Source organism: Achroia grisella, unplaced genomic scaffold (genome assembly GCF_030625045.1).
Source record: "Achroia grisella isolate CSIRO2021 unplaced genomic scaffold, CSIRO_AGI_Agris_v1 utg642, whole genome shotgun sequence".
In the NCBI taxonomy this organism is placed as follows: domain Eukaryota; kingdom Metazoa; phylum Arthropoda; class Insecta; order Lepidoptera; family Pyralidae; genus Achroia; species Achroia grisella.
The window spans coordinates 4,543,804-4,677,072 of NW_026712979.1; the positions used below are offsets into that span (position 1 = coordinate 4,543,804).

Below are 133,269 nucleotides of genomic sequence, written 5' to 3' on the forward strand. Positions count from 1 at the left end.
AAAGGTATAAAAATGTAAGTATTCTATTACAACAATTTTTTATTTTTATAAATTATATTTTTTATTGATTAAAAATTACTACAAAAGCCACTCTTCTTACAGAAGTTTTTCTCGGTCCAATCTTCGATAACTTCGATTACCAAGTTGCCGTATGTCTCCACAATGTTGTTGCACTGTAATTTTAATAGACATTAAGACGGTAGATATATATTTTTCAATAACTGATGTGGTAAATAAGCATATTGTCCCACCTAATGGCAAGTAGTAACTGTCGCCCATGTATATGACCTTAGTACTCGTGAACTATACTTTCGTAGCCTGTAATTTCACTGCAATGTCTCACCGTTCAACCGAAACACAACACAACCCAGTAAGACAGATCCCCGCAGATAACTTTATACAAAGTCAACCTATGTATAAGTATTTAATAGTTGCAAAGTAAAAAAATATTTATTTACATTCACTTCCTACCTCTTATGTTTTTTTTTATTATATATTTACTATTCATACCGCCCCGTTCATCTAGCTACTTCTATATACAAGAATTAGCAAAAAAGTGAACTGGTACCTACATTTTTTATGTTATTTAAAAAAAATGACTAGTAGTAATAAATATAAATTTATTTATTTGCAAACATGCAAGCAAACATGGTACAGTTTCGGATCTTACTGACTAATAAAAGTATATGACATGCAGCACCCCGTAGAGGTATGCAAATATTGAAATGAAATCATAGTCAAATTAATATAAAATTGTCACTACATTATGAATACCCACAAATACATTTAAATATTTATATTAATTAATTAATGTCAGTACTTATAGTTATTAATAAAAAAATATATAATGTCATCCACTTTGCATGTAAAATAACTTTGAGTAAAAACACTTACTGATACAGCTATTTCATTAATTTCTCTTTGAACCATTTTAAACAGATTTGTAACTGTATTAGGTGTATCTATTATTATATATATATTTATGCAACAGGTATAACTATTACTGTGATACGTGTTCTCATTTTTGGTAACACAAGTTTTCCAGGATCTATAATACTTACTATTCTAATAGTAGACACTTACTTTATCAAAATAAGCTACAGGCAGCCGTTTGCAAGTGTTTCTTAAAAAGTTTAATATCGCGTGTTTCTGATTCTCGGTATCGATTATTTTCTTTGCTGCCCTCATTAGCAGCTTGCATATTAAACAATTCACACTGGCCGCTGTAGAGAAAAATAGTTTTTTTATATAGGTAACATTATATTTAGCCTCTTTCTATGAAGCTCAGTTTCAACCAAACGATTAATTTAAAAGAAATAAAGGACAAGCAACTAATAATTTTCTCCCTATTTCTTCTGAATTGCTAAGCGTTCATTATAATTTTTGTTCATCTTGCTCGGCGGCCATATATTTAAAATCCTTCAAGAACTAAATTATCAGATTCAAAAATCATTTATTCATGTAGAACATTTTAGCCGCTTATGAACGTAAAATTTTTTACATTATAATTTTATTTTTCTTCCCTACCGTCCAGTTCGGTATATAGATCCAATTGAGAAGAACTGGCAAGAAACTCAATTGAATTACTTTTTTTTTTAAAAAGCCAGTTCATTTAGAATGCATATTTATATACATAGGTGTCTATGTCTAACATTAAATGAAAATCCAGTGCATGAACAACTATTGCCTTGCACACTCGTCATTCAAGTAACATTTTAGTGAATAATAGGCTTTGCTCAGTAAATATGATTTAATAGATGTTTTGAATTTATTTAAGGGATTTATTTAATAATTCCAATATATCCTTTATCAAACGCTAAAACAGTATTTCAAGATTATACTATTACAATCTTCAGGCGTTTAAACTGGATTGAACATTATAGGTACCTTCAAATCTCTCGAAATTTTCAATAACTGCAGTTGACACATTACAATGGTTTAAACTGTGACACACTTGTGTTGAATCCATCTTGTTGACCAACATATCAGTGAGATGATCAGCAAACTTGAACATTAACTTGTCACATTCATGCTGAAGATATTTCGGTGCATCCATACAGGTGCTCTGAACCAATTCATTAATTTTCTCCTGTAACGACAGATAATGTCAGTTCAAAAACATAAAATTACAACACCATTATTTAGTGCCAGTGAAGTTCGAATCTTTACTATTATTGTAAATGCCAAAGAAAAAAAGAAAAAGTACAAAACCTACGCACCGGCAGTGATAAACAATGTATCATGCCGGATAATACACGTCAAAAATAAGACGTTGATTCTTATACAAGAGGAAAGGGAAGAAAGTGCTTTTTCCAAAGTAGGGAGGCTCCTGGAGGAGCTAACAAAACTAGTAAGCGAGGGCCGATCCATCCCCAGGATCATCAGTGTAGATGCAATGGTGATCGCGTATGAAAAGGCCGAGACCAAACACAGGATCGGATGCATTGACTCGTCGGGACATCACCAATTAGTGGTGTATGAAGACAAAGGGGAAAACCTCCACTTTATGAGGAGCAGTGCGCCTGGTTCGTGCAAGGAGAAATCTCGGACGGACGGGCAAAGCGACCCGGCCGATGGGGCGGGGTGTGCGAGTGGATCGGAGATCCTGCAGCAGAAAGCAGTGAACAGAGAACAGCAACATCGGGAAGCGAAGAGGGAGCAGGAAATCGACGGAGCTATAACATCAGAGAGACGAATGGAGGCTCTAACTAGAACATTGGGCGCGGCAGCTATGTCGGTGTCAAAGAGGGCCGGAGGGGCTATCCGTAAACATATAGGGATAACACGCCAAGAGGAAGCCATAGAATGGGCACTGAGACCTGCCGCGAAGAAACCCAAGCGGCAGTACAAGGATCCAACCAAGGCAGATCTGGGACTGGTGGACCCGCCTCGTCTCCGTCCAGTGAGGAACCCGAAGGATCATATTATCAACGCCTTCCTGGAGTATCGAGCGATAGTCGTGGCAACACATACCCTGCACAAAAATACCTGTGCTAAATTAATAAAAAAATACAAGAAGGGTGGTGATGATGCGATTGTCGACGAACTGGACAGGGAGGACGCCGCCTTGTATGACAACAACACACAGACCACAATGTTAGGTGCATATACTGGTAAATACATGGCGGCATACTGCGAGTCCGTGGGGTTCGTCACGCTGGACGCGGAGGAGACTAGGAAAACCGGGAAGCCGAGTTTCCGCGCACCCCCACAAGATAATATCCTGTTGGTTGCGGCATTCACAAGGATTATGTTGGACGACAGGATCCTGAGCCAAGCTGATGCGAGGTGCAGGGACTTGACCGGGGACATATCCTTTGAAGCGTGGAACATCCCAAATATCGAGTGGATAAACGGAGTTCCGGGATGCGGGAAGACTACGTAGATCATCAACAACTACGACCACAAAAAGGACATGATTGTCACAACCACCGTGGAAGCGGCCAAGGATCTAAGGAACAAGCTGGAAGCCAAGACAACGAAAAACACAGGAGAAAGGGTGAGAACAATGGCCTCTTTGTTGGTTAACGGCAAAAGGGACAATACAAATGTGTCCCGCATCCTAGTGGATGAAGCCCTTATGAACCACTTTGGGGCCATAGTGCTAGCAGCAGAAATGGCCAAAGCAAAAGATGTCCTGCTTATTGGCGACGTAAATCAACTCCCCTTTATAGATAGGCATAACCTATTTGAAATTACCTACGAGCGACCTAACAAATCAGCAGGTATTACTAGGGAGTTTCTATGTACTCACAGAAACCCCTTGGATGTAGCGTATGCCCTGAGAGAAGTATACAACGGGATATACTCGACCAACCTCCGGATTAGGTCGCTGAGGCTTATGGAATACGACAGCAAAGTCATACCATCGGACCAAAGCAGGACTCTATACCTGGTTCATACCCAAGCGGAGAAAGCAAAGCTAATATCCGAGGGATATGGAATGGACGAGGAGTCTAAAGTGCTGAATTCATGAGGCCCAGGGACTGACATCGGAGAGGGTTATTATCATCAATACTAGAAGTAAACCCTTGGAAGTGCATGGCAGCTACTCTCATGCCGTGGTAGCCATCACCAGACACACAGGCGACTGCGTATATTATACGAGAAATCGAGAAGACGCAGTTGCTCGTTTTATACAAGAGGCCGAAGGCGCGACTCACTCGGACATTCGTGAGTACTCACTGCAGATGGCGATTAAAAATAGAGACAGGGCGATCGTTGATGCGCTGATTGCGCTAAAATAATCAGCACATAGAAAACCAGAACAGCTGATGCATCGTCGGGGCGCTTTGGACTGGAAAGGCCGGAACATGCTCGCTAAAAGTATAAAAAATAAAAGAAAAAAAAGGAAGGAAAAAAAAAAGAAAGAAAAAAGGGGAAAGGGAAGTGTAAAAGGGAAAAAAAAAATTGCCGAATTACGACAAAAAGTGAACTGTGAAATTAAACAATCAATAATTAAACAAAACCTGGACTATAACAAATAGTGAACTTTGAAAATAGTGTTAGAATAAGATTTCATATAATTGTATATGCAGTGTAAGAATTCATAATGTGTATTGTTACATTATGAATTCTTACATTGCACAATGTAATGAAAACTGTGAAATTAGTAGTAGTGTAAGATTTATATAATTGTATATGCATATTGATAAATCTAATCCTCCAAATAAAGATGGGTGACACTGCATGTTGTCAACTCACCCGGCCGGCCAGCGGTGGTTCTGGGCCAGACGGATAAGGTCTGCCTCGGTGTCACTGTTAGGCAAATTGTAACATCTCGGCTGGAGTTGTACAAAAATGGAAATTAAATAAATATTATAATATTAAAGTAAATTAAAAAAGGCACGGACGAATATGTCTGTGGAAAAATGTATTTAAATATAAAAAAAAAAAAATGCCAAAGTAACACTGTTTGTGTGTCGCGTTTTCACGCCAAAACTACTAAACTGATTTAAATGAAATTTGGTACACAGATAGTCTGACCCTGAGAAAGGACACAGGTTACTTTGAATGCGAAAAAGGGTTGAAAAGGGAGACGTAAAGTTGTATGGAAGTATCGTAATTTTTAAAGCTTGAAACTTATTTCTTAAGCTGTTGATAAAATATAAAATAATACCTATGATAAAGTTTGTCAAAATATTACCCTTAAAGGGGTAAAAAAAATAGGGGATGGAAGATTGCATGGAAATTCGTCATTCGTCGTCTATTCCACGGGGATGAAGTAGATGAAGCAAATAATGCATATAACAAATGTTCATTAGATAAAACTACACAGTATGCTTTTCAATAAATTTGAAGACATATGCACTGTCAAAATTTTACTATAGTTGTATGATCATGTACGTACCACTTCAATGTTTTGCATAGTTCTTTCAATCGTCGTCATCACCTTCTTGCACATTCCACAGGCTTCTTTGGATTGTCGTACTTGTGTCGATATATAGAATATTTTGTACAACTCTGTTACATAGAAAACAAACATTACAATAATAAAGCAAGACATGCACAGCGCCAACTAGTAGGTAACTGACGAAGCAACAGTCCTAAACAACTTAAATACCTTTTGTATATATAAAGAAATAAAAGATATACATTTACTTTTCAGTTTTAGCTGGCATAATAATAAATAACTCTGGACAATTAACACAGCCACATCGAGTCCCACTAAGTAAACAGAGTGTTGTGTTATGATCACTAGTTACTACTGATAATAAATACTAACATATTTTTTTTAAATACATACATAATATACATAGAATAGAATAGAATAGAATAGAAAATCATTTATTCAAATAAACTTACATTGAAGCACTTTTGAATAGTCATTACATTTTTTTTAATCTACCGCTCGTTCGGAAAGCTGTCTCATCACAAGAAGAACGAGCAAGAAACTTGCGTGTTGCTCTTTTAAATAATTTTATTATTACTTTACATTTTTAAGTTTAAGTGTGTGAATACAAACCACCAATTAGCACTAATTCAATTAAATACTCAAAAAGAAAAAATATTGAATACATAACCAACTGGTTAAACAATTAATAAGAGGAAATCAGTCATAGTGATTAGAGCAGACCAGTCCCTACAAGCAGCACCCGTTCACGAGTATTGCGGATGAGCCAGCCATCACTGCGCTCGACCATATTTTAGGGAGTCCAATGACCCGGCCCACCACGCCGCCACAAGTATGGACATTTTAGTGAGCATGACTACTCAAAACACTAGACCACGTCAAAGCTACTCACAATTGCCATCTGATAGTTATAGTATTCACATTTTACATAAGAATGCATGCGGCAATTAATACAAAAACCGCTACGCTTTCATATTTCTAAAATCAATCAATTAAATCAAGAAAGCAATGAATAGAAAACACCCAGACCGATACAAATGATACTCATGAATACAAATGTTTACACCGTGCTAGGAATCGAACCCGCGACCATATACATACAGATATAACCATGATACAGTTTCTTTTATTATTAAATATTGCAACAAAAGTTAAAGCAAAATTTAAAAGTACATAAAATAACTGTTTATCATGCGATCTATCATACTAATATTATACCTAATTACGAAAATTTGTCTGACTGCTTTGTCCTATTTAACTTCTGACGACCAAACAGCTAAACAGATCTTAATTATATTTTATGTGAAAATAGACAACAACATACTGGATCACGAGAACGGACAACATTTATCTCACGAAAAGCACGGGAATTACTTTTATTACTCTTTAGATATTTATTTTTTTCTTTAAGAAAAATTTGCTGAACTTGCCGGCCTATATTAACTAGGATATACTTACGTTCAATAAAGTGTATGGGCAACACTTGGCACAGATTCAACTTGTGGCACACTTCTTTTGGGTCCAGTTTATTAACGAGCATATCGATCACGTGGTCAGCATACTTGTCCACGAACTTGTGGCACTCATGTCGTACCAATTTTGGTACATTTTTGCATATATTGTGGACTAGATTCTTAATTTCCTCCTGAATTTATGTAAAACATACATAAAGTATGTAGTAAATAATTATAACAAGTGGAAAGATTTATGTAAAATATTAAACAGAAGGTGGGAACATACCTCATTTTTTCCTTTTATTTCTTTTTTGACCTCATCCATTACAATCTTGCACACTTTACATAAACCTTTTGAATATTCTACTTGTGAAGAAACATCGAATATTACGTTTATGCTAACTATAAAAATAATAATAAAACATTAAACATATTAATAACTATTTCTTAAATATTCATAAAATCGTAGCCAGTTAGACTTTAAATTCATATGCGTGAATACCTGTTTTAGCTATTTCAGAGATCAAAGAGTCTGCTTTATAAGACGTCTTTCGTGAGGTGAGGATAAGTAAAATTGTAGGTTACGGAGGCATTACATCTTAGTTTTCCGAAATTGCAACGTATCCCCCATATGTTGCTATTTTGGAAAATTTAGATGTATGTATGAAAGTGGTAAACAACGGTTACCACTTAGATTTGTCAGTTTGTTTTTTTTTTTATTCCAGTTAGTTACCTAATAAGATTAATTTAAAAATCTTACTTTCAGTACTCGGTACAGACATAACTTGGCAAAGATTCAACTTGTGGCACACTTTTTTTGGGTCCACTTTATCCACGAGCATGTCAATCACGTGGTCAGCATGCTTGTCTATGAACTTGTGGCACTCGTGTCGAACCAATTTTGGTACTTTCTTGCATATATTATGGACTAAGTTCTTGATTTCTTCCTGCATTTATAAAACAGACATCATGTAGTTTTAGTTACATAGACTTAGTTTTTTTTTTAATCTTATAATCAATCTATAATAAATAATAAAAAAATTACCTTATTCTTCTTGCCCTTGATTTCTTTCTTGACCACATCCATTATGACCTTGCATACTTCACATTTGGCTTTAGACTCTTCTTCTTTTATCACATTTAGATCTATTATAGGACAATACAATAAAACAATTTAATTATTTACATTACTTCTCTCGGCCAGAGGTATTACAAGTGGGTATTAATGTTTTGATTTATGATAGGTATATAGGTATATGGATGTACGTACGAAATAGTTTATTAACTAAATTTGCAGTGAGACGATAACACAATCAGTGATGGTCCACAATTTGATGATGCCATCTGTCATCAAATTGTGCACCAACTGAACTGTTCATACAGTTCGTATTATGGGGATATTCCATATTTTCTTTATAGAATAAAACATACAGATACTAATTTGCATAATATACATGTTTGCTAAGTAGACAATATATGTACATACGTACTATAAGAAAATTAGGATTTAACATGACATTACCTTCGTCAATATCGGGTACGATGACGTTTGTCTTCAGTGTCTGACACAAGTGTCCGGGTTCTCTCTCCTGGTCGACAATATCAATCACCTGCTCAGCATACAGATCCACAAAAGTGTCGCAATCAGTACGGATCGATTGATGTAAGCATCCGCATATTCCATGGACAATGAACTCAATTTTCTCACGCTGTTTGTTTAATAAAAACCACGCTTGTTATTAGATATTGCCGGCGCAGACAACAAGCTCTGTTCATGAAGGACAGAATTAACTACAATATCAGCTGCAGACTTGCAACTAACTAGTGAAATGAATACGTTGGTTATAAGAAAAATTATTTTTTAGAATGAAAAATAGGCCGGTCGTCTGCGCTAATAGTTAAAACTACATTGTACATCTTGCCATTTGAAAGACAGAGTTTGAATTTGAATAAATGTATCAAATGACACAGAATATATTAGTAGATAATCATCCTATAATTACTACAGAATGATGTGGATGACATTTTATCACTTTTTATTATTAAATAATTGTATATATATATATAGTGGGATTTTTGTTATTTGTTAACTTAATAGTTATAATGGATATTTTCCCACATTTTTATACAGTTAACTAGATTCCTAATTAGCTTTAATAATGTGCATGGCAGTCATCTATCTGTACGATGCAATGATGTGCGTGTATACAGTACAAAAAGTATTGGAACAGCTAACAACGTATTTTTATACATACCACAGCAATCAATGCTATGTTATGTATAAAAATACGGGCTCTAATAATGCTTAACTGCTAATGAAATGATTAAATTAATTGTAAACAAATTAATAATCAATTGTTGTATTTATTAAACTCATGATAGATATTTATGTGGACCGTAATTCCTGAATTTCGACCAATAGAATAGAATAGAAAATCATTTATTCAAATAAACGTAATTTAAGCACTATTCAACAATTTTTTTAAAATAAAACCATGGCTGTAATATTATTTACACATTACAAGAATGTGATCAATATGTAAAAAGATTTAATGTAGTGCGCCTAATACTTTTTAATTTTGATATGTGCAAATTACATAATCTCTGGTCAGGGATATGGTCTGAAATAGATGAAAATGTATAATTTATTTGAAACATAAATGAAACACTGTTTAATTTTCCCAACTTTATTTATAGAAACATTTTACAAATCAAGTTATCACAGGCTAGCGTGTGTTAACTATGGATTTACATGCAAAAGAAAGATCTACATTTCAGTTAATTAGCATTATTGTATATTTACTATACGTACAGACGTTTGGATACGTACACAAAATCTTCGATCCTGATATCAAGGTTTTGGTGACTATTTATTATAAACAACATAAGTACTCTTAACAACATTTTTCAATAATTGTTTCTACTTTATAAAAATACGCGACTTATTAGTAAGCCTCTTTTTAGAATAAGTTTTACATAATATTTCTTTTATAGCACAAAAACTCGTTACAGTAGATATAAAGCCTGAGCTACTATCTACTTTAGTGCTTAATTAACAAGTTATTATTTTGATATAAAACAGTCAATATGCGTACATAATTATTTATGAAATCAAACTTACATACTAAAGAGATTTGGTAAATAGTTAAAAATATAATTAAAATGAATATTATAATATCTAGTATGGTGCTGACAGTACCCCAAGGATGTAATTCTGGAATTAAAAATATATAGATATATTACATAGTCATATTTGTAAAATTTGTATATTTATCTTATATACTAAAAATACAACGATTATTTCCTAGCACTACAAATGTTAGTAGGTTGTTGTTGATTGTACTAAAATGTAAGAAATTGAAATTTCCTAAAGTAACACATGCAATAAGAATCCATGTTAATGCACGTGACCTACTAGCTCTAAACCAAAGGTCTGAAGGTAGACTAGACAGAGTACATTGGTTGATCACGCTAGAAACCACCCTGGTAAATCCCTGATGAATTTTCCTCGATGAGCTAACTGACCTGACTTCATGCTCATCTTATTTTCCTTCACTGGTGCCTTGCGTATACTGTTAGCTGAGACGGATGCACCATTCCACATCCTTCACTGGTACCTTGGTGGCGGATGCACCATTCCATCATCATTCATACAAAAACCCTATGTTTCTTGAATTTTGATTGTTATATGTTGAATACTCACAGTTAATGTTTATCTCCCTTTTCCTTGTACATCTGCACGTAGGCGATATTGGTCTGGCTACAAATGCCGATCTTCTGACAGACACCCTTAGTGCCGAACTCTTCAATGAGGTGAATCACACTGTCACCGTATATCTCCATCATAGTGTGACACTGCGCAATTTACGGCAAAAGTTAAGCACAATCATTAATGACGAATTATATTTGCGTGCAATAAAATGGCATAGTATATAATTTTTATGAATTCTAAAGCAAATTCACAGTTGAGATATATCACTGTGAATCCTTATAAGACAGTATCTCTACCTACTTCATAAGATATAAGGTGTGAAGATATCTAGAAAGTATGGACAAAAAAGAAAAGTATGATCTGATCTAACGATAAAAAAATTATTTAAATCTTTGAGAGGTCCATTTACTTTTACCAATGTATAATGGCAAATTAAGATTTACTAACATCGGTCACCAAATTATTTTTCTATACTACTTCAATAACATGTAGTAACATGTTATCGTCATTTAATTAAAATTGTGGATTAAATTTCAAGCAGACTAGCCCATTTTATTACTCGCAACTATATTTATTGAAATAGTATTGCCAGGAAGCTTCAAGACAGAACTTGACTTAGCTCTTATAGGCAAATGATAGTGGTACATATATAGTATAATTATAGCTTTACTTAAATATGTTTTTAAATATCAACAAACAAAAGCATAAAACCTTCTGGATTTAAAGTTTAATTGGTATTTTATGGTATCTTTAATATCCGTCGAGCGATGCTATGCTATAAAGTTATAGAGAGCAAATCATAGCAAAAAAGCGTTAATTGCTTTTAATATATACATGCAAAGAATATTATATAATAATTTAATATTATTAATTAGAAAAAGATATAGTAATATTCTATATCTTTTTTTAATTATTAGGTGAGATTGGTGTTTTTTAAATTGTGGAAAATGATACTTATTTATTTTAAAACGAAATATCAAAAAAGGTGTTGTTTCTAGTATATGAAAGCTTTACTTAATATAGGATAAATGATATTACATCAAAGTTCCAATCTTATTCAACAATGATCTCTGTAAGTCAACAATCAAAATTCATATATTTTTTTATAGTCTTTAGAATAAATAACAATAAAGTATTTTCTGATAAAAACAGAAATCAAAACGTAATTAATAATGTAATTTAAAAATAATACGAAAGCGTTACGACATTGTAGCTATCATTTCATACAATATTTTTTTATATAAAATAAGCTTATAAGTTTATACATATAGTAATAAGATAAATAAATATTTCAATACGAAAGAAGCAAAAGAAATAAAAAAACATACCTTACTAATTTGAATGTAAAACGATACGAAAAGGTTTGATGGCGTAAGTAAAACGTAAGTGTTGCATAGTGCTGAATACATTATTTCAGTAAGAAAGAGCCGCTAAATAATATCAGGCTTAATACTAATAGACTTAAATCCTTTTAACTTTAAGTGGATTTTTGAGTTATTGTAGGTTAGTATTAAGCGTGCGATATTTCCAAATACACACCAAATATGAAAACAATGTCACAATGTTTGATCAACTTACTCTAGCGTAATATTTTGCAGGCAGTAGGTTGCAAGACTTCTCAACGACATGTAGAATATCGTGATCAACTTTGTCGTTACTGAGCACTTTGTTGACTGCCATCACAACTACTTCACAGACAGCGCAGTCTAGGATTTCCTCTGTAGGAGAAAGTAACATGTTAGATTTATTGACAACATTATCGAGGTAAAAGGCTTTTTATTGACGACGTTACGTTAGGTAAGAGGCTATGTACAAAGTCTAAGTATTTATCAGCTATTTCAGCGGCATCCTTTGTAAAATATGACTCGTTTGATGGGTGAAATTAGACAGTGACATTACAAGGTGAAGAGGCATCTTGGTTCTAGGGAATGGTAATATATGATTAGTTATATATGTTAAGAGGCTAGATATAATATATAGAGACAGTGTAAAGCTAAGTCCGTGATGCTGTTCATGTATACATGTACATTAAAAATAAGTATAAACAAAATAAAGGCATAATAGAATACAACATATAGTCATTATTATTATAAAATATAATAATAATAATAATAGCCCTTTTTCCGAAAGTTGGGGTACATTTGCTGTTTACAGAATGTCCCGCAACTCGGTGTGCCTTTTGGCATAGGCCTCCTCCAGCTGAGAGAGCTTATAAAATATAGCTAAGTATATTTATTACATATCTTATAATAATTTCTTTAGCATTAATTAATAAAGACTGGATTTATTCAATTCAGTGTCAGTTATTTATGAAGCTGAACAGATTTGGATCAAATTATATTTTTTTAAATTTTTAATAACTGCGCTATCACATGTTTGATTTAATAGAAAATAGTATATTTAGATTGTTATTTTTATATACAAATATAATATAATACAATACAAATTGACTAGGTGTTCAATTTCAATTTCACTAGATTTGGGCTACTCGTTATAACTTTTCCATTACATTGTATATATGTAAATGATAAATTTATCTAATTTGGAAGTAAAAATACTAAATAAGTTTTAAATTATGATATTAAAACAAGCAAATCAAAGAAATAGAGCTCATTTATGTGTAAACTACTATTAAATAGATTTGAGGTCTCTAGAATTTGATTGAAACTTCGTAAATGTTGGACGATAGTATAATCGCTTCCATCGCTTACCATCAGGTGGGCCGTCAGCTTGCTTGCCCTTTTAGTACATAAAAAAATAGCATTATATTACAAAGCATTTTAATACCCTTAACAGCGTTGATACCGGTGGGACTGCAGAGTTTCAGTTCCTGGCAGACGAGTGTGGGGTCCAATTTCTGTTCCAGTAAGCTGATGACCAGATCTGCATACTTCTCCACAAAGTTATCGCATTCGCTGCGCACCGATTTTGGAAGACGATTGCAAATGCCGAGAACAATATTTTTGATTTCATCCTAGAAATACATAATAAATTAAAGTATCTATTGAATATGTATTATGTAGTAATTTCTTGTGAGTGGTAATGGAACGGTGCTAACGGCGAGCCACTTTGCCACGATGATCTAACTGACCAGACCTCATGTCTGGTCAGTTAGATCATCGTGACAATAAATTTATCACGGTGGTTTCCAGGGGGAACCACGTGTACATTGCTAACAATCCCCTTACCCAGTGATAAAAAAAATTACAAGCTTAAATGGCGGGACACTCATCTAGATGAAAAAAACATTTTCTACAATTTTAAATAACATTGATTTACTTAGTTTTTTTAAATACGTACCTCGTTGTGTTTATCCTTGATTTCATCTTCAATCTCTTTCAAGACAAATTCACATATGACACAAAGCCCCTTCTGTGATGTTCCGGACACTTTCGGCTGGCCATTCACAGTGTTATCTGGGATTTCGTTGGTTTCTGTTCATTAAAATAATGTATGTTAAATTATGACTATCATATAATAATTTATATACGACTTTTTATAACAAAGAGTATTCATAACCATTGAAGGCGGGCATATGCACCAGGCGACAGAAGAGAACAAAAGATTCTCTGTTAACAAACTCAAATAGCAAAAAAAATGGATAAGATATTTTGTTGTAACATCACATATGCCAACTCAGAACCATGTGTTAATACAATGGTGTATATATATTAATTAATTTTAACTTACCGATATCACTGTTCTCCAACATATGTTTTGGCAGTAACGACTTCTTTCTGAAGTTATTCCGGTCGGCCATTTTGTGAGGCTTCTCGTGGTAATAGTCGACGGATTGCTTGGTAATCTGTAGCGGATCACTGACCTGGTCGGTGCACAGTTTTAGGAATACGCATACTTCCTGTGGGCTCATGTTGGCGACCAACATTTCGACCAACTGATCTGCGTATGTGTCAACAAAGTCGGTGCATTGTGTTTGGAATTTCTTAGAGAGATGTGTGCAAAGGTTGTCTAGTGCATGACGGATATTGGCCTGGAAACAATTTATATAAAATAGTATACAAAAAAATCTTTTGTTTAACATTTTATCGAAGAAGAATTGGAAGATTCAGTCAAGAAGATTGAGCAAGAAACTTGGCTGTTATTGTTCTGAACGAACAGTTTCTTGCTAAGTCATAATTGACATATAATGATTTCGAATCAATACGAACTACAAAATAATGTAGATTGGAAATAATATGTATATATGACGAAGAATGAGTCGTAATTTCCACACGAATTTTTGTTGTAAACTTATTTTTTAATAAACTTTAGAGAAATTTGTTTATGTGTCATGAATTTATACAATACCTCAGTGTGGTTACTCTTGAGCATAGTTTCAAGTTGTTCCACAGCGAACAGACAGAGTGGGCAGTTGGATTTATCAGAATTAATAGAGACGTGGCGAACTTTCTGGGTTTGTGGACATAGACCCATGGCCGGGCACACCTGCAACACAAGTTACAATAACAATAATAGTAAAAAATATGTTAAGTTTATAGGTAGAAGATGTATGATAAGTGCATAAAGTTTTTATCGTTTGTTGTTTAAACATATATAGGAGTTACAATAAAAGGAAATTAAATATAAGACCATATCTAGAATCAATATTTGAAAAGCCGGAATGGCTCATACATATTTTCTTAATTATGCAGCTTTCCACACTTTCGTCGTGCATTAATTAACAATATGTTTAGACAAGTATTTTTATAGAAGTACTTGCGACATTGTCACATACACAACACGTCACATTATTGGGGTAGACAGTAAAAGTTTTGTATACATACAAAATGCATATTAGAGATAAACCAATACCTATAAAAAAAATAAACGAACTAATCCAAAATATGTGTACACAACTGTCAGTACTAATATGGTACTTACACTAGCGGGATCAATCTCTTGAACGAGCAGAGCAATAACTGCAGGTCCGTATTGTGTCACGAATTGTTTGCATTCTCCTTCTACTGTATTTGGCAGGCGGTCGCACGCTTTTTCTACAGCATCTCTGATAGCATCCTGGAACAATATTTACGAATTGTTATATGCTAGAGATGCAATTAAAATCATCTGTTAACTTCAATACCATTTTAAAGATTTTCTGTTGTTTACTATTGCACACATAAAACAAACAATATATGATTATGAATTAAGGAAAGGAGCAGATATCTCGACGCTGGGAGAATAATTCTGGTTATTGTTTACCTATGCTCAGGGGGCTTGCAATTATTTTAATATCCCGTTATAATGTATATTATAATAATCACCTCAGTTCTAGTATCGCTAAGTTCCACTTGGATGTAATGCAGGAAGTACTGGCAGAATGAGCAGGCCGCTTTGCCTTGTGGCTGTTGTATGAACATGCGTTCTATAGGCAGCGGGGCGATGTCGGACTCCTGGCCCATGATACGAACGTGGACTTGTTTATCTACCGGCACTCGACCAATCTAGAAAGAAATAAATAAATATATATTTATTTTGCGCATACAAAAGAAAATCATAGTAAACATATTATTATAAACATAGTTTCATAATTAATTATTTAACAAATATGTACAGCTGCGACCGATTGGTTACCACTCAGCTTTATGTCTAGGCTGTAATGCCCAAAATCTAAACTAATTATTTTATTTAACAAGAATTAGTTCATGATTAGAGGTCACAGTACATATTCTGTCGTCAACTAACGTTGCCATACCTAAGGACTAAGCAGTGTCCTGTATTTTTCTGCTACAACTCACCGTCTCTCATGGAACACAGCTACAAAACAAGCTGTTTAGCGTTAGACAAAGGTACCTTACCAATACCTAAATTGCTTGTACCAAGTTCATCTTGGTGGTAAAATGACCAATTAAATAATAAAAACAGAATTGTTTAACAACAATTCTGTTTTTATTTTAAAAGAGCTCCAGATGACTAGGAATTTCGAGTAATAGGCTAAATTTAATAATACATTAAAATATGAGCAGATGACTACAACTTTCAGCGATTTCTTTAGAGACATTTGTTTTGTTAGATACTATAGAAAGAAGGTAAGTTATGAATTACCTATACGTACTACCACATAATTTGATGGCGCCAGAATAGAATAGTAGTTATAATAGTCTTATATTTAACCACAAATTTATTCTATTAATGTATTATCGTTCTCAAAAATAATTAATCATATATTAAATACTTACAGCAGTAAACATAATTATGCAATAGCAAAATAATACAACTTGATAATCACATGCATCAGCATGTATTATATTTAAAGACATTGTATTTTCCTTCTATGTTCACTACCAAAGTTATTATTTAAATATATAATTGCAAGATTCAGTTTTAATTATTATTTATTTATTTATTATCTACTATTATTATTTGCATATTCTTTATAAAATATTTAAACTCGGTTCAATTTATAATTTAAATTCAATATCAATTATAAACCAATCCTGTACGAAATGGAATTAACATTAAACAGATCAAATATTAAAAAAAAACTTCATTTTTTTTTCATTTCAATCACTTCTCATCGTGACGCGGTCTACTGATCTACTGTTACTTTTAGATTTACAGATTTATTTTTAAGGTGATTGATGACTATTCACTTAATTATTTTTATTTAATGGTATATGTATCAATTTATAGCAATAAAGAATACGCATATCTAGAGCCAAAACGTTTTATCTTCATTTATCATTTTCGTAATTACTTAATTTCTATCTCTAATCAGTTCTAGAACTATGAGCAGATGTTAATCAGTTTCCAGATTTAAACAAAAAACTTTAAAAAATTCTATAATTATATACAATAAATATAATTACCTTTTCATTGACTCTGTAACTGTTGGCTTCGTCACCTCCAATTAATTTGTCAGCTTTGATGGCGATCTCTTGAGGCAACAACGGTGATATGGGCTCATCGATGCGCTTTCCACAAATGCCCATAAGGGTGCAAACTTTATCGGGCTGTAATTCCGACACTAAGTACTTGTACAGAACGGGGTAGTATTCATCAGCTAAATGAAGACATTCATCCTTAAATTTACCAGTCTGCTTGCAGAGGCCTGAAAAACCAATAGCATTGAAGTTAAAGAGAAAAAATATTCAACTGTAATAATCCGTTGAGATTGACTTGTCGGATTCTTTACGGAATATATTATTTTATTGGTTGTTTTTAACGTTTAATAATTGACTACATTAAATAAAAACAGTAAAAATCATAATTTTATTATTTTATCCCGAAGAAACGTTGTTACGCGACTTTTCTTTAAGTACAAAAGATTATTATTAAGACTAACCAGTTATAACCCTGTAGAATTCAGTTTCGGTTGTGTTTGCAACAATCACATCTCGGAGATGGGTGATAACTTGTTCGCAAAATTCGCAGGGAACATCACTGAAAAAAAAAACAATAATATACGTCGCCTATCTACTAAATAATACTATCACTTAATTATTACTAACATCCATCCTATTGTATATAATTATTATAAGAATATGTAAAAAAATAGGGGTAATTTATATTTATATCCAGAGAGATAATGGCCAAGCCAGGCTCGCCCCCAGTCATTTTAGATTTAAATAATACCAACGAAATGTATGCATGACTTGTATTGCGTTCAACGCGATGTTGACAATTAACAATTGTACTTGATAATTTGACTGTCTACCTCTTATAAATCAAGAGATGCGAAGGTATATTGTTATTATTATAATTGACTTACTTTGTAGCCTTCACTTCACCAACAACCAGTTCCGGGAACACGAAATCGTCATGAGTGTGAAATTTGTATGTGCATTGTCCGCTCATGTGGCACACACTCTGAGGAGTTAGATCTGCTTTCACGGCTTTTATGATGTCCTCGTAGTACTTGAAGACTAGCATCGAGCACGAATCTGATAGAGAATCCATTCTGCGACATGCCTGTATGAATAATTGTATAGGTATTTTCAATGACTTGATCAAGTTTTAACTATTTCCAATTTTAAGTACCTCAAGTATCTAGGATCTTCTCACAACGCCAACTGGTCCCAAATTAGCAGACCTTGCACTATATAGACACTAAGCAACTGACATAGTCAATTTGACACGACATACATAGAAAACACCAGGACCAATACCAACTTACTTACTATTATAGTCTATAAACATTTAAATTTTATTTTAATTGGAGTGTGATTATTTATTTATTCTTATCTATGGACAATAAGATCGAATGTAATTAACTCACCTGCAATAGACCAACAAGGAAATCTTCATAGGTGGTGTCGTCGAAACGCTTTCTTAACACGCTTGCTGTAGTTTGGCAGTTGTAGCAGTCCACGCGTTGATCCTTTTGTGTATTCTGTAAATATCAATAACAATTAGAAAATATATCAATACAAATAATTTTATACTATGTACTGTAGTGCTAAAGATACGAAATTTAATTTTACGTTTGTAATCACGCTCAAGGGCTTTTTAAACTCGATACAAAGACGTATAGATTCGCGCTTTTAGCCTACCTGACAGCGCATTACTGCTTCATCTGTATATTAGAGACTGCATTTGAAAAATACATATGATGTTTGTGATTGGAATAGCTAACAAGCTGGGGGCCTATGTGATGGTAAGTGGTAACCATCTCATATATACATCAACAGACAAATAATAAGACGCCCATGCCACTGATATTTAAACAATCTGTATCATCAGATGCCATCTGATATCCGAGATTATCTGTAGATATCATAGGTTTTAATGAGCAAATCGTTTTATATAAAATACTACCTAAGTGTCTGCACCATTTGTGACAACCTTTAGACCGAATCTATTGTTTGCTTCTAAAAATAATAATGTCATTAAAGTGGCGTGACACTAGAGGGGTCAGCGCGTATATATGTGGTTATCGCGTTTTACTGTTAATGAGGTAAAATGCTGTTAAAGTAAAAACTAAATTATGTGTAACAGTGATCGGGAAAGTCAACAATCATAGAGAACATAGCGAAAATTGCTACATATCGCAAAATTTTAAAATTACATTTTTGGGGAATAAACTTAAACAAGGCTATGCGTATACTATACTTATTTGTTGTATTAGGATAAAAGTCATATATTAGTAAAAATTTCTAATCGAAACCCACATTTTCTAGTTTTAGAAAATGTTAGAAACCTACTGCTTTGTAGTACATATATAAAATTTGCTTTTTATTGAACAAAACATAATAGTCTCAAGTAGGTACATAATACATGACACTAACAACCACAATGTACAGAAATAATGAAGTTGATACCAATATTAACTTATCATAATTATTAATGTAGCATTCGTGTTATCAGTAATCAGCGTTCTAATATTATACAAACAGACACAAAAAATATTTTTTTTTTTGTGTCTGTCTATTGATAACGAAGACAAGTCGTATATATAGTACTTAACTTTATGCCTAATTTAATGTAAATTATAAATAAAATAATATCTTATAATCCACTACATTCGATTAACGATATTACAGTCACAACAATGGTTATTTATTTTTATTGTTTTATGTGTGAGTATGAAATCAGATTTAGTCCGACAGCAAATACAGGAGGATATTACAACGATGGTATTCAAACGAAGCGTGTGGATGTCGACCTGATTAATACTATAAAACTATGCGGCTTTTAGTAATCAAAATTAGTCTAAACTTTAGTTGAAAATTATATAAGTAGTAATTCGGATAAATTTGAAAAACTCATTGCATTGTTATTCATACTTGTATATTAACACGGAAAAATACGCGAGTAAATGCTTGTGCATTATTTATTGCCGTTAGTGATACGCGGTAAATAAAACAGGGTTTTAATCAATCTCAGCGACTTAATTTAAAACAGCGGTTTTGATTTTGTATTATAATTATTTTATAATTATACTATCACTCGCCCCGGCTTTATGTGTTTTTATATTATATTTTATTGAACCTTTCTATTATATACTAGCCGTTCCCGCGACTTCGTCCGCGTAGAAATTGACTTTATTTTTCTAAAATAAAAGTAGCCTAAGTTACTCCTTATTACATCAGCTACCTGCCAAAAAAGTCCCGACAAAATCGGTCCAGCCATTTCAGAGATTAGCCGGAACAAACAGACCGACAGACAGACAGACAAAAATTATAAAAAATATTATTTTGGTATATGTACCGTTTCATATGCATGTAGTAAAAAACGGTTATTTCAATATTACAAACAGACACTCCAATTTTATTTATATGTATAGATAAGTGCCTGACACAGAAGGAGTTTCAATCATATATACAGGAATCTTAGCCAATGCATAAGGGTTATTATAGCCTTGTACAACTCGAACAGCGAAGCGATTATTAAAATAATAACATTATGCGTCCTATTTCATGAGCATTAAACTTGATTTATTGTGCATAATCACTACTTAATGGCTGACCGGATTCTGATAAAACAACTCAGTGTTTAATGTTAGTTGTCAAAGAGGAAGTAAATATAGGGGATTTTAATTAGGTAAAACCATTGATAAAACAGTACAATAAAAATAAAAAGAATCGTCATTTAGACTCTTTCATCAGTATATTACTTATACATATAAATAAAATTGGAGTGTCTGTTTGTAATATTGAAACAACCGTTTTTTACTACATGCATATAAATATAAATACAGTACATACACCAAAAAAACACTTTTTACAATTTTTGTCGGTCTGTCTATTTGTTCCGGCTAATCTTTGAAATGGCTGGACCAATTATAACGGGTCTTTTTTTGCCAGGTAGCTGATTTAATAAGGAGTAACTTTGGCTACTTTTATTTAAAAAAAAAAAGTATAATTCCACGCGGACGAAATCGCGGGAACAGCTAGTGTTAATTATAATTGGCTACATTAACTACAATTACAAGTCTATAATAACTAGAGATATACGAATCAACGATACACACTCAATGATATGTACAGTATGTAAATAATAAAGAATAAATCACAATTACATTGCAACAACAACTAGAAACTGTTGTTTGATTTGTCGGTAACAAATCGTATTACACTGATTTATGGTGATAAGGCTCTCATATACATACAATTAAAACTATAATTGGTAATTAATCTTAGCTTATTGTTTGTAAGCGATAAATACCAATAGTGATAAATTATAATATAACAGTACTCATTTCATTACTTGAAAAAATAAAAACAAGTAAAATTGAATTTTACTTTTTTACAGAAATAGAATACCGGGACATATTAATAGTATTAAACTATTAATATGTCCCTACAACAAAATATGTCATCAGACATGTGCAGTTGTACAGAAGAGTAAATAAAAAATACATACGTATCTCTCCAGCAGATGATCGATTTTCGCGTTGTTACAAAGTCCGGCGACCGAGCAGACTGCTTGAGGGTTCATCTGTGAGGAGAGGGTCTCCACTAACTCAGGCACGAAGTTATCCGCCAACTTGATGCACTCCTTCGCTACAATTTTGATGGGTATCAGCTTGCAAGAACCTTCGAATACTTCTTTCAGTTCCTCCTGGAAAGAAATATAACAATTTGCTTATTTGGCATTACTGTAAATACATAAAGCAAAATAACTTGATTAAACTAATAACAAGCAATATATTGGGCTTGTTAATGACGTAAATGTAGTAGCACTGGTGACCTAGCCATTGTTTATTGTCTATCAAAAATAAAATGACACGCCTATTTTACTCTGATAACACAAACGATTTACCAATAAGAAACAAGTAATAAATATATCCTTTTAATATATTTTGTAATGGATGATAGAATGATGATGAAGTCAGATTACTAAGGAATTCTCGGAGGAGACTATGACTGTTTCCTTGAGGTGGACGGTACACCATGTGGTGGTGTAAACAGTCATGAAAACTAGATAAATCAAGAACAGCGTAAGAGAATGCATTTATTTATTTTTTATTTTAGAATTAGATCGTTTGTAAAAAAATAAATGTACAATTAATTAGAAATATTTCTTGTTATTATTACAAACTTATCTCCCGAACGACCCAGAATTCGTTAACAAAGTAATCCGAGTCGCCTCATTAAGGGTTATCGGTCAATGACTCAGGGCTCACTGCAAGGTGATTTCGTGAGATCCAGGCTGTTTGCCCCCACTGATAAACTACAGTACTTGATTTTAGAAAGTTAATTAATTGCTGCGCACTATCTAAGAAGATTCAAATGGGAGGATAGGATGTTCATGAACGTTACAGATATTTCATGTTTGTAAATTGCATTTGTGGAGGGAATTGTTCGGTTTTATAAAAACTTTACAAATGTGTAAAAATTTTAAAAACAATCTGAATAAGAACCCCAGAAAGCTTATTAATGCAATAAAATCCTATTCCTAAACTCGTGATCGACAATTATTTTGTTTTAATAATGCTATGTAATTATTTTACTGAAATATGTAAATATACAATTATCATAATATATATATAATATGCAGAAACTATTGTAGAGAAAAGAATACGTATTCTTTTCTCTACAATAGTTTCTGCATACTTATGTTTATATCAAATCTTATATAGTTAGTTTGGTGACTAGAATATTAATTTTTATAATAGTACAAAGCGTCTATAATTCTCGACAAGTACAATGTAAAACTAAGTAATTAAATAATTTATTTTAAATGGAACAAATATTGAAACTATATTAGCTTATCACTTATATGAGTCAGAATCCTGCGGTTAGTGGTTCGGACTTCTAATTACAAAGTATTGTTTATTAATAACAAAGTAACAAAAATGTAGACAACATCACTAACACAGTAACGCAGTAATATTATCTAGTTTTATAAAGCGACAATTGTCGATTTCATTACTTCTGGTAGAATAATAGTAAACTACAAGTATATAAAAAAACTCATTCTTATTATTTGTATAGATATTCTTAAAATCACTTAAAGTAGTCAGCTAGGTATTTTTCTTTTTTAGTAATTGAACAAATTTTAGAAAAAATACAGAATAACTTAAATTTAACCACTTTAACACAATATAAGGACGAAGAATAGGTTTTTGAGTAAAATCGTGTTTGTATACTCTGTTTGTACCCAGTAATCACTATTACTATTGTACGAGCAAAATTAAGTAGAAATAATAGAATAATAACCTGTGTTTCATTGCTCAATAGCTGATCGCGGGCCTGTTGCACCATGTCTGTGCAGATCTTGCAGATGCTGTCATTATCTTCAGGGAAAGTCATCTTGGACCACACCTTTGTGACGCAGTGATGAGTAGCTTTGCATTCACGGCCAGTACTGTGTGCAAAAAGTATTAATTTTATATTTAACCAACTACAAATTATAATGCTAATTAATTGTCTAAGTTTTATATGTCTTCAGGACAACATAGTAATTGGTTTTAGCTGGAATGAGAATGCTAAACCTGGATGGATATCCATCAAGTAATATTCAATCGGCTAATTGTTTTGGTTATTTTTGAATCTTAAGATTTCAATTTAATTTGTTCAGAAATCTAAAATCCCGTCCTGTATCTATATAGATTGAATAATGTACGAGTATAGGTATATATATTTATTCATATGAAATAATGTAGCTTTCAAATATTAAACCACTGTAGTTCAGAGTTTATCCTCCACTAACAAAATCTGAAAATTATAGGTACTCTTATATAGTGTAGATAAAACGAGTATGTACAAGATTAACTCGATTCAAATAATTAAATAAGGCGGATTTCTGTTGTTTCATACGTTACGTCCCTGTAACAGACGAATAATCATTCCATGTAGGTATGCTAGTATGCTAGATATATTGCTTCTTTATTAAGTAAGGATAAGAATGAAAAATTATAAACTTAGGATCGTCCGTTACAACTTTTTTATGTAATTAGCTGACGGACACCTTATTTTTTTAATGAAATTTGCTGACGGCCTATTAACAGCAGCACGGAGGTCGTGTTATGCCAGTCATGCGTTACTATTTCAGAAGACCAAGGAGTTATGCTTGCATATCCTGTAAATTCACTTCCTTATCTCATTCTTCAAGCGAAACACGGCATTCAAAGTGAGCTGCTTGGTGATTAAAATGCATACTTTTACAAAGAGTACCTCGGAAAATAGATTTAACAATGATTAAGTAACAAATATGCACGATGATTGATTGATTTGATTGACTTGATGACGAAGTACTTGCACAATTTCTCGACACAAACATTATTAGTAAGCAAAATTGAATCTTTTACGGTACAGTCGTATTGACACAACAATATCTTGTAATTGAAACTGTTTCCGTGACCAAGTGCGTCCTACATAAACATTATTGTAAACGATTTGCGTTGGGGCTGACAAAATGTTGACACAGCCGGCTTTATTATATAGACATCTACTTATAAAAGTTGTTTAAACCAATTGTCTCGTTGACTTATGGGTATTTATAATGAACTTAAAATGACAATAACTGCTTCAACTGTAATTTACACTTCATTTTATATTACAGAAGAATGGTAATAAATCCTCTAAATATATAATTAAATTCGTCATAATAGAAAAAGAATGGAGAATTTTGTTCGAAAAAAAAAACTCGCTTCTTTGTACAATGCGTCAATTTTCTCAACACATTTAGTCGGTATTGTACATCCAACCGGATATATATTATCCCGCATCCTATCGAATTAAAATTAAGGAACACTGTTGAGTTCATTGTATCGATGATTAAGAGTATTTGTGCATCATGTAGCATGCGTCATTTAATCCAATTATTGCACGCTGTAACTTCTTATAAATGGAATTATATTAAACCAAGGTATTTTTGTAAAAAAAAACCGTCTGCGTGGGTTCAGTCAGTCTCATAATTATAAGAACAATCAAAATTAACATTTGTTTTATCTGTTGCATGTCAGAAATGACAAAATGTGTGAAACTAATAGACCTTAAAAACCACTTATTACCACATTTTTAAGGAATAAATATTCCTTTCATTTCTCACCTATGTATTTCAGCCGCCAAACAACTTATTTTTGTAACTTGTATTTCAGACACCACCCAAACCGATATCCGTTTAATAGTAACCGAATATTATTACTAGTAGTCCATGCGTGTACAAATTACATCTTCAATTCGAACATCATTATTTTGACTATCCTTCATATTAATTACAAAGGTTGATAATTATTGTAGGAATAAATTACAATTTAGTTAATTCCAAATGAATTCGCCAAGATGGGCTGACTTCATCCTCATCAGTTACTGGTTCCCCATCAGCGTATACCGTTAGGGCAGGCGAAAGCACCACATCATTATCATCCAATAAAAAAACCACCGCAATACATAGTTCAATATATCACTTACCTGAAATTGCTACACCAGTAAGATGGTCCCCAGGTGCATTGGGAACTACCTACTAATTTATCTGAAACAAAACATTATACATGAACTAAAACACTACAAACTCATTTACTATTATATATCTTATATTCAAAGTAAGAAACGAGTTTAAAAGAAAAACAGCAAACGAAATACAGCTAAATTAGGATTTTGAATAGCTAAAATTCACACTAATCTTAAACTCCACACTAATCTAATTATCCCACTACTATAATATTAACACATTTATAAATTGTAATAACACTATATCTTACTATATCACACTTACCTGTGTGCCTCTTAGGTTCAGTTGTCTTCTTTTTCTGAAAAAAAAAAATACAAATAAAACATCTTGTGGGTATAAATGTCGATTACGCTATGTTTTGTTATTAAGTCAAATAAAAAAAGTAAAATTTATTAGTAAGTTTAGAAGTAGCTGTCATTTCATATCATGGCTAGCTCTCTTCTTGCAGATACCATTTTATATATTGTAATTGCTCTTCTTCTTTGCCCGTCTCTCTATTTTTACTAACAGTAAAAAGTTCAGTTCTTCTTTAAGGTAAATATTAAATTTATTTACGTTTATTTTAATAAATTATTAGTTTATAATGCAGATTTTCTATTTCTAACACTGGTATTCAGGAATTACTTACGCTCAAAGCTAATATATTGTCGACCTTCATGTTATTACACATTCTGACGACGCGACACATGGTCGAAGGAGCGGTATCTGATAGAAGAACATGGATGATATATTTCTCCAAAGAAGCTGTGTTCTCTTTGCATATCTTCGTGATTGCTGAGCTTGGAATATCTTCGCATGCTGATTTTAGCCGAATGCCTAGGTATTCCTGGTGATAAAATAATTTATATTAAAACTAGCGTCATTGCGTGTATAACATACTGATGGTCACAGAAATTGAAATAAGAATTTAAATATAAATATAAAATCTGATATAATCTGCGGATCCATTCCCCGTGGAAACCATCGTGATAAATTCTTGGTGAATTTGGCAAAAAAACACACAGATACACGTCAAACTTACAACACCCTCTTTTTGCATCGGAAATTAAAAAAATATTTCTTGCATTTCAAAATTATTTTTAAGTCGCGAAACGCATTTTTAACTATTGCATTAAATGTATTTTTATTTTAATTAAATAGGTTTCCAATACTAACTTTTTTTTGCACGTAAGTCGATATATAAATGATATCTAACTGCTATTTTATTTATTTCTAGTAAATACTTATAGATAATTTAAAATTCATGATAATGATGATGATTATATTTCATATTATAAATAAAGTTTACACCCAAAATGGGAGTCTTAAAATTTTAGGGAAAATACCTCTATTATTACTTGAACGGATGGCAAATAAACGTAATAACTGACAGAATCACTAATTATCAAATTCCGTTCAAGAAAGTTTTCACGTTGCGTTGTTATGTGACGCAAAAAATAATAAAATTAATAGTAGAATTGAGCATATTTTAAAGTTGTTTGAAAACTCTACCGGTATATTAAAATATTCATGTGATTCACAAACAAATTATTCAAAACACATGCGCAAATAACGTTCTCAAGGATGAGTAGAGGTCGCGGGGGTTAAAATGTCTAACACCCAGCCAAGTGTAATAGGCACTTCGTCATAAGGAGATAATATTACGGCATTAGTAGATTACCGTTGAGTGTATTATACAAAATAATCTGTTCTAAACTCTGTAGAACTTATGATTATCTGTATCGATCTGGGTGTTTTCTACGTAAAAATGTATTTATATGTTTAGTACCCATAACATAAACTCTGCTTAGCTTGGAACTAAATGCCGCTGTGTGAATTGTCTTGAGATATTATTATTTTATGATAAACATCGAAAATGATATGCTTTTCTTCACGTTGTAATCAGCCTGTTTGCTAGACCAATTACATTAAAAAACATCAGCTGTACACATAAAACAACCTATTATCAACATATTAATATGTTACTGAGTATGCAGGCCCATAAATGGTGAAAACTAGACCACTATTTACTATGTTGGAAATTCACCTTGTATGTGTGTATATATATATATATATATATATAAATGTACCTTATTTGCAGTTTCCGGGTTAAAGTATTTTATGCAGCCGAGTTCAATAGACGTGTTATACTAAAGGCATAATACTAACAGAGATTCATGGACAGGTTATAATATATATAAATATATACAAAATTCATATGCATTATAACCAGACTACTGGCTTATTATATTCAGGTATTCTAAATATTTTAAATTGAACTATATTTTTTCTTTTCTCTTAATTATTGCTCTGATATTGGAATGAATCGTGTAGTGGACAATTAGAGTGTGAAACGTATCTACTATCATTATATTGTTCAAGCTCTATATATTGCACGTAGTAATGTAAGCAACTCGTTAAAAAGAATCTTTTATACAGACTAAAGTTAATGTATGAGATATCGCTTATATAAGGTTCAATGAGTAATTTATTATGCTTATATTTGTTTCAATGATTTTAAAATTAAAAATAAAAAATATTATTACAGTAATAATAATATTAAAAATTATAGATCCTACAGTTGCATAAAGATAACGCAGGGTTGAAATTACGAGTTCGAGTTCCGTCGATAATGAGAACCATTTTAAATAATGATTGCATCAACCACATTAAAAATACAGAAGACTCTCGGATTATAGCGTATTAATTTTGATATATTTTGTGCGTAGTTTAGGCGATAATCTATTGTATAAAATAGTTTTTGCTTTTAATTTGGTTATGTAATATTTTCAATAATTTCTATAAATAATATATATATATATATATTATTTATAGAAATTATTGAAAACGCTATAACCAACTCTACAGTCCAGTCAAACTAGACATTTGATTTAGCCAAAATTCGCATAGAGCTGAAAATTGGCACAGACGTTAAATAAACCATTACAAATGAAATGTCACCAATCCCCTTCGATAGGATTCGATCTGTATACTGATCAAACTTTCTTTATCGCAATAGATCGTGGAGTATGCCTACTGGGGAAACCACGTTAAAAAAAATTGTAGGGAATTGTATGACCTACAACTTTTGCCTAACCTATTATGACGATAATATTTTGGGTTTCAGAGAAAAATGGAATAAAACCTGAATTTTTGACCTTTGACCTAGGATAAAAAAATTTGCAGAAGTAGGATCGATGGGGATTATTGACATTTCATTTGTAATGGTTTATTTAACGTCTATACCAATTTTCAGCTCTATGCGAATTTTGGCTAAGTTATCATTTTTTTGGTCTATTTTGACAGGATTAATATACTTATACTAACTGACGATGGATATCTTAATTTTAATACGTTAACTGTAAGGTATACCTCATTGATCATATCTTTCACATCCTTCAGCTCGGTGAAAAGTTTGATGAACTTGTCCGACACTTCATTGCTGTGAATATTGTCATCCTGTGTCTCCCACACTGTAGCTATACAGTGCCCCACAGCGCCGCAATCTGCCGCACGACTGTATCAACAAAGAACACAATGAGACAGATAATAGCTTTAGTTTGAGGGTGAGATATACGGTGCATGTAATAATCTGATCAATCAAGTTTTCATCATCTGGGTACTCATACCGTATCCAATGTAACTCACGGAGGCACTTTGAGCTTTGTCACAAAATTTCTTATCATTTATTTATAGAAATATTAATTGGCCATTAAAGACAAACATAATAAACATAAGTGTGGCAATAGAATTAGCGCGGATTTGTATAGTGCGTGTGCTAAATGCGGAGTATAGATTTGTGATATTATTAATTATCATGATAATTTGTATTGGCTGCGGCATTTATTATCTGACATTGTTATTGTACTTAATGTAAACAATTAATAAATGAATTAGGTATTTTAAAAACAAGCAACAAAAATCTTATATTTACTTAGTAACTGACAATTATAAATTCGCAGCAATTGCCCCCGCCCTCCATTACGCAAAAAAAAAAATCAACTTGCATTATTGCCTTTTAAGGGATCCTGTAATTCATTCTTTATTCGTAATAACGATATCGATTTATTATTACGTGATCGATAACATTTATGCAGGGTGAATTTTTCTTTGTTCTATTTGCTGTAATTTCGATGAATCCGACAAGTACCTACCTCATTACTCACACATTACACAATGCTGAAGATACATCGCGTGGTTAGTAAAAGAACTGTTACATGTTAAGTCTGTGATTTATTTTATAACTAGCTACCCAACCCGGCTTCGCACGGATATACATGTATTATACACATACACCCTCCTCTTGAATCACTCTATCTATTAAAAAAATCGCTTCTAAATCCGTTGCGTAGTTTTAAAGATTTAAGCATATATAGGCCAGACCGCGACAGCGACTTTGTTTTATACTATATAATAATGTAAATCGAATGGCAAACAAGTTGTCGGCCCACCTAATTGTAACCGATAACCATCGCATATATACATCAACAGCACCATGACCATCACGCTTTCATGTGACACGCGACACGAGTGGGCAGAGCACTAAGATGTTATGCCTCCTATCCTGTAATATCACTGCCTAACTGCACCCTACAACCAAAACAGCTTACAAAGCAAGCAGCTTAGCAGTTGTAATAGGTGAGATCGAGGTACCTTACAGCCAACTTCATAAAGTCTACCTCTGGTTTCTATTATTTCTATATATTACATTATGTTAGTAATATATAACAAAGTTTTCAAAATAACAGCTATCTTAGTGATGCTGAGTTTAATGTAATTCTGAGATTAGTAATTTACACAATTATAGATCTTACCTTAAACTTTGACACCAGTACTCAGGTCCTTTTGAACATTCTTTTGGTATTTGTCGAGCTAACGACAAATCTGGAAACAGATATTGTACTTAAAACATTGTTTTCTTTAAAAAATATCAGATACATGATATCCAGACAATGTATATATTTTTTATAACATTTATACATTCTAGTTATGGCATTTTTTGGTACAAAAGAATTTTATTTTAAGTAATTAGGTATTCTGACTCAAAATCAATATAATATTTGATGTCATTCACAAGTAATGTGTATGTATAACGATGCATAAACAGCACAATTGGTTTTTCTAGCGCCTTGGTATACAACATAAGCCTATGCAATAAGATATGCAAGTACAGTTGCTTTAGTTAGGATGTCTCAATATCCAATTGCGTATTGAAATCTCTATAAAGGCAATCTTAATATTTCTTTTAGCATTATAATATCTAAATTATAACTTTTATAAATGAAGATATAAAAAAATTACTGAAGAATATAATATAGATCTATAAATTTTGCCTGGCACAATATGAATACTGTGTCTCTTATATACCTCTAAAATGTGAAAGAGAGACCAATATATATAGATTATGTATGAAAGGTCAATTGTAATGAGACTCTAGTATGGCAATATCAGTATATGTCATAGTTAATATAAACACACTTAGTCATATCAACAAGTCCTGTTGTTTTTTTATTCTAATGAAATATTATTTTTCCATTCAGAGAATCAAAATATTTTAAACAGGATATTGCAATTCACACAATTGGGTTAGAAATACATAAAACTGGATAAAATAAGAAAATAGAATTAGTTTCTTTTATTATTATTAGTTTAGTAAGGCTTGCCACATATTGTAAGGTTAATATATATTTGATAGACATCTTTTATTACATTTTAATGTAATATAATCTTTTACCCTTGTAATTTCACAATTCTTTGTGTGGTATTTCTAACTTACAATACTAAATGGTAAGTGAATGAGACTAACATATGCTATATAAATAAATATAATTATGTAAAAAATGTGTACTGTTCAAATACTGACAAATATTTATTTTAACTTAAGTAATTGAAAATTATTAAAAATACTTTTTCATTTGTCAAGAAATGCTACAAATGTACCTGGTAGCAATGATATCATTTAAATATAGTGTCAATAATATAATAATAATATGATCAATGATTATTGTTTTACATATGCTGGTAATGTGAGTACACTGCCACCATTTGCTACCTAACACTATGGTGACTCACCAAGTAACAAACAACTTTTATACTAGTTATAATAATTGTGCCATATGAACATTTATAACATATTTGTCATTTCTAACTGCATTTTTATAAAAATCATACAGTGGGTAGGTAAGTAAGTAAGTTCTAATATAATATACATGATTTGTAATACCCATTTCGTATGGCTTCCTTTAGGTATGAACACATTTAGCCCTATACTTAACAAGCAGATTGTCACAAAGCCAAATAAACAAACAATCCAAAAATAAGCAATCCATTGTTCTTTTCTAAGTCAATAAATCTTATGTAGATTAACTACCAAGATTTTTTTACATATAATTAATAGTTAGTGCGACCACGACAAAGTGGAGTAGCATAAATTAGTCATCTATGTATTCAATAATTTCAACATTAAAACAAAAACTGTGTCGAAGCTTCGGATTGCTAACGATTACGTGCAAATATAATAGAGTCCGACGGTTTCCAGTACGCGAAATCTGTTTAATAGAAAAAAACAATACAAGGACACAATTAAATTATTTGTTTACAATATTAAAGTTACACTTACCTGTTAAACAAAAGAGCGCGATAGAAATTAGACAAACAGCAAACGTGTTTGCCATTTTCACAGGCCACTTTAATATTCCCTCAATACGACTTCAGTCTCCGCGAATATCAGACTAAACAAATACCCGACAATTTCACTTCGTTTGGAATTTATTGCGTATTGATTGATAAATGAAACGAGTGTAGTCACTGTGAGTGACTGACGGAATGACATAAATGGTTACAAAAATGACAACTGGAGGTGACCTGATTAATGTCGCCAATTCTAAAAAGTGTCAAAGTATATTTCCGCGAATTTTCACATCGATATTATAGTGTTTTGTTTTCGTAATAAAATACTCAGAAAGTCATTATTTATAGTTAATCTATTATGCATTCTTTGTATTTTTAACACTTTTGAAAATACATTTGAAATTAAATTAAATATTGATAAGATCTGTGTGTTTAGATAACAGTCGCAGAATAACAATGTGTACACAAAACCAATGCAACTATTTTAAGTGAAACGATCAAGCTACAGACGAAACTAGCAGTCTTCCTTTGTTTTTGTTTTGTATGTCAGTAAAAAAGAAAAAAATATCTGTTGTTGTTTTGTATTTAATTTATTATATATTTAATTTAGCATTATAACACAGGTGTTTTCAGTCGAATTTATACATAGTTCGGTTCTATTTTTATGTATGAACAAGGGTTATAGCTTAAATTATTACACTTCTGTAAGTGTTGCAATAGTCCGCAACTCGAAGTTGAAGACTGACAGAGACTGACAGCTTGACTGTTTCGTTGCATTTGTTAAATTCGAAATAATGTTGGAAACTTCAAATGAAATCATTTCTACGGACTGTTTACAATATAGTTTCGCCATCTAATAATAGATGGCAGCATATTGGCACTGTTTTGGTATAGCTATTTGCCACTAGATAGCAGTAGTTTCTGTGTGCAGTACGTATCAATTAGAATAACTGAAGTAGTAAAAATAATAGTTTATATGTACCTACATAAATACTTAATTATTACTTGTTAACTACGCAGTTTCGTTGTAAAGTTATAAGAGGGGGAGGGAATTGTTAGTAATGGAAGTAATGGGTTAGCTATATTGAAACTGTCGTAGTTTACTCCTGCCTGTCCACTGGTACTCCTGCCAACGTATACCCGTTAGCTATTCTTATAGTATTATATTTATAATTATTCTTCAGGTGGGGCATCCGTGTTTTTGCCATTCTAATAAAAATAAAAAAAACTGTTAATTTCCATCAAACATTTTAACTAAGTCAAGCAATAATTTCAACAATTTCAAAGAACAATAATAAATATCCCGTGGATAATTCAATTCAGATCTTCAGTTATGGGTAGGTACTAGAAAACTGGTACAATTACTTAGATATTTTTTTTGTAAATACATACAAAATATACTTACATAGAAAACAACAAACTGATGCAAATAGTCATACCTACTCATGAATTTGACCGTGCTAGGAATTGAGCCTGCGACAGTAAGCAAAGTGGTGTATTAAACCACTAGACTACTGAGGCCGTGATGTTAATATCAATAAGTTCTCAAAGAAACCATGGTTTGCCGAAGGCAGAACTACAAAAGCTCTTGGTTTATTCCCAGTGAATTCGCCACAGTGGGCTACCACATTTGACACAGGTAGGCCAGAACACTTGCTTTAGAAAGAAAAGATAGTTATGGGAAATGTGAATCGAATAATATTGTTATGTAGTATAACTATAGATACAACCAGTGTAAAAAGTAGGCAGTTACTGGTGTAATTATTAGATTTTTGATTCATTCAGGCTCCTAATGGCCCATATAATAAATAGACTAACATATATCTATACAAATAAATAAAATTGTAGTGTCTGTTTGTAATATTGAAATAACAGTTTTTTTACTACATGCATATGAATATAAATACGGTATATACACCAAAAAACCACTTTTTACTATTTTTGTCTGTCTGTCTGTCGGTCTGTTTGTTCAGGCTAATTTCTGAAATGGATGGACCGTTTTATACGCGACTTTTTTTGGCAGGTAACTGATGTAATAAGAAGTAACTTAGGCTACTTTTATTTTAGAAAAATAAAGTTAAATTCCACGTGGACGAAGTCGCTGGTACAACTAGTATGAAATAATAAAATAAAATATAAATAAAATAATAAAATTGTCGTGTCACAGTTTTCGTTCCCATACTCCTCCGAAATGGCTTGACCGATTCTCATGAAATTTTGTGAGCGTATTGAGTAGGTCTGAGAATCGGCCAACATCTATTTTTTATCCCCCTAAATGTTAGGGGTAGTCCACCCCTAAATATTTTTTATTTATTTTAAGGCTAAACAACGTTTGTCGGGACAGCTAGTATAGTTATAAATGTGTCTATCTGTGATATTACAGCTGCCTATCTATTTGATAGCTGACGTGATCGGAATAGGTCTTAACTTCTTCAAAATGTTTTTTCAATGTATAATGTATGAAAATCAGTGTATCTATTCTAGCCTTTAATCTCCATATTAATTTCAATCCATTTTTATTATTTGATATAACAATGTCAATGAGGTATAAAGAGGTATTTTTTATATGGAATTAATACAATAATTTTCTAGTTTATACGGCCGTTTAGTCGTAAGGAATAAGGACGCATTCATTTACTAATTGTCTAACGAATTTAAGCAAAGTATTATATGATATTTAGGATTTTTTTAAATTTTAATTTAGTTCTATGTACTTTTAATGTTTATTATATCGTAACCCCGAATCAAAAAGAGGGGTCTTATAATTTGACTGTGAACCTGTGGGTTTGTTTGGATTGTTTGGATAGTTTTTAGTTTGGAAGCCGACGTCATCCAATCCCTTAATTAGCAAAATATTGGTAAAAAATATCTCATAATAAGTACTTAGAATACCATATTTGGCCTAGTAACATGCAAATATATTAACTGTATATTAAATCGCCCCGGCTTCGCACGGATGTACATGTATTATATACATAAACCTTCCTCTTGACTCACTACTCTGAAATCCATTGCGTAGTTTTAAAGATTTAAGCATATATAGGGACCGACAGACAGCGACAGCGATTTTCTTTTTATGCTATGTAATAATCTTAAAACTTAAAACTTGTTGTCATTATAATCAGTGACGGAATAAATACGCTTTAGTAATTAAAAAAGAGACTTTAGTGCACTCTTAAATTTACACAGGTCAACAAGATCTTTAATAACGGACTGAAGCTTGTTATATAGTCGTGGAGCCATTACATTATGCTTTTTAAAATCTTTTTACAATGTCAATCGAAGTACGATGGTGCACGACGCTGGTCTATAAAAAGTATAGGTAGGTAAGATAATATTTCTTAGTAAAAGGTATTAATTAAACCCACTATTCTCTTATACCTAGACGGCTATTAATTCTATTAATTACAAGTTTTGGTGTAATTGGGAAACATATTTATAGAACTATATAATACGGAGATATATCGTCAGATTCGACATCTCATAAGGCGTCCATCGAACGAGCGCACCGGGGATGTCGAAACAAAATTGGTATTTCTGTTACACGTCGGTTTTTCCTTAGACACAATTAGGAGGTTTCCTCTGGGAGACTAGTCCCGTAATAAAATTAAGAACGCCTCGGGCGGACGGTCGCGGTAAGTCGAAGTCTTCTGTGGGCATAAAACAAATCCGACCGCACCATAAGGACTCCGCCTTACGAATCTATGGAGACTATTCTAAATGATTCTTTTCGATTAACATGTGTATTCTGTATACAAATATTATAAAGACTCAATGATAAAAAATATATTTTGACGACTGTATTACGGAGGAGTCAAAGGTTCTGGTTTGAGGTCTGAGGTTATAAATTGCTAGGACAGGATAATATCCTGTCAATTATTTCTTCTATATAATTAGAGTAGCTTTTAAAATTTTACTATAATACAGTATAATTCACTTCGTACTTATGTTTTTTTGTATAATTGGAATTATAAAGTAGGTTACGTCAGCAGTGAGCATCGCCTATGTTCATGAAAGGCGCTACGGACATCACGTTATCCTGTGACATACTTGGTACTACTATTCATGCGTTGCCATTACAGAGGATAAAGATATTTTCCCTTTTACCCCTTAATTTCACTGCCTAATGTAAACTAATGCCTAACTGCCTAAATAAATAAATAAATGTGCTTTCTACGACCGAAACACTGCTTACAAACTACTTTTCACATTCTACATCTCATGCGTAGCACTAAAAGTATATATTAACTAGTTATTTTTACTTGCCTTATTGGAATAACTCTATAACCCTAGTTGACATAAACAGATTTATTTATTTACTAGTTTTTTACAGTAACGCATAAATAATAAGATTTATGTGTCTATATATTTGTATATATTTTTAAAACAAGCCTAATATTGCTTTCCTGTGTTTATCCAATTGAGCTAATAATCGCAATTGCAAGTTTGTATAATAACGTACTAGTGACTTAAAAGAATTTAAAATATAACACGCATTTTCGACTCTACATCGCTGCTGTTCTCACGTGTGCTATGTTCACATATTCTGAATAACACTTCAATACGGCGTGTAGCAACGCATTGGACAGTGTCTTACCATAACCACAGGCGTGACCTGACTACTGAAACCAAGCTTTCGAAAGAGTTAATTTTTTAAGTCTATTCTCTTGCACTTCTGGTAATATATGTACGTGTATTAACTATACTGCTAGTATTGAATACTGTCTTGACATAATGGTCGTAGGAAATTTGTAGTGATGTACCTGTAAACTGATGTTGTTCGTTTTACAGTAGCTCCGTATTTTCTTTCTATTGGGTATACAAGCTTTACACTTATAGCGTATTGCCAAGGGACGTAAACATATATTATATATATTATATGATCTTATGAATTTTTGTAAATTATTGGAAGAGAATATTATCGTTAAACTCCCATGTATGACAAATTATTAAATTTAAATTTTTAATGTTACTATAAGGAACTTAATCGAAAAAAATCAATCGAAAATAATGAGAATAAAAGCAAAAACTGTCAATGGTAAAACGCAGTACCAAACCATATAGGTATTATTATGTCCATGAATGCTATCAATTGTTATCTTATCGCTTAGGTAACTAACTTTATATACCAAAATTGGATTCTACGATAGTAGGTGGGTACCTAATTAACGGCTATCAGTTGCTGTTGGGGGAGGTAATTCTTATCCAGCTGCAGATTGTAGTAAGGTCATTTCTATAATAATATAAAGTATATATTTTTTTCTTCCAAAGGTATATTAATCTGATATGTATACAGCTTCTAAGAGAAACCTCATGATTTTTCTAATAGATATCATGTCATATTACCATAGTAGAGTTCTTATTTTATTAAAAAAAATCGTAGAGTAATATGTCATCGTCATTACCCATAATCCATGCATATGAGCAGGATTAAGCATGCTATTGTCATGCCGGTCAACTGGTTAATTTTATTCTGAATTTCTCTTTTCTTACAATTGCAATTATTTGTACTTATGTATGAAGTGCCTTAGGTAATTTTCATAGAATTGTTCATCACTCTTGGATTGATAAAAAAGGGAGACAAATCGTACCTTATTCAGTCACCTACAGTTAATTATATCTTTTATTTGTATCAAACTAAACGAGCTCTACGTTTCCTAATATGCTCACTTGGGAATATTGTATACTATGTATATAGCTACATAAATAATAATTTAAAAGAGAAAAACAATAAAGAACTACCTAAATAATGCACTGTCATCCTGCGATAAATAAAACACTATGTTTTGTGAAACATATGGACAACAGATATACCGTAAAATAGATGATACAATTATACGACAACAGCTTTTGTCATGAATAACCGTTAATTCTTTTCATGGGGTAATGATAAATATTATTTTATTAAAACTTCTACTATATGGATATAATACAAATAAAATAAATTACAACACAAAAAAGTAGAAGACAAAACTTTTTCGTGTTGTAATTATGTAAAATATACTTATATAGGAAAACCAAAGGCGAGGTGGTTAGACGAGATTCATGAAATAGCCGAAGCAATTAAGCAAACAAATACCTAAGGAATTAAATGGGGTTACAATAATAATAATATGTACTTGCACATATGCACTTTATTATTATTATTATATTGATCCACAATAAAAAGTTCAAAATTATTCAGTCTAAAATGGAGACTTCGATTGTATACAAGTTTTTATTTTTATATCACATTTTAATTTTTAATCTATTTATGACTACAGTCATCTTTTGTATAAATATATTTCATTTCATACGTTTCAGATGTAGATATTTTATAGAACTTCCCCTTACAATACCACGTAGGTATATCTTAGGTAGCAAGCAAAGCACCTGTAGTCCACAAAATATACGAGTCACTAGCCAAAGGCAACGTAGAAACGAAGTCGCGAAGTTCGCAGCAGTTAGGAAAGATTTGTCGGACGCCCGCCAACTAATGCCATACTTGTGCTCTTGTAAGTAAAAATTATGATTATCGCCCGGCGAGAGCTGAGCCCTTGATCCCTAACTAACGGCGTAGAGCGGCCTGGAGACACAAGACTTTCCTTTTCTTCTCAACTATAACTCTTTTTTATTGCTGCCCGCAGTTGCAGCGGTGGCCACTGGATTACCGGCGGACCTAACTGATCACCGGACTACCTCTGGAACGTTATTTACAAATCGATTTTGTGATTTAACTTTATATAAAGTTAGTCTGATTTTATGTATAGTTGGCTGAAAGTGAGCGAACCTCTATGCTCTTTTATTAAATTGACTGCATCTTAGACTTTACAACTACTTATCATTTTATCATTAACGTCTCTATGATCTAGCGGTTTAGGACATTACCTTACTCCAATGGGTTCGATTCCTCGGGCAATACAATACATTTACATAGGTACAGTTGAGTTCCTGAATATAATAGTTTGTATCGGTCTGGGTGTTTTCTGTGTATATTGTATGTGTGTTTACAAAAATATGTATGTATTTATTTTAGCTGTCTTGTATCCAAAACATAAGTACTGCTTAGCTTTGGACTAGATAGTGCTGTGCGATATATTACTATTATTAGAATCAAATGATGTAGGACACATCGCTAAATAAAAAAAAATACTCAGCACAGATAGTAACAAACAAGAGAGGTGAAGCTTACACGAATAATAGATGACATATTAATAATAGAATGGATCAATTTAATGAGCTAAAAATAACGTAATTCTAAGTAATTTGTGACAACCTAATAATTAGTGCCATGATTATGTTCTCAAATTTAATTCAACTTCTGCGTGATTATTACTATCAAATAATTGTTGGAAAAACTTGGCTGTCTTTAATATATGTGAGGACTGAAACGCAGATATGTACTGAAATAAGTGTCTGAAATAGAATAATGTCTGTTTGAATTTATTACAACTGAAATTTCTACTACTTCGACTAATTTATATCATAAAACATACAACTGCAATACAATACATAAATGAGACGACCGAGAGGGGTCGTGGAGGCTGCGACGCCGACGGTCGATTAAGGAAGCGAGTGCAGCGTTGCCTTGACGACGCCGCCATCTTGTACCCCCCTCCCTGCCCTCGCAGTACCCCCCTGAATCTGCCCCCACTGTAAACAACCCACTCTGTATCGTTGCACTGAAATACTCGATATGTTTAAAAGGTTCTCCCGGGTCGTCTGTTGAATCACTGTTGCCAGTATATTGCCAATTTATTGTGGATGAGTGTAGTAACAGCTTTTTATTGCAAGTATATCCTTTAGGGTTATCTAATGTTATTACTAGCGTTCATTACCGAAACCCTGCAATGTCTACGTTATTTGTATATTTACAAAAACTCTTTTCAAAAGTTTTAAATCTTTACTAAAAAGGTACAGTTTCTAGCAATATAAAACGCTTCAAAACCTGAGACTAACATTCATTTTTAGACTAACATTCACATTTTAACAAGAAATGATACCATGACCTATTAGAATATTACATTTGACTTGATTGACATTAGATTTTTTTTATCTTCGATACACAAGTTCTACGGCGTAGGCGTCGTAGAAGGTATGAGTAGAATTTAGTATATCGTCCAAACAATGTGATTTTTCTTTTCATACAAATACATATAAACTACAGAGAGTTAAAATTAAAATATAGTCTTTGGTATAATTAATCTGTGTTTATAACGTACTCTGTGCAGTTTATAGAGTCTGTATTGTAAAATGGCGGGAACGGCCAAATTAAATATGAAGCGTAAATTAGTTTTTACTTTAAATTAATATTTAAATATAGTACTCGTATATATACGTTATTATTTTTTCTTAAGTACGTATATCAAATCCTACGAAATCTATGTATGTATGGTAGGTAGGTTACGTTACGTTTCTGAATGGTGACCAATTTGGCGTAGAGACCACGAAGACAAACGGCTCCCATTATTCAAGATTAGAGGCGTCTATCCATCTACATTCAACACTTCTACTGAATTAGGCAGTACTAATAATAAAGTAAATCATAACTAAATTATTATTTTAAATAACAGTTAACAACTAATTAAATTCAGCCTCTCTATTATCCTTAATAATTTACAATGTATTGAGTTTCGATTTTAAGTGACATTAGTAATTAGTAAGGAAGGGACTGTATAAGAAAGGATAATACTATTCTAGACCGCCATAAGTATGGAAGCGCCTATATAACAATTTAATTTAGTGACGTTTTCTGTAGTATTTTATGTATTAAAGTCATCAGTGTTTTAATACTTTTAGAATAAAAATTAAGTTGAGACGATCTACCTAACGTTGGGCGGTGCGGCTAAGGTTATTTGTTCACTGGTGAGGTAATGGAGTGATTGGTTTTAGGGTACAATGAGACTGACATGTACTTAGATGGTATAAAAGTCCCTAAATTTAAAAAGAATTTAAAATAAAAATCTACCTAATGTGGTGGTTACCGGTATTTCTATATCACGTTACCATAGGCGTAGCTTAGTTTCAACATATTCACTATTTTTTCAGCCTTACCTCGGCTTGAAACTCAAGATATTTAGTAATAGGCGAGACTGAGGTATGTACTTTGCATATACTAGTATACAAAGTTTCCCTTCTCACAAATTAAATCCGAAACAGGCTTGTCTAATATTCTAATTTCATATTACCTTCGCATAGTAACACTGCTAGGTATGTATTCTATGTACCACATGTTAATTCCCATTAAATTCATACTATTAAAGTAGAAGGCAATCTGTACTCTGTTTTAATGTATTATGTAGAATTATAAAGGCGTAGAAGCCCGCTTACTTCTTATGATTTATTCATGAGGGAATAACAACGTTAAATTTGAACATGCCTGCTATACAGGGGCGTTTTAGTATAAAATGTCAAGTGTTTTATTAAGTAATTTGTTTCGTACGCGATCTATTAGACATTTTAGAATAGAGTCAACACCGATCAACACCGATAATAATATTTAAATTTTATTATTAGTTACGCACACTAGGAGGGTCTTTTATAGAATGTATCAAAAAGTTTTTACTGATTTAAATTTCTGCACTTAGTTTAGTTGAACTATTTTAAGTGCAGAAATGCAGAAATTTAAATCAATAGCAGATATTGAAAGAAGATTAATCATAAAGTGAAGAGCCTCAGTGGGTCGGTTTAGCACATCGCCATGCTTTCGATGGTCACGGATTTGATTCATCTTACGGTACAAACATTTTTATTCGTGAGTATAATTGTTGAATGAGTCTGCGTGCTTTCTATTCATATTATGTATTTATAAAAAAGAATATATTTAAGTACCTATTTGTATCAGTTGTCTAGTACCTTACTTATAAAACAAGATCCTCTTAGCTTGCGACTAGATGACGCTATGTGGTGTGTCCTGGATTATTTGTATATGAGATTATTTATCATGGATATGTATTATTTAGCTATAAATGATTAGTCAGTAAAAGGGCATATGTCAGAAAAATGAAAGCATGATCTACTTCGGAAGGTACTTTACGCTGTTTATTTGACATCTCTTTCTCACCATACAAAGCTGCATCACGTATGTTAAAGTAAAATACGGGTATTTATTAAACTTTATTTCATTGAGTATCTTAATACAAAGTATAAATTAGACAACTGACTATACGTGGTAAATTATTCGAGTAAATTTTATAGACACATACGCCAGAACTAGTGGGCTCCATGGGGCTTTGTTGCCGATATATATTTTTTGCTATATATTTAGGCTATAGATAAATTGTGAATGGACCAACAGAAAAAAACTTACAATAATATGCATTGATAATTCTCAAATACGTGAAGCACATTGTTAGTAGATATCTCTAACAACCGTTATCAGTAAAAATAACAACAAAAAAACTTTTAAATATTTTTTTTGATTCATTAATATTTTTTCTGAATGTATACACACCAAAGTTCAAGTAAATTAAATTATTATTCTTAGAAACAGGAATATATCATGTACTGTCAACCTAATATGTTCTTATTGGTTTACATATTTATTTAACTTTTTGACATTTTGATTAGCAAACATTTTAGGAAACGTTGAACCCATTGAACGAGTGCAATAATATGACAGAAGTTAGTTTCGCTATGTCGGCTCTCGGCAACCGATTACGTACACATAATATTTCCGCAAAACGAAAAGTTCTTTGAAGTCGGGAACAAAGCCAATCCACCGCGGTTATCCGTGATATTTTCAAGCAAAGTCGTACCTTATTCGCAAACATCGAATCCCGTATACAATACAGTGCGAAACGAAATTCGAAGGATAGATAATTTCGGAGAGAAAGAAATAAGGCGAAGGGAAAAAATATAAATTGAATAGTCGAATACACGCATCCCGGCATTACCATAAAGGCAACAGGGATCAAGCCGGATTCCTCTACGAACTTTTTTATTTTCCTTCCACCTCTAAATCTCCGAGGGAAAGCTCCGAGAATCTGCAAATGTTGATTTGATGATGTCATGTCGGCACACGCATTGTATACGACATTGGCGCGTTATGTCGCCGGCAACAAAGTTATTGGTGACAATGGTTGCCTGGTTTTATCGTTTATGAGTTGGTGTCTCTGGGAGCGGCGGTTATGAGCCTTTGATTACTTGTATCTTTATTGCTGTCCAGATTTCTTTATTAATGCTATAATTAGACATGGAACATGGATCAGCTAATAAGTAAAGATACAACAATATCTATGTGCAATAAAAGTGAATACATATCATTCATAAGACGCGATTAACAATTCACGTTAAAAAAATTGCAATTTTTTAAATGCTGGATATATTTTATAATATCTAAATAATAAATATAAGCTGACAATGGCTTAGATTATGCAAAATAGAAACGGAAAATTGAATAATGCTAAGAAATATTTTCCAAACAATTAATAATATTAATTTATCAGTGCAAAATTACCTATTCTTATATTTTTCAACGATTACATTACAGTGTACTTGTATCTATTTATTAACACGTCTTTCTGCTGCTGACACCACCTAATATCTAATATTACTTAAACATAATATAATACTTTAATTTGTGCCTCTCTGTACCTACATATTATCTAATTCTCCATATATTATGACTTCCGTTAACAAGTGAGGCACGCCATTTAAACTGAAATAAATGTCTAAAATAAAAACAAGTAGTACTAGACTCCTGGCACCTGCCATACTTGTTGATAATCGTAAAGAATTTTGGGTATTTTCTGTCAAGATAACACATACTATCTTATCCTTTACACGGAAAGATTACGCATATGTAACATATCACGATTGAAATTTATAGGCCAATTGGTAGAACACTATGATATCTAAAATAATTGACTGTCATTTGGATATACAGCAGATTCAGGGAGCTAACGAGCAATAGCAAAAGGTTGGCACGGCTGAAGGGCGGATTATGGTATTCATCCATTGCGGTCATTAAGACACATCGCCCCCCGCCCCGAGGCCGTCGGACCCGCTTTTTAATTCAACTTTCCTCCTCCTTCGCCAATTTGCATGATTACTTTCGTTTTTATTACGCCTCTCAGGCGGTGACTCCGGCGACACTCCGCTTAAGATATTGGTTTTCGGGTGTACAGTATTATAATTGCAGTATAAAAATACGGCGCAGTCGTTCTTGTGCTTTAACAACTAGACGTATTGCCTATTTACCATATAATAATAGTTCTAGTTAACAAGTCAAGGACTAAACTAACATTAAATAACTATTTGAAGTCTGCCTTTATTTTGAATTAACTGGCTATTATTTTATTCGTTAATTTAAAATTTTTACTGATACGTAGACACACTATACCGTTAAATATTTTATAAATTCAATAAAAAAATTTGTTCAAATTGTGTCCTCAGCCATTATTTATAAATAAAAATCGCTAAGTATATATCCGTAACGTTACAATAAACAATATATTGTCCCACTTAATAGAAAACATAAAATATACTAAAATAAACTCATCCCATCTAAAGCATTTACATTAGATTTGTGAGTATCTGTGGTTTCAGAGACACTACGGCCAACAATTTTGAAACAATTACCTTGAGCTCGATATCGTAAGATTAAGAAAGTCCACGGTCGGAATTAGGGTTTGGAGCGAATGGGGACGAAGCTCCTTAACAGCCCGACTCCACAAATTGCGGACCTTAACGAGGGCATAAAACTCGAGGCGCACTCCGGAGACGCCACAGATTGTACTCAGACTTAGTTCAGGATTAATGGTGTAGAAAACAGATTATCATTGGCTGGATTTCCATTAGTGTAGACCCCTGCCACCGGCGCGTGAAAACTCCACAGATAACAGCCACTCCGTGTTATTATTTTCCACATAACAAAGCAGCGCCTCTCCCAATTTAATTCTATTACGTTCTGTCGCTTTTGAACGACAGAACAATAAAGTTGTTTGAGGCGCCGACGCGCAGATCCAACGCCCGCGTTACGACTACACGAGAGTAGTTCCATGTGACTGCCTCCAGCCTTATTGAAATACGCTGATTTGATTTCTGTTCTATTTTCCTTTTTTTTAATTTTGTTTGTTTCTGTTTCTGATTTGATTCGTTTAAGGTTACATACCTACATTACTATGTGTCCTGTAATATATTAAAAAAGTCTTAGGAACCATTATTTTTAATGCATTTGGAAAAGGATACTAGTTATGTACTTAGTATATACATATACATAATATCTTTTATATTAATTGTTGAAATGCTCAATAATAATCATTTAACGCTTTTTATAGTCACCCGCCAATATTAGTGTTATGCGCTGGCAGGGTAGCAATGGAAAGTAGGATGATGAGTAGAATTCATCACAATGAGGGAAAGGGCGAAGCGCATAGAGGCTTCATTATTAACTATCCTTTTATCACATTCGGTAGATAGTATTTATAACTTCGTATTTCTGACACGCCTATTTTTTTGTGACTGTGTGAAGAAATTTATGGTATCCAAGGTTATAAGTATCTATCTACATATATCTATATGTATTACATGTAGCACTGTGTCAAGTCAGTAACAGCAACGAACTCCCTTTTAAAACATTACACGTAGGCACCGTCGCGTCGTTTTAATGAATACAAATTACATTTGCAAATGTGCTTAATCCATAAATTAGTTACGTGTTCCCCTCTCCCGCCATCATTGGTGCTTGCGTAACCCTTTTACCTCGATACCTCGATGGTTGTCGACTGTTGTTGTTGGGTTGCAAGTAACAAATACCTAAATATTTATTCCGACTGAGACATAGATGCTATGCAACAAGTCAAAGCTTATATATATAGTTCATAAGCCTTCTTTTTGACGTAATTCGTCTATATTTTTATTAATAACTCTTAACGACAAGTAACAAGACGCCAGGGTCGTTACGTGTTTTGTGTAACGATTATCAAAGGACTCAGTGGTCTTGCTGTTGGTGTACTAAAGTTTACTTCGGATGGTCGCAGATGCGATTCATCACATGCAAACAGTTGTATCCATGAGTATAATTATTTGTATCGGTCTGTTAATTTCTATATATATTATTTATATATTTACAATAAAAGGTATGAGTATGTACACATTTAGTTGTTTTTTACTCAATTGCTCCTTTATAATATAACATATAATATTGTATACAAATAAACAAATTAACGCTATATGGACCCTATGTCACTTTGAAATAAATACATACTTTCAAACGGTAAAATCATTATATAATAATCCTCGTTCCAGAAGTTACGTAGAGATCAGATTTTATCATGAAGAAACCTCATGATTAATTCTGATTTCTGTCATTATAATACTATTAGAGGTTATATAGAGGTTAGAGGAAATAATTCCAGTGTTATTTATTATCAATACTAGGTTAACGCTATTTAAAAAAGTTTAGTCCAAATAAGGTTTGGTTTGTGTAGTCAAATATAACACCTTAAACTTAACACGAACAAATGTCGACTGACCAAATTTTATAACATAAATTGTAGAGTGGTTATTCGGTTATGTAGCCGAGTCGAATAGTCAACGAGAACTAAATAAGGAAAGTCATAAATATGCCTTTCTCTATGGATAACCTACGGCATATGTATAAATATTACACATCTTTGATTTTAGGGGCTGAAAAATACACTTTATCTAATTATTTATAAAAAAAATACATGAACTGGGGTTATCGTAATATTTCTAATAACAGTTTGTATCTTCTAGGAATTAGTGCATCAATGGTCTACTAGTGATATACAGATTACTGATAGTAATATAATAATCCAAGATTTTATCTAGCTAACCAAAACCATCAGAATTTTGAAAGATTATTATTTTTACAATATCTTAACTAATATATAAAAAGAGTCCCGTGTATAAAAAAAAATATTAGGCAGACAATTTAACTGAATTAGAAATTTCCTTTCATACTAAAGGAAATGGGATGAAACAATTTAGATATTGTTCACCATAATTCTCCATCATACTAAATTTCAAAGCCCATTACCACTTAGAGAATACATAATACAGAATTACCTCATATAATTTTCATAGGCGGAAAATTTCCAAACAATATTAGACTCCAAAACGTAAATTTACACGAAATACTACCGTGCAGCCGTGTATAGTGGAGAATATAGGTATAATAACCAGAATTGGGCTTCTTTACGCCTCATCTAGCCCTCGTTATGCCTCGATCGTAAATCTTCATTCCCCCTGCCCTCCCCTTTGCCTTATACCCCCACTCTTGATTTCAGCTTCCACTCGAACCTTTGGACCTATCATAATGTGTGGCACCGCGGTAAATACATATGTAGAGTTACTTGTTACACACCATAGGAACGCAATTAATTTGTGACTTTTATTGATTACTCTTATCTTACTGCTTGTTCAGTATTTTTTCTCTCAATCCAGCTTATTTTTGTTCTAATTAATATTAGAATTAATTATTCGAATCCCTTTCGAAGTATAAACTATCTGAATATAAAATAGTAGTAAGACGATTAATACTAATATACCTAATAATTTTGTTTATGTCACGTCTATGTTGGTGCAATTACGTATTTGAAATATATACAGTTAAAGTAATTCTCTTAAAAATTATTTATACTATTACTCTTTTATTTCTAAAAACTCTCCTCTCAACTTAATTGTCAAGTCCAATTCTTGTGCCTAGACCTCCGCTGTCGGAAGTTTATCTTACTTTATACAACTGTTCATAAAATGCCAAGGAAGGTCTGTCTAACAAGAAATTAAATAGAGTTAATTAATTTGTTTTACTACAATATTTGTTATAAGAAATATCAAACTTATTTCTTATATAATTAATCAGTATTAAGTACCTACTACAAATAGATTCATTAGTATTAACAAATGTTTAATTTAAGTATATATTACATGTGGTGGTGGAGGTGAAAATCGCCTAATTGCAAGGAGCATACCTATAGGCTAACATTATATCATCTGTTGTCAGTCTCTGAGTATATTTTTATTTTATTTTAATGGTTATCCTATTGAATTACACGAATGAAGGTGCAATATCGTGATTTCAATCTGGTCACACAAAAAATACTTTACGTGTCAATTTCTATTTTTGACTATCTCTATGGTGAAAAAAACACCGATATCAAACCAATAAGTAATTCAAACATGGTATGCTCACACCCTGACCATGTTGTATTAAATTATACTGAGCGAAATATGAACTAAATATGTTAAATTAAATAGATGAAATCACTGTTCGGAATCAAAAATATTACAAACGAAATGCCATAAACAAGTATATACGTGTAAGATAATATAAGATATGGCAAGTATTGAATTCACAACAACATCGACAATCGATAATAACTCTGACTACCACATCTGGAATAACAGTCGTGATGGTAGGTCAATTACACTTATTTTCGTGTGGGCTATTTTACCAATGATTAATACGAATTTGCGTATTTATTTCTATATACCTTTTCAGAACACTAATAATTGTAGTTAGGAATAAAACAATCGATGGAATCAATGTTTTAATGCTAACCTATAAAGTTGAAAGTTATCGAAACTAACAATAACAGTGAACCTAGTTATGAGAAGTTTAACCGGTAGCCATTGCCAAAGCTAAATAAATATAAATTGTAATCATCAGTGTTATTTAAGTATACATATAGATATATCTAATACATATATGTACCTACTGCTTATAGATGTGAGATAGTAAAAAGAGAAACAGGTATTTGTCTACTAATTTACCTAAAATAAGAATATATATTATTACAAGTTATTTTTAATCAGATTAAAAAAAGTAAGTTTTAATTCTTTACTCGTAACTTTGTAAACTGCAATATGAGGCTCCTAGGTTTTTTTTCAATTCAGATTCGCTCGCACATCCGTTACTTCTTATTTCCATAGTAATTTTGAGTGTATTCTTTTAAAAGACCCTACATGCACAATTTATGGTATCTAGTCGTTTCAATTTATTTTTTGCATCAGTCATGGATAATATTGCTTTGATCAGTGCTATAGAATCTTTTAAATTAAAAGATGTTAACTTTTAATTTAACTGTTAACAACTAAATAAACAATAAAGTTATATATGGTTTTATTGTAAATACTCGGTTTGTCTTAAACTTGCACACGTAATAATATTAATTTTGTATTGAATATGGTTTATTATATTTGAGAATATATAATGTACATGTACATAAACTAGAAGCTACTCAGTAGGATATTATTTTGTAGTCAGCCGGCTTCAGGCACGGAACACAATTAACTTGTAAGATTGTCTGCGGAGGCTGCACTCGCAACCCTCGCCCCCTCATCCATCTACCCTCCCTTCCAAACAAAACATCAATAAACTGACTCGTGCAATTCAACTTGGTCTCTATACAGCAACGTTAAAGTCCAATTTTGTAGGTCGAGTTTCAAGTTTTATGTGGCGCATTTATTTCGTGTAGGTATATCAGTCCAGTTACCCTTGATTGGTTGTCGTTCGTCTAATCCCGTTTTGATCCTTTCCACCCAAAACCTAGCCCTCTTCGTTTGGTAACTATTGACATGTCGAGCGTATACCTGTCTGTTTGTCTGTATGAGCCATTTAATTATGTATGGACAGGGGGAATCGATATTACCTATTCCGACAGTTACTGTTCACTAGGAAAAACGAAATTATTTACTGTAAGCCTAAAAGTGATCATAAATAAACATAGATTCCGATTAAAGAAAAGTATAATGAAAAGTGTAAATAACTGACGATGATTTGGAATTTATGTAATTATATAATGAGACTACTATAAAGTAGTAGATTACATGTGTTACATTATAATAACTACTTTAGAAAAAAAATGGAAATACGAGTAAATATATGTTTAAGTTTATAGTAACTTCCTATTAGTAGGTGCGATATGCACCTACTAATAGGAAGTACATTACGGACAACGGTACAACAACTTGGTAATTGTATTTAGAAATAGAAATAGATAATTGAATTTTTAAATAAGTACATATTTTTAGAATTAGTAAATAAGTAACTATAGATAATATAGTCTCCTATAAATGGTCTACTACAGATGGTAAGTCATCAGACGTACGATATACACAGATAACCCTTCTTAGGTAATCCCTTCGTAGGATCCATAAAAATGATTGCTCACCCGTCTCATTTTTTTTTTTATGGATGATAATAGAATAGTGCACCTGCCTGCGCCAACGATTTACGCTGGCGGGCCACCAGTGGAGGATGATAAGATGAGCATGAGGTTAGATCAGTTAGCCAATCGTGGTAAATTCATCATGGATTTATCACAATGGTTTCCAAAGAGAAACACGTGGAGGAAAACCTGATACGGTACATTGCTGGCATTGGGGTTATTCGTCCATATTACTAACAATTCCCATCCCCCATGTCTCATTAGTCACGGAAATTCGGGTGTACATAAATATATATTCAATATTAACGCCTTTTGTTCAGATTTTCAGATATTTTTTTGTGAGGTAGATGTCCTTGTTTCAGGAGACACTGGTGGAGGAGGGGACGGATATAGAATATGATGAAGAAGAGAATATATTTTGCTATTATCTTAATCCGTCGCAAAAAATCATTTATTTATTTATTTATTTAAATTTTGTACAACACCCAGATATATTTTATTGTAGCGGCTGTTAGTTTTTATTAAATAATTTAATTTTTGTGGATTTAGTACTAAGAATATTCTTGTATTAAGAAGCGTGTCTATATTCCTAAGAAAATTTACATGTAATTGTCATCAAGAAACAAATTGGATATTATTATTAAATCCGGAGTCAATAAAATTTTTTACCGAAAGACTTTTCTCAAATTTATTATGTTATATATTAGCATAAACTGTCAAATGAAAATCGACGACTAATGTCGCTCCGAAAATACTTGTATTATTTATCAGGACAAGCTCACCAAATTTATATTATAGATGTTGTTGATACTAGGTCTTGTTAGTTTCGTGTAAATATAATGCGCCGTAGGGTTGATAACACACGCACGTAGCGTCAACCCTCAACGACTGAGGCGATCCTTGATAAAATAAAAAACATGTTTAACACCATAAAGATAACAGTTATGACGCCCAGCACTGCAGCGCGACCACCGCACACACGTGCTAAGTAAGTAAAATGAAACCGTGAACAAATACAACATTCTTAATTAAACAGCAACTAATAAAAATCTAGCATTGACTCACTGATAATGACAATGTCGTCAAACACTCGTGTTTTCGACGGCCGCCTATAGATATCCTTTGACGTCAATGCACGCGTCTTGGATGATTGTGCACGATAAGTGAAATATGATTACCATCCGAAACCATCGGAAAGTCATTAGTGCGATGGCGTTAGTCTGCGAACGCCAACAAAAGGAGCAAAGAATCGGAAAGCAATACGGCTAATCCCACTAATCGGAGGGCAATTGAAAAATAAAAATGTAGATGGCGCAATGATTCCATTTAGAACCAAAACGATGCGACAAAATAATAAAAAAGGTACGGGTGGAACGGAATGGGCCTGCCCTCAGCGGCCGGCGGCTAATATTGAAAGCAAATCCTCGACTAAATCCTTAAAGCGCCTGGATTCGAGCACCTGGAAACTGTATGTTTGCGCCGCGCCACCGCACCACCAACGCCGCCGCCCGCGCCCCGTCGATAATCATTTGTTGGATTATTGTATACTTTCCGCTTAATGTCAACGATTGCCGTGAATCAATTGTTTGCAATTTATTGGTATTTGGATTTTGACTCCATTTAACGGTTGGATTCTGAGGATTTGGGGGCTTTTTTCAAATGCCGAGATTAAACGAATTGTCTAAACAGGTTTGTAACGGGGTTATAAGGAGGTCCAGTACAGTATTGACTAATATTGGTAATTTTTTATATGTAATTGGAATGCATATAAGCTGACAGCCAATCTAATGTTTAGTGGTAACCATCGCTTATATAGATGTATAAACAACACTACGGACTTCCTCGACATGTGAAACCCGTCATACCACTCATGAGCTGCCATTCCAGAGAACTATTATGTCATATCTCATATCTCATATCCTATAATTTCTCAGTCTATAACCGAAACCCAAAAGCGAAACATACAAAGCAAGTTGTTTGGCAGCTGATATAGGTGAGACTGAGGTATCCAGATCAGTTTTTACAAAGATTACTCGTTGTCGGTAAAAATAATCATCAACATAAAAAAATAAGAACTTTAAATTAATATTTAATCATTACATGCTTATGTAGTGGATAGTGCAGTAAAATATAATTAATTGAAATGTCATATTATATAACACTAGGTGGCAAGAACAAGTAAGAAGACTGACCTGTAAAATCTTGTTCATATAGAGTAGTTATATTGCTATTGTACAATAGATAAATAAAATTTGAAATAGGTTCTTAAAATCAATCAACCGTTTCTCGTAGTACCTACTAGCTACCTGTTATATCGTTACAGTACTAGTACAGTAGTATCGTTATGACGAGGCAATCTATCTCTGCCGGCAAGACGTCGTCACTATAAAGCAGGCTGCAGCAACGCTAAATTTATTTCCATTTCAATTTAATGCCCGTCTGGTGCAGCAACTTTACAAAAGCTTTTACCTGTCACATCCGAAGAGATGTTTTTTTTTTATTGAACTCCTAAAAACATTTATTTTTTACTAAAATGGTTATTTTATTGTTGGAGTTGGTAAAAAATCACAAATGCTAACAACTTCTCTTCTTACATTTTTTTATTTATTTATTCTATTCGGGCACTTAATATTGTTGACATAATAATATTGGCTCATATTGTTTATATATTATATATTACTAGCTGTCCCGGCAAACGTTGTTTTGCCATATAAATTAATAACGCTATAAAAAAAATAGGAGTTGATGATAGAAGGGTGAAAATTTAGGGTTTTATGTATTTTTAATGACACATAATAAAAAATATAAAAAAAAATTTTGCCCAAAAAAAAAATGTTAGGAGTGGACAACCCTTATCGCTTAGGGGTATGAAAAATAGGTAGTAGCCGATTCTCAGACTTACTGAATATGCATATAAAATTTCATAAAAATCGGTCAAGCATAGTATAGAGGAGTATGGTAACTAACATTGTGACACGAGAATTTTATGTATAATTGTTATTGTTCATTAATAGTCTAGTTTCAACACGTTATTTCTTTAAACTTCTCCTTTACCGTATTCCAATAATATACTTACCCAATAAGAGGGGAATGGTGGACTGTTAATAATGTGGACTAATAAACCCATTACTACTAATATACCATGACAGGTTGTGTTCCGTATTCCGAACCTCCTTAGTCTAAGCAGGTTGTATTACCGGCTTGCTTACCGAAGCAAAGGGCGCTTGGTAATACTGGCCACAAATAAAAACATGAAGCCACTTAAATTTCGAATATAGAATAAAAACCAATTGGAAATTAGAACTGGAATATAAACAAAACAAGAATGTTATTGATTTGATTGTTAAAATATAATTGTTTTTATGAAAATATACACTCTAGAGTAAGAGGCCACTAAACACAAGTACTACACATCGGGACGTCGGACTTGAACAACAAAGGTGAGTAAGTTTAGTGTTACTATGTAATATTATGTTATTTGTGGTGTTACTTTGCTTACTTTGGGGTGTTCGGAGTGAAAAAGATGTTCTTCCAGGTCGAAATCGTATTTCTCCTTTCTTTTCCATTAATTATTTTCTTTTCAAATAATACAGTCTATTCTCTATTTTATTTATTACTTTATAAGGATTCGTAATCCAACTTTGACTTCCATGCAGTTCCTCCCTGATCGTAATAAGTTCCTGGTTCATTTGTCATGATAAGTTCACCGACCTAACCTCATGCTCATCTTATCATCTACTAACACAAGCGTGCAATATTTCATTGTAATCCATAACAAAAAAACTAATTGTGTAATACTTACACATTTATATGGTATGTATAATGCAGATATGGAAGGACATATATATATATATAAAGAGTATGTACCTATTTGCATTTTTTTATTTTTGCGTTACGCATTAGCCCCGATCGCGACTACTTTTTTAAGATACAGATACTTTTTCCGTCCTCATGATATAATCAATCTTCACTTCAAATTTTATTAAGTTTCGTTCGGCCGTGGATAGGTAACAAAACCACTGATAGACTAACAGACAAACATTTCAAATGCACTATTAGTGTATTGTAAAATAGATGTAGACTGATTTGCCATTATTTCCCCGTGCTTGATTAATCGTAAGTCTCTTTAATGAATTCTATTATGAAATATTTTTTTTAATATTACCTTTTTAACCTTTATTACCTTTTTTATTCGGCCGTCTCTTCCATCTACAGTGCCTAGTGAGTTTTTACCGACATACCGATCCATATATATGATAATTAATATTTAAATAAATATTAATCTCAATTAATAAATGAGTTTCCTTTCTATTAAATCATATCGTTGCTAATGTTCACAATGGGCATTTCGCCCAGTGCTCAAAGTTTGCGAGTTTCGTATATATTTACATACTCTTAACATTTAGCCTGTATCGCTCTAGAGTAATATACCTTTCAAATGGCAAAAAAAATTCTCAAATTGGTGCAAACTTCGGAACTAGAGACACTTTTCTTATTACCATTATTAGTCTAGTATATAATATTAGTGTAGATCTATCAAATTGTTTTTGTACTATTCTACGTAGTACTGGACTTACTTCCTTAATCCACAGCTTACTGTTTCTATACTGTAGTTCTTTAATTTAAAAAATTAGAGAATATTTCGGTCTTTAATTTAGATACATGACTTACATTTTCATTAGATAATTTCTAAAATTTTTTTAGTGACATATACAGATTTCTTTATTAAATAAATCATCTGTTTTATAATAACGAAACCATCAATATTGTAAATCTGGAGGAGCTTTTACTGAAATTGATAATGTACATTGATAGTTGATTGATTCGAGTCTCAAGTCGTGAAAAGAAATAGTTTTTTTTAAATTAGTTTTATGGTATTTTTTAATTTTATGTAAATATAAATAAAAATACAGAAATACTCGATGATATTTTTTTTATTATGACTAGAGGTTTCTTTAAGTTACAAAACAATCTGTAATTCCTTACGTTTTATACAAAATAACTCAACAAACGAATGCACAGATTAAATTTAATTTGATATGTATAAAATGAAAACCTCAATTCGTTATCATAATAATAATAGAATTATGATATTATTTTTATTATGATACGTTCAATTTATTTACATTATGAAATATTTCACAATCCAGATCTTGCATGACATGCTGATAAAAATCGTTGGGTCGATCGAAATTTTAGGAACAATTAAAAAAAAAACTAATTTGTCAGAACGTCAAATATATCTGGATATATCCACTGTTAAGTAGGCACACTGAATTATGTATTCATGTATACAAACTAAATGTCCTAATATTTTAACACTTAGGTATATAGTTACAGTTATGTACAGTTACGTCTCGGCGTTAATAAATATTTTAAATAAATAGTGAGATCCGATATATTAATCTCATGTATAGGCGGTAGTGATATGAATCGGAATAATATTAATTTTTGTAATGACTGGCTTTGTGATTCTTTTAGTAATAACGTAGAAAGCAAATGCAGAGAGATAATATACAAGATAGTCTGTTAAAAAAATATCTGCAAAGATTTAGCAAATACCTACTGTGTAAAAATGTAGTTACCTGAATTTCATAAAACTTTAATATAAGGATGAGTTTACAATATTGTTTACAGAAATATTTCTGTGAACAATCTTGTCATTAAATTTTTTTAATGGCCTATTGTATAAGGAATTTTTGTTCTTGTGTATTTTTAGGATGCTACTATTTATCTATCTACTAAAACCTAGGCCGGAGATTTTCTCTCATCTGAGTGTACACAAAACTTCAAGTTATAATTTATTTACATTTATATGTCCGTATATTTTTATAAATACAAATAGATTAAGAAATTTTCGATAAAACAAATCTATTAATATTAGATATTTATTGTAAGTGATTCTTCTGATTTTCGTTTTGTGCTATACACACCTACATTAAAATGTACGCATTGTGCTAAGTAATGGTATGCGTGTAAAATATGCCCTTTGGTGTGGAGCATAAAACAATAAAAATATATAAGAGGTAAATAGTTTTTAATAATAAATAACATTTATATGAAATTTAGTGCTTTCTCCAGACAAAATACTCGTATAATACATTTTCAGTACCTCATATTGTTTTATGACCTGTACCCACTCGTGGGTTTATAATGGGTTATTTTGACTTCTGTACTTTGCATAGCAAATAAGTGTTTATAGCCACAAGCATTAATAGATATGGATACACCTCAAACATTTTGTAGATTATGTCATTTAGAATGCTACTCGTAAATAAGTAAGAATGCATTTTAGTCCAACTTTATTTTACATTTTTAAAATCCGTCTTTAATTTAGTTAAGTACATACCATATAAAAAAATAATACTGAAAGTACCTACACCTTTCCAATTACAAAACAAAACTGAAAATCATTGTTATATATTTTACAAACATTTTTATTTTGATGATACAACGTTTTGACAGATGAATAATGAACCGCCATACAGATTTAGTAAGTCGTTAAAAATATAAGTCTAAGATAATATTGAATTAATTTATTGAAAATATTTATATTTAGTTACTCTTTGAAGTTATAAAGTGACCACTCAAAAATAACAGACATATTCATTTGACACAAGAATTGTCTTTAAACTATTGACTAAAATTATTTGAAATTTTGGATAATAAATAGTACATACTGTATTTAAACATGTAATGAAGATATTTTCTGTTTATAATGTCGTCTAGTAAATAAATAAATGCATATTCTATCATACAATGACGATACAAACTTGATTGTGATTGTCGAAAATTCATGTCTGTTTTTATACAAAACAAAATAATAGCGTTATCTAGATAATAACAAGAGCTTGCACATATTAATGGCAATTCGTACAATTAAACTTTTCGTCTGATACGAAACAAATAAATAACCTAATTTCATTATTTACAATTTTCGATAATAAGCTACACACTTAAAAATAGAACTCCATAATCTAAGTACATTGTAAGCTTGTAAAAATTGCACACATCGCTTTGGTATACGTACATACATAACTACATATTTACATTAACATAATCTAAGACGAATCGTTAATTCTTTATTGCCCGAAGTTTCGTAACAAACCTTGATCTACATGAGGAATTTACGCGCGAAACGCGCCCTATACTGACACAGCAATTTAACACTATCTCATACCCGATTCTTAAAAACTCTTGGAATAGAATCACCGTTTCTTTATTATGTGGGTATTGGATAATTGCGCACACAAAGTCCACTCAGTCGAACCAGTCCCAAAGGTGCCTATAGAGGCCGGTGGTATGCGTGGTGTCGGACGGCGCCCGCGCAGGCGGCGACTAGGAGGCGCGCGCGACAGCGAGCAACGGCGGCGCCGGCGAGCGAACCTCCTCGCGGCCGCGCGCCTCCTCTCAAAGCACCCGGTCCGACACACCCACACCGCCTGCATACTGGCACGCCGACAGCGGCGCCGAACCCGCACGTGACACTGGCGAAACGGTCCCGTACCCGCCACCGAACCCTGACGAATGTTGTTTCGCTTTCAACCGTAGTGACGCTATGGAAGACGACATCGCCGGACACGGCTCCGTGCGGTACATACTGTACGGGTTCGGAGGTGCTGTGTACGGACAGGGTGCGACTCCTCCTCCGACTCCAGCCGAACCTGCCACACCTGCCATCCCGCCCCCACCGACACCTCCCATAGACGTTGCAGTGTTAAAGCAATTTACGGATCCTTGGTGATGACTCGCCGGTACTACCGATCCGAGGGGATTCACTGGCCACGGGAAACTCTTTGTGCCTAATGGACTGGGCACTTTCGCGGCCCAATTATTATATGGATAGCTTGAGTAGAGTGCATCGGTATCCGGGAACGGCTGCATTAAACCATTAAATTGGCTACTGAAACCGTTTTTGAAGTCTGCAGCTGCAGCCGCAGCTGCATTCATTGCGTTTCTTTCACGTTTTCGCCATTTCGCTCTTCGGTTTTTAAACCATACCTGCAACAACAGAATTAAATAAGTTAGTGAAGTTATGGTTAAATGTTACAAAAAAGGACTGCTATTACTGTTTAGTATGGGGGTTTTTAAGATTACTGAAATCTCTACACATCATTACCTATGCAAGCTTCGTTCTTCCATTAGAGCGAAGACCTAAAGAAGCAGTCTAACTATGCTCGTCCGCACAACGAAATCTACAAACTTTTAACGAGATTCAGAATCAGGACGCGACCTGCGTTGCGTAGCTATTAACTTTACTCATTACAAAGTTGACAGAGAGACGCGCCGTTGTAGGGTGTAGGAGTATTCGAGCCACGTAGTGTTAGCGCAAACGACGGTGCGGTGGCGCTCCGCCCGCGCCCTCAGGCAACGACCCGTCTAATTGCGGCCGCAAAATGAAGATAAACGAGCTTTGGAATTGGGCGGGACTGCTCCGCACCACTCGCCACTCGATCGGTCCGCAATAAATGCGACCACCGCCACCGGAACCGGAGTGTTGCCGTTGCTGTGCTTCGTAGAATCAATGTTGTTAATTCGCGGCGGCGAGCATTGTGGGGAGTTCGAGGTCTGAAAATGGAGGTGGGGTGAGGCCAGTGATAAGTCGCAGTGAACGCAGATAACGCGCAAGCTGATGTATGGCACGCGTCCGTCACCGTGCGATCGATCGCTACGACGACACCTCGACGATAAATTGCGCAATCCACGTACCGAGTGCAATAAATATTGTGCCGCCAGCGGTATTTGTCTCACTCACTGTGGCGGGTTCACCCAGCCGAAACGGTAAATAATACCCTCTTTCCTCGGTTAAGTGAACATAAACGGTCGTTTCCACCCCATATACAATCGTTTATTTTTCGAAACATAAATTTCACAAATTCGCATTCATAACGAACGCGTATTTTGCGCTCAGGCAACCTCGGTTTTATTCTACGAGCCTAATGTCTTTACTCCAGGAGTTATAAACTCTTTTGTTTTATTAGCTTTTACTTTAGCAATATCGTTTTTAACACTAACATATTACTTTTAAACTTAAACAGTTAATTTGCACAATAATGAACAAATTATGAGATAGCAATGTCAAATTATTACCATACGCTACTTCCCATGAAAACCGCTAACAAACGGGTGAAAATAACTCTACACAGGGGTGTTCAATAATGACAATGATATTTATTTAGGCGCACATATGTGGAAATAATTTCCATTATTTGAATAGCGCGGGCAGAGCGCGGCGGGGCGTAGAGAAGAGCCTAGGAGGGTCGGAGATATTGCGACGCGGGGTTAATCCTTTAAATATATTATTGCTGGATGGTGACCGCGCGCCCTCCGTCACCCGGCAAGGAGGGACCACCGACAATTTTTTAATGTCCCAAAATGTTGTCTTTAATAGTATTTAATGTTGCCAATGCTTGTTTATAGTTACGATTACGATGATTTATTATTTACAATTAAGGATTCATTAAGTATTTGCGTAATTTCACTAAAGTGCTTTGACAATGAGTATATTTAACTCATACTGTAGTTGTAGTTTATTCTTTAGGTATATATTACCAATACTTACACGAGATTCTAATACATATTATAATCAAAAAGTAACCTCACTGTTGCATTTGCATACCTCAGTAAACTTCTATTTAGTTTTACTTGCACACACACAATTACACATGGTTACATCAAAATTTCATAACATTATTGTACATGCATTACATGTGTTAATTATAATTTCCCACACTCTTAATATAAGGATTCATAAAGTTATGTTGTTAATTTATATAGTTTTTGTTGTTGTATGTATCCACCGAAACGTAAGTCTAGTATTCTGCTGAATACAAACCTATTATAGTTCCATTCCCGGGCTTACACAATCAATAATAATCTTTACAAACTAAAATGTTAATTTAGGTCCTGTGATAATGTATCATTGTGGAGAAATATTTTTTGCCTCTATTTAATTATTTTATTGACCATTTCGTTATAATTATTACTTAGAATGTTTCTACTACGGGAACTTACTACAGCCACCAATATACAAAAGGTTCAACCTCTTATTTTCAGCAAAGATAATGACGCCATGATTACGTGAAGTACTAGAAACGGATATCTGAAATTTACGGAAACGCTATATACGATTACTTGTTGTTTTTATCTTTAGTTCGCAGTTGATCGATTTACAACGCCAATAAATTGATAAATAAACTGAAGATAAAAGCAATATTGTTAATTAAAAACAACGCTAGTTACAATATACATATTTGCTACTAGATTGCAAATCATGGATACCTTGAGAGTTTGGACTATGCTTTGATATATTATATATATATATATATACATTAAGGTGGAAATGAAACACCCATATTTAGTTATAGTTTGATTTCCTTAATCATATTTGAAGGCAAGTGATTGTAAAATGAATTGACAAAAAAATCTATTCCAAACACCTACGAATCCTTTCTATAGAGCGGTACAGTAGCGGCGAAGTTATCAGAAATGCAAAATCTTGATTATTATACATCAATAATAACTATTTATGACTAAAAAAATATTATATTATTATACATATGTACCGCATACCTCTTATTGAAAGAACCGTACAGTTGAGTAGTAGTACTACTTCATGCCTTGTTTAATTCCCAGGCTCATACAATCACACACTGTTTATAAAAATTATTGAAGAAAACAAAAAGGCACAAAAAAATATTATTAACTGTTTATATAATACTAATGTTTATTGATACTGAACACCTATGTAGACTGTGATATAAAGCATATACATTATTTTAAATCGAATTATTGTGGTAGCAAAAAATCAACTCCAAAATAATAACAATACTGTATTGTTCTATTATTACTAATGCAATTCATTGAAATTTACGATCCCATCATAATTATATTCTCTATTTATCGCACATATTACTAGTCCATTCGCGTAATATCAGGGTCGAATATAGATAGCTGTATTACCAACATCCCCTTTATTGTTATTGCTAGATCGAAGCAAATACAATGATGTGATTTCAAATACTACATGACCAGTAAAATTAGACACACTAAGAGAAGCTGTGATTGCTACGATATCATAAAAAATTGTGATCGATCGAAATGGACAACACTTTGTTCTTTAAAACGAAAATCGAAACGAATCCCTCAAATAAATCAAATTACAATAAATTGTAGCATTAACATGTATCAAATAATCATTAAGATATCCATAGGTGTGAAAAGCTGTACAATGATATCGTTTTATAACGAACAGACTTTGCGTTAATAACTGGATATGAGGCATTACTTTATAGTACTCAATAATTGCAAAGATGAGAGGTATCGCAAGTATTTATGTGTATAGGCAATGGATATCACTTACCATCAGATGGTAAGTTAGTTTGATGGCCATATTAAATTCATAACAATATCTGTTACATATCTAATACACTTAATGACACTATTATTACATCTGATCCTTTATGGAGTAAGCAGAGAATGCTTTATTCATTTTCATAACACATCTCTTATATATAATTATTTAGAGCAAATAAATAACCACAACATCAAGCTATGTTGTGTCTAAAAACTAGCAGATTCTAATATAAATTCGCCTGATTGATGATATGTCGCCCTATACCGAATAATGAAGCTATTTTACGGTCAGCAGAACCGCAGGGTCTCTAAATTGCCTTAAATTTAAATTAAACCGGAATCACAGTTTTATTAGTGTCATCAATCAAACAACGGTTTATCCGAACGGGTACTCTAACTTTCATGATATACGAGAATAGTTCGTATTTGCAATGTAGGTAGAGCTAGTTTGGCGGTATGCAATTTGGCCAGGCACTATTCCGAAGTCAAATAAACACACGCTCGTATAAATGGATAGAGAATATAAACTCGGAATTGACACGTGGCAGTGGCAGGGCTGACACTCGGAGATTTCATTTTAGCAGAGAAATGAGAAAAGAAATGGTAATTTTACGACACGCGTCAGAAAGTTTATAAGTTCATTTCACTATTTGCCTGGCTATGCAAAGAGAAGGATATATTCAATTTACGACTACGTAGCGACTAGCATATGAAAGAATGGACGTTTAAAAATAATTTTATTTACTGAATGTTACTTAAAAAAATTAATATTATGATTTAGATAACGATTTAGTAATAATGTTATATAAAATATAAATGATGTTATCTAAATACATAGTTCATTTTTTAAAAACTTAATCGTGATATCTGTTTAAAAATAACCACGGATATTCTTAGACAACAAGTATGTATATTATCAAGTATGAGTTTTTTATATAAAATATTATAATTATTATATTATATATAAAATATTTCGTGTAACAGTTTTTTTCCTAGTTAATCAGAGCTTGTATTATGGGTACTAATTAACTGATATACATAGTTAAATACATTTATTTTGTAAATACATACATAATATATCTACATATAAAACAATCAGACCGATACAAATAATCATACCCATGAATAGTGTATTCATGGGTATGATTATTTGTATCGGTCGGTATTATTTGTGTTCCAGCGTGTGAGGTCTACAATCCGCGACCATTGGAGTAAGGCCATTATGAACCAACTTACAATAGATTAGCAGCCTTATTAGTAACTCTGTGAAAATAAGTACTTTGACACATGTTACACATACAGGAATCTTAAATATTATCTCTTTTGATTATCTTTGAATATCTATCATTTTATAAACTATATAAACGTACTAAAGAGAGAACAATATATTTATAATATAATATAGTAACAGGCTACTGACAGCCCTGTATTCTGACGAGATTATTAAATGCACCCTGCAGAGAAGCGGTAGTTGTTTCTCCATCAGAATCGGAACACTTTGCTAATGACCGTAACTTTTTTACTTAATTTTAATTAATTCTTCAGAATTTTTTAAATCTAATAAGAATTTATTAAAATATTTTAATAAGTAAATGAAGTATGAAAAAATCATTGTAATTTAGTCTAGTATAATATGCTTTAACAGTGACACTCTTATGACTTACGACTTACGAATATGACTATAGAACCGACAATTATGCCCATAGCAAGTGCAAGTTAGCTACCACGCTTATACTCGTATAGTGTTAAATCCGATAATGTAAGTACATTTTTAATATTTATATTTAATAAATATATCATATACAATGATGTTGACGTATAGGTAAATCTTATATTATATATTGGATTCTTGTGTCTAATAAATATAGATCTTCAACTATGATTTAGCCAATAAACATATCATAACAGCAGCAACAACTGACCGCGCCAAGTAAATCCTATTTTGAAACGATGTAAAATCCTCACGATCACAACACTAGAATCTGTCTATCAAAACAAGTAATCATCTGTATCTATATCTATCTTTGTGCGTATATTGACTTTAAATTATATAGATAGATATTGGCATCCTGTCTGACGGTTATGTTTCGCATTAGATATGTTTAGATAGAGACATATTAACTGATTTGTTTTCATTAATATTGGATTTTAATACATATAAAACTAATGTTAAGCTTATACGACTTTACTATTGACAGTAGACAAGTCGTCTAGAATTTAAATGTAATATTAGTATCGGGAGGATTTGTGTCTATCACACTTGACAATTTATTAATGCAAGCAATGATATACGTTTTATTGTTTGTCATATTTCTATTTCTGTACAATTTTCATCTCTGTATGTCAATATAATCCCTACGAGTTAATTCTTCTGCTATTTTAAGTGGTGCAAAAGTCGATGAATACCGGCTCATTATCAACTCTACAGCATTACAATAAGGACGAGATGTGGTTGAATAATTATGACGACTGATTGTACCTTCTGTTAGAGAAATAGTCAGCTTGAAACGTCGAAATTTGCAAGTGGCAATTTCGACAGATCGGTACTTTGCAGTTAGGCCCGCGATATATTGAATCAATTTGTTTAATACCTAGGAAATGGTAAATAATCCTTAGACATTGTTGTCGTCAGGTTTATTTAGTACACTATCTATTATAACAAGCTGTGAAATTTTAAGATAATATTCATTTCCGCATACTTATACAACTAATTGTTATTTTTGAACCTCCCGTTGAGTATATATTATTAATACCTATACATAGTCAATCGGGTGATAACAGGAATCATTTTATAGTAAACAAACCTACATATATTAAATATTAATAGAAATATACTTTACTGCAATTTAGTAGATAACTCATTGAATTTCCATACGATGTTATCCAGCACGAAAACAAAGTAAACTTGCTAAACTGTTTGCATGCATCGAAACAGGCAGGTGCAGTGAAAGCTTTTTTGCAAGCTTTCAGCGGAACGTTTAAACCATTTTCACGTAAAATAAATAATGTCACGACTATACCATATTGTCGACGTTTGGCTTTGATATATGCCCTTTTTGTATATACACAAAAATGTTTTCCTAAGTTACATGTGTTCGGATGAATTTTTTGTAACGAAAAAATGTAGGCAGTACCTTTATCACTGTCATTCAGACTTCGAATGGAGGAATGAAGACGATTTCGAAAGTGCTATTCGAGAAGCAAATTAAGTGGACAACGTTACAAAGAGTTACGTTACGTTATTTTATTATACATTAATAAATTATAATGGTAGGTATTTGTGACAATGACTAACGATATATGCAGTTGAGGCACCAGCGGAGGATAATAACACGAGCGTGTCAGGTCAGTCAGCCCATCGTGGCGAAATCCTTAAATTAACTGCGGTAGTCGTACTTGAAGGTAGATCTAAGACATAGCTAGCAATGATACCACTAATCCCCTGATAATGATAATACAAGAGAAGCTGTATATTCGCAGGGTTTACATACTAACCAACAAATGCTAGCTAGTAAACAAATAGCTGCCTACAGTTACAAAATATTTAATACAATACGAAAACAATTTATTTTGTTGTGTAACGTGGCTGTCATGCGTCACGGTAGATTCGCAGCAAATGAAATATGTCAAGAGCCGTTTCGCGGTCGATTGGGCGCAATATTAGCGCCCTACTCGCATCTTACGAAAACTACGCACCGATAAATAACAATTTATAAAAAGTAGTCTAACAAATACTGCGCGGGTCTAAGGTTAACACTAACGTAATTAATGGAAGTGTGCCAATTAAATACTTATTTAAATACCACTCAACCGATTTCAAAACCGAGCAGGTGGTGGGTTGGACTGATTATTTTTCTATGTTACAAAATATCCCCGTCAATTTTCAAATTGTTCTTTTTGCAGTAGATAACAACAATTTTAATGACATGGGAACTTATACTGTCCATCCATGGACATCCATGTTATAAAAATTGTTTTCAGGAGAAGTGTTTTAATATGGATACCTAATTTGTTCAAGATATATAGGTATGGTTCTAATAAGTAGAATATATAAGAAATAAAAATATATATATGAGGCGCATTCCCAAATCAGGAAAAGAATTAAAATCATTAGTATTTCCTGTAGGTATAATTACAACTTGAAGACTTGTCCTTTCTTAAAAGTAGGGTTGAATTCTGAAGAATTATTAACGAGTATCTAAACTTTACATGTGAAAAGAAATCGATACTGCTAACTAAATTTAACAAAAATATAATAACGATACTGTATGTAAGAATATTAATAAAAAAAAATCATTTCGTAATTACCTGATTTAACTACACTGCGAATAAAATTGCAAAACAAAATGTTGAAATATTATTTGATTTGACAGGCATAATTTGCAAGTAAATGCTTAAAAGAAAACACAGATTAAGATCTCATATATTAGAAGAGTTAATTGAGTCAATGAGCAGGCAATGACCCTAATGAGATGGTAACAAAAATATGTTCGACGATTTATCTGTGCGCTCGCGCAGAGATTTATAGGGCAACGGGCGCGCCGCTCGGACGAGATAATCCCTTGTCAGGGTTGCCAATATATTTGCTACAAAAACGTTTCAACACGAGTAGAACGACATATAATTATTATTAACCTTGCATTTGGAGTTTGCATTTAAATATACATAAAAAGTAATCTAATATCTAGCAAGGTGTGTCAAAACGCTATTTATATGTAATGGATTTGTAAATAATAATATTGTATATTCTGCTATTATGTTTACTTTTATAGTTATGAGTCTCATGTTACAAGAATTAACGAGGAATCGGTAGATGGTTATAGAAATACCTTAGATCTGATAAAAAATCGTCAAGCGGACGTCATCCAGAGATGAATAATGGTTTACTTTTATGTTAAAGTTATTATCAATAATGAACTGCGTAATAAATAATTTGTCAACTGCGAATCATTTCTATTGAAATATGTTTTTTTTTTACTACACTTAAAACTAAGTACATACTATTTCAAAGCTCTGGCTTAGAACATATATAAAAGTTACAACCCTGGAGCAATACGAATCGGTATGTTTTGAAGAACACACGCGGTGGATTTTATGCAGCTTGTTCGCAACTAATATCTAACACTTGAACTGAAACAAGTATTGACTTACATCGTTTGAGTCAGTCACTTTAAAATAATCATATACATTCGATAAAAAATATTGATGAAATATCCATATTTTACTTTTTAAGTATAATCTCATCATATATTTATGCTAGGCTATTATCGGCATAATATATTTTGAGGATTATGTTATTATAATTATTAAATAAATGGTTATGCCTGCATGAACATATAAATAAAGTATTATATGTAACCATTAAGTAATCTGTAGAATACTACAGATTATATATGTTATGCACGTGTTTTGTATATAAATAGATATACATAAGCCACACAATCTCATCAATAGCCTAATTTAAGAATCAAGCTATTAATACATATGCTTATATAACTAATATAACTTTAATATAAAGTAACAATGAAAACTAATGTAGGCATCATTGTAAAAAATAGATTTCGAAGAACGTGCGCAGAAACTTCAATATCTAGTTTCTCCATCATCACTTTGATCGGACTACTAGATGATAAAAAAAAGTTTTAGTACTTCATCCCTAATCGTATGTAATCCAATTCATTGGTTAGTACGAAATAGACTGTGTATTACATTAGATTATTACACACCTTTAAGAATGAGATAACCAATCTGTGTCAATAGAAGTCATAGCACGAATTTCTATTTAAGACAAAAGTTTAATTGCACAAGCCTACAAGCTCATCATCACAGTTCGAGACATTTTTATATTAAAAAAAGTAAGACTCAAATAAATAAAACCTCATAATGTGCAAAGTTCCAAAAGTACGTATTATATTACTATTGTGCATTAATATTGTTCTAATAACATATTTAATATTCCGTAAGAAAACATAAAGACAAGAATAAGTACTAGTTAGTGAGTAATAAAAGCAAATATTTTCTTTTAATACTTAAGGTTTATGTTTATCCGATTTTTAATTCATTGACATCGAATTCACCAATACACATGTCTTAAGATTAGCTGAGCATCACTCACCAAATACCGAAGAAACCGGAAAGTATTCAATGAATCTGTCCATGTAAATAGTACAGGGCTGCCAGTAACCGCAGAATCTAACGGGTCTTCCAAAACTATTGACAGTGAGTGTGGATGCGATCAGAATTAAGCCGGGGATTATGAAGAGACCGAAATAGACGACTCAAATCCAGGCAGATTAAGGGATTCCGTGTTCCGTCCGACGGCACGGCACAAAAATACCGAAGGCGCGCCGGATGCGACGATTAGTCTAAACATTTAGCTCGTTAATATTGTGATGCACTGCTTCGAATGTCACGTACAAACGCGGTGTGAAAGTTCGCGCAAACCGCCTCACATTAGATAGATTTATAAGGTACATCTCGATACAAAAATGAATTATAACATATTATTAGTATTAATTTTAATTGGATCTGAATTTCCCATAAGAAAATACATTGATGTTCGACTATCAAACTCAATTCAAATTCTATGTAGTAGCCATTTCAGAGATTAGTGTAAACTAACAAATGAGGATAAACTACAATAATAAACAGTTAGTAGATATGTCTGAATTTTGTGTCATTGCTATACAAGTTTGTATATATTATAATGTTGTGGTAGTAACACCGTATAATTTCCAATTTCTACTTACTTGTTAGATTATGTTATGTGACTTTACGATTATGTTATATTACTTTACGTTACAGCAAAGTAGCTTTGTATAATATTAGCTATTAATTCTATAATTTCAATACGACATATCTATCATAAGTATTATGAAAAAAATGTGCCCAAATCAGATCTATTAATTAAATTATGGAGGAGTTTTAAGTATGATGTATTATTCTCAGAAAATAACGGCTTCTACTAAATAAAGTTGTTACTTACCCTAACTCTCGCTTCTGTGAGATTAGTCCACATGGCTATCTCCTCGCGCGTCGACATGTCTGGATAGCGATTTCTTGCAAACGTCGCTTCTAGCTCCTGCAGTTGTTGGCTCGTGAAGTGTGTTCTTTGACGTCGTTGTCGCTTGTTCTTTTTATCCCCTTTGTCGTCTAGAGACGGCTCGTCGGGTCCCACACCGGGGGTCGTTGATTCCGTCTTTATCGTAGGCTCTGAGGTAAGGGGGCGATTACCTGGAAATAAAACCCATTGTGAGAAATATATCTATCTATCTATACATCGACATCTTTACAAATGTAACAACTTACATATACTGAAGTGTTTATTTTATTACGTAAGTAATAAAACATAAAAATAGTCATAATCAGCAAAATAGCATAAATTGCAGAATACATAATAGTTATATTTAATAAACACTTTATAATACAATAACAGATATAATTTTCAGAAAAATAAAGTAAGTACCAGGTAAATAAATAGGATTAAAATTAATAATTTGAGGTTGAAGTCCGTTTTATTGAATAGAAAAATAGAGGAAGCATGACATAATATGCAGGAGTAATACATAATACGTTAGGCGTTCGATTATTCCTACTAATCTCTAAAAAAGCATGAAGATGTATAATGATGTGCCGTGAACCCTTCTGGACGTGGAAATAGGCATAAATATATAAATTAAATTAATAAAATTTGCTAACATAGTTTATAAGTTGTTTACCAATATAATATGGACAGAAAAGAAAACCGCTTTTGCTGTGGCTCCGCAATTCCAGAACACGTCCATTACCATCTCTAAGAGTATTGGGATTCTCGGTATCGACATCTCTAGCACAGTTGAGTTCCGTAGTCACCTCGAAGAAAAGGTTAAGCTGGCGTTCAAAAAACTCGGTGTGCTCAATAGAGCGAAGCGGTACTTCACTGCGGACCAGAGACTCCTCTTATATAAGTCTCAAGTTCGGCCGCACATGGAGTACTGCTATTAACTTTGGGCAGGAGCACCTGGATACCAGCTCGGTCCTTTTGACTCAGTTCAGAGACGTGCTATGAGAATTGTCGATGATCCCGATCTCTCTGACGCTATCGTGCCACTTAATTTGAGGCAAGACTTCGCTTCGCTTTGTGTGTTCTTCCGATTATACAACGGACTGTGTTCTGAGGAATTGTTCGACATGATGCCTACGGCCACCTTTCACCATCGCACCGCTCGCCATCGACAGGGAATTCATGCCCACACGCTGGAACCTAAGTGGTCTCGGACAGTGCGGTTTCAGAGGAGCTTCCTTCCGCGTACACTTAGATTGTGGAATTAACTTCCTGCCGAGGTTTTCTCACGAGACTACAGCATGTGGTTTTTCAAGAAGGGTATATTAAGGCTTCTTAAGGGTCGGCAACGCGCACGTGACACCCCTGGTGCTTCAGGCGTCCACATATCCGAAATAAATTAATAAATACAAAAATAAATAATACCGTGTTTAGTGCAAATGAAGATTCAATGATAAATCGATTTAAATAAAATATGCACGAAATAATATTATATAACTAAGTAATAATAGTAAAGTTATGGCCTCCATTATTCGGTAGCAGTCAGTAATACGGGGATTAAGCGCTGGCGCAGCTTATCCATTTACGACATTGTTGTAAATTCAATGTTCTCAATGGACAACGTCAGATTTCATAAATCAAGTGTCACGTGGAATATCTATTTTAGTTTTAATGTACCTAATTAAATCGGAATGCTTTAAAAAATACATTTTATTTTTTTTTATTTCGGAGTTGTAAGTTACACTTTTTTTTATTTCGAATTCTAGATGAAATACATAAATATCATTTAATTACATGATATCTTATAACTTTCAGGTATCAACATACCATTTATTTAATTTGTTCTTCTGATATTTAGAATCAATCGACAATGTAATTGATTCTATGTATCAGAAAATCTTTGAATTTTGAGATATAACAATTATGTTTCAAAATTTTTGTTGGCAAAAAATTCATCAACATTATAAAAACACTTTTTCATCAGAAAGAATGCAATCAGCTTCCAAAAAATAGTATTTAATTCTGTCACGTGATAGAAATATTTTTATTCTGACATGTACTTTTGGACAACGTCTCGAGAGATTGTTTATTGTAATTAAATTGTGTAACTCTGATTGCGTAGCTATTTAATACATGAGCTACGAGTCGACGATCATGCCGAATAATCTTGTGCATTAAAAAATAGTAAAACAGGGAATTTCCTGTGCTCCGTAATTAATTTAAATAACATTTTACTAAATATAAGTCGATCAACCAAAACAATAAAGTGGTAATAAAACAAATTGAACAACTTTTTTCTCACCTTTCTAGACAGGTATCAAGTACTGTATTTATCATGACGGATAGTTTCATATGCCACGTGTTTGTTCTAATTAATGTCACCCAGTCGGTATCGCGAGGGGACAAGTTTTCTGATAATGATGTTATTGCATCAATTCGTTACGATAACGTGCGATCACTATCACGCAAATAATACTTTGTTACACATGCCAATGTTGTATATATTGTCTTCTTAATTTCTAAAAGGTATCTCACATACTTGCCATTCAACAATTTTATATTTTAAATAGATGCTTTTCCTGACTTTCTCAATGTCTTATTATTTTGAAATTTGGATGATTAGGCTTAGGATTATGATTATTGCTTAAAAACATGATAAAATATTTTTTTAAATTATGTTTCTATGTAGATATATAGAATTGATTGTCTGTTGACCTATCATTTTTTTAAGTGGAATAAAACCCACTTTATGGAAAGTTGCTACCCACCGCCATCTACGAGTTCATAATCAGCACGACTTTTTAGTCGTGCTGATTATGTATGTCGTATTATTAACACATCCACCTCATGCGTTTATCTCATGCATTGCCATTCCTGATGATTAAGGTCAATCAATACACAGCTTCAAGAGACAGAGATATAGATAATATTTATGGGCTTTATACAATTTTAATATACCTTATATGATATTCACCGACATATTTGTAATAAGAAAAATTTCAAGTGCGTGCAAAAAAATAAACAGTAAAGCCTTTATTAAAAATAAACAATAGATATATTTTTTAATATATATTATCAAAAAAATCATTATCTAATCTGATGTAAAAACCCTGTGCTAGTATATAAAAATTTATCTTAATCGTTATCTATAAATACATTTATTTCGAACAGTATTTATAAACTGCGGATTATCTTCTACAGTTTTATTGCCCTTAATATATCTTGATTGAACAGTTCTAATAATGACATATCTACTTCGTGCCATAAATAATCAACTAATTGTTTTTAGTATGTTGCAATGTCAGTAAATTTTTCAAATTTAATATCCATTATATTTCAAATCCGCGATTCCAAACCTACATTTATCTTGAATTACATAAATATTTTAATTAATTACATTAATCTTTTAATTGGTTTCATATATTATTACGATATGTTTGTATAGCTATCATCACGGAAAGTACAAATTAAATAGATTTAGTGGTCGGTCAAGTGTTCCTTGTTTTTGTTATGACATTTATATCTGCAACTCAAAAAAGCATAACAAAGTCCAAGGACGACACTCACGCATTACTACACATCGAACCACATTGTTTTAATATTTCTTAAAAAGCCGCAGTGAAACGTGTTAAAGTGCGCCCTGAATATCTTTCGTAGATCGTCGCGTGTAGTTAAATCCAGACCGATTCTCATAGTGCCCCCGCTAATTTACCCCAACCGGTACTGCTGCAATATTGCTCCTGGATATATAAGGACTAGCTGTGCCAGCGATTTCACCCGCTTAAAAATTATAGCCAATGTATTATTCTCAACTATAAGCTATAAACAAACAACCATTGATACTTACAAACTTCCGCGTTTATAATATTATAGCAGTAAGACAAGATCATAATAGGGCTAGGGGTCCTTAAAAAAATAGAACATACTTATATCATATTGTTATGATATAAAATAGAGAACATACAGATTGTTACTGTTTCTCCTTTGACTATAAGCACCTTACACACAGGGATATTACAATATTCAAGAACCAAATTTATATTCTGATCTTTAGGTAATGGATTTGTTATTTAGGTGATTGGTTTGGATGCTTTGAACAAATAATTATTAGAAAAAATCAGATATCGCTATTTAAGAAAAGGAAATAACATGAAAAATTAAGGTAATTAAAATGTACGTGAAGCAAAGCTAATAAATAGCTAAGGGTACAGAGTAAAGTAGATGAATTGTGTTTGATGTGTACTACATAAGCAACATATAATAAGGATATAATAAATAAAATACAGTTCAGGTATCAAAACTTAGTATTCTTTTTAACCAGAGTGCAATTATGATACATGTCATAAGGGTAGATAAAATATAAGATAGATGTAAGTAGGTAAAAGATAATATTGACATTGGATACCATTTAACCAATTAATACGATATATTTTTATTGAATTTAAACTACTACCTCATGCGTTGCCATTCCCGAGGACTAATATGTTAACCCACCATACACTGTAATTTCACTCTCACAAGTCATCCTTCTACCCGAAATATACCTTAACAGAAAAGTACTAAAAAAGTGCCCACGCAGACGACTTTATACAAAATTTACCCCGGTAAATTTCTATACAAATAGATCAAGATATAAAAAGAATGTATATTGTAAAATGATTCCAATAATATATTACAAAATTTTGATTTGAATAGAAATATTAATTCTAGTATAATATCTAATAAGCCCACCATACCCGGCCTAATCAAAATATTTGCGAAGGATTACGCGCGTATCGCGTTAATTTCGACAACTTTATTAAAACCATCAATCTGTACGGCTTGGCAATCTCATTGGTGTATAATGAACAAGGTGGGATTATGGTCTCAAAGTTTAGGTAGCGAGCTACCGTACTATCCTTGCGGCTGATTACGACACGATGGCGATTGCAGGGCTGACCCTATCTATAAGTAGGTCTAGTTGCTTTATAAACTATTAAATTAACTATAACACTACTTTACAAAAAAAATATTTTACGTAAAGACAGTTAAAACTTTATGTGATTTCTGCCTACCCTCTTATTATAAAAATATATGTCTTATACCTATTTTTATCACGTAAAGTTTTTTAATACATACTTAGCGAAATAACTTAATTCCCTCATTAAGTTACTGCGCTAACTTGCTGAGTTAATCGCTTTTGTTGCATTAATCTAAGAATTAAACACGATTGGTTTTAAAATGGCCTCAAGACAAGATTTGCTATGTTTGTAGTCGAATTATCCCATCAAAAAACAAGACATATATTACTGAAGCCGTAAAACGAGCTTATTTCCAATATTTCCAAATCTCGGTGACAAATTTTGATAAAAATTGGGTTCCTCGAGAGTTATGTGAAAATTGTAGAAGTATATTATTGAACTGGTCTGCAGAAAAAAAAATACTTGCAGTTTGGCGTCCCAATATTATGGAGGGAACCAACAAAACACGACTGTTACTTTTTGCCTTACCAAAACTTCGGGTTTTAACAACAATAACAGAAGTATATACAATACCCTGAAATTCCATTAGTCACAAAACCTGTATTGCATTCCGAAGGAATGCCTCACCCATCATTGTCCTGTACTTCAAATAAGGAAAATGAATTAGAGTTCATGGATACCGAAATGGTTGAGTCTACATTAAGTCACGATTCAGATGATCTTTCCGAATTTGAATCTGAAGATAGTGAACCACATTTAATTTCACAGAGTGAATTGAATGATCTTATAAGAGACTTGCAGGTTTCAAAAAGTAAATCTGAATAGTTTATTTCCCTTCTGCAACAGTGGATTTATCATAATACCCGAGGGATTGGTAATTTCTTGGGCAACCATAAATCAGAAGATTATGAAGAAGTTGTCAATTAAAAATTCATTTTTTATATCACACCTGGATTTTTTTCCTGAGAACTTAGGAAGCGTTGGATTTAAGAATATTTTCCTTATACCTTGTATCATCCAGAGGGGCAAAGAAGTGCAAAAAAACTTCAAAATTAAAAAAAAAACCCGTACACCAAACTATTTCGCCATCGATAACATATCCTATGAAATTTGTAAATACTAATCATAAAAATAAATTTTAAATTGTGGCATGCAAAAGAAAACATGTACTTTGGGAAAATAGATTTCCTTTGGCATCCCTACTTAAGTTGGATATGAACCGATATGGGCTGATATCGGTTATCAGGGGCGCGCTTTGAGCGCTAGCCGACCCATCGATCATGTCGAACAACCTTTGCGATCAGCCGACAACGCGACACGTAGGTAAATAACGTAGTGAACATATGTTACAGATATCAAACATGTAACACTTCACACACGAACCGATAAATACAACCTTTCTAATAGGTTATTTGCTTTAAGTTATATAACCGTTTAAGTGACGATAAGGAAATAATTAGAAGAGGGGTTTTTTTAATACCTCAAAATTGACGATCCAAATGCGATTGATTTTAGTTTTATTGACACACCTGATGATTACCTTTGGCGGATAAAAGTTTGCGATGCTAAGTAAATCTAGGTGCGGCTGAGTTGACTTTAGCGGCCCATCTCAAAGCTACAAATCAAATAGATACCATCTATTTTTTTATGTAACTAGAACGGCAAACAATTTTACGCCTGACTTGATGGTATCTGGCTACCGTTGCTATTGTTATATATTTGAAAATCACTATGGAAATCACGCTATCATGTAATCTGATGTGATATGACGTTATAATTCTAGATGATACATTGTCTATATACACTATACCCTGTATTTATACTTGTAATAGAATTTATAATTTGTTATCATGTAAGGTCCAGCTAAGTCAATGACTAAATACGTTGTTATTAATTCCAATATAGTGAGAGGTCCCGCCTATTTTGATTACATAGAAAACTATGAACAGAATTATTGAATAATTTTCTAAAATATTTGAACACACGTCCTATAACAATCAATTGTCGCTCTAATATATAATATCTGTGATTAATAAAGCTGAAAATAAAAAATCCTTCTCGCCTCCTAACAGTAGAAACTTAATAGGTTAATCATGATTTAATGTTATTGCTTTATATTTAAATATACCTAGGTACCTGTTTGCCATTATCACAATTTTCTGATTGTAATACAGTAGACCAAGGACTTTAATATGCCTACGTAAGAAGAACATTTTTTTATCTAATCACCTATGTAGAAAACGTGGTATCTAATGTTGAGACATACATAGGTTAAGTATACAGCGTTTCACTCTAAGCGACTGACCCCCGCCGCGCGGCGCCGCACTTCGTGTGTTTGTGAAAGCATTAAAATACCGTGCATCAGTATTTGCCATAGAATCCACGAAGCTTACTCGGTTTGCTTTCAGTTTTAAATATGTCACTTTGTGTGGTCCTACGATGAATTGAAAATATTGCAAGTAGTAACTTCTAAATTTTGTAATGATCTTGTAATGGCTGACGTTTTCCATAAAGGCCAAAGTAAAGTGATGTCAATAACGCATACGAGGTACTCTACTGTTTTTACAGTGTACGATGACCGTTTACCATAAAATGAAATGAATGAAAACATTTTACCTGGTAGGTGCAATTGAACTAAAAATAGGTTATATTTAATCGAATTACGTATTACTTCAAGAAGTATATTTCATTACTCAATGGAGTCGTATTATATTATTTAATTCTGCTATCATTAGTATGTGCGAAACCACTCAGTGCGGAAACCTGACCACCGCTAGCGGAACCATTATGATCTTCCCCATCATTGATCAAATTCCGACCGTTATTGGATCTACAACCATACATATTGCGACACGTGCTTCGCCTGAATGAGGCATCATCAGACAATAAATAGAGTTTGGATATAGTTTGGAAATCTAGTGTTGACTGTTCGGCGTCGTACTGTAATATGTATGTTCCAGCACATGCAGTAGCGGAATTAACATACAGTTTTAAATAATAAAATTACATTATTGACTAATTTAAATAATGGCTTAGTAATAAATGGCTGATTACCTGATGTTTCTAACATACAAAAAACAAGAAAATTATCTTAAATAAATAAATAACGTAAAAATAATGAAATAAATAAATAATGCAAAATATAATACTGGAGTAGAACGTAACAGTTAAATATTTCTAGAAGCTATTTGAGAATATTATGTATTCAGATAGAGACTTAGTTGATATTTATCAAGATCAAAGGAAACTACCATGATATATGTGACATCGCAAGTAATTTAATCTTCACAAAATTAGACAAGTAAACAGTATTATAGTAGTATTATAACTCACTAGTTACTACTCACAATTAGCTATATTATTTCACTATGCCGTATGGAAATTCTATAATAGTTACCTATATATTTGATGAACCTACTGCAATTAGGTTATATAAACATGCAAACGCGTATGCCTTTGGGAAGATTCAATTTATAATTCACACATTCATTAACTAACCGCTATATCTAATAAAATAAGATTGGAAAAGGGCTTTAAATATTTATTCATAAAGTCGATTTTCCAGTTGCAATAACAAATGCAGTTTATTTTTAAGCGTATCTATTAATTATTATTATAACAATGAAATGAGAGTGGTCCATTTAGTGGCTACGATACTGCTATGATACTCTATTAATTCCACTACACCATTCATTATTGCACTGGAGTAATATTGACAAATATGACTGTTCTGGATGCTTTGTCGTCTTAAATCTTAATAAAACATTAAGATTTTAAGTAAATACAACCTTAGTTTTTTTAACATGGAAATTAAACAGCTTGTCCTTCATTTCATCTTTTTCTCTATTTTATATTAACGGAATTTCTGAGTTGTAGTTAGGAATTAATGAAATATTTTGAGAACTAGTGGCACAGAAAAAGGGCTAATTTTAGTATTGAAAAGGGCCAAACTGGCAATACTGATTACATTTCTTTCATAATAATATTATGACTGAATAATAAGTATCAACAAAATATTAACAAGGAGTAGTGATAAAAAATGTAACTTACTATCGTCTGTATGTTTACGATCACGCCTTGGCCTCGGGGGTGCGTATAGTGATTGGTCCACTCCGGATCCAGCAGATGCTAGCGACGAATGTCCGCTGTCTCGAAATTCTCCTGTTTCTGCCCATACTGTGAACAATTGAAAAATAATTATATGCAGTTTTATTTATTTTAGGATGATGTTGTTGATCATTTAATAATCTTCGCCTAATTTTAGTTTCTATATTAAAATAATTTCAATTGATTCATTTTTCATTTTTTATATGACAGGTATGGCAAGCAAAAAAGTTACCCACAGGAATAAAAATGGAAAGATATATTCGGAAGTCTACGTAATGTACATTTTGATATTCCGAAATAACAATTTCTTGATGTTATTTCTAAATTATATAAAAAAAATAAGTACATACAACAATTCGCTATGTATGCAATAGTTAGAGGTCATTTATCAGGCTTTTCTTAGTCTTTCCTATTATAGACCAGACATAAATAAAGAAATTAATACTAATAAAATATTAGCTCTTATGCATAATATTTAGTTTAGATCTATAAATATGGAAGTTGGACTTTAGAATTATACTCCACATTTCTTATAACACACAGCCCACACACAGATAATGTACGAAAATGATTAACATCAAAATATTTATTACAGCAAAATTCTTTGACAATAACTTAGGAAGACTTTACATGAAATAGGAGCAGCTTTTTTGCTAATATAGTTATAATTATATTTTAAATAATCATAGTAGAATTAAAGAAATAAATATTTGCTTGCTATGTCAATGGAAATATTTAAATATCTTAAGATATCTCGCTAAATAAACATTTGGTGGTCAAGCTGGACCAAACGATGTTTATAAATTCGCGGTGCTAAACTCAATTAGACGAGTTATATACTTCAGATAAAGTTCTTAATATTTAAATGTTTACGTGCACACATAAATTCAATTAACGTTACTAATAGCGTCATTATTTTACGAGAAAATCTTGACAAAGTAATGTATTCGTTGAGCGACGATGACGCCCCGTCGCTTGCGCCGTAATTAAGTGTCCCCGAACACTTGTTAACAAATTAGTCAGATGCGACGGGACCGTGTGTACGCACCCTTATTTATAGCATATGAAAACACACATGCATATCAACTGCATATTTGTAATACGTATTATTATTATAATTTAAAGTGATGTATTATTATTAAGGAGAGCGTCCTGGACTATTCATCTACCTACCTAGACCAATGAGTCATGAGGTCGAACCTGACCGCCATCAAAAAACATTATGTATTAATATTTCTCAATAACACTTCTGTGATAGAAACAATGCTAACGAATTAAAAGTTATATTTCATTAAACCACACTTAAACGAATTTCAATTAAGTTATTTATGATATGGTAAATTGAGAAATATTTTTGACATCATTTGACAAACCAAATTTGATAGCAACATGTGTTTTATGGATACGCAGTTTTCATATGAAGTTAGTCATGAAAGAAACAGAAATATTTTTACAAATTGGAAAAAAATATAATTGTGCTAAAAAGTAGAATTTGATATAATTTCGTTGGGAAAAGACGTTCAGTTAATTTCGACGACTTGTTAAACTTTTCCGTTACACTTTTATAGGTTTATTTGCATAATATTCGACATTTTAAATTAAGTTAGTAATTAAAATGTATAACATCCAATGAGTTGTAAAACTGTTATATCATTAAGTTAATAATAATAACAATGCTTGTTTAATACTTTTAACAGCATTTATTTTCTTGTGACAAGTCCAAGTTCCTGTCTACAGGTTGAGTTTTATAAGAAACTAATAACTTATATATACAGATTAATAAATATAGTGGTCGCTCAGTATCGGATTTTTTACCATAATTAGCGTAAATATACTATAATTAGTGAATTTATTATGGTTATTTTGGACATTCAGTAAGAATAATATTATATATATCTATTCTCAATTTGACCACAGACTTTAGACGACTACATTACACTGCTAATCTATGTAAAAAACCAGTAATAGGTACCTATTTCGTGAACATTAGTAACGTAAGATAAACTATGAATGAGGTAGTAGGTATTTCCGTTAGTAAATAAGTGTTAGGTACCTAATCACTTACAAAAGGTCAGTGGCCTGCACATAACATGAAGTATGCATTCATTTTCTGACCTTACTTAAAACAAAGTAGTTATTTACATTTGTATAATTAATTATAAACTTTTATACATATATATCTTCTATACATATCATATTAAAATATATCAATGGCCGTGTTAGTAAGCATTGTTGATGTAAATGTCTGTTTCTATAAACACATCATGCAAAAACTACAGGTTCTAATGCAATTTTCACCGATGTAAGTAGCTGTTACTGGATTTTTAAAATATAGCATTTATTTTGCCTCGAGAATTTGTTCTACGTCATATCACAGATACCATAATATTACGTAGTTATACGAAGTAAGGGCGGGTTACTATAATAGTTTAAAAATAAATCCCTTTATTTTTCTTAATCAACAGAAACATTACAAAAAAAGAATAAAACGATATAGCATCCTTTAATTAACAATACTTTATATACATCTCTATCGTACACAACTCACCGCCCTATGAAAAAACGAGAGAGAACTACAAGATAAATTGAGTATACATCAACGGCCGAGCGCACCGAGCCAGAGATATCTGCCAAGTTTATTAAAAAATCTTTTAATTTACTCTGTAAAGAAATGCACCCAATGTTTATTGTAATATTTTTTGTTGTTTATTTATAACAGTGATCTCCATTGTGTCAACCACTGAGCCGATTGTTTTGGGAAAAGTCACGAACAAAAACAATTCATAGCGCGGAATGCCGATGATAATTGCAATTAAAAATAACGACAGCATTCCTTCGTTTTGTTTTACCATCAGTGTTTCTCAATCATGAAATAATCTAATATGTAAAAATCTTGTGTTTGCTATTGTTCTCCTTTGAAACGGTTTCATGAATTTTTATAAAAATGTGGTTTATAAGTATTTGTTATTTCTAAACCAAAATATGGCAAAATAAAGTTTACCCAGTTAGCTAGTAAGTATACTACATCTTCACGGCTATTAGCCTAGGTAAGACATTTTGAATGGTTCACCAGCCTGCTCGGTGTAACAGGGTATGTCAGAGAACCAATTAGTGAAAAAGCATAGTGTTAGCAATCGGTCAAACCATTTTGGAAGAGTCCGATAACAAGCACGGTGGCAAAGGATTTTTTTTGTAAATACATACATAATATACAGAGAAAACACCAAGACACAAGAACAAACAAGATACAAATAAACATACATATAAAGGTCTGTTCCGTGCGAAGAATAGAACTCGCGAGCATCGAAAGTAAAGCGGTTTGGCACACCTTATGTAAAGATTATGAAAGGGTCAAATGCATTCGATCAATTTACGAACTATATTTTTAGACCATTGTATAGATAGGTATCGTCAGCGAATCTATAGGAGTATTGTACTTTATTTTGTAATACATTAATTCAATTAAGGCAGATAAGAAACATTCTAAGTAGGTTGTTAGTCATTTCTACAAACTAAAACAAAAATATGTTTAACCTTGATAAATGGTAACTGTTTATATTTCTTGAGTAAATCTACGTACTTAAACAATATTATTATATACAAGTTAAAAATAAATGTCTGATAATTGTTATTTATTATTTTCTTGATTTTCGTCATACATCTTCAAAACAGAAAAAGTTCTCAAATACATACTATATATGTATTTTTTTAAAGATTTAGCTACATAGTTTGTTAAAGTTTTGATCGAAAGTTTATCTCTCATCTTGATGTTTTACTAATTCAAGAAATAAATTATATTTTTATTTCAGGAAATATAATATATGCATTTTTTCACATAATAATGATAATCTCGGTCTCATAAAGATTATGGAAACTTCATATTAAAGACAATTTAGAATAAAATACTAAGTAGTAGAACAGAAAAAAAATCTTTAATAGGTGAAAAATTATGCAATATCCGCATATTCATCGCATAATTGAAATAAACAAACATGCGGCTAACTAATATTTAGTACATTAGTGTCGTAGATGCCTATCTACGTTTTAGTATATTACTTTTATTAAACTCGTATTTTATTATAACAACAATCGTTTCAAAAAAATAACGTAACAACATATGTGACGTTATCACTACACATGTAGAACAAACGTCGGGCCGTACAAACGTTCAGCACAGACGACACTGTTCAAATAATTTTTGTTTGCTGCTTTGATAACGGGTGATAAGAGTACCTTCATTGTTTTATTGGGGGCTGTAAACTGCGCTCTTTGCCAGGCCACAATGACGAACTGTGATGCTATTCTATTACGGTCGAAAGGTACAACTGTCATAGAATGCGAAACGGTTAAAATTGACCATCTATTATATGGATATACATAACTAGCTCCGGCATGTAACGGCTTGTAAATTTTGTGACATTAAAATATATACGAATACAAACTATCTACTAATCAGTACGAATTAATGGCTGTCAATATATTAAATATACAGTGTGTTGACTAACTAAATCAGTCGCCATGGTTAGAGTAGACAGTCTAACCTGAACTGACTGCTGCTCGCAGCTTTGCATTCTGCATACTTAAGTTGAAATTTTCCAAAATACTGTTTTAGAGAATGACTATATGAGGGTTTTTAGATTTAACCTTCTAGCATTAAGAAACATTGACCTGACTGGTCAATTAATTTTAGAAGTCTAGATTTAGCTTAGATATTATAATTTGTTTACTAATAAGAGTATTAATAGATATATAACAAATTTGGGTGTCTTCAGAAGGCTTGTTGTATTTTATCTACGAACCACGTTCATTATATCATTGTGTAACGTAGTTATTACAAGACGCCTCATATCTTTTATGACTTTACATTTACACAATTTTATTATAAACACAAACACATCTCAAATACATAACTTTTAGTATATTTAATACCTACACTCGGCACAGACAGAAAAGCAAGACAATTTAAAATACATAAAATTGTAAATTACGATTTTGTTTTATATATTTACACTATGATAAATAGAAAGAAAATATGTTTAAAATATCCTTGAAACATTTTTACAAGATGCAAGAATGTTTAAAAGTCATGTAATTCGTGTAAAAACGTGTAATTTACGAGTGCAACCCTGTACAAAAATATATTGAGCAGACATTTTTATTTTCCAACCTATAGTACGGTATCTATTTAACATTTTAGTGCTTTTTTATAGTGCTCCGACGAATCGATGTTTAACAGTTCGTTACTGACTTTATTATTTTCTTAAATATCTAAAATACAAGACATACGAAATAACTAGATATTAAAAGCAGATTATATTATATTGTTATTTATATAATATTGGTATCTACCATGGAATTTATATACTTAGTGATGAGATATAAGGACTAGTTTATTATATATTATAGCCAAGGTTTCTCTACCTCACCTCTATAGATACGCACATTGTGTGAATGATAGTCGAAAGAAATGTAAACTGTCAACATAACAGGTCTCTCAGCAATTCTCTAACATTGTTAGTTGACATAAAAAAAAACATACAAACATATCGTTACGATTATTATATCAGATAGTTCGACAGCTAAATCGACAGTATTGCCAACTGTCGATGTTGTGGTGAACGTAACACTTAACATGGCCATATTTCACATTTGAATCCAACTTGGCAGGAAATGAATCTAACGCTGTCTCACTCTCTTAATAAACACAAAAAACTACAAAATGAAATCCTAAAACAATCTATGCCACGTATATCAGGGCCACCGGGGAGATGTCTGCTTAATAACATAATCCTGATAACGTAACCGGAAGCCTCGACGGTCAAGTGTCAGTTTCCGTTTGTATTTAGATGCAACTGTAAAGACCCATTCACAGCAGGTGGCTACGATGTCCTGATAAAATTGTGTTACTTCATTCGTTCATCTAATCTAGTATTACAAAGAATAATAATGACATCTCAGTACACGTCACACAGCGCCATCTGAGTAGATCTTGTTTTATGGGTACAAGACAACTGATATAAATACATAAAAAGTTTTTTTTTGGTAATATTATACGAGCACAATATATGTACATATACGTAGAGAAATATAAATAATCATAGTCATGTATATAAAAGCTTATACCATGTCAGGAATCGAACTCGCCGTCATCGGAAGTAAGGCGATGTGCTATTACCCGCTAGACCACCGGGACCGTCGAAACAGCCGACAATAAAGAAACATTTTAGTTTACATGGAATTGTATGTAAATATATTTTGCTATGGACAGTGTTTTCAATTCCTGATATTACAAGATTCTCGAACTAGTTAATAGGACCGTTAGTACATAAATTGTTGGTCAATTTTTTATAAGAAAAACATTACAAATGTATGCCGAATGACATGAAGATAGAGATAATGGTCAAGGAAGTGATGTCATTGCTGACAAGGTAAAGGATCTGTACATAACTGTAATGTAATTCTGCACACAATAAGATTATGAGTCAATGTCGCATCCCAAGAAATCTATTTATGTTTTTATTTAGATTGATAGCTACTGCCTCCGAGTATGTGATGATAATCAGTCGTTTGCTAATTTCATTTTATAAATATTGATAAATTTATATTCGACATTCCCTCACAATTTCATTTGTGAAATTAAAATTTCACTCCAAAGAATTTAGATCTTATAAAATTAAATTTGTTAAACGTTAGAAAGAAGAAAACAGCCAAAGAAATTAGACTGTAACAAGAAAACATGTTTATTCTGTATATAAATTCAGGATTAGATTCATTATAGTTTCATGACAGAAAATGACACTTAAGTTGCCAACTTATTTGTGAATTGATAATGAATTGGTAATGAAAACTTTTATTTTAGCGAATTTATCGGCTAGTTCTATATTATAACACGTATATATTATACATATAAACCTTCCTCTTGAATCATTCTATATCTTGCTGAAAACTGCATTAAAAACCATTTCTTAATTTAAAAGATACAAGGGAACAGACAGCGGTGGCGACTTTGTTTCAACTATGTAACTACAAGAAATAAGTACCTGCCTAGAACTACATTACCTATGTAACTACAAGAATGAAGTAAGTACCTAGGCAAAAAAGTACCTACGTATAAAGATTGAACATGTATGAGAGTTGGTAATAAAATTTTGTTCATAGAAATTAATAACTCATTAAGAATGCTGTAGGTATATACAGGCATTGCAAGTATGTATTGGCAGTAAAGTTATGTCGACTGCAATTTTATTTATTTCATTAATTATTCATTAATAATTATCATAATGGAGGAAAAAATATACTATTGAATAAGACTTACAATTGTAGATTTGAACAGAATTGATACCAATTGCTTGCAGTATTATAACAGTGTATTACAAAATTTATTATTTAATGTCAATACTAAGCCAACATGGCGCGCCATGTTGACTTAGTATTGCCATTAAATAATAAATTTTGTAGGCGGCTTAAGTTCCAATTTTTCAAAGTTAAGGTGGTAGCACTATATATACACCTGATATAATAAAATAAACTTCCCTAAATATATTATTATTATTCTTATGCCATGTCAGATTTCAGATTTCTTTGCATATTTATCTACTAAGGTAAATAGGTGACTCCTGAAAATGCAATGTACCGAGATATATAAACTTGATTGGTCAATCGAATAAAATATGGCGGGTAAAGCAAACCTCGTGCGTTTGCGGCTACGCAATTAGGTGCCTTCTACCAAATTGATTAGATTACCTACCGCGATAAGAGAATTGTTAACCGTGCGCCGGTTTTGCTACTGTGTACATTACCGAAACCAATATCTACGGCCAATCGCATCGCTATTCATGAATTATCACTCAAATTAATGGCGTGTAAGATATAAATGGCCGTTGGATTAAGGGCGATCCGTTTTATTCCTATTTTACCTACCGTAAAGAACCTTCATTGAAAACGTACACAAATTCACGGGAGCATCAACTAATTTCGATTGACGCTATCCTGTTTGCACATAAAGTGAGCGAGTACATCTGTTTCACTCTAACGACCCTCCTCTCTTACGCGATTCATCATCATTTCGCGGTTTGCTGGTTTTCCATTCACGTCGCGGTATTGGCGTTTGCTGTGAACGTCCGATGTTGATTTATTTAGATACAGAATTAACTGTTACCTGTTACTTACATAATTCCTTACCTAAATATTGGCACTTTATTTAATCATTAAAGACAGATTACAGCACTATTATTAGAAAAAGGAAAAAAATGTGTAAGCAAAGAACGAGCCTTTATCATGTCTATGAAAAAAAAGTTAATGGAGATCATTTGAAGTCCCTAAACATTCTCAATTAGTATTCCAAATAGCCGCCGACACGACATATCGTACATGTAACATAAATGTAAAGAGTGGACTGCTCCCGAGGCACGAACGGCGCATAACTTTCGCACAGCTGAATAGTACACCAGTAAGTTCAATCTTAAAATAAGGAATGTAAGTACCAAAGTTGTCCGCAAACGCTACGAGACTTCACCCCAGACGCTGTTTCTATTTCACCCAAGCAATAACAGTCTTACCGCGCTTGTAAGTAGGTTCAAAATGATGAAGTCACGCCAACCGTCCGTGGAGTGCGGGACTTTGAGGCTTATGGTAATTGTAATAAAGCGGAGTGCAGCAGTTATGGGACGTGAGAGGTTCTAGACCAAATCCCAAGTAAGCTGTAACTTCCTTTTGGATTTTCGGAAGCCATTTATCAGTCTGATGTGGGCGTCTGGAAATTTTTCATGTTTCGTTATTGTAGCGGAGCGACATGACACGTACGCTTTGAGGATTCCTCTCGTTTTGTTTATTGGCCACGTACACCCAGATTCAAGGTCGCTACTCTCTCTAGACTTTCTATTAAAGGGTTGTTTGTAATTCTTATAAACAGTCACCCAAATTATTTTGTACAAAAATAAAACTGCAGAATGACAATCCTTTTGCATTTGATCTATGTTATGCTATACGAGTTATTTATCATTCTAAGTATAGATAATGATATCAATATGCATACCACCTACATACTTATCTTTAGTATATTCCAAAGAAGAGATATACTTAGTGGTTTTTGGCAATGCAGTGTTACAGTATTTAGATTTGCCTTTAGATACATGAACACACAGAGGAGAAATGTATAGTTACTTGTAGTTATCTATTTATAGGTAGAGACTAGACTGACTTGGTCATTGTTGAGATTATAAGTATGTTAACTATCTGAGGAAAAAATAAGGAATCCCTGACAACTGCGATAAGTATCATGAGTGTTTGATTTAGATCGCCGGCAGTAGGTAAGCCGAAGGTCTAAAACAATTTCTATATGAACAGACTCTTACCCATAGAATAATCTAAAGAAATTAATAAAATTAAAACATCTGTTTGTAAAAGTAATTAACTAAATGCATATGAAAGTATATTAAATAGTAGAAAACTATTTAAAATAAAATTATCTGTCTTTTCCTTTGTTTGTTCTTGTTAATCTCTGAAATGTCTAAACCTATTCTGACAGGACTTTTCACTCGCAGATAGCTATTAATATAAGGAGTAGGTTCGCCTACTGTTATTTTTAAATAAAATAATTCATTCTAATAAAAACAACTTAAATTCTAAGCAACAGCCAGTAATTTATAAAACTATTCCTTGATAGTCTCTTTCATTCTGGAATATACTGCTCTGAATATAAAATACAATAAATAACCCACGATATTAAAAGCGGTTACCGTCGGCTCTACTACATGAACAATAAAGAACCACAATCTTGAAACCTCTCATGATTTTGCCTCTCCCTGGTAAGTTACGCATGAAAAATAAAAATATTTGCCATGAGTGATTCCACTGCATATATTATCAGAAATAATACACCAATGACACACAATGGTCTACAGACGTGTATGTACATTCTACCTGATAATATTTCTTGTAGAGTTTCAGATTATTTAATTATACAAAGAATATCTGTCAGTATTTAGATAAAGAATAATTTGTCAATCATAAGTATAATAAGAGCTGTATTGACAATTTTATAATACGTCACACTTCTTCAATAATAATGAATGAAGTCACAAGAATAATTAATGAATAAAGCAAAGTACTCAATTCTAACTTCCAATTGACATAAGTTCATTCAAAACAACCCATTAACATCTCATCACTAAACCTAAATGAAAATCCATATACGTTGGATCTCTTAAAGAGAGAACCCATCTATTGATAGAAGATCAAATTGATATAGAGTTTTATTTAGAGGCTTCCTTCTCCTGAATTGATATGCTTATTTTATTGAATTCCACTACTATTCACTAATATCCAATAGTATATAATATTACTTTACCTGTACTAATAGTGACCACAAATATTCATTGCGCATATGTCCAAAATTTACCACCATCAATATATGCTTAATGTACATTTTTTTTTAATTTTCTTTAGTTTAGTATAACGGTAATTACACATAGATAGTCTATGTGTAATTACCGTTATAAAAATAAATAAAAATAGTAGAAAACTAATTCAATACCTTTACCGAATATAAATCATGGTTACACTATGTCTAAATAAATTAGTGTTTATGAATCTATGGTGGGCGAAATAGTGCGTCCCCAAACGCGCATTACGGACCAGATAAATCAGAGTAACCCTTCCACTGCCGCAAGCAAATTACCGACCACCTGAGACTTGTAAAAATGCCCCGCAAAATTATTACAACACGACCAGACCCACTCTAGCTTAGGGGAGAGGCTCTAGCTTGTTGAATTAATATCCACACTCTTAAGAAACTTGGGTGATAAATTAAATTCGAATTTGATTTTTTTAATATTAATTTAAATTATTTAAAAAAAGTTAATCCGCTTACATTAATAGTATTAGATTTTCGCAATATTTTATAAATAAGTAAGGTATGAAAATAATTAATGATTTTCAAATTACGCTTATTTAATTCCATATATACTATACAATGTTTTTATTCTGTTACTTTATAACTGTGTTTATTTTATATTTATAATAATCATAATTATAAATTCATGTCATAAATTTTTGCGGTAGGTAATACAGACAAAGTCGAATTATAAAATAAAAAAAGCGTATAATTAAAGTTAATGCAGAAAATCAAAGATTTTCAAAGAAAGAAATCAAAGATTTTCTTAAACGCTGATTGTTTGAATTGACATGTTATCATAATACAAATGACATTGCGGACCCTAACCGCAATATTAAAAGAGATCTAAGAAAATGAGTTGAGGGGACGTGAAATTGGCCACGAAAAGACTATTCGGCGGTCGGTCGAGGGTGAAAGTGTTCAGAAGGCAATCACAGGTCCCATATGGGCACAAATTACTTTTCCTATTCGGTGTGCAGATCCACTACGATGACAAGTGGAATGGGGTGATGTGATTTGACGCATGCGGACTGCAGTTATTGTAATAGGGCTATCATAAACAAACTGCCATCATATCAGGGGTATAGGGATTGTAAATTATGTTAATTATTACACATTTCCTTACAAATGTTAACAGATGTTTTATTGTCTGTATTATATTTTTATGCGGCTATAAAAAATAAGGAAAAAGAAATGACAAAATTAAGAAGAATATAAGATTAGTAAATTGTAAATAGACACATGAATTCTATTTATAACCTTCTTTTTTACGTAAGTTAAGTAGGTAATATCAATAAAATATAAATTTAAATTTACAATCTTTGGAAATAAGTCGAAGTAAGCTACTGAATCGCTTTGTTTTATCGTCAGATAACTTTTCAAATTTAAATATTAAATTAATTAGGGACATTTTTAGCATAATTGACATTCACTTTTCACAAAACTACGACTGACTTAAGATTTATTACATAAACCGAATATTTATTATCTTCATTTTGTAATTCTATGCAATTTGTGTTTACACAAAATTATTACTCTGTGTTTACTTTTGCTTAGTCGAGTTTCTTACCAATTCTTTTCAGCTGTAGCAGACTTGCTCTTATTAAATATTTTCTACTCAAAACAGTTTAGAATTAGTTTATTTTCCTATTCCGTTTAGGAGCAGACACTATACTTACTTCCTAACTTTATTAAGTAAAATATACCATCTATTTTATAATAAACATTATTTGAGAACAAAGCAAACATGTAATATGGAACCATCATTTCCAGTTGCTCTCTATTCTACTGTACTGTAGAGGATTAGGGTCGTAAACGACGCCATTCTGTACGTTTTCAATTTGCATAAATATTAGTGGAAGCAGTAATGTCATAAATATATTAGTGTGGTGATGCGGATTTTATGGTGATTACAAAATTATAGTCGCGATCCGTTTGAGGGTGGCAAAAATATATTGTAAACGGCACCGCAATATGCTACCCTTGTCACGTGATATATGAAACATTATTTGCTCGGAACACATATTTTTAGACTTGATATAAAATCGACGAATTATATCTACCGCTGTATTAAATTCAGTACAAAACGAAACAGTCTTTCCGCCTACGCCCAAGTGAATTGAATGACATGTTTTGATTAGTTTCAGTGGTCAAAGTCGAGGGTTTATAATAGTAGATCTACCTGTAGTCATACTCTACAAAATAATTACATTAATTAGATACATGGTGCACCAGTTTTGCAAATTTGTTATTGATTGTAGGAACATATCAATGAATTAATACAATTAAATTGATTTTTAGTCGTAAAATGCCAAAAACAATATTTTCTAAAAACTCACTACAAAAAAGTGAATAATACTGCAGAATTACAAATGTTAGTAGCAACTTTTTGAAATTTCGTGTTACTATTAATTAATTATTAATAAAACTAATTAATTGTATGTGTAGGAATATCCTAATACATATCTGTAACGGGTATTTAACAATACAGATAGCTAATTTCTTACAAACATAATATTCATCGATTCTAAAAACTTTATACTCGTATTGTTGTCAATAGAGTATCGGCTGACAATGCATTCAAATAAATATATAAAATGTATTAATCAATTATATAAATTACCAAACAGACAATTATAAAAAGTACCAAACAGAAACGATGGAATATATTTTAAAATTAGTAGGTGTTCAAAAGGAAATAAAGTTAGCGGCACAAATACCTTATAATCATAATACGGCCGCGCTTGGGATTAACATGGTGTAGTTAGTACTAACAAATTATTTCACTTTAAAACCATACTTGGCCTGAACGCGTATATTTTTAGACTTGATTAAGTCAACGAAGTATTTTTACATCTAGCGCTATATAAATTCAATACAAAATAAAATAAGCTTCCTACCTACGCTCCGGGGGTTTGAGCGGCACGGCGTCATTAAGAATAATGTGAAGTCATAATAATATAATTATGAGATAGGGTCCCCGAAACGGTGGTGTCTCATAAAGCGGCGTCATCCGCCATTGTTAGTTGTTCATATATCACGTGACATGTCACCGTGTTTTATACAGACGCCACGCATTTCAGATATTAGATTCAAACGCGAATTCACATATAAGTATATGTATACCTAAATACAGAGAGAAAATTATAAAAACATTTTTATTTTTGGAAATAATATAACTACCAAATTGTACTAAGTTTAATTCTATTCTACACATTCTTACAATAACGTGTGTTCACACGGTTATGTATTATTCTAAAAATAAACTATTTTATATATCCGTACATATTATGAAATGTTTTATTTTAGTTCACATAAACAATATTTGATCTTCCCTAAAAGTAATAAATTATATAAATACAATACAATATTTTGTGTAATACCAAACCTACACTAGAATAGGGCAAAGTAATTGTATTTGTGTTTACAATGTACAATATTGTGGTGTTGGTATTTGGCCATCATAGGCCATTGTGACTATTTGTTCTAGATCTTTTGTGTGAGGGTGACAGAGAACGTTCAGACAACAATTTGTCATAAAATAAAAAGATTTATTGTCCGATGTGTGTACAATGTGTGCACATACTCTTTAACAACCGTTATTCTTCCCTTTTATAGCGTCAAATAAAATGAAAATAAACGAAAAGTAATATCACAAGGAAGATGGGGACGTTATTTCTGAAACTTATTACGAGGTACCTACCTGCTTGTTATAAAATGGATGCAATAATAATTTTTATTACTTTAGCATATAATAACTATTAAAATCGTTATTCTAGTGGTAATTTGGTATTAGCTTAATACTTTGTAAAGTTTTATATTATGTAATTACTGGTAATACAAAATTGATATATTATTTAGAAAATTAAAATGCAACCATTTTATAAAACTGATTTTGTTGTATTTTTGTCTCCCTAAGTAAATTTTTCGCAAATTCGTCACTGACTGAGTGAAAATATGTATTATTAATTACTATACAAATATTTCCAAACACTAACTAGTATTATAGGAGAATGTGCGATTTAATTGTGTACATGTATATTTGGATCTAAAGAGGTCAAGAGGAATATTTTAGTAAGGTTTTTATCTGTAATCATATTAATAGTATAATTGCAAAAGTGGGCCTGTCTGTTTATTGTCATTTAACGACTTACCAGTTGAACAGATTGTAATGAAATTTAGTGTGAAGTTAGATTGTATCATGATAAACAACATTGGCTACCTCTTATTAAAATAAAACTTGCAAAATCGCGGCTAACTAAGCTAGTAACTATCTAGTTTTAATTTAAATTACAACTTACTAAACTATTTTCCACAATTATAATGTAGGTATTACTTCGATAAGTACTTACTTTAAGCTATAGTTATATGTACGAACCTATATAGGTATACGTATCTACTAAAATCCCATTTCTCCAAAGATTATACAACCCTACCTTTCTGTATGAGACAAGGAAACATCCCATTACCCGAAATGGAATATTGAGAGTGAAAGTGCAAAAAGGGTACAGTGGCCTAACTGACCATCTAACGGGTATAGTGACAGATGGGCCGTCCACACTGCAAGGGTTGTGCCGCCATCTGTCATATACTATCAATCATGCGTTTTGTAAATATTGTCTATTTATACCATTGACTTATTGTTTGTCAATACAAATTTGATATCACGCTGTGTTTTGTCATTTACTTGACTTTCGCTCGTAGATTGAGCCGAAGTAGATTGATTTCCTGTTACTTAATACAGATGTATTTTAGGGACAGGATTTAGTATTGAAATTAATTCCCCAGTTCTTTACTATCGTACGTAAATGGAATTTTAGGAGAAATTGTTAGGGAGAGTAATATAATAAATAAATATAATAAATAAATGAAGAAAAGTTCTAATTGATTGTTGTCCTGTTCGTCAACACAAACCGGATATGAATTTCAATTTTGAAATCTTAATCTAGGACAATTAATATCTCTATATAATAGGTATACACGTTTTGTGATTAAAAAGATTTCTTTTATAATTTACATGTACAGATCTGTACGGCACGATAATATGGCATTAAAGAGAGAGGCAGAGTTACTTTAGGCATGATCCTAAAGTGTCCCGCCTACGACACCAATGAATAGGACATTGTCGACTACATCCGGACTAAGACTAACCTAAACCTGAGGGTGACGCAGGTGGAATCGAGTCACAATGCGAGCTTCAAAGGGATTGTGTCCCTGGTTCCCACCAACATGCTGTCCACCGTCATGAAGGAAGACTTCTGGCCGAAGGGAGTGTTGTACCGCCGCTACCGTGGCAGATTGCCATAGTGAGTGTGGTGACCACAAAGACATTATTATTATTTTATTTGAGTCCTTAAGGTATAAAATTAATTCATATGTATGTCAGTCTGTAAGGTATTTATAATGTGGGCCTAGTAGCCTGAAATGAATAATTAAAATTATACCATTTAATCAACATGCTTAAACATGGAAGCTTAAAAACTTTAACTCAAAACTATTTATGAACCTTTCGGTCTATTGTGTATGTCAATTTTGTATCACTCTCCCTACCATCCAGGACTTGTGTATGAAGTAGTAAGATAACGCATCTAATTTTTCATCTTGAACATTGTGATTCCGTGTATATACGACCTTTGACAGAAACATGAAAATCTATATAGAGTGATGCTATATAAATAAGACAATTCATTATCTCAAATTAGTAAACATTAATAAAGTATCTAGGCATCATCAATTGGTTACAAACCACCTCATTATTTAATCCAGCCCGGAAAACATTATAGACAAATATTATAGGTACGCGAGGTAGATAGATGCTATCCGAGTTCATTAAATAAATAATCAAAATTAAAATACTTAATATTCTGAATATTTTATTTATTAATCAATAGATATAATTAATAAGTGTAGATATGATATCAACGGATTGTTTGTCAAGTGCGGGAATATCGGCAACTGGAACTATTTGCATTATTATCGTGACACAGCTGAAATAATTTGGAATTCTCACGTAGGTATATTTTTTACGAACTGGAGTTCCGTATTATTTACCTATATCATAATCAATTTTCCAAGAGATCTAGTTTTACAATTTAATACCCCCGACGTAATAAGAGTGGTGTTTATAAGTTTGACGTTCTGTGTCTGTCTGTGGAATCGTAGCTCCTAAAGTAATAGACCGATTACGATGCATATACAGTTTTTGTGTAGGGATTTACTTAAATATTTTACTTTATTAATCGATTGAAAGAATAAAAAAATATATTGTATTAACTATTTTTGTTTTATATGTGTCATCACAAAATATTTTTAAGTTGAATACTACTATATTAATTTTATTTGATAACACCTCTCTGTAAAATGTCATTACTATTATGGACATAGAAGACATTCATCTAATTTACAATGTCTGTGGATAAATTATTTACTGATAAATTAGCGAAAAATTTAACATGAGAACAGAATTTAACATGAGATAGCTTCGTTAGGATAAAAACGTCTCACAAAAGTAGAACCGCCTCAGCAAAAAATACATCAACGTCAATATTATCTGAATTTATAAGATCGCGGCGAGGGCGTGACCACGTACGCGCGACAGATGTCGCCTCGTCCGTCCTGCTAAAAACCGTCTATAGTAGGCGTGGTGGCAATAAATTTTGTCAAAATATGCTCGACGCTCGACACAAACACTTCCCATAGCACTCCCTATTAGAATAACAGAACAAATCGTTTTAATTTGTTAACAGGCGTTCGGAATGGGTGTCACATGTCTCGGTGAGCGCGAGGTATGCCCTCACATAACTGAATTTATTACGACTCGCCTTCACTAATTGCCGATGACAAAGTTTAATAGCTTGTACACATGTTAATGGTTTTCTTTAGTCAAAAAATAATATCCAAGGTAAGATCAACCCTAATAGTAGGTACCTAACTGTGTAATTATCGTTTCAAATATTTAGAATAATAATATAAGTATCTAAGACTAAAATGTATATCATATATTATTATTTCCACCTAGTTTTAGTGTTAAAGAGATTCTGTTAAATATTCATGTAAAAAATAATTATTTAATGTTAATGACGTCACTGTAATGTCTAATCTCTCTCTCTCTTCCTTTATTTTAATTGGACTGTAAACTATAAAAAATATTTTAAATTATGAACTAATGCTTTAGTTAGCGCATTCGTTATTTAAAACATTTTTTTAATATTGAAATGGTATACAAAAAAGATTTCATCTGTGGTAAGTGAATACATAAGGACTACCATAAACACCATCTCATAGATACTCGAATTTCGAATAGATACTAGATACTAATAATATAATAGATACTAGGAGTGTGACATAATGATGTCACACTCCTAGTATCTATTCGAGAGGACTAAAATGAAATGGTGCTAATCCTTTAATTTCACTCTTCAATTGGAACACTATTTACAAAGTAGGTGCTTTGCGGCTAGCTGAAATGGACCCACGCATCGTCTCTGTACAGATGTGGGACAACATTTTCATTTTTACGATTAACACATCAATTTATTAAGAAATACAACTGTTGTTTTGTCTAAATTGAATAGTATTACAAGTGTCTAGTATTTAAGTTACATAGCAACTACAACTTCATAATTCGCTAAGAATTTAATCAGCTTGTAAATAAACGATAAATTACATTGACGGCGTATGTCTATCTATTTTGTAATCTATATCAAAACTATAATTATCTAATGAGTTATAATTAAGTGCCATTACTTAATAAGTACATAATACAATAGTTGACCACTTTTGTATTGTGATTGACCACAACCACACTTGAATAAAAAATCACACGGATACTTATAATATATTAATTTGATTATAAAATTTATAATATCACTATCTATATATTTATGGATGCTCAATATACATTTCAATTACATATATTATTGTATAAATAAATGAGACGTTCCTACGTTTACATATTATTAAATATTTTTTAAGTATTCTATTCGAATTAATAATAAAATATTCTAGATAATGTGAATTATAAACATGCAAAATTGCATTTGGGGCTTAATGCAAAAAATATAATTTATCACCGCGTATATGCATCAAAGACAAGCGACAACGGTGCCCCATGTTGGCATCGTGTTGCAGGGGATGGCATTTTTTTAGTTTAAAAAAGTTTATAGTAACACCGATACCGGCAGACAGTTTGGCACCGAGTTTTTTCTATATTTTTTCCTGTCAATAAATCACATCCACTTAACAAGCTTGGTGGTAAATTTGTTATCTAGAAATAATTTTATACACGGATTTTTGGCAATAATAATTTAATAAAAAATTATATTTAATATAGTATGTTATTTACTGGGTACTGAATTTCTTAATACCTATAGTAGACGTAATATTATCTCCGGCTACTTTATAAAAAGAATGATATGCCTTTGACGGCTTCGGTGGTCTAGCGGATTAGCACACCACTTTACAATTCCAATAGTTGCGGGTTCGTTTGTTTGTTTGTTGATCTAATTGTAGGGCACACTTGTATTTGTGAGAATGATTGTTTGTATTGGTTGAATTGTAAAACACCCAGGCATTGTAATAATAATATCTAATATTCATTAAATAATTTATTACCTTTCATCCCTTTATTATTTATCAATATATAAATAAATATATTTAAAAATAAGTAAGTACAGTACAGTCTTAGACTGTACTTCTCACCAACTTTCCGTTAATGGAAAACATCGATAACAAAACAAATAAATCCAATTCTGTAAGAATTGGATTTATTTAGCCTACTGTTCCGTTGCCATGAAATTAAATATTACCTATATTTAATTTCCACAGCGAATCATGGTTATGTCAAGTATTGTTTTCATCATGAAACGGTTGATAATGCCTTTGATTACCCTATTTAGCATAATAGGCTCAAGCGTATGTCATTACACACAGACACACACACACGCACACACAAGCAAACACACACACAAACACATGCTCATAAATTATAAGTATCTATTTCAATTTATAAATTATGTTTTTAAGAAGTAAATATTCATTTGTTTTTATTTAAATTCTATGTATATATTGCTCTAGAAATGGGCGCAATAACTGCAAGATAGTTATTTTATAAACTAATGTAATTATTTACATTTAACACGTTATTGTATTCATTTTGTATTAGTTTGATTAAATGCTTTAATTCTTTAAATTCTTTCTAAATTAAAATAATATTTATACTGTCAGGTTTAGAAAGTGTATGATAAATCTAGTGTAAGTCCGCCAAAGAAAGCAACGTTTTACATAACATTGCAAGCGATTGCAATAATGTAGAATGGCTTTTCTGCCATGTTTATATTCCGAACGTAGTGTTGGGTAAATGCTGGGGCATTTTGTATAAATTAGACGCACTCAATAAGAGTTTACGTGGGACTATTTATTTTGCTCACATGGTATAGCCATTTTAATATTGTGATCTTAACTATTATACACTATAACTACGGTTGCCAGCGATCTTGTCCACGTAACCGCTACATATTGATTGATTAGAATTTAAAATCCAACCATGCGAAACATATTGAAATTCATTACAATTGTTTGAGTTATTAGTATACCAAAATCAAAGAAAAAAATATAATAATCTACAGTATGGCTTATTTATTTGAACGTATTATGTAATCTCTAAAAGTACCTGACGTTGAGAAAATCTTTCTAAATTTGATAGAACCAATATTGAGAAAAGTTGTAAGCAATATCAACCGTTAGAGTAAAAGTATAAAAGAAAAAACTGAGGATAAAAATAAAAAAGCAGACGAAAGTTGCGATGCGATATGGCGGCTATGTAAACACCATTTCTTTCAAATTAAACAGCGGATCAAACCGCGGGCATAGTTAATACTTAATATAGTAATAAGTATATTTCATATTTATCTATTAGAAAACCACCTTGGACGTTTAAACATTATCTTAACATATTAAACCCAGAAGGGACATGTTAGGTCATTCCGGAAACAATCAACCGCGACAGGTATCCCACCATCCGGGATAAAGTTAAGATGTAAACAGTGTCCTGTACTAACAGCGCGTGCGGAGGTTAGATCCAGATAATGATGATTATCTCGGCCGTCTGAACAAGACAAATATTTGGCGTGGCTTAATGCGACGCATCTCATCGTATAGAACGTCTGGCTGACTGATAGGGCTGTCAACAAGCATATTTTAACTTCAAAATGCAGGACGTTTGGGTGAAAACGAGTATTTTCCCCGGACTGCCTTGAAAAAAGATATGCAGAAAACTAAAATATTATTTAAATGTTATCTAAAAATGTGTATGTAATAAAATTAAAAGTCTTTATTGTTTCTCTCACCAGAAAGTACTATTATTATATTATTAGTTTATGTAAGTGCATTTTATGTATGCAAATTTAAAAACATTAATATATGAGCAACGTGGAGGTAACGATGGGCGGCCTTATCGCTACACAGCCATATGCACATATTAATTTGAACAAGAAACATAAAAAATCTGTTGTAGGATTATGCATTTGAGGGATTTCTTTAGTTTAATTAATTGAAATAAATTCATAAGATGGCCAAGAGTAAGTTTATTCAGTTCCTGAATGCTACCGAGGGCGAGATAGACTTTGTTAATACCTTAATTTAATCTATTTTGACGATGGCTACCACTTACAATCAGCTTATTCAGCATTCCAGTTACATAAAAAATAAACAAGAAAAAGACCTGAAAATCAGAATCAATGGCAACCCTAGGAAGACAAGTACAACACTTGGCATGCGCGTGCGCCTCGTCGTAAATATGTAAGGTATAATTTATTAATGGAGACTATTACCAAGTGCTTGAGTTTTCTAGGTATTTTTCATTTTATTTTTTTTATTACTGATCATATTATGTAATGACCAATCATTGATATACCATTATTTTTAGGAAGTTAGTAATAAAGCAACGTATTTTTCCTACATATTGTACATAATAAACGTATTTGCTGACGACATTGAAAAAAATTGAACTCTGATGAATGATACAGCTAAATGCATATGGTCGGAACAGATTTTTTTCCTGTAAATTAAAGGGTAAACAAGCTGCGCCGCTGCGCATCATTCTAACATCTGGAAAGCCGAATGCTTCGTATTGACCATCGACTCTGTACCAGCTCAGAGTTGCCCTTGCAGTCGAAAAGAAAATCTACCTTGGTAAAAACTAGTAAAGAATAATTGATTTTAAATATGTATTAAGATCTAGTTTATAAATTCAGAATTATTACATTTGTTCGCAATTTTGCATACTATGGAAATTCTGTATTAGCTAGAATGTAATATATGAAAATTAGAAGTAAATTATCTGTACTACTTAACCCGTATTAATATTATAATCCCGCACATCACAAAGTGGTCTATTACGTGAACACACACAAAGCTTCCGATTCTTTGTTTGGCAAACTTCCCAGGCCGATAATCAATGTTTGTACGTCTATACTTCTATACAATTACGTTGTTTCATATACAGGGTTAGATGAAAAGGACGCTCTTTACCCTTTTTACCGTATGATATACATCAAACTGAAAGTTAGTAATATAATAATAATAACCTAGGATCCCATTCGCACAGCGCCATCTAGTCCCAAACTAAGCAGAGTTTGTACTATGGGTACTAAGTAACAGAGAAATACACGTTTTGTAATAGACATTTTGTTTTGTTTTATATACATATTAGATATAGTATATAAGAAAGTTACAACTTTAGCAAAGAATCAAAGTGGAAAATTAAGATTTTTTTTATATAAACTGCACAGTCACGTGTACAATTATCGGTAATTTTATCGGCACAGTAATACCGATTTGCAATAAAAATATAACTATATAGATAAAGAATAGGTATGTATAGAATAAAGATTATATGTATATATACCAAATGCCTATACAGCAAGCCTATAAAACAAAATAAAAGGAAAAAACTCATTCACTTAAAAATATTACTCTTTCAACTTTGATATAGCATGTAGAAACCCTTTTGTAAGCGTCAAATCCTTCATAATTAGTTTCCTATATTTTTTGGTAAAAAAATAATGAGATCCGCATTCGATTTAGCGCCGGGCGATGAAAAAACGGGGCAAACGACAAAATCAACGAACGGCAAGGCTTTACCAAGATTTCGCAAAACCTGCTCAATTTAAAATTAAAGCCACGAAACGTGTTTTTCGTCTATTTTATAAAAATCTCGGGATATGGGAACAATCTTCGATGGATAAGCTCAGCAGAGCCATAATCATACGCAGCACTGCCATATTTTTTAGATTTATATAAAGTGTTGAACTCATAAACGTTAGAGGAATTTTTCATTATTAGGGTATCATATATTTAACCCTATACTCATCAAATATCGAAAATATAAGATTTTTAAAGTAACTCTGATCAAAATTTTCTAAACAAAAGCTTCAAATTTTTTGAAGTATTATAAAAATACATTTCTGAACAATATGTCAATAAATGGAAAGTAATGAGATAAATCACATTTACAGATAATTTTTCAATATAACACAGATGAGATGACGACAATCGGCTAATGAACTACTACAATAGAGCTTTAATAAATAAAATGTGTTTTAATCCCCCATTTAAATTCAATGGCAGCGCGGCAAGTGCAAACGTAATCATCGCAATATAATGCCTCACTGACTACGAGGGGTGCTTTTTTATTGTGCGAGTGAAATAGATTGAAATATTTTTATTGACATGTATTTGGGCTGAAAGAGATAGCAGATACGAGTTCATCGGGATTGACTTTAAATGATTGGCTCAGTTGTGCTTTTTTGTCTATCGGTGATGGATTGCAAATGATAGAGTTTGGGACAAAAGAAGTGTATGTAAATATGCTCTTCTTGTGATTATTTTTTATTTAATTTAAATTCTTTAATATTTTATTCTATTATATAATGTAATATATTTTAATGAAGCACAGCTATATATACAGTATACTGCCTCCTTATTCACTTGATATGCTTGCTGTATTTTTACTTAATTCTCAAACCTCAAACCAAAGTGTCCAGTCCGCATTCATAGTAGCAATAAAAAAATGGTATTGTAAGGATATGTTCAAATCAAATGCGTACTGCGGCTGCTGTGCAGTAAAGGCAAATAAGATAAATAACATTGAAATATATTTTTGACATCAACTGATACTTTCAATTCAATTCATTGATTGTTTCGAGGCAATTATCGAGTGAATAATATTCAAAAGATTTCTGAATGTTAAAATCCTTCATTTATATTTTTCTGTAAAATTTATTAGTTTGTTTCGTTATTTTTCATTACGATTAATTTTAGATAACTTACCTTAAATTATGGCTTAATATAGGATTAATATTTTACCTTTGATATACATGCCTATTACAGTATAATCATAAACTTGTATCATATAGTAAGAGGGCTTAACCGATTCTTATGATTTCTTTATGTAATCATTACGTCTCAGAATAGAATGTAAACTATTTTTCCGAGCGTTAAGGACAGTCCACCATAATTTTTTATATATTCCAATATTTTTTTTAATTACATATTTTTTTACTACACACTGTTCTAAATTTTCTCCTTTCTACTATTAACATCTACTTTTAATAGTGATATTAGTACTTTAATAATTTGGTACACTTGATGGTCGCTAACTGATTAATTTATAAAATAAAACAACATTTGTCGGATCAGCTAGTAATCATATAACACAGAGGTTGAATCTATCTGATAATCAATCCGAAAACTTTTCGATAGATGTAGAATCCTTTAGTGCTGGTATATTCTCTATAAGACTACTATTGATACCTCTGCTTCTAACAAATGTTTAGAATTATAAGAACATTTTATTAAACAATTAAAGGATTAATCATTTGAAGTTTGCCATTACAAAAAAATTAAGACGATAGTTAAAAAAAAATAAAGTAGAGAATCTTCCACTACGTAGGGGCATCATCATGCCCGTCCCTCGGGCATGACTAATTGCGTAACTAAACATCCAGGGGGCACGTAATCCGATACTGATGTGTTTGTAAAAACTATCCGATTAGAATAGGGGAGACTCCTGTACTTGCAAAGCGATCTGTTTGCAATTTGTCTAGTTTGTAAAAAATAATTTAATTTAAATATTGTCAATTAGTATAAATAATATTATTTAAATTAAATTAAAAAATAAAACTAATATAAATATCAAAATTTTTGGAGATAATGGCGCATAACTGAGAAAATTAACAAAATATTCTTACATAAAAAGTAGATTATATAATGTAATAGATGTAGGAGAGAGAATATATCAGCACAATATGTTGAGTAAGTTGTATACTAGAATGAATATTCAAAGCTGCACGCAGTACGAGTAGTGAAAGTGAGTGTAGAGGTGCATCAGAAAAGAGATATTTGTAGCTATACCTGTTTTTTTGAGTAATTAGAATAGCATTCAAGTTAATCGCCCACCTGCTGGTATATGGTAAACCGTCGTCTACATACGAGTACATGAACGGCACTACGGCATCACGTTATCGTATGACGGGCGGTATTGCTAAAAAGTTCCACACGGGCTAACTGACCTAACCTTATGCTCATCTCATCATCCTCCATCGGAACGCCAGCGTTAGCGCAGTGATTAAAAAATGCTTTACATTTAAAACAAAATAATATTGCTTTCTGAGTGTTCAAGTTACTATAACAAATTAAGATGTATGTTATCATCACTTGTATAAAAAACAGAGGGATATGTGAACAATAGTTAATAATGTATACAAAATGTGTGGCCCACATCTCGTCACGGTGGCGTGATGCGATTGCCCGTGAAGTCGTCACGTCATAAATAAATTACAATGACACTTTTGTAACACGTGCCACTTTAGGCAAGTGTAAGTGATGAAAAAAATTACAAATATTCGTACAATAAAGTTAAATGAAATAATAATTTTTCAGGTATGTTCTGTATCATATCAAATGTTATCTCCATACCTACAAAAACCAAAATATGTATATATTTATTTGTAGTGACTGTATTTTATATCAGAGTATCTTAATGTACTTAGTCAGCATTAAATGTATACTAATATTATAAATGAGATCTATAAAAGTTATGAAGATAAAAAGTAACAATAGAACGAACATAGGCTCTTATTTATTAAAAAAAACTCTGGAAGGTGTAAAATAAACTAATTTGACTATATTCTCCTTAACAGGAATATCAAAGATTTAACCATGAAACATAACATATAGGTTATATATTAATACAAGTGTATTGATTGTCGATAATATTATCAAATAAATTACATTACGTATATTTTCTACGACAAAATGTCGGTACAGATTCACGAGATTTTATATTCCATTTAAATATGGCGCTAGTCTTGATATATTTTATTTGCTGTAGAGATACAAAAGCTTGGTCTACGGATATTGTTTATAGAATTGGAAACAACTTTTAGGTTGGCTAGAACAAGTAAATGAAAAATCGTCTAGTCAAAAAGTTACTAATATGTTTTGTGTTCGTTATGTATTAAAGGATAGTTTATAGAAAGAAATACTGTGTTGCCAGTCCGTATTTACTACATAATGACTAGCCGTACCTACTATCTTTCTGATAAAATATTTCTGAAACATTCTTTGGTAACACTATATAATACCATATTATGTACATTGAACAACACTTCGTCAAGTGTTTGTCGCGTATAAATGCAGAATAAACAAAAATAGCAACTTTCAAGTAATCCATTTACGAATTCAATTGAATTCGCAAAGGCGATACGCGTATTTGTAATAAAAGCGAAAAAATCTTATTTATTTACCCGACGTAGATCCGCATCCTATCTTCGGGGACACGAGCGCACATATCTTCATAAAATAAAACGGGGCGAGAAATAAGAGAGACGATGGCGCACCGAGCGACGGAACTGAACGCAAGAAGTCGCGTATTTTATTCACTAGCCAAATGGAGTTTAAAAAGGATTTATTTGCCAATATAAACGAGAACGTTTGCTTCCATAAAAATGGATCACTTTATTCACGATTTTATAGATTTCTCTGAATGTCGATGTGATTAGAAATGGCCTTAATAGAGACGCCCAGATACTTGTATCATATACTACTCGTGCATATAAACTAATCAATAGATTTTTCCACGCGTAGATACTTTGTAGTGCTTATGGTAATACAAATATAAATATAGTACAAATCGGTTACGGGAAATTATTAGGTTCTCTCCGATGGGCCATTAGTTTACTTTTTTATGTAGGTACTTGTCATTTCTGAGAACTAACATGTTATGCATAACATGCTTTATAATTTCACTGCCTTATCAAAATCAAGAGCTGTGTTTCAAAACAAGGTGTTTGCCGACTATAATTTACAGACTGATGATTTTTTTACAATGTCACTTCGGTGCAAAGCCTTGAGTTGCGTTATAAAAAATCTATGAATAAATTAATATTACTTACATTTTAATTTCTCCAACGGCTCATGGTGTAGCGGGGGAGCGTGGTGTAATGGTGCGTGTTGGGCCTCATGATGCAGTGGAGCCATCAAACTTGAGATAGCGGAACCCACAGACGCGGCCACCGAATCGTGTAGGTGACCGCCTCCATGGAGATCTAACTCCGAGAGGCAGAGTCCATTTTCGCTTAGCGGCTCCATGCCGGCCGCTAGCGCTTCTTTATACACCCTGAGGTGAATGATGATGCTTTGTTGAGACTGTCGGGGAATGTCGCGCGGGCGACTGGTTGGGCACGTTGAGATTACGCGCGGAATGACATCTTCCACCTGAAATATATTGTATTTTCAGTAATATTTTTAATTATTGTAGTAAACAAAAAGGATTCCATATTATTATGAGATGTACACGAACCGAAACTAAAAGACGAAAATTAATCCGCAGTATTTGCGACGGCATCGGCAAAAGTCATAATGTTCTAAGTAAACCTCTATCTAAAGAAGGAACGAAAATTAATAACATAATTAATCAATTATAATAACGTATAAAAAGGCCTTAATGTTAGAAGTAAGCAGAGTATGTAGATATATTGTGTGACCATTGTTGCACCGATGGAATACATACCTATACCTATGGAATATTGTACAAATAAACCCTTTGCATTACAAACAGGAAAATACATTTTCGTATTTATAACTATGGATTTAAGGTTATTTATCTTTTATTAACTTATGTCTGCTGAAGTGGAGTTTGGCTTTTATCAAAACCCTATTAACTGATATACGATAGTTCATATTTTTGTTGCTAATCAAGCGATAAACTATATTTCAAGCTACTCCTACCTGCACTCAGCTACACCTTTTATTAATTTTCATAATATCCAAAACTGATAATAACTTTGACTACTACCTATCTACTATGTATTTTTTTATTGTTCAATTTTATAAGTATATATATACTTATAAAAAATAAAAAGATACTCAGAAAGCGGTGTGCATCCGCAAAAGATAACAATCAAAATTGAAAAACCGAGAGGTAAATGGTAAAGGCCGTTGACACTCGATTCTAAGATAGGTAAATACGTATTTAGATAATAACGTTAGCTTATTGATTACGTACTGTAACCACGGTTATGGTCACGTGAATTAGGATAAAAAGAATTCTATGTACAGTCAGCTTCATAAATATACTAACAAAATTAATTTGTCGGTGGAGAATTTTTTAACAAATATTTTAGGAGTCAATATAGGCACGCAGGACGCAAATACAGTTATAAACATTTAATATAATTATATGTAAGAAGTATCCAAGGCTGTTGATATCCAATCCAATTGTTTATAAGATACTTGAATTAATTATTGTTTCTGTATAATTGGTACGCTTCGACACACAGGTCAGGTAAGTACGACGCACAGGTCAAGACTATGATTCAAAATCTGTTAATGTTATCTAAGTAATATTTATGAAGTCACCGAGGAATGAACTTTCTTCTTTCTTTAGGTTAGTAATTATTTGTAAATTAGGGCAAGAAATAAAAACAAATAATTTTTCATGTGTATTAATTCAATTCAATTCAATTTGCATCCACAATAAAATGAGATCAAGCCAATAATAAATATTCAATATAATATATAATAATCAATATGGTTTCGGAATTGCTGAGGATATTACGTTACATACAAAAAAAAACATTTTAATTGAAAATCCTTCTTATTGGTGTTGGTTCAAAAAATAAAGGTACTAAGAATAGTTTCATATACGGCCTGAAAAGCTCAGCCGTGTAACCCATACACCGTCCGTACTGGAAGTTCCTAGAGGAAATAAATCAATTCGAAGCATCAACATGATTTAAGGCCGAGTACACATGACAGTGTTTGAACGATAAAAACAACAAGCGTCATAAAAAAACGGAGATATATAACTTTACTGCTTTCATATTTCAAATAGCCGTGTCAGTGTTGGAGTATCGTTTCATTGTGCACATAAAATACCGGTAGGAAAAAGGTATACATGTGATTTATTGGTTTAATTGCCGTTTTCATATGCCAGCAGCTAGGTGCAGTCGAGAATTCAATATTCAGGCAAAAATAAAAAGAGCATTCAGCTAACTCGCGTCGATGTGCGAATATACTCACTTTTGCCTTTCCGTTCAACCGAATCGTAATAGAAAAAATTGTGTACATAACTGTTTGTTGACTAGCAACCCACAATTTTAGAGTAAAATTGTGGGTTGCTAGTCATTTTGTGTGTATTTTGAATTAATGAATAAAACTCTTTAGAGGAACAACCTCTCACAGAAAATACACTTAGATACGATTATGTATGAAATGATAAAAAACACAATAGTAAATAAGACAAAGAGGTAACAACAGGCGGCTTTATCGCTAAAAAGCGATCTGTTCCAGACAACTTTAGGATGGAGAGAAGTGATTAGATTTGTGTCTGGTAGAGGTGTAACAATGGTAACAATATTGGAAGAAATGTTATTAATACACATATACTTACAAAATATCAGTATTTGTTACATTAATTTTTTAATGTATATCCGAGTTACAATGTTTTGTAACGTTTTATTTTGGCTTATATTTTTTATTATGTAACTGAAATCGAAAACAAGTTTACGGTCCAACTGCAAGGTGATAACCGTCGTCAACATGAGTAGATAGATATATGATGCATCACAGTAATCACATGAGTAGCCATTCTTTACTGATAAACTAACGGAAACAAACATTTATTTAACTTAGTGCCTAAAATTCGATTTGTATGAGATGTAACATCTAAATAATTATTATTAGTGGTATAGATTGTTACAATTAAAATAGCCTGATACTTCAGAATACTTTTAATGAAATACCTCAGTCTATAAAGCATCAAAAGAAGAAAAAAAAACGTTTATTATAGACATACTATAACTTAGAAACTTAATAACATAAAAATTTTGATTTCTTTTTCTTAATTTAGTTATAGGTAATATACAAATATTAAAAAAATAACGCTTCTTATATATTTAATAATAATTGTATTACTTTAAATATATTATTGGTACTAGATTGTAGTCATAATTATTTTGTTGGAGTTGTTAGATAAAAATCTAGGTATAATATCTCTATATAATTTGCATTTATAGGTATTGAATTTCAATGAAATCATAATATTCAATATTTGAATAGAATAATTACTTATACATATACCTATGTCAAAAGAAGTCGTAAAACTAAATTACTGAAAATAATATTTGTAATTTAATCTTTTTATATGAATAGATCACAGTACATGCAAGGTGTAAAAGTATATTTTTATTCATTACTTCCAAAGAGATGTTAGTCAGTTCAATAATACTTATTTCATCACGTCTTTTATTTTCTTAATCCCTAAAACTTACTTATCTTATATATTGAAAGGCTCCAAAAACTATTCCCAACTACCCAGATGGAAGAAGAAAGGCTATGGGTTTCGATAGTATTACAGTACACCAGGCAAACAATAAGCACGTCCTCCCGCGAAATGAAGTAGTAAAGTCCTCTCACTCGTAAAGGTTTCACAAATCGAGGCTGCCGTCATAAATGTAGTATAGATTACAGCCATAATCCAAAAGATCCAATACAATTCAAAACGTCAACATGAATCAGTCAAACAAAAATAACAACAAACGTAAAGTAAACAATACTACACATAACGAGATATTAATCTTGAGCCGCGGTGAGTAATTGAGCAAAGCCAAAGCAGCAATCGAGTCGCGTGAGCCTCTCTCATCCCTTTAAACCGACGTAAAGCCTTTTTTAAGCCGAAAGATTTAAGTTGGCGAAAGTGCCGTGCTCTATTAAAACGCCATCTCATTCGAATTTTGGTCGAGTTCCATCGAATCTTCGACTAATCGAATACCATCGAATGGCGAACACCGTTCCATAACTTTTACAAACGCACCAATTCTATAACCATACCATGTTTTGATTATCAACATTTTCAGTTACTTTACATTACACTAGTATTTTTTTAATTTACTGATAGCAGTCGTCGTCTCCATGGTCATTCAATGAACTGATTCATATAAGGCGTTATGTGCATTCAGTTTTATTGAATCATTCTTATTCTTGGGCCATGTACTCAATTTAGACACCAATACATAACGACGTATGTATATTTCAAAAACATATCATATATCTTGAAAATTGTCATCACACGTTTACTTATTTCATTTATTTTTCTTCTTTCGAATATGAAGTTCCAATTATTTGTAATCGATTCTGCGCGTCGTCTCCGTCGGATTTAACGCACCAGAATGACACTTCAGTTTGTTAGTTTACCAAGTCTTTTCATATATAAAGATGTTCATTAATAATGCTAATATTGATAGACTTCTGACCACCACCACCAATATCTGGAACAGTGCTGTATGGCACTACTTTGTTGCCATAGCCATGTAATTGTGACTTATCCCTATATGTCCCTTATTAAATAATATGGATACATTTTTTAATACACAAAATTGTCATGTCACAGTGCTTGAAACAAAACTTCTCCGAAACGACTTTTACAAATTTTATAAAATTCTATATGTATATAGAGTAGGTCTGAGAATGGAACGTACCAATTTTTCATAATTCTAAGCCATGGTGGTTCATCCTAAGGTATTTTTTTTAATATATTTTTGGCTGCGAAATCATAAAATAATTCAATATTTTATGATTTCGCAGCCAAAAATATATACAACCCTTAATTTTCAACTCTTCTACCATCAATCCCTTTATAATAGCGTTATTGGTACTTTCATTTTTATATGACAAAACAACGTTTGCGGGGTCAGGTTATGGAAGTCTTCCGAAACGGCTTGATCAATTTATATAAAAATGTTGGTGTATATTTGGTAGATTTACACATGATATTAAAGTAGGGGCAATTTTGTACCAGTCGTGGCAGACATCAACTCAGACCTACTACGTAATAATATGTGGGTTTTCCGATAATAAACAATGATGTCTAATAAGAAAAATATTTATGTGCCTGCTTCAATTAAAAAATATTACTTCTGTACCTACTTGTAATTTAATAGATACTACTTATCACTCTATCAATCATTTGTTTAATTGCGATTAAGGGTATACACATCGTGTTATAAATACAATAGATGACTATAATCCTAATCGAGTATGTGGTATGCAAAATAATTTGGGTCATTAACACATTAGAGGTCGTCTTTAAATTATGTCACACATTAAGGAGTGAACAGCGGAAGGGGTCGACGAAGTGTGACCGTGTGTGACGAATGAAGCAGGCGTGATAAATTGCACGACGTCATTTATATAACAAGTCTAAATTTTCTTAATATTTTTTATTAAAATTAAAACAATGTTAAAAGCACAGTTTATTTGTTAATTTTATCATTTCTAGGTTAAAAATTATAAAATATTTCAAACGTCAAACTATTGGCCTGTCCTACTAAAGGACCAATAAAAAAATATATTAATTATAAATAGAATATACAATCATCTACTTAAATAGAAATAAATCGCTAAATTTACTAATATATCTATGTATTAGGGACATTATACTTTACAAGCCTTGGATATGTGTAGTCTCTGCTTAAATTGCAATGTGAAGAAAATTATTGAACAAATGTGATAACTCTAATTATTTTTACTTTACCGATCAATGTAGTACTTAATTTGATAAAATTTCACTAACACACACACATACACATCATTATATTTTAATTCTTAGTAATGCAACGCATGACTGATGCCACAGCCGTCTCATTATGACGTTATGTCCATGGTGATGTTCATATACTCGTATATAGCCTACGATTACTGCTTACTATCTAATAGGCTATCAGCTTGCTTGCAATTAAAAAACGCACTTCCACAAAAGTATGATTAATATTAGACATAGAACCATTCAACAACCAATTTAAAAACACCGCTGGCTATTGTCTACAAGTTAATATCGTTATCATTAAAATTGATAAAATCATGTGATACATACAAGACAAAACACAACTATATACCTATAGGTACAATTACATTTCAAATCGACACCTTATCAATTCCAACATGTCTTTAAAGACGCCGCCTTCAAGAACAACACTTCACTAAAAATTACATGGAGTGCTACATGCTATTAACTATGCATGTAAAACACACCGTTTGACAAGCGACATCGGTAAATATTTGAGTCGATCTATTTGTATCGTGTCTATCTGGTGATAACACGATTTTATGGCATTGTCGATGGGCTGATAGTGTCATGTCGTAGTGAGGGAACGTTACGTACCGTGAACGACATCTACCACGCATTGTGGGAATTGTTTTGTATTTTAACGCGGTGTGCTGATTGTGCTAGTTCGAAATCGAGTTAACTACTGTGTCCATATCTCTCTTATTATGTTTGGGTGAGATAGTCTCACTTTTGGAGTAGTGCCCATACATAAATTGCTTCATAAATTATTATTATTGCCCATACATAAAATAATACAGAGTGATAGTATTCTTCAACCTCTTGCTATAATACAGTGTCACACTTTGCTGACCCCCCTTAACTAGTTACGTAATTTATGCAAGGGCCCATATCTCTCTTATTTTCTCCATAACAAAAAAATATCTATTTTGCTAACATATATATATATATATATATATTTATAGGGGTATGTATATTCTATCTATATTAATTTCATTTGTTAAGTGACAGTATAAGTAAAAAGAAGAATGTAAAAGTGAAACATAGTAGTATAATATTAAACTATTATACTAATATATTCGATTTTTGTCTTGTCTTTTTTTTTTAGAGTTAGGTGTTATTTTGCGGATGTGAAGTCCAATAATTAATATTGGAGGTTTTATATTATTTTATTTTATTCTACTACCATTAGTATATGTGTTACTATAGATATTATAAACTATTAGAAACATTACGACTTTCCTTATTAGTGTTCAATTTCCGACTATCTGGTCGCCGAAGAATGTATTAGTGCAATAATAATTAGGACTGAAATAGACATTAAGATTAGACTACCGAATAGAAATACTGTTTTTTTTTAATCTGCAAACGTCCCACTATGGACAAAAGATATGGTCACGTTGGCTCCAACTAACGTCACAGACATTTATCTACTCGTTATCAATTTAACACTGATAAAATTATCACATAGCAGATAGGTAACGCGCAACCATATTTTTTTATAATTGGGCCTGTTTGGTTGAGTTGAGTTTATTTTTCGAATTATTTTAATACTGTTAGCCGCAGCTGGTCTTTACAGTTACACTAAATGAAAACGGGGGTGAGTGCTGAGGGCAATTCAAGGAGGAAGGCCCTATGGAGTCGCTGAAGGTTCGGCTTCCTGACGGATACAGTCTGATAACTTCATTACCATGTCAGATTTATCTATACGTGATGGGGAAAGGGGATTCTTAGTAATGGAGACTAGCATCCCATTGCTAACAATATACCTTATCAGGTCGACTTCCCCGCTGTTCCTCCTGGTAACCAAGTAACTTCATCATGATAGGCTAACCGACCTGACCTCATTATCATCTTATCATTCTCCACTTGTAGCCAGCGCATACCGTTAGTATAATAATAATATATTTATTGACACGAATTTAAGTAGTTACAGTTAGTTATTCTTCTTATAAACTATTACATTTTTGCTAAATACGCATCATACATAGAATTTACCAGTAGCATCTATACTAGGCCGAGCCTGTATCATATATACTACTTTCTTCCATCGACAAAGTATAAGTAAATGCACCATTCTATTATCATCAATTAAAAATACCTGCACGTGTTTTCTCCTGAAAACCTTCATGTACTAATTTACCAGAAATATTCTGATAATTTCTACTGCGAAAACCTCGAGAGATTGGACAACATGGTGTATTACATGCAAAAACGTTTTAATCCAGCTTAATTCTGATAAGAAATACTACCAGTAATTGCTAGATATAGGATAAGATGAAATCTCGATTGCGCGAATATTCTTACTGTGGTCTTAGTTTCTACAATTTTACTACCAGTTCAAAAAAGAATATTGATTAAAAAATACAGCCGAATTTAGAATCTCCACCTATTTTGGAGTCGTTTAAATATCCACATAGTATACAAAGTTGATAAGGATAAACTCTGAATATTGTCCAATTTTAAATAGAAATAAAATGAGTGTCCATAAATACCTAAATCATACCATTTCCGCCTATAAACTTCTAAGACCTCTTAATACTAATTTCTACTGGTTACTTCACTTCCGGACAGGAACTAGTCTAAACTAATACTGTAATCGATACATTGTGGAGTGTATTTGGGAGATGATGTAAACAATGGATTGAAAAGATATATAATTATAATACTATCTAGAACTACTGACAAAGGCGTTGAAAAGAGTGAAGTGAAATAATTTTTATCCAAAAAAGTTATCAGAAAAAAATAATTGTAAAAATATATGCAAAGAGTTTGCAACTAATACCAATTATTCTTAATGCGAAATATTTTATTTATCGTTTGTATTTTTTTTATTCCACAGTAGTAAGAAACTCTAATATACACAGATAAGATAATAATGTACCCTGCTTGAAGAAACCGCATACTAATCTTTAGCGACAACCTCGGCAGGTTTTCGCTTATTAAATTAATGTTTAATTTGATATTGTTTATATTTATAAAAAAAATTATATATTTAATGTACCATAACAATATAATAAATGGCAATAATAACTATAATGTTTAATTTTTATTATTGTTACATTGTTATAATCAATAGAAAAGTATATATTTACACGCGCGCAAAGTCACGGGCGCAACTAGTATTTTTTTATTCTTATACTTTTATATAGAAACATTATAATAATAATAGGTATAAATGTTATAATATATATCGGTACAGTTATCAATGATAAGAAGGGACGAGTTATATTAGATAAAGGTTGATAGAGACCGTTAGAAGTTAGAATATTAATAAAAATTGTGATTCCATTATTTTAAGTTTTATAGCGTAGACTGTCAATTATTGTAAATAATATTATATATTAATTACAATAATTGTGTTTTTGTTTATACAATAATTGTGTAATTACAATAAATATTATATAATAATACCTCTAGACAAATCACACAAAGCCGTCTAGTTAATGTAAGCATAGCTGTTATGGGTACTAGACAACTGATATAAACACTTAATTTTTTTTATAGGTAAATACGTGGAAGTGAATCAGATTGAAACCGTTTCATGTGCAATGTAGAGCACACCCTACGAATGTTAAAACCAGATACTAAAATGTAACGCTATGTATACATTTATGTAAAAGTAGATAGATATGTAATCTATATCGGTTCCTAATAATATTGTCTGTCAGTAGTATTTTACAAATACTTTGTAACTGATGTCACAAAATGTTAACTTTAATCCATATTGCTCTACAAAGAATAATTCTCATACTAAAGTGTATATAGATATAGGGTTTATACTATATTTTCTTTTGGTTCTCACTCTCTTCGGCCAGTAGTCTACCTTCATGAAGGTATAATTATATACTAAGTATATGAACAACACTACAGACATCACGTTATCATGTGAGGCCTGTGATACAGCTCATCGAATGCCATTTCGGAGGACTAAGATGACAACTCTCTTATGCTGTAATTTCCCTGACTTATTAGTTGTAAGAACACAAATACCTTCTCCAAAGATTAACTCAATGAGTACTCAGAGATAAGTCCACATGCTTATTCTAATATTGTATTTTTACTCCGGTATTACTGTATTTTTAAACAGTGACAAAAAGACGGTGTGTTAGTTTGACGTATCTGTTTTTATGTGTGTCGGTTTGTAGCACGGTAGCTCCTAAATGAATGGACCGATTATGATCCGTCTTCTTTTTGTTTGAAAGCTGACGTTGTCGAGATTGTTCTTGGTTATAATTTATTAGTTTCTTTTTAATTTTATAATTATTGAGTATAATAATGGATGCTTTAAGCAGTCTCTAGTAGAGGCCTACTAGATATTCTATTGTATATTCTAATTTAGTTTTGGTGTGCAATACCTAGGTATTACCCTTACCTATAAACTTTTGATACACACATAAATCAGTTCTACGAGCTGCTGTGTTTGTCCATGAAAACTGTATTAAGTAGGTACCTATAGGTATTATATCATACCGTATCATATTTATACTGGCAATTCCAAAGTAATTCAGTGCGTGCTTTGTAGGTAGTAGAATAAAATACTATTTTAGACAAACAAAAAGTTTATTAATTTTAATAAATAACTTTTATTTATTCAAATTTTATTCATTGTTTTTTATTAAAAACTTAAGTGAAGAAGAATGAACGGATTCAAATAATTCATAGACTCATCAAGCTGAAGCCCAAAGAATGGTTGGTCATGTACCTTCAGTAAACGAAAAAAGTAGTCCCGAGGGGCGTACAGTCAAGCGCATTGTCAAATAAGTCCTTAAAATAAGTCGTTTAAAATATTACAGTTTAATACCAATTTTTTTAAACTTATAGACACTGGTACAAAAAGTACAGTCGAATCGAAAACTTTCTTTTGTTTATATTATAGATTGATTAAGAATATTAAAATGGAAAATTATTAAAACTAAAGAATATACCTAAGTAGTTACTTATTCTGGTTAATTTATTTTTAGTATCAGTGCAATATCAAATTTTACAACAGATTGCCCGTATTTGGGTATGTGTCAGTTTACAGACCAGAGCTAACATTTTCATTTATGCTAGTTTTATTGTAAATTTTTTAAATTTCTATTCAAGATATATTGTAATAAATTCAATACTCCATAAGTCTGCGGTTTCTTCCACGTGACTTTGATTATCGTCCCAAATCCCAACGTCATTTATTTTTTGAGATAATGTCTCAAGGCGTAACGCGTGACAACCTAACAAACATAAAATATAGTCATTCTTTTGATTGTGTCTATGTATATTAATTTATTTGTTTTTATCTACATATATTGATCTACATCTTCTACTGTTTCTTACGAATCATGGGATCAGGTGGGTAAGTAAATATTTAATTACCAATATGGCAAAGTGATAAAATAGTAGAATCACCAAGAAGTAACACTAAGGCACGCAATATGACCGTTTTTCTTCGGACACATTCAACACGAAGATTGGTAGGTAAATTTCACACTCTATATTATTATCTTCACATTGTTGAATTGGATTTTAGTGCACGTGTTGTGACTTAAGTCACAATATAAAAAAAACAAAGTTTTAATCTCCTATAGTACATAGAAAAAGTAAACATTTTCGGAGGTTAGGTACTTTCAAATAAACCAATAGGAAAAAATATGCATAGTAACGCATGATGTTCCACAATATATTGTTATTATTTAGGTGTTATTCTTTAAGTGAATAAGCAAGTAGGTACCAAATACCTTCCGATTTAAAAATAAGGCCTTTATAGTAATTAGAAATTTAGGTAAACATCCTTAGGCGACTAGTAGCTTTTTTGGAGATATAATAGTAGCCTGAGTACTTCGACTATTTCTGTAGGTAGGTACCTAAATCCCTGTTCTTATCTCTTATTGAAATAAATAGAATGAATATGTGTCTAGTGTGTTTGTATATTTTATTTGTCAACACTGTCTGTTGTATTACTTGTAGTTACTTAGTCTTCATCTTTTAATATTTGTATGTCTATACATAAGTATCTATATTCTTGCGGTAACTCTGAAATGGGATAACATGTTTGGATACATAAAATACTCACTGGTTCAAAATGTTACAGCTGACTTTACGTATGGATTGTGGGATATATAAGTTCGTTGATTCCTCAGAATGCTGATTTTCACAGTGTGTGTACACGAAATCCGATGATATCCGTCATAATCTGGTACAAGCCACGGGATTAGTTGTTACGTCCACCCGCGGCCGGCCGTCACCCACTAACGTAAACACCAGAAAACAAACCGAATCCGAATCCGAAACCGATAAATCAAAGCGCACGATCGCGGCGACGTCGCTTATCCGCTAAATCCTGTCGGGATCGCGTAAAAAATACTAGTATTAAAAACAGTCTTAAGTGGGCTTACGCTCGCGGCGCGGTGCGGCCCGCGCTGGCTCTAATCTCGGCCACTTCCCGAAGCAATTTGAACCTAACTCCACCACTCTATACATCATCCGGCGACCGCCCGCCCACCGCGCCAACTCGCGCCGCGTTTTCTCATACCTACGTCTCCCTTACACGCACGTTTTAAGTAAATGTCTCTCTCCCTCTAACTGAAATCTCGCCACAATGAAAATTCAGTGCGTGCGGCAGCGGGTAGCGGAGCGGGGGACGCAGTCAGCTGGCCGAACTTGTGCGAATAAAATCGACTTTTTATCGGCTCGATGACGCTTCGTGACGTCACTGTTTACTTCAGCCGGCTGAATGTGGACAGTAGATCTTGTACGGACTATCGTGACGTGACATAAATTGATCACGCCTCTTTTTGTTGTAAGAAATATCCAGTTTGTTACGGTAAGTTAATTAATTGACTAGAGATATTCAAATGTGTATAGCATTATTTTTAATATATCCAATATAGGAATTGTTAATAACATAAAGTAAAGAAAACTACGAGTGATAATAAAACACGGATATACTCACTTACATTGATCAGTAGGTACAGTAATAATAAATCTGCAAAGAAGCTTTGAGTAAGTACTGGCTGCAATCTACTAGGATATTATATTATCCTAACTCATTTAAATTATGCAATATGTTTTCCTTATAACAGAGAAAATAATTGCAGTTTAAATCGCGTACCGTGCAGTGGAGTCACCCGCAATAAATAAAAGCCGCTCCCGGTTCGCAACGTAAACAGATCGGGCGCATTAACCGCGCGTCGGCGTACATAAAGAGAGCGGTATAAATATAAAGTTCCCACTCGCCGCCGCGCGAACTTAGCTAAACAACGCCATAATTGCCTTCATTACTTAAATTACTGAAATTATTTATTCAAAAAGCTGGCAACATTTAGGCGCTGGTGGCCCCGCCTTGGCGATGGTGGGGCCAATAGGCGCGCGGTGCGGTGGCGGGCGGGGCGCGCCGCAATATGGCGGCCCCAGAAACGCAACCTTCCCGTGTACGATCGCGATACTTTCATACGTTCTTCACGTTTTATTTTTTTTTGCGTGAATGTAGTGTTCAATAAATTTGACCGTACTAATGAGTGCAACTATGGCGATTTGTATTGCAAGTAACAAAATGTGCGAATGTAGGTCGCTACCGGCGGTGCTTCACCCGACGGTAAAGTGCCGTCGGAAATCAATTTTCTATTTCACGGTGCAGGGTTGTCAGTATTGTGATTTAAAAGTGAATTGAAAGTTTCAATCATATTTAATTTTTTCGTACATTATCTAAATATGTACTCAATTTTGGTAAGTTTTATGCAGGTTTATCACCTACCTACCTAATTTAGATTATTAGGTAGGACAATCCGTAAATAGGTAGGTGCTTAAAGAGAATACCTACTATAGTGAATATAACAGTATTAGTAAGTAACTAAGTAGCTGTTTTAGAAAGTAATTAAATATTAATTACATAAATAGGTAGGTAGTTCCTTAAGGAGTTATTAGATATCTTTTTTCTTATTACGTAATGAACTGACTAAAAATTAATGGTCACCTGTTTACGTAGGTACCTACCTATCTATTAAAAAACAGGTACAAGTGGTAATGTCTTCATAATTTTGTTTAATACTACACAATTCGGTATGTATTAATTATTTATCTACTAATATGAATTTATATACCTAATACTTATCCAAAATAAATCTTAAACATGATTACTTTCTTTTTACTTAGATACTTTCTTTTTCACCGAGATAAACTTTGCAAAATGTGGATAATAGAAGCTTGCTTTGTAAGATCTGTTCTGATTGCTGATAAGACAGTGAAATTACAGAATAAAAGATATGATATATGGTAGTCTACAGGAATGGCAACGCATTACTGTTATCAGTATACTATACTCGGTGGTCGTATCAATTACATAAAAAAAAATGAAATCTTCACAAATCAGTTAAGGCCATTACTGAGATTAATGTCCATACCACTTCTTGACAAACAGACGAATTATTAATAATTCTAATAATCTTTGTTTTGGTGTTTACTGGTAGATTTTAACAACGTGATAAAATTCAACATTAGTAGTTTTTCGGCACACCTGATGTTAAGCACTTATAATCGCAAGTTCGTTTATCTCTATGCTAAATAAATACACCCTATCCAGTCGACCTCGTTATCCGCCCCGATGCGAGTACATATAATTATTATAAATACATTAAATCCTTTTGAAATCACCACGACATGCTAACTGACGTCACTCCTAAAAAGCATAGCAGTGGCCACGCAACGTACACAAACAGGAGGTCGCTCCTATGAAGAAGCCTATGAAGAGATTAAAAGGCTTCTGGAGCTTGGCTGGCAACTCTAGTAGTCTCAGCCCTACCATTAGCGCAGACATGTATAGTGTGTATCTATACTATTTCATATTGATACTTATATTATTTATTTACTTTTAAGAATCACCGACATAAGATAACTACATCATGTCACACTTCATTATCTACATATACTACCTGAATTCGAACTAACTGTTCATATATTTATAGGTAACATTGGTGTCATAACATTAGATATAGGTATTGCTATTATTACATATACGTTTTACCTTATAAAAATATGTTATATATAGACCTTTGTTAATTTATAATAATAACTAAACAAACTTACATAATTTCGCATCTTTCAAGTTAAAGTCATTGTAATCAGTTTATAATATTATTTTAAGAATATGTTAGAAACATACCTAGGTATAGTACAATAAAGTGCAGATTTGAAAGAACTGACGTACGACCTAATGTAAGACGAAGCTTCGAAGGACCATTTTCCCTCACACCTATAGTTCATAAAATTAAGTGAAAAATCTTTATTTCTGTAGGTCTATTACAGACTCTTATGATAACTCAAATCTACCATCAGTTCAGGATGTGGTTTAAACCGAGTGAAAACCTACATATAAATGTTTAAAATTAGAGTGAATGCAGTGATAACCAGCACCAATATTTATGTCAACTGAAACGAAAAGTAAACTGTGAATAGGTAAGTACTTATAGGTAATAATAATGAAAAGTTTTATTGTTACCGCGGGGACACAGCCTTACCTTTGTAAATATAAACTTATGTTATTGAATAATAATTTATTCTGACGTTATTAATTGACTACCTATAGCTATATAGAATATTTATATATAAATAAGAATTATTGTTATTAATAGCAAAATAATAAATATTTATAAGAAAAATATTATGCGCTTTTTATTAATTCCCACTTGTCTACTTTGCTAATAAATAAAACTAAGTCTTACCTATATATGTATATATCACTACATATTTATAATTAAAAATTATAGTTATATAATATGCGAGGATTGTTTTTTTTATATGAATACCTGAATCCCCAGTGGTGTAATATACAGTACGTACTAGCAGAGCGTCCTGTCAGACCGACCTACACACGGTGCTACTTTCTTGACTAATTCCTAATACATCAATACTCATCGACATAACTAATCAGCATTATAGTTGGCTGAATCACTATTCTATTTTCATTCATTGTACTTCTATTGTTTTTCTTTGCATAACTGAAATTGGAAACAAGCTGACAGTCCATAGACATAAACGGTACTATGAGCACGTCACGTCACGTCATCATGTGAGACCTGTGATACCACTCATCCATTGCCATTCAGGGGGACTAAGATGTCAATCCTATCTTCTATATATATCTGTCTTATATCATTTCACACTCACCTATATACAACAAATAAAGCAAGCTGCTCGGTGTCAGAAATAAATCATACAGATATTTTCTATGTACCTACATAAGAATATAGGGTAGAAATAATAATACCTGGACCTGGACAATTGACACAGCGCTATCTAAGCAGAGCTTGTTATAGGTATAGCGTGTTATAGGTACTATATAGACAACTGAAATACATAGCTTATATATATACATAGAGCATATACATTCATAATATACCTACATAGAAAACATCCAGACCGATACAAAAAAAATCATAGTCATGAAAATATTTGCACCCTGCGAGAAATCAAACCTGCGGCCATCGAAACCATATAGAATATTTTTTCATATTCTTTTATAATTCTATTCTTACACTAAGGCGTTATTATACACTTAACTGTAAGTGCATTGAGTACACCAATAGGTAACCGGTTGCCGTGTGGTCACACACCATCTGCAAACAGTGGGAGGCGGCTCTGTGAAGATTATAGGTAGATTAGTGTAAGAACATAATCCGGCCATCAGCGGATGAACTTGACCGAGACGTGTCCACACAATCTATGCTCAATTTGCGGTTGTTGATGAGTATGTAAAACATTTGAATGACCTTGTAACCATAAAGGTTCTACATATATTATTGCAACAAAACATTAATAATAAATGTGTCTATCTTACCTTTCTACCTAATAGGTAAATTGCATTCGCTCCTAGATATGTATTATATACAAACAATAGCTAAAATATCTACAGAACAAAAAGACTACGCAAAATGAACCATAGACTTTTTAGTATAGTATATTATAGTATATTAGAATTGATAGTATACCCTAGTAACTATTAATATATGGTGTCATAACATCATATGTAGATACAGAAAATTATTCTAAACAGAGAAGTGAGCTTTAATAAAACATTTTTTTTTAGATTTATTCGATAAAAGTTTGTAGTCAGAAAGTGGAGAAAATAAGCGCTTTAAAAATCATGAATAGTCATCTTACAGTATCCATAAAAAATTATGTTCACAACTAAACTTTGAATAGATCGCTAGGTATCTAGTCGAACCTATTGATCTTATTATTCTTTTTCTCACAATATCTTACAATCGTTTATGTATTCAAATTACATAGTAGTAGCGAGTGAATATACAGAAAAGCCAACCTTTACGTTTAATAATTAGTAATAAATTTTAATATGTTCCAAATTTTACACAGAGATTTCCTATATATTTAATTCATATAGGTATATTTTCAAAATATCCACGAGAACAGCAAATAAAAATTCCAGCATTACGATGTCACCGAATCTCCTTCTAAATTAAAAACACAAAAGATAAATTATACAAAAGCAATGTATCCACAACACAAATGTTAGTAAATACCTACATATAATATCGTGCGATTAGTTACCCTTCACCGCCCTACATCTCATAATTTATTCCCTTTGAATATTCAAAGCGTTAGCTCCTCAATAGGTACCGTTTAATTTTCTAATATAGCAGCAATACGAACTCGCAGGATAATATTTTGTTAAAATCGTACCTACCAACTGTAACGTCTCCGGCTATATTGACTACACTTTTTGTATTTGCTGGACAATTCAGACACCGACTTTGACCATTCAACAAAACAAAATTTAAAATCTACTTATTTGTAGGTAATAGGTACTCGTAATTCAGTACTACAGTGTAGGATAACAAGAATAGTAAAGAAGAAAAGATTTTCGCTACATTGCAGTTACAATTACACATTACAATTGCTTTTAATAATAGAAAATTAACGAATAAAATATTAGTAATAATGCATAAATTCATAATGATTCCTGAGCACAAAGATCTCATAATTTTTTGCCATATCTCACCCCTGAAACTCAGTACATGTATTGTATACAGACATCAATATGTACAAGTTCTCTCTCTTGAATTACAATAACAGTAGTTGTTTTATTTTGATGACGGAATGCACTAATAGTGCGGTGGTAACAGGCAATTAATGCAACAGAATCCTCCAGGAAATAACCATAATGAGTCCAGAATATTTGTGTTGATATGGCCAGTAGTTTAATTGGGTATCAGTAAATACCAGACCGTAAACTTTTGGCTATAATATTGATAGCAAAGACATATAATTTTTTTATAAAAAACCTAAAAAAATTAAAGTCTAAAAAGTACGTATAGGTGTTATAAAAGTAATTACAATAAGAAGAAGCGGAAATACATCCGGACAGTGGGTACATTATATATATAACATAAAAATATAGAGAAAAACATTCATAAGTAACTATACAATATGAGTTGTAACGTAGATATACCTAAGTCTATAAAATATGTTTATAACTTATTAGGTATAATAGTTACCTACTACCTGTTTAACTGTTATACGGCATAAAGTTTAATTTATTACCCTTTAATAAATATATCATATACCTACAACTACACGTGTACATAATTAATTTGTAAATGATTTCTTTTTATCAGTAGCAATGAAACTTATTTGTTCCTTTATCATTAGGTATTAAGATCTTATAATCCAAGTTGTTAACGCACTACTTACGTAATTGTTAATTAGATACAATATTTCCATCATATTTCGCCGACAGTAATATACAAAAATGTGTTTTTTTATATAATTGGAATGACAAACTGACGGCCTTGCCTAGACCTAACGGTAGAGTGGTAAGCGTCACCTATATGCGCATCTTAAACACAGCTTATAAAGCCAGCTGCTTAGCAGCTAAAATAGTTCAAATTTACCCACGCCTATAACTTCAGAGTCTGCCACTGGTTAGAGCAAATTGCAAATATATGTTGGGATTTTATGGAAAGGCAAAACTGGTGTCTATAATTTCCAACACTTTTTTTTTATTTTTCAAAAAGACTACAAGTTAGTATTATATAGGTATATGCTACAAGATATGGAATCATAATTACAGTTTGCTCAAAACAATATTAGATAGAATAGATTTTAATGAAACTTTACAATAATATAGCTTATACATCAGTTGACTTACATACAAATTAAAAAAAATATACGTTAAGCCTAAATATAACTACAGAATGTCTCCAATACATCATACTGCATGGTGACAGTACACAGAAGGTAGGCCTCCGAGCCCTGTTATTAATCATTTCAGTGCTTTAATGAAGCGAAATTATGCAGATTCGAGGCGATCACAATGGGCACGATCTTTACTGGAGCCGTAAGATAAAGACTTTCAACTAATTCTGCCAGTCGAACGGATGCCCTATTCAACCTCTTTGTTTTATTAAGATAAACAACATTTAGTTAATTGATGCAATAATATATATACACGTAGTTATATAACAGAGGTCGCATAATTTATACCAAAAAGAAAAAAGGCCGTTCACTTAATTCCTACAAAATCCTTTGGTTTAGGTACTGACCCTACTTACACACTCAAAACCATCGTGTGTACAAATCTTGCTGTCATAAAATAATAATTGTATAAACTTTTATTTTTGACTGACTGAGAAAGTTGAAAGAAACACTAAGGTCAAATAAACAATTTGTTAAGGTATTAAAATTAGTAAGTTACCTCCATCTACGTACAATGACTACTCACAATTATTACAATTTGTGTTCTGAAGTGTCCTCTGCGTGTCAGTGTGTCAGAAAAGACACAAATTGCTTTCGCTCCTTCAATATTTTATTTTTATTTAAATTTAAAAAGTAAACAAAAGAATTATCCTGACGAGGTAATGGTTTGGAAGAGCCAGCCTCCCAGCAATTAAGGCTGTCGTAAGCCAGTAAAAACAAGCAACGAACAAACAGTACGTTGAAGGACCTAAATTAATTTAGCCAAAGATGCGTATTACTCGGCTCGGTCTTGGGAACTTCGCAAATTGAGATCTTATCTTTTAATGCGGTCTCGAACTCCCGACGCGACCCATCGGCCATTTGTTGATTTATTTAACAAATTGTACTTTGTCATTAATGAGCAGTTGGCGTCAGAGTTCCGAAGGCGTTAACCCCTTAGAGGACTTCTTATTATTCATTAAGAACGGCAAAGTCTACAATACGTACCTACCTACTTGCTGACTATTTTGGCATCGACATATGTTTTCCGCAACAATATTATATTTTTGACGCTTGTCATATATCTATTTTTGTTGGGTTAAAGTTGAGATGAAAAATGTAATATAATTTATAAGTAAAAATTTAGGCGTTTGATAGCATCTTATAAATGTACGAAGTACCTATACTAATTAATCTTTCAATAGTTGAGGACAGGTACGTCACGTAATTATAGATCAGTATTATAATTATTTTTAATTTATTAGCAATTTCTAAAAACTTATGTTGAAAGTGCCTTTCCAGAATTTGAATTGATTCAATTGAATCAATTACTTTACTTATAACCACTCAAGTTAAAAATATTAGCGTTAAAATTTTGTTTAAATTTACGTATTCACTAAATATCGGATCACGATATTAGAATACAATAATGATCAAGAAAAAAATATTATTTTATCTTGTAATTTGTAACACGTGTTCGTGTATCTATTTAAGTTTCTCTTTAGAAATATGCTCATTATACACGATCCCAATGGGGCTAATAGGGTAAAGTACATCGGTAAGACATGTACGATGAACCAACCAAATCAAATCATTCACTTGTGTTCTAGAACAACAGCTAACAACATTTGCTTACAATCAAGCGTAATACATCGGCAAAAGCTGCCGGCAAAACTAGCCATTGATTCAGTTGTAAAAACGTAAACAAAATTTGAATAGACTTATTTATTATACATAATAGAAAAAAGATTATATGTACCTACCAAATAAACAGAATTTACAATCTGTCACTTACAAAACCAATAAGAGTAAAACACCTACTCTCCTTAACAGATATAAATGCATGTCTAATCCAGTCGACGAAATCAAAGTACATTACAAAATAATTCATGCTCCTGTGCCATGTTAATTGTGATTAATCTCAAGTACATATTCACTATCTTAATTACAGTCTAGAACCAATAAAGCGAGCGAGTTCACGTCTTGAGCTAATGGAATAGTCCCGGATTGTATCCCACGCGTCGTAAAGCTAATGCGATAGTTCTCCGTGTAGTTACTTCCACTACATATAATTACAATTGAAATTATGGCGTACTGTACTATCAAAGTGTTTTGTGAGGGATCGTAAAGTGAATGTATACAGTTGGCACTAATTAATTGGATATCAAAAGTAATTGGAATGGGTGAGTTAATGAACTAGACAAACAGTTCTGAAATTAATATTGTTATTTTAGAAGACGCAAACAACATATAGGTATTAAATAGATAAGGAGTATATTAAAACTGGGTGGTTAATTCCTGGAGAATTCACGGAGATGGGTTGAGCTAATTTCTAATCTAGTACTCCGCCATTATACCGTTACGCAAACGTGTGCACCCTTCCATAATCGGCATAAAAAAGATGCGTGCCCTTCACTCAACAACCTAGCTATACTAGTTTGTGAAAAACGGATGATGCATCATCTATCCTGTATAAGATTAAGCATTAAGCAACCAACATTCATAATAGACAACATAGCGAACACTTGATTGCAGCAGTAGATGTGTGCTGCAGATGATAATTATGATATAAGAAATTAACTGAGTACTAATGGTAACATATGAGAGATGGTATAAACGTTGTAGTGTCTTCCACAAGTATTCAATTATCTAAGAGAACTTCACAAATTCATGTATTAGGTACTAGTTAGAGTGCCAATTGTTGCTCCTTGAGTACATTAGGCTCTATATTCAATTTGATGACAAACGAGCTAACTCATTCTGGCAATCTGACAAACTCCTATTTCGATTAGGGATCCCTACCTAAAATGTTCATCTAATGATGTTATGATCTCTATCTGATATGTTTTTACAATATTTTTTTTGTCTAGTAAGATCAATATTTAAAAAACATCACTAGATTAAGATCTACCGATGATCTTTAAGTATCTCCTGATCTTTCTCTAGTGATGGAGAGAATACGATTTAGATACTTGCATCACTCATCTGGCTATGTTTGTGGTATTCTCTGTGATGTCCGTGATGCCGTTCATGTCTATAGGTTATACCACTTTCCTTTTGGTAGGCCGTTAGCTTGTTTGCTATTCAAAGCCGTATAAAATAGTCGTCCTTATCTTTCACTTGATGTATCGCGGCGACTTATTTTTATGATCATAAATTGTGATGCTGATAACAGCGATTAAAATCGCGGTAACATACCTACGTCATTGCTTTAATGATAAGAGCTAAACCAGTAGCCAATTTAATAACAAGCACTGGTGGTAGGAGTAGGTGTGACTCACCGAATTTGGTAGTAACACCTTAACTATATCGAAGAGTATCCTGTGAAACAGCTAATAAAAATGCAGAAGCAGCAGTACCAAAGTCACTTTTAATATTCGTGTTTAATATACATTATTTAAATTATTAACAGGGTCTTAACACGAGAGAGGTAAATACCTTTATTTGCTTTTAAATTATTCGTGTTAGGTACCAAAGTTATTTTATAATCAAAACAAAGCAACTTATAATTTCAATTCTTACACAGCATCCTACTATTTCTTCGATCTTATCAATATCGTAAACACATTTTTGTGGCCTAAAAACATTTAAACTTTAGGATAACTTTCACAATTTTTTTACAAATAATAATAGACCCGACGAATATTGTTTTGGCATATAAATAATATCGCTATTAAAAAATAGGGGTTTAAGATAGTGTTGCCGAAGGCAACTGTGAACGAAGGACTGTATATATATATGGGGCTGGTAGATATAATTATGCAAACACGGGTTTTAGGATAGAAGGCAATAATATAATATTATGTACAAAAGTATAATAGATAGCAGGACAAGAATGACAATGACATATATATTTTCTATATAAAATAATAGACAAAATACATAAACAAAGAGGTGCGTCGTGCACGGCAACTTTTTTGATAGTTTTTTATATATTTTTGAATTTTATATTTTAACGTTCTGTTTTTGTATACCATTTGTTTTCGAATGCCATATTCTCGTTACGTTTTTGCTAGCGAGATGAATACGTATATTTTACCTCACCTAGGAACGTGTCTCATTTTAAATCAGCCTAAAATACAGTCCTACCGTAACAGATAGAATAAAAAATTTGCTAAAAAGACGTTCGTTTATCTAAGAATTTTAGTACCAATCAAATCACTTACGGGTATAAAAAATAGTGTACGGCCTAATGTCAGACAAACTAAATATACATACAAAAGCAAAGCCAATTTGGAGTAGTTTTGTTTTGTTTTGTACATTAAGATTAGAATTTTATGTATTAGATATCGTATTCTTGACTTAGGTACATATACAGACTACTTTTGTTTAAAATCTCGCGGGTAATCCCGCGAGTTACAACAAGCCCACAATAATAATAGTGACCCCTAATTCCCGAAGCTGGAAAATTCAAATATCGTTAAACTAATCCCAACAGACCGCGTAAAATCAATCTCTACCACAAACGCTGCGAAATTAGCGTGTAATATTTCCTGTTTGAATTATATAAATGACCCATTTTTCTAACAAAATATCATCGGTTTTGCGAATTGTATGCGACGCAGTCGATCTTCTGGGGAGGTCGCGTGGCTACCACGTGGCGATCACGTGCTCATCTCAGAGTATTACAATTCCTCTTTATATATTTATTCTGTGACTATCCTCTAGTTTAAACCTTGTCATCCGACCAACGACGGACGCAACGCCGCGTGCAAATTCAGTTTAGATTTCATCAGCGTCACCCCTCCTTGTTGCGAACAAAACAAATACAGTTCCCAGATTGCATTATTATTTAATTGTTTTGAGTGATACTTCGTTTTGTGCGAGTTGAAAGGGAATTTTAAAGTGTTGGTTCGGTATAATTTCTTTACACAATTAGACGGTTATATCCTAGTCGGATCGGAACAAAGGACATTCATTTGGTGTACCTAAATGTCATGAAACAACATGTTTTTATATTATAGAATTACTAAACAATTTTCTTATGCTTTACCAGTATTTAATTATTTTAAAAAGGTAGAAAAGCATACCGCTTAAGAAAATCTAATATTTATACGAGTAGAAACATTACGAATGATTTGAAATTTCAATAATGAAAGAGACAAATAAAAATACTAATATATTGTCTGCTGTCTAACTGCACGTAGAGTCGATCATCAATATCAATATTTTAATTAGTTAAATTTATATTAATACATAGGTATGCGTAAGTATATTTAATGTTGTGTGCAATCGGGTGCACAAAGGGCTACTGGTAGAGCACTTAATAGTAATAAGTAGACCTTACCACATTTTATTTGTTAATAATGCTTATGAATAAAATTACTTAAAATCACAAACTTAAAAGAAGAATAAAAATCTATTAATTTTGATTTATACAATTGGTAAAGATATTCTTTGAAATATATATTTTTAATATAATCGTAAGTAGTAACAATATTAGATATATTAGTGTCTATATGGAATTTATGGCGGTATCAGATATGTAATTTTTACTTCAACGCAGCACGATAAAACGTATTAAAAGCAAAACCAACGGTAGACCTAGGACGGACATACATCAGCCACCATTCTAATGGTAATTCGGGATATACGCGCGCCGATATTGTGCCCGTCCCTTCTGCCATAACAAATGTTTATTTTATACACAACGCCACTAACAATAGTGGGCAAATACCTAAACACCGTAAATGGTGGCGCGATGCGATTTAGATGATAATGCTCTACCAGAAATAATAATGGCCAACCGTCTGTAATTTCGTTGTTTATTTTGCGTGTGTTTTGATCGTGATGTTTGCGTAATTGTTCAGAAATTGATTGGATGAATACTTTTTATAAAGAATGCCATCTATTTTGATACTTTCTATTTTTATCTATTTTTTTTTTATTTCATGCATAAATATGTTTAAATAAATCTAATATGTATTATATAAATCTAATATATTTATTTCCTATAAAACTTTATAAATTTAAGTATTAAGAAACTATGAGTTGTTAAGAGTCTCATATAATTAACATTTAACAAGCATTTTATTTATTTATTTCAGTATCTACAATGGCATACAAATTTTTACTATTTATAATCTACATTTGTCTAACTCCACCCATACCTATATGACTTGAAGAGAATAAACAAAAATAATGAGTTAACGCGGGGTATGCTGCGAAAATCAGCCTACACTTCGTGTAGGACGTTATTTCCTGTAACTCTATAACGGCCTTCCCTTCTAAATCATAATTAAGCTAGTTCACAAAGTTTATGCAGTCACGTGTCTTTTCCAAAGTCAAGCGTGAAACGTTTATGTTTTATGTATGTGCCTCAGGTAGAACGTAGGTACATGTTTAATTTGATATTATTTAAAGGTGGCGGGCTCTGACAGCCCTAACTCTCATGCATATTCATGTACTGTGATTAATCATGACTCTGTACATACCTCGGTAGCTGCCTCCCTACAAAACCTGCGCCTCGCCGCTCGCCTGCCGCGCCTACCAAAATATGGTTGAGAAAATTTGTTGTGTGAAAGTAATTTGTTAAGTCGAACTTTCCAGAGGTAGAAGCAGCAAGCAGGTACTTTATATCTTATTAATAATACATAAAAAGATATGAACATAACCTAATAGCGGTACTGTCAAATATAATGTGTTAAAGCTCAGCTAATTTGTTAATTACAAGTTTACCTTTTTGATCACTACGTACTATTTAGAATTAATGTAGGTAGATAAGTTTTTCTTTCTATTCAAAGTCTCAAGACAAGTATCATATTGATCTTTCGATACATGTTCACTATATTACGCTCATAAGTTAGAACGAGACAGTTACGTTAGTCTGGCGTATTGTTCTCTCATTAACTCATAAATATATATGTAGATAGTTACCGATCAACTACTTAAGGCACGTGTTTGCTATCTTTATTAATTGTGGACATTTATAATAATAATTCAATTTCTATAGAATTTACGACTTCAAAACGCACATCCAGTACTTTATCATATATATGATAATGTAACAAACTCCTTCTGTAGATGTAACCTAAGTAAGCACCTGAGTATTGTACGCTACAGCAAAAACGTCTGACTAGTATCTAATACATGCAAAGCTGCTGAAAACATTTCAAAATTATTTACATAGCACAGGGTTTCGGATAGATAAATGTACATTATGTACTTTAAATTAACTATAATTGTTTATATATTAATTCTTTCTTTTACTTAATCTATCAGCGACATGGAATAGTAAATTTTACACTCACCCCAAGTTTTTACAAGCTATATCTATAAATCAAATTACAATAATAAAACCGATTTTTTGTCATTAATATACAGAGGTTAAAAACTCGGTATAATTTATGAAACGCGTGCCCATGTTTTTTTTGTCGCATAAAAAAATACGTACCGTTTTTGATGAAATGTAAAAAAAATTTGCATATGCAATCTATTTGGAAGTGCAACACAAAACCTGCGTGTCGGTGGGCGGCGTAGCCAGGATCTATGCAGATTTTATGCTAATTCCAGTGACTGCGTTTTAACGACGATTAGCCCGTCGTTATTACAATACTGCAACGCGTATGTTCATATTTAATGCCCAATTGTGCCTAAAAGATTTAATAGTGCAATAATAACCAATTTAAAAATATAATTTATATTAGAACAGTAATAGCATTACGTTTTTTACTTGAACATAAACAGCTTTGACACACAACTTTGGTATCAAAATTCAATTATCTGAGTAATTAATACTTAATGTACTCGTAATGTCTCGAATAAATTGTAGAGTCAATTATAAATCCACAACCAGGTGAAGTGTACGGTACCTATCTACCTAAGTACTAATCATCGCAATATTCCTGTTATGGGTACGTAACAATCAATGCAGTATGAGAATAGTTAAAGCAATTTGTGTTTTTATTAGACTTAGGGTAGGTATGTAGGTATTATTGTTTGTGAATTGTTTAAAAAACAAAGGAAAATATCTTATATTTATAAACAAGCAATGAACTATCCATAGTATATTGAGATGATAGGTACATTCAGATCGACATAGAAATCTCATTTCAAAATAGTTACTTCCGTGTTTTGCCCCCATTAAATTTAGTTTTTGTTGAACGAAACTTTAAACTTTATCATATCATATATTATTTTGCATATGTAATATAATAAATAATATACAATACAAAATGTTTTATTCCCGAATGAAATAAAACAGTAGAACAAGATGAATTCCCAACATCAAACGTTATCTGCAGATGTACACAAACTGATAGTGACATGTGACAATCAGCGATGGCGGAGTCAACTGCAATCCGGGGCCAATTCGTCAGACCCGCGGCTTCGGGTCCCGGGAGGGCAAGCACGTGCTGATCACTGACCTGCCTAATTTGTAACACGTCCAGATGCTGATAGAATATATATTAAGTGATAAATGCTTTGATGGAAAGGACTCTACGAAAAAAAAATCGAGGTAGATAGTTACCCAATACAAATAGCATGTGATATATAATTTTTAATCTTAATTCTATAAATTAATAGTTTGGTATGAATAGGTATTTGAAAGATCATGCGTTATGAATGCAATGTGAACGTGATTTGATTATTTCTTTATTACTTTAGATATAATTTGTATTAAAGTACTCACATCTACTTGAAAATTCTTCCACCAGCTGAAAAGTAGTAAGTATACTCTCCTTCATAAAAATAGGATACTCTCCTACATAAAAGTAGGATACTCCCCTACATACACATAGGTTGGAAATGTTATTATTCCGCCCGATCAATTTCGAAATTAACCATAAAACATCTCTATTTATTCTCCATCCTCTGCTGTTATAACCAGTTATATGTACAACATATTTTTTTTAATCTACATTTCTATGACATCCAACGTTAAATAAGGCTAATCCATTCTAATATTGTAAATGCAAAAGTGTGAATGTCTGTTTGTAACATTCTAACGATTAAATCATGAACGTATCTATTATAAATTAACTTTCTAGTGAAGATAAATTTAGTGACAGGAACGGATATAAGATCTAAAAAAAACCTTATAGTCGCGAGAGTAACAATTGTAAATACCTAAATAAGGAACTAATTAAACAAATACATCTTATTTAATAAACTCATAAAAATATAAATAAATAATATGAAGTAAATAACTTACAAAATTCATGTGATATTATAACTAGCCGACTCGCACAACTTCTTCTGCAACACTTTTTAGCTATTATTCGTTGCAGTTCCACACCTATAGGTTGCAGCGTGATATTATATAGCTTCAACAAATGGGCTACGTAAAACTTAAGGAATTTTCAAAGTCGGATAAGTGTTATCCCCGAATTAACGCCGAACATCAAAATTCACAAATTTTACCTTTTCATAATATTTATTATTAAATAGATTAATCTATAAAATTTTTGTGCAGGTGAATTCGTTAGGGAGATATTTTTAATGGAAACTGTTTTCCATCATCCCATGGGGATTACGTATTGTATTCGTGTGATAGGATATAAAAACGTTTACCTACCAGTTTTCCACTACGCTGAAT

The 133,269-nt window shown here is 32.2% G+C and overlaps 4 protein-coding genes across 4 annotated transcripts; all 4 read right to left on the reverse strand.

Moving 5' to 3' along the window:
• Positions 1-68: 68 nt before the first annotated feature.
• Positions 69-2,084, reverse strand: LOC131849541 (prosaposin-like). Its single transcript, XM_059199627.1, has 3 exons — positions 1,888-2,084; positions 1,084-1,223; positions 69-173 (listed from the first exon to the last, which is right to left on the reverse strand). Exons 1-3 carry the CDS (start codon positions 2,054-2,056, stop codon positions 69-71), a joined length of 414 nt encoding a protein of 137 aa, XP_059055610.1. The 5' UTR covers positions 2,057-2,084.
• Positions 2,085-5,310: 3,226 nt separating this feature from the next.
• LOC131849392 (prosaposin-like) lies at positions 5,311-7,981 on the reverse strand. The gene is made up of 5 exons (XM_059199460.1): positions 7,853-7,981; positions 7,568-7,754; positions 7,094-7,209; positions 6,812-6,998; positions 5,311-5,463 (listed from the first exon to the last, which is right to left on the reverse strand). Exons 1-5 carry the CDS (start codon positions 7,892-7,894, stop codon positions 5,339-5,341), a joined length of 657 nt encoding a protein of 218 aa, XP_059055443.1. The 5' UTR covers positions 7,895-7,981; the 3' UTR covers positions 5,311-5,338.
• Positions 7,982-9,458: 1,477 nt separating this feature from the next.
• LOC131849391 (uncharacterized) lies at positions 9,459-32,643 on the reverse strand. Its single transcript, XM_059199459.1, has 21 exons — positions 32,457-32,643; positions 30,652-30,721; positions 29,210-29,354; positions 26,487-26,684; positions 26,123-26,156; positions 25,819-25,879; positions 23,623-23,770; positions 21,824-22,021; positions 18,738-18,851; positions 18,231-18,430; positions 17,805-17,902; positions 17,329-17,570; positions 15,784-15,963; positions 15,401-15,535; positions 14,828-14,965; positions 14,210-14,510; positions 13,820-13,953; positions 13,307-13,493; positions 12,098-12,237; positions 10,511-10,662; positions 9,459-10,021 (listed from the first exon to the last, which is right to left on the reverse strand). The coding sequence occupies exons 1-20, from the start codon at positions 32,509-32,511 to the stop codon at positions 10,513-10,515; spliced, it is 2,928 nt and encodes a 975-aa protein (XP_059055442.1). The 5' UTR covers positions 32,512-32,643; the 3' UTR covers positions 9,459-10,021; positions 10,511-10,512.
• A 24,408-nt stretch (positions 32,644-57,051) lies between these two features.
• LOC131849480 (pituitary homeobox homolog Ptx1) lies at positions 57,052-119,145 on the reverse strand. The gene is made up of 5 exons (XM_059199562.1): positions 116,617-119,145; positions 104,896-105,217; positions 77,992-78,117; positions 68,924-69,171; positions 57,052-58,584 (listed from the first exon to the last, which is right to left on the reverse strand). The coding sequence occupies exons 2-5, from the start codon at positions 105,089-105,091 to the stop codon at positions 57,994-57,996; spliced, it is 1,161 nt and encodes a 386-aa protein (XP_059055545.1). The 5' UTR covers positions 105,092-105,217; positions 116,617-119,145; the 3' UTR covers positions 57,052-57,993.
• Positions 119,146-133,269: the final 14,124 nt, after the last annotated feature.

Coding starts and splice junctions, on each gene's coding strand:
- LOC131849541 (XM_059199627.1), bottom strand. CDS start 2,056: ATGGATGCACCGAAATATCTTCAGCATGAATGTGACAAGTTAATGTTC. Junction 1,224..1,887: donor AAATTTCGAGAGATTTGAAG/GTACCTATAATG, acceptor TTTTCTCTACAG/CGGCCAGTGTGAATTGTTTA. Junction 174..1,083: donor CTGTAGCTTATTTTGATAAA/GTAAGTGTCTAC, acceptor TTAAAATTACAG/TGCAACAACATTGTGGAGAC.
- LOC131849392 (XM_059199460.1), bottom strand. CDS start 7,894: ATGGATGTGGTCAAGAAAGAAATCAAGGGCAAGAAGAATAAG. Junction 7,210..7,567: donor GTCTGTACCGAGTACTGAAA/GTAAGATTTTTA, acceptor TTATTTTTATAG/TTAGCATAAACGTAATATTC. Junction 5,464..6,811: donor GCCCATACACTTTATTGAAC/GTAAGTATATCC, acceptor TCTATGTAACAG/AGTTGTACAAAATATTCTAT.
- LOC131849480 (XM_059199562.1), bottom strand. CDS start 105,091: ATGGAGCCGCTAAGCGAAAATGGACTCTGCCTCTCGGAGTTAGATCTC. Junction 78,118..104,895: donor GCCGTTGGAGAAATTAAAAT/GTAAGTAATATT, acceptor AATTGTTCACAG/TATGGGCAGAAACAGGAGAA. Junction 58,585..68,923: donor TCACAGAAGCGAGAGTTAGG/GTAAGTAACAAC, acceptor CTGTTGTTGCAG/GTATGGTTTAAAAACCGAAG.
- LOC131849391 (XM_059199459.1), bottom strand. CDS start 32,511: ATGGCAAACACGTTTGCTGTTTGTCTAATTTCTATCGCGCTCTTTTGT. Junction 18,852..21,823: donor ATCATCTGCTGGAGAGATAC/GTATGTATTTTT, acceptor TGATATTTACAG/AATACACAAAAGGATCAACG. Junction 17,571..17,804: donor ATTCTACAGGGTTATAACTG/GTTAGTCTTAAT, acceptor TTGGTTTTTCAG/GCCTCTGCAAGCAGACTGGT.